This window comes from Staurois parvus, unplaced genomic scaffold (assembly GCF_062004578.1).
Source record: "Staurois parvus isolate SC_StPar_1 unplaced genomic scaffold, SC_StPar_1.0 ptg000020l, whole genome shotgun sequence".
In the NCBI taxonomy this organism is placed as follows: domain Eukaryota; kingdom Metazoa; phylum Chordata; class Amphibia; order Anura; family Ranidae; genus Staurois; species Staurois parvus.
This window is the reverse complement of record NW_028317816.1, coordinates 14,415,845-14,560,023: the sequence shown is the minus strand read 5'-3', so window position 1 is coordinate 14,560,023 and position 144,179 is coordinate 14,415,845. Positions and strand designations below refer to the sequence as shown.

Sequence of the window (144,179 nt, the reverse complement as noted above, 5' to 3'; positions counted from 1 at the left end):
TGGTTTATGTGAAAGTTAAGGCATTTACAAATGGCGGTATATATATACTGAAATTTGTTTTTGTATTTGTATTTTTACTAGTAATGGCGACAATCAGCGACTTATAACGGGACTGCAGCGGGCATTCTGACACTGGGGGGAACTGACTTGGTGTCACTGACATCCCCAGTGACACCAATATAGTGATCAGTGCTAATAAAAAGCACTCACACTGTACTGTGTGCCGTTTTACATCATGCTCTGTGTTTGTGCTTCACTGTAAGCACACTGCCTTGCAAAGCAGTGGGCAGGAGCTGACAGGGAGGAGAACTGTTTTGTTTACTAACAGTTCTCCCCCCATCAGAGATCCTCAGCAATCACCAGGCGTCGGCGAGTCATCACTGGTCAGAACCGGGTGATTGATAGCTGCGGCCAAGAATAGCGGTGCGGGTAGGGCGTGCGCACACCCCCGACTTGGAAATGCTAAATCACATGTATATATACATGATTTTGAGCACAGCTGCCACCCTGTAGCAGTATTTCTGCTATGGGGCGGAGCTAAAGTGGATAATTTGCACACACAAAAAAGTATTTTTCCTAACAAATTCTTTCAAGTCCATGTTGCAAAGATGAATACACCCCAAAAAAAGTCTTGGGAGCAAAGCTACATTTTAGACAACAAAATCCTAATTAACAAGAATTCAACTACAGGGAAGTTTAATTATTCATTAAACAGGTGTCCAGTAGACAGTTGAATATAAAAGGGCATTACTTAACAAAGAAAACCCCTTCCCATTTCATGCTGTCAGCAATGGCACCACATGGAAGAGAAATGTCACAAGGCCTGAGAAAGAAAATCATTTCTTTACACAAGAAAGATGAAGGCTACAAGATCAGCAAAGTTTTACTTATCAGTCAGAATAATGTAGCAAAAGTGATACAAAAATTTAACAAACATGGAACTGCAACCATCTCACAGAGATGTCCAGGCCGTTCATGGAAGTTAACACCTCAACAGGAGCATCTTCTGATGAGAAGGGTTTAAGAAAATGGCCATACAAGTTCACTGCAGTTAGCTTAAGAAGTAGAAAGCCAAACTGGGGTGATTGTTTCCCGTGACACAAAATGATGTACAATGAAGAGGAATGGCATGCATGGGTGTCATCCACGAAGGAAGCCTCTCCTAAAGCCCATGGTGCAAGGGGCTGCATTACATACGAGTGCAAGGGAGGGGGCGCAGCCTGCATTGAACAATGTAGCCTGCTGCCTCCACCTTTCTCACACTTGTATGCATTGCAGCCCACTGCCCACCCCCACACACATATCCATACAATGCAGCCCCCCTCCTACATCCATGTCATTCAGCTCCCCTCCTCACACATACATTCATTGTATGCAAGTATAGGTTTTGGAAGGGGTGGCAGGGTTTGCGCTGTGTGTGAGGGGTAAGAATAGGGGGCAGAAAAGGGCAGTAGTGTATGAGAGGTGCAGTAGAATGAAGTGAGTTTAAGTTTTAAAAAGTGAATCTGCTGAGGTTTATATATGTCTGTGAAAATGTCCTTTTTGGCCCATTAATTTAATGGGGCCTACTTATACCCTACACTAGGTAGAAACTGAGGGATAGTAATGGATTTAAAGAGATGCAGCAAACAAATTCAAGAAGGTATCCATAAATTCCATATCCTAACTGGCCAAAATCAAGATAACATTTTTACTATTTTAAAAACACCATTTTAGTTACCCTCCTGATCAGGGGCGGACTGACAACTCATGGGGACCCCAAGCAATAGGGGATCATGGGGCCCCTGTGTCCTTGCCCAAACTAAAAAAAGCCTATGAAAAAGGTACCAGGGGCATCTCATGGAGCCCCCTACTGACCCCGGGCCCTTGGGTAGTGCCCGAGTTTCCAAATGGTCAGTCCGCCCCTGCTCCTGATATAGTATTGGCAACTCATAAAGAATGAGATACTAATTCAGACTAATGGTTCTTTGTTACTTATTATATGTTTCTTCAGTTTGTTTGAAGGGCACGAAAACACTCAACAAATGCTTATTGTCAGTCTCTGAACCAAAGAACTACCACCAGGCCAGCGATGATTGCATTGCACAAGGTGGAATCCTGAGTACGCCAGAAACCAGAGATGAGAACGACTTTTTGAATGATTATGTGCGGAAGAGCTTAGGCATAAGCTCTGAAATCTGGATAGGTATCAACGACATGGCAAATGAGGGTTCATGGGTGGATTTGACTGGCAGTCGAATTTCCTTTAAACTTTGGGAGACCGGAACAACCTTGGAGCCTGATGGTGGAAAACAGGAGAACTGTGCAGCATTGTCTGCTACTGCAAATGGCAAGTGGTTTGACAAAAATTGCAAAGAGGAACTGCCTTTTGTATGCCAGTTTGCAATCGTTTAGTTGACATCTCTATGGTATATTATTCAATTTAAAGAGTAAGTCCAAATATAATGGACAGTTTTGGATTGATGTTGCTACAGTTATCCTCTGGCTTATATATGTCTAAGTGTATCTCTCCAGTGTAAGACCTCCACATATGGTGTCCAGTCCTTCCCAATTTATACAACAAAATGGCACATACCAGAGAATCTAACATTCATGAGAGTTATAACTTTCTAAAAGACTACAGTGGGAAACAGAGCTGGGGGATCCACTGGGGTAATTTCACAGTTGGCGTACCAATAAGAAGTCAGTGAGCAAACTAAACTATCAGCATCCACCCAAAACTGAAAAATTTTATATTTGTCCTTAATCTACAAGCATGCTTAAGAGCGATTATGTAGCAAAATCTAAACACAATAAGCTCAGTCACCTGAAACAAATGTAAAACTTCATGCTTAATGGAACTATACTTGTCATTGTCACTGCTATATTTTATTTAGACCCTATCTTTAACTTGCTGGCACATGTATTTATTTACATATTCTGTATTGTACATAGCCTTATGAGAGGAAATAATTAGCGTTCCATGCTATGTTAACTGTATTAAATAAAGTCTTTTTCATACATTTCTTCATATTACAAATGAGTTTTTTCACTTGTGGATTTCAAAATTAATTGCATTGAACAAAATCGGTCTTTAAAGATACACAGTTGCTAAACCATTTGATTCAACAAAAATACATTGGACTGTATGTGCATTTAACATTTTTATGCATGTTTTTTACATATAAAAGTCTTTCTGTAGATATTTAAGACTTCTGCAATGTGCTACCATCTTGGATGTGATGTCATTAGCTTCAGTAGGCTCAAAGCTGTCACTCAAGTGTGAGTGTGAAGTGTATTTAGGGAGGTGAAGAGGAAGGTGGAAGAACTGGGCTAGCGCATACAGCACTTGGAAGAGGAGTAAGCTAGCATGTGCAAGGAGCAGGGGCGGACTGACCATTTGGAAATTAGGGCACTGCCCGAGGGCCGGGGTCAGTAGGGGGCCCCATGAGACGCCCCTGGTACCTTTTTCATAGGCTTTTTTGAGTTTGGGCAAGGACACAGGGGCCCCATTATCCCCTATTGCCCGGGGGCCCATGAGTTGTCGGTCCGCCCCTGGCAAGGAGAGAGAGGGATGTTCTAGGTAGTTGACCCTTCTTGGTGTGGTCAAATTTTCTATCCAGTTCAATGGCACATTGAAAGTGAATAAAAAAATAAATATTATACTGGTCTTTCCATATGGCTAAATAATACTAAAGTAATCCCTGGGAAGCAAACACGGAATTAACGTGTTGCATGCAAACTCACTCCAGCTCACATACCTTTTGTTGTGCTTTGTGTGACTGTGTGAGCCCAATCAGACTAATGACCTAGACATTTTGCAAGACATGAAGTGAAAATTTGTATTGTTTCCTAAGTATGCCTCTGTTTTATTGCATAAAAGTTCATGTTACATTTATACTAACCCGCCATAACATTATGACCACCCACTTAATACTGAGTAGGTCCCCCTGACCCGACCCACTTTTGGTAGGACCTGGCCCACTGTAGGCTTGGAATATCCCACAAGTTTTGGAGTTTATGACCCAGTCGTCTAGCCATTACAATTTGACCCTTGCCAAACTCGCTCAAATCCTTACACTTGCCCATTTTTTTCTGCTTTCAGTACATCAAGTTCAGAGACAACATGTTCACTTGCTGCCTAACATATCTCACCCCCTTATGAATGCCATTGTAACGATATTATCAATGATATTCTCTTAACTTTTGTCATAATGTTATGGCTCATATGTGTATATGTATGTTTTCTATTGTGATATCACAGAAACCAGTTATGCATTAAAAATGGCTAAATTTAATAGCATCAGAGAAAATCAGATCCACAATAGAAGTTGGTGAATAAGGTTTTGATTCTGATTGGTAGCCATAGAGTAATTATAGTAATATTTATTTATTTCAGGTAGTTATATAGCGCCATCAATTTACGCAGCACTTTACATACATATATATTGTACATTCATATCAGTCCCTAACCCTCAAGGGGTGTACAATCTAAGGTCCCTAACTCACATTCATATATACACATACTGGGGCCAATTTAGACAGGATTCAATTAACCTATCAGCATGTCTTTGGAGTGTGGGAGGAAACCGGAGTACCTGGAGGAAACCCACGCAGGCCCAGGGAGAACATGCAAACTCCAAGCAGTTGGTGCCGTGGTTGGGACTCAAACCAACGACCCTATACTGCCAGGCGGAAGTGCTAACCATTTAGCCACCGTGCTGCCCGAAATAAAGTAATAAAAAAAATCTTCCTTTCACAAACATAATAATAAACATCTAAAACATAGTAAATATATCATAATCCAACCACACTGACCCAAAATACATACATTTTTTAAGTATATACAGTCATGGCCAAAATTCTTGGCACTCCTGTATTTCTGCCAGATATTGCACCACTTCGCCTAGAAAATTGTTGCAATTACAAATGTTTAGGTATTCTCATGTTTATTTCTTTTGTTTGTATTGGTATGACACAAAAAAGTGGAGAAACAAAAATCCAAATCTGATACATTCCACGCAAAACTCCAAAAATGGATTGGACAAAATTATTGACAGCTTCTCAAAATTGTAAGAAGTAATTGCATCCCAAGTTTGTGATGCTCTTGAACTTTGTAATTAAACTCACCTGTATCAATTAACAGGTGCTGACAATATAGAAATCACACCGGCAAGTAGTTAAAATGGTGAAAAATTGACTCAACCTTTCTGTTGTGTGTCTCTGTGTGCCACATGGAGCATGGAGAAGAGAAAGAGCCGCAAAGAATTGTCTGAGGATTTGAGAATAAAAATTGTGGAAAAGCATGGATAGTCTCAAGGTTACAAGTGCATTTCCAAAGATCTTAATGTTCCTGTGTCCACTATGCACAACATTGTCAAGAAGTTTACAGCCAATGGCAGTGTAACTAACCTCCGAGGACTTGGATGAAAGAGAAAAATTGATGAAAGATTGCAACGAAGGATTGTTTAAATAGTGGATAAAAAACCTTGATCAATTTCCAGACAAATTTAAGCTGACCTTCGGGCACAGGGCACAACCACGTCAGCTCACACTATACGTCACCATCTGAATGAAAAGGGACGAAATGGTAGGAGATCCAGGAGGACCCCATTGCTGACACAGAAACAGAAAAAGGCCAGATTGGAGTTTGCCAAAACAGGGTACGGCTCTATTAGCATAAATATCCTTGTATAACGGAAGGGCCTTGTTTATGAGAGCCATCTAGGCTGCAACAGTCAGAGCCTGAGTTTTTTTCCAAGATAATAAAATAGAAGTGTAAGAAGAGTACTTATAGCTCTAGTGGGAGCTAAATCATCCACTAAGCACAAAAGACAGTGTCTTATGGATGGCCTGAGGGGTATAGTAGTAACAACCTAAGCACACTGGAGCACTCCAGTCCAGTACAGCTGGATAGCCGGACAGTCCCAGAAGACATGCATAAAATCTGCCCCAGCCTAGCGGGGGTCAGATAAATACGATGAACAAATTTATAATGTATGAGTTGATCTCGAGCAGAAACAAGCCTGACAAATGGGGCATCCCAAATGTCACTAAATCTTCAGTAACGAGGCCAGGGACTACCGATTCCCAGCTAGACCTACACTGGATGAGTAATGTATGAGTTGGAGGGAACAGAATCTTATATAGCAGACAAAGGTTTGAGCAAGTCCTAATCCCACAGCATAGTTTCTAATTAAGAGGGCACAAAGGAAACTCGAGCACTCCCACACTGTGATTGATATACATGTATAAGTTGTATATATCTAAAAAACTGAGTATTTGGGAGGTAGTAAAGAGCCTTCAACTCATCAAAGGGCTGCAAGACCCCATTATGCACTATAACGCTAAGTTTTTATTCCTATAGCGCATCCACACAGTCGGATCCACATAGTTAAAGTGAGTGAAATAGGGATTCCTCCAAAGTTGAGCATGAGGGGAGAGGGGCAAAGGTCCCCCAAACCTTGATGAACCAAGTGCTCATAAAATCCCAATATGGCCGCCTTTAAGGCAACAGTTGTGTCATCATTTTACTATTTTAAGAAAAAAAGAAATGAGGCCTTTAAAGAAAAGAATACAGTCCCTACAGTTAAACAGGGTGGAGGTTCACTGATGATTTGGGGTTTCTTTGCTGCTTCAGGTACTAGATATCTTGACCGTGTGCATGGCATTATGAAATCTGAAGACTACCAAAGAATTCAGGGGTGCAATGTAGGGCTCAATGTCAAAGTTGGGTCTCTGTCTGAGGACATGGGTCTTACAGAAGGACAATGACCCAAAGCACACGTCAAAAAGCACCCAGAAATAATTTAAAACATAGCGCTGGAGAGTACTGAACTGGCCAGCAACGAGTCCAGATCTAAATTCCATAGAGCATCTGTGGAGAGGTCTCAAAACAGCAGTTGGGAAAAGAAGCCCTTCCAATCTGAGAGACCTGGAGCAGTCGGCGAAAGAAGATTGGTCCAAAATTCTAGTAGAGAAGTGTAAGAAACGTATTGATGGTTACAGGAAGCGGTTGATTTCAGTTATTTTTTCCAAGGGGTGTGCTACCAAATATTAAACTGAGGGTGCCAATAATTTTGTCCAGTCCATTTTTGGGATGTTGCATGGAATGTGTCAGATTTGGTTTTTTGTTTCTCCACTTTTTTTGTGTCATACCAATACAAACAAAAGAAAAAACATGAGAATGCCTGAACCAGGAGTCTTCAAACTTTTTAAACAGAGAGCCAGTTCACTGACCTTATTTGTAGTGCAAAAAAAACCAGGAAAAAACAATACAATATTTAAAATGCAGTGTACATTGTAACGCACTTCACACCAAAATGCACTGTACACTGTAATGCACTTGACACCGCAGTGCACCATACACTAACACACTGGACACCGCAATACACTGTACTCTGATACACTGGACACTCAATGCACTGTACACTAACACACTGGACACCCAATGCACTGTACACTAACACACAGGACACTGCAATGCACTGTACACTAACACACAGGACACTGCAATGCACTGTACACTAACACACAGGACACTGCAATGCACTGGACACTAACACACTGGACACCCAATGCACTGTACACTAACACACAGGACACCACAATGCACTGTACCGTAACACTCTGGACACCACAATGCATTGTACAGTAACACACTGGACACCAGAATGCACTGTACATTAACGCACTGGACACCGAAATGCACTGTACACTAACACACTGGACACCACAATGTACTGTACACTAACGCACTGGACACCACAATACACTGTACACTAACACACTGGACACCACAATGCACTGTACACTAACACACTGGACACCCAATGCACTGTACACTAACACACAGGACACCACAATACGCTGTACACTTTAACGCACTGTACACTAACACACAGGACACCACAATGCACTGGACACTAACACACAGGACACCGAAATGCCCTGTACACTAACACTCTGGACACCACAATGCACTGTACAGTAACACTCTGGATACCACAATGCATTGTACATTAACCCACTGGACACCACAATACACTGTACATTAACACACTGGACACCGAAATGCCCTGTACACTAACACACTGGACACCACAATGTACTGTACACTAACGCACTGGACATCACAATACACTGTACACTAACACACTGAACACCACAATGCACTGTACATTAACGCAATGGACACTGAAATGCCCTGTACACTAACACACTGGACACCACAATGTACTGTACACTAACGCACTGGACACCGAAATGTACTGTACACTAACGCACTGGACACCACAATGCACTGGACACCACAATACACTATACACTTTAACGCACTGGACACGAAAACACAGGACACCACAATACACTGGACAGTAACACTCTGGACACCACAATGCACTGGACACTAACACACAGGACACCACAATGCACTGTACAGTAACACTCTGGACACCACAATGCATTGTACAGTACCACACTGGACACCACAATACACTGTACGCTAATGCACTGTACACTTTAAGGCATTGGACACTAACACACTGGACACCGCAATGCACTGTACACTAACACACAGGACATCGCAATGCACTGGACACTAATACACTGGACACCACAATGCACTCTACAGTAACACACTGGACACCACAATGCACTGTACACTAATACACTAGACACCACAATGCACTGTACACGAACACACTGGACACCACAATGTACTGTACACTAACGCACTGGACACCGAAATGTACTGTACACTTTAACGCACTGTACACTAACACACTGGACACCACAATATACTGTACACTAACGTGCTGGACACCACAATGTACATTAACTAATTAACTACATTGCATTAATGTACATTAACTAATTAACAATGTATATTAATTAATGCACTGTACACTAACACACTGGACATCGAAATGCACTGTACACTAACAAACTGGACACCACAATGCATTGTACACTAACACACTGGACACCACAATGCATTGTACACTAACACACTGGACACCACAATGCACTGTACACTAATACACTGGACACAGCAATGCACTGGACACTAATACACTAGACACCACAATGCGCTGTATACTAACACAGTGGACACCACAATGCATTGTACACTAACACAGTGGACACCACAATGCATTGTACACTAACACACTGGACACCACAATGCACTGTACACTAATACACTGGGCACCACAATGCACTGTACACTAATACACTGGACACCACAATGCATTGTACACTAACACACTGGACACCACAATGCACTGTACACTAACACAGTGGATACCACAATGCATTGTACACTAACACACTGGACACCACAATGCACTGTACACTAACACAGTGAACACCACAATGCACTGTACACTAATACACTGGACACCGCAATGCACTGTACACTAATACACTAGACACCACAATGCACTGTACACTAACACAGTGGACACCACAATACACTGTACACTAATACACTAGACACCACAATGCACTGTAACTGGTGCCTAGTGTGCTCTCCTCCTCTCCTGTTGCTCCTCTGGCTGCAGCAGGTGAAATCAGGGGCTTCCAGGCTGCTGCTCGCTGGCCTGCAGGCTGGGTAAATGTCTTTGGCGGGCCGTGTCTGGCCCGCGGGCTGTAGTTTGAGGACCCCTGGCCTAAACATTTGTAATTGCAACAATTTTCTGGGGGCGAAGTGGTGCATTATGTGATAGAAATGCAAGGGTGTCAATGTTTTTGGCCATGACTGTACATCAGTTTCAGCCAGTCATAAACTGTAAACTACCATAATTAAGTAATTAAAATACAAAAGTATATACCGTATTTGCCGGCGTATAAGACGACTTTTTACCCCTTAGAAATCTTCTCAAAAGTCGGGGGTCGTCTTATACGCCGGTATACGGCATACTGACACTTTTTAGGGGGGAAGGGACCCCAATGGAAGGGACACTAAGTACAGGGGTGGGCAGCGGCTGTTTCTTACCTGGTTCCGGTCCCACGACGATCCGGTCCAGGAAGCGCGGCTGCGCCTTCAGTTCAGTCACTGGATGTTCAGTCACTGGATGTTCGTGCGGCTGCTCGGCCCCGCCTCCTTACCAGTGATTGGCCGCCAGAACTGTAGCTCAGGAAAGGCACACAGGCGGCCAATCACCGGCGAGGGGGTGGAGCCGAGCGGCCCCGCGAAAATCGAGTGCAGGACCAGCAGGTAAGTGGTCAGTGTAGAGGTGCTGCTGCAACCACATATGCTGGCTGCAGCAGCACCATACGAGAACAGGGTCAGCAAGTGTCAGTGGGAGGAATAGTGCCCCATCATTGGTGTCACTGATACCAATGATGGAGCACTATTCCTCCCACTGATACCAATGATGGGGCACTATTCCTCCCACTGACACCAACGATGGGGCACTATTCCTCCCACTGACACCAACGATGGGGCACTATTCCTCCCCCCCACTGACACCAATGATGGGGCACTATTCCTCCCCCCCACTGACACCAACGATGGGGCACTATTCCTCCCCCCCACTGACATCAACGATGGGGCACTATTCCCCCCCCCCCGACACCAACGATGGGGCACTATTCCACCCCCCACTGACACCAATGATGGGACACCATTCCTCCCACTGACACCAATGTTGGGACACCATTCCTCCCACTGACACCAATGATGGGGCACTATTCCCCCCACTGATACCAATGATGGGGCACTATTCCCCCCACTGATACTAATGATGGGGCACTATTCCTGCCACTGATACCAATGATGGGGCACTATTCCCCCCACTGATACTAATGATGGGGCACTATTCCTGCCACTGATACCAATGATGGGGCACTATTCCCGCCACTGATACCAATGATGGGGCACTATTCCTGCCACTGATACCAATGATGGGGCACTATTCCTGCCACTGATACCAATGATGGGGCACTATTCCTGCCACTGATACCAATGATGGGGCACTATTCCTCCCACTGATACCAATGATGGGGCACTATTCCTGCCACTGGTGTGCATTGGAAGAGGGGTAGTCTTATACGGCAAGTATAGCTCAAACACTAAATTTTAGCAGGAAAAGTAGGGGGGTCGTCTTATACGCCCAGTCGTCTTATACGCCGGCAAATACGGTACATAAAAAAGTTTTTCTGCCACTTCCCACTAATCTGCAAGGAAAAAATCAAGCTACATATGTAGGCACTTACAGAAATATTCTTATTAAACATCAAAAGTACCACCATTTAAAAACATATATGATATAAAGCACCCAGATGCCTTTTTCATAATTTTTATAGTGCCTATTATCACACAGAATATGGTTTTGTAAAGTGTTAATATTAATAACAAATATTTCTAGTGCCTACATATGTTTCTTCTTTTAGCTTTATTGATTAAAACACAAGACTGTGGAACAACTGAATTACATAAACAATGGTATATTCTGGTTTCACTTGCCGACTTTTGCATTCTACAGTCCCAGTTTGTGGTTGGTCAAGTCGCTCCTACTCTGCCCTGTTGTGAGGAGGTAGGCTCGCCAGGTTGTGGACGGGGTCACGCCCGACACCGGGGCGTACCTTTTCTGTGCATGCACTCATTAATGCTCAGGACCAGGCGAAGGCGGCGTTCAGGTGAAATCAACCTTAAGGTGGCACCCTGACTTAGAGATGAGCGTGTACTGTGTGTAGCGATATAACATGCAAAATTCCTCTGCATACCTTTTGTCCAATGTCACTGCACGCTTTCTTGTAACATGCTACATTTAGGAGGGACACCGCTGAGCCTGTGCCCTCTCCACCTGTCCAGGGTACCTCTGTCACCTCACTGCTAGTGACAGAAGAGGGTCTAGTCAAGCACTAGCACAGACCTCATGCGTGCTTTCACTTAACTACTTCAGCTCTCCCTTACCTCATGGCAAATTGAAGGTCCTCATAATGTGGATTGGGTCTAGGTTGCTTTGGAAAAACAACTGCTGGGGAGGAAGCCAGATCACCGACTTCCTCTCTACTGGAGGACCTTCTGCCCCACAAGATACCACACTTCACGAGAGGCTGCTGAGCAGTTGACAAAATTACTTGGTTACCCATAGCAACTGCATTTCCTCCACTTGTCTTTCTGAGTTAACCCTTAGTATTGGCCTTGAATCATACCATCCATACTGTATGTGCCTTTACTGACCCATGTTCTTCTATACGCCAAGAACCTTTATGTACCCCTTTAAAGTAAATTCTGACCAGGCTTTGGAAACAGTTCAAAGAACTTTACTGAGAACTTTAAGCAGTACGGGTACAAGTCATTGCATTACATCCCTAACTCACTACTCTTGTAGCTGCCCAGGCATACCTTAAGAATGTGTAAGTTCATTGACTGGAGTACATCAGGTGGTGGTTCCTTGGGTGGACTGCAGGCCCAGCAGCCCCCCTCATTAGCTCATGGTGTCACGATATTTTGACCAGGAAGAGCAGGAGATGACATTTTTATGGCTTGTCTCTGTCTTCCTCCCATGCAGATCACCTGTGAGCAGAGCCCTCTCTATTTTTATAACAGCACAGGGAGGGGACTGAACCCAGATAGACCAGGAAACTGCAGAGACTGGGAGTTTGGGATATAGTATGCATTACTGCATACTAGTGCATATTACTATGCATACTGCATATTAGTCTAAACAGGTTGAAATGCTGTAATACTGACACTCAGTGGCAAAATGTCTCCTTGCTATGGGAACTCTGCTAAGTTCTGAAGTCTTTATCTGTCAAAAGTATATCAGCTTTATTAGCCTAGAAGAAGCTGAATTACCTTTACTGGCTACTACAATCCTGTCGCTAGAGGAAGGCCATCAACCCCCAGGCTATATCCCGGACTACCCTTAGAAGGGACCAGTGTTTGATTGACAATACTTCATACAATGTGCTTTTTATTGGCACATCTGGTGAGTGCGCACTTTATACATTTATCGGCACATGCACCTGAGGATTATATGCACACTGGGACCTAACTGAGTCACCTGGAGATCTGTATTTTAACTTTAAAGGACATTTTAAGATTATTACGCATTTATGCTCATACGTTTATTATGCATATTACTATTTGACTCTATACATGATTTATGCATTTGTTAGTCCAGGACGCACCTATAATTATTGTGCGAGGATTCTTTAGGATTATAACGCACTCATCATTTATGTGCATTTATACTATTCGTTTACATGTTGCACTTTTATTTTATTTCTTTTATTTTTTAATTTGTTTCAATTTAGACTGTTCTTAGCGCTGCACTACCTTTTATCTGATTTATTGAAGGCATATGGTTTACCTTTTTAGTGTTCAGCTGCTTCAGGTTTTAGCGCTCGCTTTTACTCTTTATTTTTTAGTATCCTTACCTGTGCCCCCCTGCAGCCGGTGACACTACCCATTAATTGTCATGGTACCTGCTCCCCTTTGATGGTGCTCAAGCCTAGCAGTAGGCCCTAGCACTGCATAACCTTCTGACCGCATACATTTAAGCAGGCTGAGCCATGCTTAAGTGAGTTAGATGCCGGTCCAGGCTGGATGGGGTAAGGGCTAATTCTTGGTCACCGGTTCACAGACTTTTTGGGTTCCACCTGTGATATAAATTGGGGAAAGGCTGAGACTTGGGAGTCGCTGATGGAGCTGCTGTGAACTGGTTGGTTGGAGCCTAAGACCTGTGCTGCTGCTGATCACAACTACCAGAGAAGATTAACCATACTGAGACTCCTGGGATGCCACCAGACATGGACCATGCCTCCAATAATGGGCTCAACACCATACATGGACTCTAATTCAGGGGCGAACTGACAACTCATGAGGCCCCTGGGCAATAGGGGATCATGGGGCCCCTGTGTCCTTGCCCAAACTCAAAAAAGCCTATGAAAAAAGTAACCAGGGGCATCTCATGGGGCCCCCTACTGACCCCGGGCCCTCGGGTAGTGCCCGAGTTTCCAAATGGTCAGTCCGCCCCTGCTTTAATTCAATTGCAAGGTATGCCTGGGCTGAAGCATAGTTAGTTAGGGATGTAAGAAACTATAGAAGCAGAGTAAAGACTGTTAAACATTGTCTGAGAACCTGATCTGAAGTTATTCCTAAAGGGGTGCTTAATAGGGATAGCACATACAAAGAAACTGGGCCTGTAATAGCACTAAGGGGTATGAAGTTATTGTACTACAATATAAGTAAGCTGCACTTTGATGAAGAACAAGGTTGTTGCTAATCACAACCAAGCCAAGTTGTAGAGTTACAGGCAACCAATCGAGGTGTTGTACCTGGAGAAGGTGGGGTATCCTAAGGTAGTGAAGGGGTACCAGCTGGGTTCCCTCCCTAGTGGCCCATCTCCCATAGCAACCAGGAGCAGACCAGTGTTACGGAGATCTCTATCCTGACTAAGAAACATAACCGAAGGCGTTAACACAGAACATGTATGCGACCCCCAGCTTTTTGTCTGGCGGGGTTCCATTCCATTACTGGGAGTGAGGTAGCAGAAGTACGCTGGATAATGGAGTGGTGTGGTGTGGTTTGGACCGCTACCCCGAATGCAACTCATGTAACACACTGGAAGTAGAGCAATGGGACTGCTCTTTGTAAAGAGAGATGTGGCTTTATAATACTTCCAGTGTCAGCTCATCTCTAATTTGGGAGACTGCATTAATGTTAGACTGTACACATGACGGCAGTTCCCATCTAGTCCCGGGTATTGATTAGCGTGCCCTCGGGCAGAGGCACCCCTAGTGCATGGGTGCCGTAGGCCTCGCCCACAAAATTACATAGCGTAATACAGACACGCAACAAGAGCCAACATACTGTTCGGAATACAATATTATTTGAAATATTCATTTTCTAAGATGTCCATGGACATTAGATGATAGGCTCCTGAATAGCTGTTTTCAAACCACATTCAACAATGATCTAACATCTGTTGGGCACTCAGAGGCCAAAGAATGGCTTTCTAGGGGAAATAGCAAACTGACAAAAAAAACTTGTTACTACTTTTTCCAGCTAGTCCTGGAGGTGTCTGAAAACATCTATCCTGTCCCTCTGCATAGATGAACTACAAACTGTCCCTTAAGGCAATGCTGTAGAGGTGAGAGCTGTTTTCAGCACAAAATCTTGTATCTGCCTGTTTCAACAGACATTTGAATGGGTCATAATACTATATTCACTCTACAATGCAGTACATATACAAACTTGTGTGTTATATAACTATAATTATTATTATTATTATACAGGATTTATATAGCACCAACAGTTTTCTCAGCGCTTTACAAAATGAAGGGAGACAATACAGAATCAATACAGTTCAATACAAGAGGGTTAGGAGGGCCCTGCTCTTTGAAGCTTACAACCTAAGAGGAAGGGGCTGGTGGTACAAAAGATAATAACTGTGCGGGATGGACTGGTAGAAGGAATAGAAGATTCCGTTATTAGCTGAAGGCAGAATAGGCTTCCCTGAAGAGATAGGCTTTCAGAGATTGCCTAAAAGTGGGCAGAGTAGGCGATAGTCTAATAGATTGAGGTAGAGAGTTCCAGAAGATGGGGGAGGCTCTGTAGAAGTCCTATAGATGAGCATGGGAGGAGGAGACAAGGGAGCTAGAGAGCAGGAGGTCATGGAAGGAGCGGAGAGGAAGGTTTGGGTGATATTTGGAAACAAGATTGGTGATGTAATTTGGGGCAAAGTTATAAATTTTTTTTTATGTTATTGTTAATGTTTTTAATTTTATCCGTTGGGCAATGGGAAGCCAGTGGAGGGATTGGCAGAGAGGGATGTCAGATATGGAACGGTTAGTAAGGTGGAGGAGTCTGGCAGCAGCATTCATGATAGACTGAAGAGGGGATAGCCTGCGATTAGGTAGGCCAATGAGGAGGGAGTTACAGTAGTCAAGGCGAGATATAACAAGGGAGTGAATAAGTTGCTTAGTGGTTTCAGAGGTTAGGAATGGGTTTATCTTGGAGATGTTGCGGAGGTGAAGTCTACATGATTTGGTCAGTGATTGGATTTGGGGCTGAAAGGACAAATGGGAGTCTAGGATTACACCTAATACCCTGGAATGAGGGGAGGGACTGATGGTTGTGTTGTTGATCTTGATGGAGAAGGACACGGGCTCGAGGGAATAGTATGAGCTCAGTTTTAGAAAGATTGAGTTTGAGGAAGTGGAGTGAAATCCATGCTGATATGTCACTTAGTAGGTTAGTAATGTGAGAGGAGACTGAAGGGGAGTGGTGGGGAGTAGAAAGATAGATTTATGTGTCATCAGCATAGAGATGGTACTTAAAGCCGTGGGTGTTTATCAAGTGACCAAGAGATGAGGTGTAGATGGAGAAGAGAAGGGGTCCAAGGACAGAACCTTGAGGGACCCCTACAGAAAGAGGAAGTGGAGAGGAGGAGACAAAATTATAGGTAATGCTGAAGGAGTGCTGCGATAGGTAGGAGGAGAACCAGGAGAGAGCAGAGTCTTGGAGGCCAAGAGAGTGAAGTTTTTTTGAGGAGGAGGGGATGGTCAACAGTATCAAAAGCTGCAGAGAGGTCAAGTAGTAAGAGTACAGAGTAGTGACCCTTGGTTTTACCAGTTAGTGATAATAAATCTTATATCTCTCTATACACAGCTGGATGTAGAACTAGAGGTCAACTTTAATATTACCAGTGGCTGTGATCAATAAGAAATGGCTGGCTACATGTTTATTTATTACAAGTACTTATATAACTCTCACAATTTATGCAGTGCTTTAAATGTTGTAAATTCACTATCAAATTTTATATGAAGTAATATTCTATATATTGCTCATGGTACTATACATGATCAACATTTACTTGGATCAAGAGACAAGCTATGTGTGCAGGTCTGCAGCCATTGTGTGGTCTGATCAATGTCTAAAAAGGTACTGGGGCCCAAGTTCCACCTCTGACTTGACACACTTCTGCCCCACTGGAAGTACTGACCATTGAATTTCTTACGCTGGGCATGTCAAAAGGAGGATACCATCATGTTTTAGCCCTGATGGACCACTTTACCACGTTTGCAGTTGCAATTCTGACCTGCAACTAGACTGCCAAGACCGCTGTCCAGATGGTGTGGAAGCACTTCTGCCTTCCTTACAACTGCTTGCTGAAGTTCAATGACACCTTCATAAAACAGCTGAGAGCCTTAGGCCAGCCATAGATGGATCGAATCTCAGCCAGTTTAGCAGGGACTGGACAAAATTCTATCCAACTATGGGCAGGCCGATTTTACTGTAGTAGTCAGCTTGATTATTGTGTTCTTCCGGCTGGGAAGGCTCCCCAATGGCAGAATACAATAGCGCTGATGGGGGAATTAAGCAGTTTTCTTGATGGGGGAATCAAGTGGTGCTGCTCGGGTAGATAGCTCTAACATCAGCAATATACTGTACCTATACCTTTGGCTGCATGGAAGCCTCTCTCTCTCTCTCTTGTGCAAACCACACCCTATGTGTTTAGTTGTTCTGACATCATCAGAACACAAGGAAAAGCAATCTCGAGAATAAATAGACAAGGCTGCTAGTCGCTGTAGCATCTCCCCTTATAGAGAGAACCCGCCAATAGCACTGCCATGTTGAAACATATTCAACTCATGAATGAAAACAACACATGTAAAATAAAATAAATAATTTCTAAATTAATCCACATCACACAGTAAATATATAAGAATACATATAAAACTATACAATAAAATTGCATAATCAATTGAAATGTATGCAAAATTTACATGGAAAGTTGCCAGGTAAACCAGGATGTGACTCAAATGCAGTAAGGACCACTATATACAGTACATATAAAAACGACCACTAAATATATAAAACGAGAACCTCCCTATTGCTGCATTCCTTTCATAAATTACTAACAAAACAATTTAAATTGAAATCTACATTCACACGTTGGGAACAAGTGTATTTGCTTCATAAATCCAAAATGCTTCTCTTTTAGATAACACTCTTTGAAACTTCCCACCTAGCCAGTGTTTGGCTGTTTTTTCTATGCCCCAAAATTTCAGACCACCAGGATCTCTGTCGTGATGTGTACAGAAATGTTTTGACACAAAATGGCCACAGAAATCTCTGATTATAAATGTGCTAACTAAGGCAGGTGGACAGTTTTCTAGTAGTACTGCCAATATATTGTAGCCTGCATGGACACTCCAATATATACATCACCCTTCCGTGTCACAGGACATGAATTGTTTAATCTCAACTTTTTTGTTACTATTCCTTAGAATTAAGTAATTCCTCCTTCTCAAGTTGGAGGTGACCGTTTTACATGCCAACCAGCGGTCTAAAAATGTCAGCTTACATGTTCTGCCCTATAGTGGAGGGTCTATAATACTCTTTGCTAAAAAATATTGCTCTGCATAAAGACCTTCCGGCAGATTATACACAGTCTCTGGGGAAGCTGTAGACCTAAGTGCTTGTTTTTAAAATGCCTCAATGTTTTTTCAAAATCTTTTTGACATTCTTCTGTTTTCTGCAGGATCTGGTCCCTGTCCAGCCTATACACATTTTCAATTTCATCATCCAATTGTTTTTTCTATGTATCCTCTGCTTTAATATGTCCACTTGTTTCAAATAGTCTCCATCCTCTATACCAGCAATGGCGAACCTATCGGACGCGTGCCACAGCTAGCAAGCAGAGCCCTTTCTGTGGGCACGAGAGCTAAGTCGTCAGATCGCTATCTCCTGGCAGCTGAACGTCAGAAAGGAGCACACACTAACCAGTCATTGCCAATGCGCATGCTTGGAAACGAGTCGCAGCTCATCCCGTGATGTCATCGCGCCTGACACCACACTCAAACAGAGTTCCAGTTCTCTGGATCCTTCTGCACACACAGCCAGCTTCCAGACCCAGCAGAGCGTTTTCACCAGCAGCACAGCAGTATCCATGAGGATTTCTCTTCCCCAGGCACAGCACTTTACACTACACTTAAATGTACTGAACAAAAAACTACAAGGTTTAGGGAAAACAGCAGAAAGGATGTTTTGTGATATCAAAACATTTGAGTTTAATTGCATTGTTCACACTTTGAAATAAATACATTGGTTTTTTGTTGTAGTTTGGGCTTAAAAAGGTTTGCCATCACTCCTCTGTACAGTTCATCCACATTCTAAGGAACTGTCCCTTCAGGCCATTGGATAACCAGGGGGGATAATAGCAGCTTCAGAGGGAAATACAGCTGTTTCTATCTGTGTACTTAAAGTAGGACTTAGTCCCCAAACCTTTATTTTTCTTACAAATCTCCAAATCTAAAAAGTTAAGCAATGACTGATCTATATGAAAATGTAAAAATGTAATACTATATTCTTATTGTTCGAATTCAAATATGATAGAAACTGCAACAAATCACATCCCCCCTCCCCCCCACCACTACCATTATAATATCATCGATGTGCCGTTTATACAATTATTCAGGTTTTTTTTTCAAAATGTATTCCATATCTCATTTTGCTATGAATGAATTAGCTACGTTGGGCGCAAATTTTACTCAGGTTATCTGTCCGAAACCCCCCCAACCAAAAATAGTTATGTTCAAGGCCAAATTTTAATGCCTTTATTATGAAATCCTTTTATGTAACATTCAGGGTTTCTGAATCTTTCCAACAACCATTTAACTGCATAGAGTGCCTCTAAATGATCTATGATCGTATATAGGAAACTAACATTTGCTGTACCTAGAAAATGTTTAGAATCCACAGAGATGTCCTTTAAGATATTCAGCACATGTTTAGTATCCCTTATGTGTGTTTCAGTAGACTGGACTAGTGGCTGCAAACAAAAGTCTACTGTATATATTCACTCAACCTGGCCTTCAGAGAGTCAATGTTATTGAATTCTGTGGAGCTTAATTCTCAGTAGTGTCTTTGGAAGTGTCCCCATGATGTTCTAGAAGGAGATTTCTAAGTACAGTGTATACAATACATGTGTATGCATTTACTTGACTTAATACTATGAGGATTTCTCACTATGAGAAGCGCCTGTTCTTTTTGTCTTTTTAAAATGGTGCAAACACCGGATGATGTTCAATGGTAAAAGGTAATTACTGGATATATATTATTCAGATTCCCATCCTCTTGGCTGCTTGTTTTGAAAACTGGAGGTGATACCTACAAATGAGGGGCAGTGATGTGCTATATGACTTCTCTGTAATTAGAGGGTCATACTTTTTTGGTGGGCAATGCGGTGGCCGAAATTCACTTAGTATGGGACATACATGAGAATTTATTTTGGACTTTTCACATAATTATGTTTATTTTTTCATGTGTTTTGGTCTTTTATTTTATATTATATACTGTATTATGCAATTGATTATTTTATCTGCTTACATATTCATGGATTTCACATACCTTTTTGTATGTAATGTGTTTATGTATGCACTTGCCTTCTGGAAGACTTACCCCCCTTCCTGACCAGCCCATTTTTGGCTATTTGGCACTGTGCTATTTCAATTCATAGTTGCATGGTCATGCAATGCTGTACCCAAACAAAATTTATGTCCTTTTTTTACACAAATAGAGCTTTCTTTTGGTGGTATTTTATCGCCACTGGGTTTTTTATTTTGTGCGCTATAAACAAAAAAAACAAAAAAGCAAAAACATTTAGAAAAAACCCTGATATTTTCTCTTTGCTGTTATAAAAAAATATCCAATAAACTCAAATTTTGTCATAAATTTAGGCCAAAATTTATTTTGCTATATGTCTTTGGTATAAAAAAAACACACTAAGAGTATATTAATTGGGTTATGTGAAATTTATAGCGTCTACAAACTATGGTATAGATACTGGAATTTATGTTATTTTTTACTATTCGGTGGTGCGCTAGTTTAACTGACAACTGCGCAGTCATGCAATGCTGTGCTGTACATAAATGAAATTTGTATAATTTTTTTCCCCATAAATAGAACTTTCTTTTGGTTGCATTTGATCAACTCTATATTTTCTCATTTCGGTTATAAAAAATATCCAATAAACTCAAATTTTGTCATAAATTTAGGCCAAAATGTATTTTGCTACATGTCTTTGGTAAAAAAAATACCAGTAAATGTATATTAACTGGTTTGTATCTACAAACTATGGTAAACTGGAATTTACACAGCTTTTACTTCCTGACTGTCTATCACATTTCGTGAGGTGCTAAAATGCCAGGGCAGTACAAACACCCCCAAATGACCCCTTTTTTGAAAGTAGACACCCTAAGCTATCTGCTGAGAGGTATGCTGAGTCTTTGGAAGATTTATTTTTCCACAAGTTTTTTGGAAAATTACAAAAAAATTTTCTTTTATACAAAGTTGTCATTTAAATGGTATATTGTTCACACATGCAATTGGTATATTTGGAATTACACCCCAAAATATATTCTGCTACTTCTCCTTAGTATGGGGATACTACACGTGTGAGATTTTTTGGCAGCCTAGCCACATACAGAAGCCTGAAATTTAATGACCCCTTTGAAATCCTGATGGTGTGTAAATTCCTAATTTCACTTCTTCACTACCTATCACAGTTTCAGAAGCTCTGAAATTCCAGGATAGCACAATCCCCCCACAAAATGACCCCTTTTTGGGGTCTTTGGATTTTGGGGTCCTGTATGTGGCTAGACTGGCAAATAGTCTCTCACATGTGGTATCCCCATACTTGGGAGAAGTAGCAGAATGTATTTTGGGGAGTAATTCCATTTATACCCATGGCATGTGTGAGCAATAAATCATTTAAGTGACAACTTTGTGTAAAAAAAAAAAATTGTAATGCCCTGCATTAGAAGCTTATACAACACATCACTCACTCTTCTAACCACCTGAAGATCAAGCCTTTTCTGACACTTTTTGTTCACATGAAAAAAAATCTGTATTTTTTGCTAGAAAATTACTTTGAACCCCCAAATATTATATATTTTTTTAAAGCAGACACCCTAGAGAATAAAATGGTGGGTGTTGCTATTTTTTATGTCACATAGTACTTGCGCAGTGATTTTTCATACGCAAATTAAAAAAAAAAAATATCAGTAAATAGATACCAAACATGACATGCAACGGCGACAAACTACATACATTTTTAAAATCCATAGGCAATGGTTTAAAAGCCTTTACGGGCTACCATTTTAGATTTACACATGAGGTCTAGTGCTAGAATTACTGCCCTCGATCTGACGTTCGCGCCAATACCTCACATGCATGGTGCAACCGCTGTTTACATACTGACGCAGGGGAACGCCACTTGCGTACACCGCTGTGGGGGGACAAATTTTTTATTGAAATCTGTGCCAAAAAATATTGTAAAATATATATGCTGAAGCATAGGCGCAATCCACCCACTGGCCACCCCAGGCCCCCATACTCAGGCATATATGTTCTTTTTTTAACTGCGGATGAAAAATCTCATCTAACAGCACTGCACACACTGACGTATATTCTGAGACCAAGACCCTGTTGCTCTCAGAATAAACAGATTGGTACTGCAGCTGAATGGCATTCCTGCAAAGAAAACATCATTGGTTAACAATAAAACAGTAACAATAAAACAGTGACCTTTGGGTTGGGGTACCAGGAATTACATCAGGAAAATGCCTCTCATGGAGCTGGCTCACTGCACCTGGGTTGGAGGTTTGGGCCACAGCACCTTCTGGATACAAAGGGGCCATGATGATCTCTTCCTTGAGTTTTAGGAAGGATCCTTTTCATCCAGTTGCTTTGTAATGCACAAAAGAGTTGTACAGAGCCAATTGAAATAAATATACAGACACTTTTTTGTACCAGCGTCTGGATTTACGGGAAACCAAGTATGGCTTCATCATCTGGTTGTTGAAGTCCACCCCTCCCATGTTAAGGTTATAGTCGTAGACACTCAACACCAGCTGCAGTGGAAATTTGGATAGTCATGTCTGCGTAAATGGAATACAGGACAAAAACATCCCATTTGTCCTTCCACTTCACTGTGAACAATTCATAAATTTGTCAAGTGGCTTTATCTCCCTTTCTAAGACGGGTATTTACAAGCTTTTGGGGGAAGCTCCGGCAATTAGGTCACACAGTGCCACATGTGCCAATTCCAAGATTGTACAAATGTCTAAATAGTGGCACGATTCTATGAAAACTGTCCACGTATAAGGATGACACTAAGTCCCAAATAATCTCGACACTGCTCCACATGTAGTCTGGGCATCCAGGGGGCTCCACGTGACTATCTTTTCCCTTGTAAATCTGAAAATTAGATGTATAGCTTGTTGCCCTCTCACAAGTCTTATACATTTTGACCCCATTGTTTGAATGCAATGCAGCTAGAAAAATTAATGAGGGACTCATCCACGCAGGTGTTTTGCTTGGCAGTATACACATCTGCAAATTTCTGGTTAAGGTGATTTACCAGAGGACGAATTTTGTGGAGGCAGTCATATTCAGGGTCACCCCAAGGATGACAGGGTGTGTTATCACTGAAATGCATAAATTCCATTATATTCTCATATCTATGCTTGGCTGAGGGTTAGGCTCAAAAAACCTTTAAATTCAGAAACCATAATAGTTTTCCATGCAAATGGTCTGGCAAAGTTTGAATTTGGGTTGGCATGTAAATTGCTTTGATCCACAATCAACCCATACAGATCGTCTGTGAAATACAGCTCCAAAAAATCAAGGGGAGTAGTTAAATTTGCTGTTTCTACCTGAATTCCAGCTTGGGCAGTGAATGGGGGAAGTACGGGTGCTGCAGAATTTGTGGACTGCCAATCAGGATTTGCAAGCACATTCAGAAGGACACTATGGGTCTGTGTTCAAATTCTTGGTGACTGCAGGACACTACTTGTGCTAGCCACTGCACCAGCTTGTACTGCACTTATGGGACTCGCCACTTTACCAAGTGATACTGCAGTGCTGATATGTATAAGAACAGGATGTACTAGGCCGCTGGGTCTCGTCAGTTCACCAAGAGGTAGAGCGGCACTAGCACTGGCACTCTGGCAATTGTAACACCTTAGCAACCTGGGAACAGGGTCAGGTATGCCTAACCTTAGTATGGACATCTACTCCATTGTCTGACCTGTCAGGGTGCCGCTGCTCTCTACAGGTTTGTATTCTGAGCCTGATTTTGTCAGTGAGGCTTCCCCCTCGCTCTCATCTGACATCAGAATCCTGTAGAACTCTTCACTAGTGTACCTTTCATTGGACATTTTGGCCACTAAATTTCTAGGTACCTAGTGCGACCTACGGGAAAAAGAGCACCTGGCTTGTCAGGGACTGCTTGAACCGGTACAAAAAAAATACCTGCTAGTGCTAGTAGAGATCAGGCCTAATTGTGCGAACCCTGCAGTTTTGTATGCAATGTATCAAGTGACAGTGATCTACTGACAATACACTTACAGGTGGAGAAGGGGGGGTTGGTTAAGCGTAGGGGACACTATACTATTGTGAATGCTGGTAAAGTTCCGATCAAAGATATTGATCCATTTAGACACTATACTAGCAATGGAGGTTTATTGTTTATGTGAGCGTGTTCCTGGCAATTAAAGGCTTAAGTGTGATGACTGATGTAGTGGCAGGCAATATGACGCTATCTGGGAGGGCGATAACTGCTGCTGACGCTATCTGAAGTCACCTGTGACACTAATACAGTGATCAGTAAAAAAAATGTGTACACTGTACTTATGACACTGGTGATAGGGCAGTGAAGGGGTTAACTGGGGGGGCGATCAGAGGGCTAAATATGACCTAGCTGTGCTTTTACTGTGTGTGTGTGTGTAGTGCTTTGACTCACATGGATCTGCTTTCTTCTCTCTCTGGAACGGAATATGCTCCAAGGAGAGAAAATTGCATAATTTCCTGTGCCTGTGTAGTGTAAACACAGACACAGGCTGAGCTCTGATTGGGTACAGCCGATCAGCAGGTCCAAGCCAAACATTATTGGCATGAATCTGCTGAGTGATCGGTGCTGTACACAATCACAGCACCACTGGGCCAGGGTGCGCGCCCCCTGCCCGTGAACATGGCAGGAGTGCAGATTACATTTATATACATCATTTTGCGCAGGGAAGTAAAACTGCTATAGGGCAGGCGATAACTGGGTATTCATATGTGATATTAAAAGGGGTACTTAACAGGGATTCCCTCTGTCTCCACTCTTCTTTGCATTTTCTATCGCACCCGACTCACTACATTTTGGAAGCCTGAATTTCACAAACTATCACCTGCAGTCATTTGGTAGCAAACAATTCACTTGAGGTCAGTATAAAGTGTTATATTGTATGATGTCATCACACTCCTTTGACTGGCAGCGCCCACATGTTCGCCTGCATGAAAGATTTTCCGTGCCTTTTCTTCAAGGTTTTTGGCAGTGATGCATTATGGCACACATGTGACACATCTGCACAGATATCGATAGTGTTTGATCTCTCTAATTATATTAGGCTTTCCTACTCAATCTATGAGAGAAAAAGTACCACCTGCAATGTATTTACTGTTAGATGGATATAAAACAGGAAAATAGAAGAAAGCACATGTGGAGGGCTACCATAACCCAGATGTGTCCTAACAGAGTTTGAACCAATGTTCTTTAATCTTTAAGGTTTTTTTTTGCAGTTCTCTTTGTTGAGGATGTTTACTAGTGGAAAATTCAGTCATGAGGAATGTATTCTGTAAAACACTGTAAATTATTCCAACACGGGAAAAGACGAGTGGTGGACAAATGAGTGCTTATCAGTGATTGGATGCTACAGGATATTGCACATCACAACCATTAAACATATAAAACCTGGAATGGAGGCTACTATTACTGTGCTCCTCCTGCAAACTCTCAATCTGTTAGCGTGACAACTATTCAACTTGCATCTTCAAAAACAGAGGATACTATATCTACCCTTGCAGCCCTGATGTGAAGATCCAGCAACATTAAAGCAGATGTTGCAGATTAAAGCAGAAAACGAAGAGCCAATTAAAAGAAAAACCACTAAAAGAGCATTTGCTGCACTATTCACCCTCAGTCCAGATATTTCACGTACATGGGGATGAATTGGTGAAAGGTGATTGTTGTCTGTAAAAAAACAATAGGGGTGCAGTCCACTGGTGTATCCAACAGGTTCTGTGCCAGAACACTTCCCAGTTTCTACTAAAGGCAGGCCTTCAGAGGCAGAGAAGAAGCAGTCTCCAAGAACATGCAGAAAAGGATACAAAGAGGTGCCACTAAGTGCACTGTTTTAGATTTATTAAAAGACAAACTAAATTGCACTCACATGAAAGTAAAAGACAGGCACATCTAGGATCAAGTGAAGTCCAGGACCAACAGATGTCTCTACTGTGAGCAACACAGTCTTCTTCCTAGGTCCATAGCTGGTTGGGTGATGTGAGGGGACTGGAACGCAGATGGAGCACAGATGGAACTCAGCGCTTGACGTGTTGATGTCACTGGATGTGATGCAACGGTGTTTTGGGGCATACACGCAACGGAGCGCGCGCTCCTTTGTCAAGCAAACAGGACCAGCTAGATGTGCAAGCTAATATAGGGAGGGGCAGTACTCCTGCCCACCAACAACTCTAAGAGTTCACACATGTGCAATGTGGATTGAAGCTCAGCTAATTGATACAGTAGTTCTTCACAGGTTCACATCAGGTTTACATCAGGTTCAAGACAGGATTAGCTCAGAATCCTATCTTGTTCACACATATGTGGTTTAGAATCGGTTCCCATAGAAGTCAATAACCTGTGATCCGTACCTGAACCGCACCACACTGCTTAGAAATTGTACATGACTCTTTTTAACAGGCACCATAGGAAGAAATGATTTTCACGTCATGTGGATTGGATGCAGTTCAAACCACATCCTATCCGCATATATGTGAGTGGGCACTTAATTAGAAAGCCAGCAAAGAATGACTAACGCCTTTAGAGCCCCGGGTGCTAGGCATTCTTTGTCCCAACCATGGCTCTACCTGTGCAGAGTTTGCATATTCTCCCTGTGTTTGTACAGGCTTCCTCCCACATTCCAAAGTCATGCTGGTAGGTTAACTGGCTCCTGTCTAACTTGGTCTTACTATGTGCATACTGTACATGAATGTAAGTTAGGGACCTTAGATGATAAGCTCCTTGAAGGCAGGGACTGATGTGAATGTACAATATATATGTAAAGCACTGCGCAAATTGACAGCGCTATATAAGTACCTGTAGTAAATAAATACTAAGTCAAATTCAGATGCTTGTGTTTAAAAATACATGTAAGGCTCTACTGATGATTACCAAACTGCATTCATTTGTGCTTGCTATACCTGATCATTTGTATAGGTCAGGCTTGTCCCCACCTTCCATGCCTAATCATAGGCGATGAAGCCTGATTATCACAGTAAATGACTACCAAGGGAGAGGAAGTGGGATAAAGCAGGAAAATCCAAACTTGAAAAATAACTTTAGATATTTTCATCTTTGGCTCTGCTAATTGCTCTGACATATGTTTCTCACGAAGGGAGAACTCTAAACATTTTTTTAAATCACAAATTCTACTTGCATGGTCCAGGTACTAGCTCAATGAAAGTCCTTTGTTTAGCTACTACCATTGAAAAGAATGGGTTATGCCAGAATTAGGATGGTATCATTTATCTGCAAAAAAGTCTTTCTAAGCAGGCACATTTCATACTCCATCTTTAAATAATCCATGTTGATCAATTATTTTAACTTTTGTAGAAATATGGCATAATTAGTAGAGAAACTTCCCAATACTTCTTTATAAATGGGCAAAATCTTTTTTTTTTCAATCTTTTATAAGTATACTCCAAAGACTGTGTTCTTGTAGAGAGAATGAAGTGCCAAAGCTTTGCCCTTTGAGAATTTTGTCATTTTGATACCTTAATTTAAAATCATTCTAGTAGATTGACAGCATGGGCTAACTGCAGCCATCAAAAGATACCTATATGTAACATGACAATAGTTATTTTTAGAGCACCTCTGAAGTTTAAAATTGGGGTAACTGACTTACGTGGAGTCTGCTCACTCCTCCTAATCATTGGTCTAAAACTATGATGGACAGGCTCTGATAAATAGCAAGGTGTAGAATGCAGTCATCAAACACTCCCACTCACATCAACCCTTCTGGGAAATAGCAAAAATGTCAGCCCAGACCTTGCTGAGGGGGGTAAAGGACTGTGTGCTTTTTATGTACAATATATGGCCAAAAGAATGTGGAGATCCCTGTTCAAGGAAAGAGACACACCTGACTGGGACTCAACTAAACCACTACATAGAACAATAACTAAAATAATATATCAAAAAAGGAAAATGGTTTATTCCACTATCTCAATACAATTTATTGCACACACAGCATAACAGCCATATTGAAACTTTGCAAATAATGCTTACACGTATATTCCAACTTCGGCTGATATTTCGTATGCTCTTCCTTTAATGGTGGATGACTGATATGAAAAGCTTCTGGAAGTTCACAGTTGATAAGTACTAAGAGTATACCACTGACATATTGAATGTCCCATGTACTTAGACTGAACTCTGTTTTGATTATACATGGATAGTCAGCATTATGAGACATGGGTTATCTGGATTCTTCTACCCAAAGAAATGGAATAAGGATAATTAGACATAAAGCAGGAATAACAGCCTTTGTTTTTTTTCACAAGAACACGTATTACCATTGAGTGGTTGAGCACCATCAGCCATGTATAATTCCCTTGAGGTGTGGTTCTGTATTGTACTCATTCAGCAATAGGACAAACATCAATATGTGAGCAGGTTATGAGAAAGATCTTTCTGTTTTCCAAAAATATATTGGCCACGTTTTAATGTAAACTCTGGTATGTGCAATAAATTGTATTTTCATCAGGTGTGTCCATTTCTTTTATAATTTATGACTTAGTTTTGAGGATGTCTCTACGTTTCACAAATTATTAATATGACCTTGAGGTTCGGTTTTGATTGGCAATGTTCAATGTAGTTATCCATCCAAAAGAGTGTATTCAGGTCTTCAAATCCAGGTCTATAAAGACATGGTTTGATGAGCTTCTTCTGGAAGAACTGTGCAAGCCCTGACCTGAACCCTACTGAACACCTTTGAAATAAAATGTGGAAGAACTGTGTAGCAGTACCCCCAGATAGGACCCACCGCAAAGAAGTTGACCTGAGCTCTCCCTTACTTGTACTGAGGCCACCAGCACACCGATAAAAGAAAGAAGTTTAGGGGAATGTAATTTTGATTTATTGCTAGAACTTGAATGGGAGAGGGTGCAGAGTATAAGATACTCTGGACTATAAAGTTCAATAAGAGAACTCTCTCTCTCAGAACTTCTCAGCAATAGAATTTTGCTATACAATTCCCTGCCAAAGACCAAGGAAATTTCAGAGTTAAGGACGCATAAAAGATGAACTACTTGACTCATATCTCCATAGTGCAGACGCCAGGATCTTGCAGAACAGTCAGTACTCACAAGGGCAGGGAGTAGCTGTGTCCATTTAGCTTCTACCAGACACCTTCTAGTGAGACTTTGCAGACTGGATCTGTTCGGTGAAGTTTTGAAGCGTTAAAGATAACTTTAGGAGTAGGTCCCCCAAGCTCTGCCAGAGCTGATGCCTTGAAGAGCAGCAACTTGTCGCAATAGGATCTTCTGCAGGGAGGGGCGTTAAAGAGGAGGTAGCCTCTCCTCTCCTTGCAAAGTAAGACAGGGGTAAGTGCAACAGGTCAAACAAGGTCTATGGTTTTGAAAAAGGATGCCCAACAAGCTCACTCAAGTGTGATGGTCAGTTGTCCACAACTCTATGGCCATACAGCATGGCTTGTAGTATCTTCTAGAAGATCTGATGTTGAGATATGCGTACAAAAGGTCTGCCTTATCTGGTACAGTCTTACTGTCCCTTTTAGATTTTCCTCTATTTTATGCTATGGAGACTTTAGTATTACAGGAAGGAGCTCCAGGAAGACTGATTTAACAATATGAGAAGCAAGTCACAGCTCAGCAGCATGTTCTCTTAACTGATGCATCAGTCTCCACAAACTCTGTCATACCGTATATTTATACAGTTTTATTTTCTAGCTCGGGTGTCGGCAACCCACGGCTCCAGAGCTGCATGTGGCTCTTTTTCACCTTTGCTGTGGCTCCGGAGCACACTGCTCACCAGGTGACAGGCAATAGGGTTGCCGTAGCTCAGTGGTCGGCAAGCCGCGGCTCTTTACACATGCAGCTCTTCTGTGTGCCGGGCGCCCGCTGGCAAACATTGGCTGTCAGGATGTAGGCGGGGCAGCGTGACGAACTCCTCTCCTCTCACAGTCCGCCCTGAAGACCAGAACGGCGCGGGAACACGGCGAGAGGAACGCGCGGAGCAAAGGTAAGTGAATTGACACAATATGGGGAATGAATTACTATATGGGGGATGAATTACTATGTGGGGGATGAATTACTATATGGGGGATGTATTTTCAGTTTTAAAAATGTGGCTCTCAAAATAAATTTCAATCGTGGTTTTGGCGAGATTTGGCTCAGTTGAAAAAAAAGATTGCATACCACTGACCTAAGGCTATCATTGTGATTATGACGATACACTGTGGCCCTGATTAACCCTTTGCTTACTGGGCCCTTAAACCCCCTTCATGACCAGAGCGCTTTTTGCAATATATGCAGTGTCGGATTTGTTTTAAATGTTGCAATGGTTTTGCGGCTCCCAGTCTTTTTTTCCCTCTCGGAAACGGGTCCAAGTGGCTCTTTATGTCTTAAAGGTTGCAGACCCCTGTTCTAGCTCAATGAAAATTTAGGACAAGTGCTACAATTTGTATGGAATGATACTCAGAAAACTTATGGAATTTTTTACATTTACCTGAATGTGGATTAACAGAATCTCAAAAAGCTTTTCTTCAGAGTGACCTATTTTGCAACTGATCCAATCATATTAGTTATTAAAGACTTTACTGAGAGCACCTTTCATGTGCTTTTCAAGTATTAAGATTTTTATGTACACAGTCTTCTCTGACTTCCAGTATATCATGCTAAATGACAGCACAGATTATACAGATGCAAAAAGTGAGTTTAGCACAATGTTTCTTAGAAGATGGATTTAATTATTCCCTTGAGCTAGCTGCCAGGACTAAGCAATGGAAATAATTTTTAAAAGGAAGCGGAGAGAACATGAAGACTGTTGCTGCTGTCTACTTTTGAAAATACTGCTTTCTTAGTCCTCAGCATAACAAGGCAACTGACATTTTTAGAATATGAGGTAATTGACAGTTATGAAAGGATAATCTGTAAATCTGAATCCTATTAACACAGCTAGTCTAAAGCTAGCCCAGTTTTAGAAAAATGTCCATCTACAGTAAGCAACCTTTAGGAGAACTGAACAGTGCTGAGATGCTGTAACAAGCACTTCCAATTCTTATCATACAAGACCTCTGTCAGGGATGCAGGTGTGACCAGAGGTGTGTGAACGGACACAGGGAACCGCAGGCTTCAGATATGGTATAAATAAGACAATTTATTAAGACTAACAATACAAATATAAACGCAGTGCACCAAACCCCAAGCTAACACAAATACATACAACAAGGTGAAACAAACCCAAACCTAAACTGATATAGATACACAGGTACATACACATATAGAGCACAACGTAGTCAGGCAGGCCGGGTCGATAACTATCGGGCAGGTAGGTACAGGAGGAGCAGGCGGAGAGTAGTCAGGTCACGAGCCAGGTACAGCAACTAACGGACAGGTAGGTACATGGGGTCAGGCAGAGAATGGTCAGGGTCACAAGCCAGGGATCAAACAGGAGAAGTCAGCAGAGGTCAGGATCAGGCAGGGTCGGCAACAAGTCAGGCAGAAAAAGGAACAGGAATGCAGGTTACAAAATACAAGGGCCCATGGAAAAACACACACCAAGGCACAGACTGCAGGTCTGGCCATCCCTTAAATACACCACCTGCAATCAGCCCCAGGTGATGGCTAATTGCCGAAGTGAACCTCTGGTTGTTGAGAGCACCCGCTGGCCAGCCCTGGTACTGCAGCCCACAAGGCAGGTGAGTCCCACCACTATTGGCAAGTCCATTCCTGACAACCTCCATATTTCTTAGTATTGGTTTCAATAAATAAACTTGCATTAAATTGCTTCTCCAACCTGTTGGACAAAATGGATAGATAAATTGGGCCTTGCAGGGGCAGCTTTAGACTAAATGCGTTAATGGAATTCAAATTTACACCATAAGATTTTGGAGAGGAAGAAGCTGAGTAGTAGCTGTGGCATTACAGAGAATTTTAAAGAGCTGCAAATGAGGCATTTTTCAACAGAATGTTATAGTTTGGGTAAACTAACACAGATTTATTTTACTTTCTCCCTTTTAGTCTGTTAAATATAGCATTGAAATAATTTTGTTTTATACATTAAAAAGTTGAACCTGTTAGAAATCCAAGGAGATAACAGCACAGCCAAGACAAAAAGAGCAAGTTATCAGTTGGTAGCATTATCAGCCCTCTTTGTGGACTACAGAACACCTCCTCACCTGTTATGAACATGAGAAGGGAAGGTGCTCTGTAGTCCTGTTCTAACATTTCTCTTCCATAGATGCAGCCTTTGTACAGTATCTAAAGACTGGTGGACTTTTTGTTCTTGGATTTAGATGCAGTTTAATTCTCTGCTTGTTGGCAGGTGTTTGTTCCCCTTGTTACCTCCCGCTGTAGTGATGCAAGGGGTGGAGTTAGGGCACCTTTATATGCCAGCTGTAGGTGGCACAAAGGGCACTTGGGATTTAGGAGCTGAACCCTGATCTACAGCGATGTAGTGCTGAGACAGAGCTAAACTAAATAGCCCTCTGTATGGCTGAATTGCCAGGGTGATGAGAGAGGACACCTAGGAGCAGACAGTGAGACCTTGCCACCCCTGACCCTCAGCTGCGGATTTGTGGTTAGGATGGGCTCCTGGGCTTATGGAGGATCTCCTTATTGTGGGAGGAAGGACACCCTGAGTGAGTAATACCTTGCTAAATAGACTAGAACATCTGGGGAAGATGGCTTTACAGACATAGGAGACTATTTGCACTCGTGTGACCACTGACTAAGCCTGAACTGTCACTGTAAGCTGATTGGTTTCTATGTGCAAGTGCATGAGATTCTGAGTGAACCAGCTTTAGTAAATAAACCCCAATATGGAACATTTCTCTAAAACAACAGGTAGGAAACGGTCTTATGCAAGATGAAATGTTATGGGTCCAGGGACCACGTGGCGCCAGGGGCGGACTGACAACTCTTGGGGCCCCCGGGCAATAGGGGATCATGGGGCCCCTGTGACCTTGCCCAAACTAAAAAAAAGCCTATGAAAAAGGTACCAGGGGCACCTCATGGGGCCCCCTACTGACCCCGGGCCCTCGGGCATTGCCCAAATAGTCAGTCCGCCCTGTCACAATCCTGCTCACAGGGAGAAGTGCGGTTCTCTATTTTACCCCAAACTTCGGCATTTTGGTACTAGAGCAGACATTACCCCCTCATTCCCCCTTCCTCAGGAATGCAAGCAGCATATGATGCTGAGCCCTGCCTAACAATTCTTTTGCCAAATAAGGCTTGGCTTGTGTGTTGTGGGAAGATATCAGTTGATTTTGTGTAGAAAAAAAAAGCTGTTATGTTTTGTGTGTAGTCAGAGAAATGAGGACTTTCTGCGTGCAACATCTCGCAGAGAAAGAGAAAAGAAGATCTTCCTGCCTTAATATCGAAACTAACAGTGGGAGATCAAAGCATCCTTTTGGTCATGAGACTTGAAGCTGCTTAAAACCAAGGCTGACTGGCAAGTACTTTAACCCTTTAAATTCCTGTTATTTGTTTGCTGTGTTGTTATGCTCTGTGTGTGTATATATATATATATATATATATATATATATATATATATATATTGGTTACATCTTTCTGTAAATATATTTACTGCACCCTTTTGACCTTTTGGTAATAAATCTTACTTTCTAAAAGTGTTTAACTGTTTCTATAGCTCCTGAATGTAACTTACAAATCCCTGCCGCTGAAGAGCGCTACTATGAGTATTTAACCCTCTGTATAACCGGTCTGTAGAGATAGCGGGATACTGACGGTTAACCAATCATCCTAGTGTATTGCTGAGTTTCCTCTTTCTCTGTATAAAAAGGAGGTGGTGGCAGTGTGAAGGGTTAATTGCGTAATTAATCTGACCCAGTAACAAGCGCATTCAGGCTGCCGGTACGTCGATTGTGGTCCAATTAGCTGGAAAATCGGTGTGCAGGGTGCAGCTGAGTGTGGCATTGTTACGCACATGACATTGCGGTTTTAGATTGGCTAGTCCTTCGGTCATGAGTTTGGTGAGAAGGGCTGGGGTCTGACGCCGCGCCCGTCACACACCCCTGCGTGGTGCTAATAGTTAATCAATGCAGACCCACCTTACGTGCTATGAAGCTGTTAAACCTTTGACTGCCAAGAACATATTCTATAAATCGTGGCTGTTTCTCTCTTAGGTAGGTAATTATGTCTTTAGACTCTCACTAGATCTATAGAAAGAACTTGCCTCCTATATATACCCTCATATAAGGAGCATGACAGCCCCATAGTCACAGCAACAACAATAATACATAAAAAAATATCAATGACTAAAATACCAAAAACATGTCAGTTGTACACGTGCACAATAAGTACACCCAGACCTACAAAAGGTTTTCTCTATACTATACACATCTCCACAGTCCACATACAGTCAATCTGGAACAAGTTTAGAGTCATCATATTAGGGAAACACTGCACATATGGAGTACAGATTTGTATTCTAACTCACTTATTTACAGATTTTTGTGTACCTTTAATTTTCACTGTTTCAAAAGAATGCACAAGTGAAATGTGCTAATTTTTTTAACTGAACTCAAAATTAGCCTTTATATTTTAGAGAAATATTGCCTTTGTGTACACTATTGATAATTTTAGTGTGTTTTATTAACAATAACATTTTGATAAGCATTTGGGTATTTAAACACTAAAGTTTAGTGATTTTTTTATGTTTTTTTTTTTAAACCGTACCAGGAATGGTACTTAGCATGAATGAAGAGTGTCCCATGTGTCGGTGGCTGCTGTTTTTGGTTTAAATTCTCTGCCCCCTGCAGTGGTGATCACCTAGTTTTACAGGGGTTAATCTGAGTGGCTTCACATGTGATAGGCACTCGTCAAGTGGTGAAGCTGTGCTATTAGTTCGTACAATGAAAAGCATTCTGTGATTGGAGGAAGTGAGCTTTTCCTTTGCCCATCCTTCATTCATAGACAGCTTTTCATTTTATGAACTGATAGTACAACTTTAAGAGGAGACATGCTAAGGCAGAAGTGCCACCTTTTAATGATATACGTCCTGGAAAAGCCCCTTTTTTCTATTATTCTTTGCAGTACTCTTATGACAGAGACTCTTAAAAATCAGGCTGGCATTGTGGTAAAAATCACACTCCAATTTCCAAGCATGTTTTTCATATTATGGCTACCAGTAACTGGCAACTTTACCCAAGACAGCTGGAAACATTAATCATGAGGGAAGCCAAGTACAGAAGTAGATTGTAAAATCAGTCTGGTGTAAAAATTTTCTGCAAAATAAATTATGTATATGTATATATATATATATATATATATATATATATACACATATACACATATATATATATATATATATACATACACACATATATATATATATATATATATATACATACATATACACATATATATATATACATATACACATATATATATATATACATATACACAGTTCTGTTCAAAATAATAGCAGTGTGTTGAAAAAAGTGAATAAAGCACAAAATCCTTCTAATAGCTTTTATTTGCATACACACAAATGCATTGGGAACACTACACATTCTATTCCAAATCAAAACATGAAGAAAAATATATCAAATTTGTGTTGTTCCTCTAAAAATATTTAAGAAAAGTGAATATTAGACTGTTCAAAAAAATAGCAGTGTGTGTAGTCTTCTTTACAAACTCAAACATTCACTATATAAACTGAAAAATGTTTGAAGATTTTGCTTTCCTTTGAATCACTTAATGAATATTTAGTTGTATAAGCACTGTTTCTGAGAACTGCTGTACATCTGTGTTGCATGGAGCCAACCAACTTCTGGCACCTGTGAACAGGTATTCCAGCCCAGGATGATTGGACTACATTCCACAGTTCTTCTCTATTTCTTGGTTTTGCCTCAGAAACTGCATTTTTGATGTCACCCCACAAGTTTTCTATTGGATTAAGATCCGGGGATTGGGCTGGCCACTCCATAACGTCAATCTTGTTGGTCTGGAACCAAGATGTTGCACGGTTACTGGTGTGTTTGGGGTCGTTGTCTTGTTGGAACACCCATTTCAAGGCGCATTTCCTCTTCAGCATAAGGCAGCATGACCTCTTCAAGTATTCTGATGTATTCAAACTGATCCATGATCCCTGGTATGTGATAAATAGGCCCAACACCGTAGTATGAGAAACATCCCCATATCATGATGCTTGCGCAACCATGCTTCACTGTCTTCACAGTGTACTGTGGCTTGAATTCAGTGCTTGGGGGTCGTCTGACAAACTGTCTCTGGCCACTAGACCCAAAAAGAGCAATCTTACTTTCATCAGTCCACAAAATGTTGCGCCATTTCTCTTTAGGCCAGTCAATGTGCTCTTTGGCAAATTGTAACCTCTTCAGCACGTCTTTTTTTCAACAGTGGGATTTTGTGGGGGCTTCTTGCAGATAGCTTGGCTTCACATAGGCGTCTTCTAATTCGAACAGTACTCACAGGTAACTCTAGACCTTCTTTGATGTTCCTGGAGCTGATTGTTAGCTGAGTCCTTGCCATTTTGGCTATTCTTCTATCCATTCGAATGGTAGTTTTTCGGTTTCTTCCACGTCTTTCAGGTTTTGGTTGCCATTTTAAAACATTTGCGATCATTTTAGCTGAGCAGCCTATCATTTTCTGCACTTTTTATGTTTTCCCCTCTCCAATCAACGTTTTAATCAAGGTACGCTGTTCTTCTGAACAATGTCTGGAACGATCCATTTTCCTCAGAATTTCAGAGAGAAATGCACTGTAACCAGCATGTACAACATTTGCTGCCTTCCTTCCTTAACCTCCCTAGCGGTATTCCCGAGTGTAGCTCGGGGTAAAATGTCAGTGCCAAAAGCGGTAACCCCGAGTTACACTCGGGCTTACCATGCGGCGCTGCATAGGGAGTCCCTGCAGAGCTTACCTTGTCCTTCGCTCCCGCGATGTGTCCCCTGCAGCGTCCCCGGCCATCTCCTCCGGCCGATGCCGGCATCCAGCTTCTGTGTTCCGGTCCCTGTGACGTCGGGACGTACGGGCGCCGCCGCCGGCGGGAAATGGGAAAATTTAAAAAAATGTCATTTTTTTCAAAACACATTTTTCATAGTAAAACATTGCTGTTTCAATCCATTTCACATACATATTGTCCCTAGTGCTTTGTCCTGTGCCCTGCCTGCATTTTGTCTGTTCTTTCTGCCTGGAAACTGAGAAACGTCCATGGCATCCAAAAAGTGTCCCTTTAGGTCAAAAGCGGGTTTAGATCAGCTAGAGAACAGCGATAGAAAATCAGAACCACTTGCAGAATTGAGTGATAATGATTCGTGGGAAAATTCGTCGGCAGACACTGAAAACGATTTTGCGACTTTGCTCAGCAATTCCGAACTTGGCGCTCTATTTCAAATTTCAGTGTTTTCGGTTTGATTATATTATTGAATTAAATGTATTATTATTATATTATTTTTTATGATTATTTATTAAATTATAATTTATGATTTCGTGTTTCAAATTTTATCATACCTGGGATGTTTAATAGACTCTTGTTCGGACAGATTTCAGTGAGTTATTCCTAAAAATTACAGCCCACAATAAAAAACTACATATTTCCATGCAAAATAATGGTACCGCTTTCAGCACCAAAAATCTAAAATAATCATACCGCTAGGGAGGTTAAATAAGGGCAATAATTGCCACCTGTTTTTCAAAGAATGAATGACCTCACTAATAGAACTCCACACTGCTATTATTTTGAACATGCCCCTTTCAATTAGTGATTCAATTACACAGAATCAGCAGCATGCATGTCATGACTGTTGGGTCGGTTGGATTTCTATTACTCTACTACACCTGCTAGTAAATTATTTGCCATGTAGACATATCATTTCTACCAAAAACAGTGATTGATCAGGTTAGTGATGTCTGACTGCTATTATTTTGAACACAAATATATATATATATATATATATATATATATATATATATATATATTTTTTAAGACTATTGGAATGAACAATTACTAAGTTACTAAAATAACTAAACTGGTGTCTGTTCATACAAGACAAATCCTCCTTTAATTACATATGTTTGCTGCTTTGCAAATCTCATCTAAATGTTGCTCAACCAGCAAACTCACCTTATGTGACCTTGTACAGCTGGTTTTACATAAAAGATACCTAGGTGTACACTTGTACAGGCTGAAATACAAGCTGATTGCCATTGGAAATCACTATTGTGAAAGCTGTAAGCATGCGCCTTAGCAATGAAAATCATAACCCAAAGACGAAAATCTGGAAGAGCTTTAAAGTAACATTTTCTCAGAGAAATATGGGGCTGTCCTTGCAGACTTCCTTCTGAAAATGCTAGAATAGCTGCCTGGATGTTATGTTGACTCTGGATTCAATAATTTCTGTCACTGACCTAGAACAATCAGAAAAGTCAGAAGTCCTTATCTAAATACTCAGGGCTGTATTTCTGCATGGCTGACAAGCCGTCGCCCAATGCGGTACACTTTCAAACCCATTTCATGCCCCTTAAAGACCAAATTATCAATGGTCGAAACACTGTACTAAACTTTGCTAAATGCAAAACAGTTGAAGCCCAAATGGACTTTCAAGTGCCCTAATATATGGCATGTAGTTGATTGTCTAAAGTTTATTTCCATTTCATTGTGTTTTGATGAATCTTATCAACTGCTAGCAGGGTCTGCAGTCCTCAGGTTACAGAGGTATGAAGGAATTGAAGCTGGAGAGAGGGGGAAAGGGCACATCAGCGACTCTAACCACCTACTACTAGCACCTATACTTCTTTTAGGATTGCCATCATTGTTTTTTCTTTGGAAGGCCTATGCCAATTGTTCATTTCTATTGCGGTGAAAGAGGATGGTGCCTGCTCTGTTCACTGCATCAGGAAAGGGCAAGTAGCCTATGGCCATACTTTTAACCCCCCATTAACTGTTGTCTTTCCTTCCCTTATTGTTGGGAAGGAATGCCAGCTAAGAATCTGCCACAGTGGGGCTGCCCAGGTTGGAAACTGTACTGTGTATCTATGGTCAAAGTTTTAAAACATACCGTATATTTATTCCCACATTGTCTTTCATTTATTTTAAGCCTAATCCTATTATTCTAAACAATATTGAAGTTTGAAAACTTACTTCATGAAGATCCCCACACATTTACTTTCCTGAATTCTATGACAAATATTCACTATGCCCTGAGAGTAAGAACTGCTGTCTCACACATTTCACAGAGCCTGTCTTCATACTGCTGGACTTGGGAGTGGTTATTGAGGAGCTTTTTTTTTTTTTTTGTTTTGCAGCTCTCATCATCAGATGTCTGCTGTCCACTTTGCCATGCCCTTGTTCCTTCTTCCAGTTGCTTTTCCACCTCTGCTCTTCCTTAAGGGTTATTTCCCGTGGGAAGTTAGCACAACCTGCAATTTCAGCAGCCAGAATCTTCAGATTTTGAATCAAAAGGAGAGAGATTTCATCTAGGACACAGCAGCACAAGGGACATATCCTACTGACAGTAAGTAACATCCCCTTTCTACTGCTTTTTTCATTTGTTTTTAGCTATACTAAGGCTTTATTCACACGCCTGTTCAACTTTTTTTTTTAAAAAAAACCTTAATTTACAAGAATTTTTTTTATTTACAGATCTGAACGCAGTTGCATTGTGTTCAATTGAGACATTCACAAATGTTCCTAAATATGCATTGGGTTAAAAAAAGCTGTAGCTGAGGACATACGCACACACATATGCCAAATACAGGTATTGGGGAAAAAACAGGGCAATTTTACATAAGTATTTACTGATAATTACACATGAACATTTGTGCTAGAAAAGATATGTGTAACATGACTAATAAAATTATTTACACCCACACAAATGTAGCCTTGAGACTTTAAAGTGGTAGTAAACTAAAGAGTTAGATAATGTGCTGACAGGTATAGGATTTATAACAGAAGAGACCCTAGAGGTCACTTCTGCCAAAAAACGTTCCCCCTGCCTGTCATTGAGTAATGTGACATGAGCCGCAAATGTGCAGCTCAGATCACATTTAGGCTTCGTGCTCACTGGCTTATAAAAATACGACTCCTAGAGGAGTTTACTGTTTTGCGTGTAGAAGCAACTAATGTTATCCTATGTGTCCATGCACATTAGGTAGTCTAGCAGTGGCTTTATAAGCTTAGCATTTAGAGGCCGAAAAAAACGCTAAACGCTAGTACAAAAACGCTCAAAATTAGCATTTTTTTCTGCCAAGAGCACTTTTTATTAAGCCAGTGTGCATGCAGCTTTAAAGTCCCACTCCACGTGCCACAGCAATATGACTCATGTGCAAGAATGACATAACCTTGGCCCGGCCAATCAAGTGGGCAAAGATACAAAACATGGAAGGAAAACCGGGCGAAGATGGAAGCTGCTGGGGACCAGGGTGAGCCCTGACAGCACAGTGCTGTAGAGCTCCATTTGTAGGTAAGTCTGTCATAATGTACTAGTATGCAGTGCACACCTATACATTCTGACTTGAACCTGCAGGAGGGGCCCAATTTTGACACTGCAAAAACTTTAATGAAAATGATGTCAACACAATTGTCATAAAAATATGGCAGTTCAGAGTATGTGACTTGAACAGTGTGTAGATGAGGATCGTCAAAGATAATGTAATGTGTACCACACTGTACAAAATGTATCAGGAATCAGAATTTTGTAGCATACAGTACAGTGTACAGATGGAAGTGACCCAGAATATATAATGTACAGACGGAGGCAGTCCCGTGTATGTAACATACAATACAGTATACTGAGTGAGGCAATCAGGAGTATTTAAAACACTGCACATCCTACAAACTAAAACAATTTTGTCAGTCCACAGCATCGGGTGGTCCACAAATTTTTTTTTTTTAATCGTATGTTAGTTGAGGCTATACTGAGATACCTAGTTCTCCTCCAGCATATGCTATTGATGATGTTTGTACTATATACATGAAATCAAGAGTGCACACGAAATCATTAGATTAATTTCTACAGAAACAAAATGTCCCAACATAACCTGCGTTTAGATATATTGCCCAATGTCCTGTCCCAGCTCAAGGCAATCTACAAAAACCATCAGATACTGTATAAAAAGGTATACAGTTAGGTCCATATATATTTGGACACAGGCGCAATGTTCATACTTTTGGCTCTGTATGCCACCAGAATAAATTAAAACAAAACAATCCAAATGAATTTGAAGTGCACTGTTTCAGCTTTAATTCAAGGGGTTGAACATAAATATCAAGAACAAATTTTAGGAACTGCAACCATTTTTAGATACAGTCCCTCAATTTTCAGGGGCTTCAATGTAATTGGACAACTGAATATAATCATAAATAAAATGTTAATTTTGAATATTTTGTTGAGAATCCTTTACTGACAATGACTGCCTGAAGTCTGGAACCCATGGATATTACCAAAGACTGGGTTTCCTCCTTTCTAATACTTTGCCAGGCTCTAACTGCAGCTGTCTTCAGTTCTTTGTTAATGGGTCTTTTTGCCTTTAGTTTTGCCTTCAGCAAGTGAAATGCATGCTCAATTGGGTTGAGATCAGGTGATTGACTCAGCCATTGCAGAAAATTTCACTTCTTTTCCTTCAAAAGCTCCTGGGTTGCTTTTGCAGTGTTTTGGATCATTGTTCATCTGTACTGTGAAGCGCCGTCCAATCAACTTTGCTGCATTTGGCTGAATCTGGGCTGACAATATATCTCTAAACACTGCAGAATTCATCCGGCTGCTACTGTCTTCTGTCACATCATCAATAAACACCAATGACCCAGTGCCACTGGAACCCATGCATGCCCATGCCATCACACTGCCTCCACTATGTTTTACAGATGACGTTGTGAGCTTTGGATTCATGAGCTGTTCCAAGCCTTTGCCACACTTATTTCTTCCCATCATTATGGTACAGATTAATCCTAGTTTCATCCGTCCAAAGAATGCTTTTCCAAAACTGGTCTGGCTTTTTTAGATGTTTTTTGGCCAAGTCTAATCTTGCTTTTCTATTCTATTTTCTATTCTTCAGGCTTATGAATGGTTTGAACCTTGTGGTGAACCCTCTGTATTTGCTCTCGTGAAGTCTTCTCTTGATTGTAGACTTTGATAATGATACGCCTACCTCCTATGAATGGGGTTTTCTTTACAATAGAGAGGATCCTGCGATCATCCACCACTGTTGTCTTCCATGGACGTCCATGCCTTTTTAGGTTGCTGAGCTCACCAGTACCTTCTTCTTTCCTCAGAATGTACTAAACTGTTGATTTGGCCACTCCTAATGTTGCTGCTATCTCTCTGATGGATTTGTTTCATTTCTGAAGCCTTACAATGGCCTGTTTCAATTGCATGGACAGCTCCTTTGAGCGCATGATGTAGGTTCACAGCAATAGATTCCAAATGCAAATATCACACTTAGAATCAACTTCAAACCTTTTACCTGCTTAATTGATGAAGAAATAAAGGAGTAGCGCACACCTGGTCATGAAACAGCTGCGATTCAATTGTCCAGTTACTTTTGGTCCCTTGAAAAAGGGGGGGGGGAATGGCTACTCTTAAGAGCTGTAATTCCTAAACCCTTCCTCCAATTTGGATGTACATACCCTCAAATTAAACCTGAGAGTGTACACTTTCAGCACATATCTATTATAGAACTATAGCTTGAATATGTTTTGGTAAATACCTTAAAAAACTAAAATTGTGCCTGTGTCCAAATATATATGGATATAACTGATGTAATTGGCTGCCTCCTTTCAGCTACTAGTTGCAGCGATTGTGCTGGTGTCTGGTGAGAAACAAGTTATGGAATTTTACACTAGTATTTGAGGGCCCATTGGATGGTGGGCCTGGGGCATTTGTCCCTTTTGCTCTTGATATTAAAGCAGCCCTAATTTGAGTCGAAAGAATAAGTGTTCTTATTTGAGTTGAAAATTAGGACATATACATACCATCTGCTTTAGGCAGGAAATGCTGTACTTTTATGTTTTTAGAAATGCAACCATACAGTATAAAAGATATGAATATCCCAAGTATATAAATTCCAGACAGAACCGCTACGTAGCTGTGAAATAGCATTACATACATGTCTCAAACAGCGGCCGGCAAGTACAGGCCCAGCAGCAGGAAAGAGCCCAGCAAAGAATGCACTCTGAGAATTCAGTGTCTAAGGTAAGAAAAATGTTCTTGGCTGCATTGTCAATCGTTGAGTCCAACACAGGAGTGGCACAGCGACATGCAGATATTCATTTAGAAAATAGCCACTTTCAGCTTTATTTCACATACAAAAACAGATTGGAATTTTATTATATAACATGTATTTAATCCTTTGAAAACAAGGTCATTGCACTGAACAAATGACACAGCCAACCCTTCCTCACACACAAGTTTCAAAAGCACAATAAACAATAAATATACCAAAAAAGCATCAACAGAGAGTTATAAGAAAACAATGTCCTATAGGAGTGCAAATATTCCAAAATACGGAGAACTAAGGCAGCAACCTTTTCTAAGTTACAAAACAATTATACAATCTGGAATGTAGATATACAGTAAATTACAAAAATAGGAAAATGTGCGAAAACACAAGAAAGAATAGGATTTCAAATAATATATTACTTGAACTAACTAAATCTTAAAAAAAAAATAAAAATCTGCTAACAATTATGCTATACGAGGGATCTACCCATTCATTTTAAATTGTACTTAGTCAAGTAGACACTCACACTATACTTATTGGCAAATATTGCTGATTTAATGCCCTAGTTCCCAACTTTCAACCCAAAGGCCATGTGAATCCCTTTTTTATTAGTTGTGAGGCTCTTGAACCCCAGAAATCTGTAGTGAGAGCATTGAATTGCAAAGGCATAGGAGAAGAAATCTCTTCTAGCCTCATGTAATGTGTCCCTGGTATTTTATTGTCATTTGCACCAAGTGTCCAGTTTCCAACCAACCTTTCTCAGCCTCTTCAACACAGAGGAACCTTCAAAATAACTTTCCGGTGTCAGGGAACCCCTGCTAAAAATAACTATCTACAACTCATGGTACATTAGTGTGATGGTCAGTGAGAACAATGCTCCTTCTACTTATGGTCACTGGGAAGAATTACCCCCTTATATATATAGATAGATAAAAAGATTAATGGTGTCAGTAAGAACTTATCTGAGAGGCAAACATTGCTCATTGCCCCTGCAACCTCTGGAGGAACCCTGGTTGAGAAACCCTACTGTAGTATGTACACAGGCTCTGACCAGCATTACATATACTGAACATTAAGTGCAGCTCCTTGGTAATGTCAGGAGCCACGGTTGAGGTTCATTTGTCTCAAAAGCTGAAAAGCACTGCTTTCTAACATATCGATAAAATCTGACACCGTCCAGTGTAAATCACTTTGTGAGCCAAACACATCACTTTAAATCCTACTTCCTAGCTTCAATTAGGGCAAACGTTTGTTACTTTTTCTCATTTTAAAGCATTTTGCCCTGCAGATGAAAACCAACGGTGATCTATTTCAAGCTCTGTACTGATTCCAAAATTAAAATATATATATATATATATATATATATATATATATATATATATATATATATATATATATATAAACTACGATGCTTGTCAAAGTTACTTCAGACTTTTCCTGGCTGAAAAACAAACCTTAAAGTGCATGTCAAGCAAAAAAAAAAATGCAAGCACATTTCCATGTCTTTCATGCCTGTACAAGGACCCTGCAAGTACTGAAAAATACCAGTTGATCTGCCTGAAATGTACTCTGTTATTAAGCCCTGTTGTGGGCTGGCAGCACACAACTTTTTTTCATGGACCGAATGGTGTCAGTCCTGCCAAATGTGTAAATTTCAAAATTACTGGAACCACTCTTACTCTTGGATCTCTACAAGATATGACAAAAATAAACATTCTGTAGTGCAATATAAGAACTAGGAGGGCTAAGGCTGGCCACAGATGGATTGAAATTCAGGCAGTTCTGAAGTCGACCCATTGATCACCATAAAGCGGAACTTCACTCTCTCAATCAACATTGACTATTTGTAAACCTTATGCTGCTAGCATAATAAATAAATATAGAAATAGACAGAATTGAAAGTATATCATATTTACTGGTTTTTAACTTTTTTTTACATTTCTTCAGTTACTTCCAGGCTTTTATGGCTAGGCGAATTATGTCATACATCCTAGGAGTTTTCGGGGGGGTGTTTCTCAGTTAAGCACACCCTCTAGCATGTATGCCTGAGCTAAGGGCTGATGGATTCAAAGAAGTAAATTCTACATTAATTATCTGCCCTTATCCAAAATGGCTACAGCCAGAATTACTAGGAGGAGTTTTCTCAGAGAAATAAAGTACAGAGACATAGATGGATGGGTGAGTTTGCTTTAAGTATTAAAACTGAATTAAATAGAGTTTTGCTCAAATGCAGTGTAGTTGTGCTTTAATTAAGTACAACTAGCCTGTCTGGTTTTTTTGTGTGATCATTGCTGGCAGTGATCACTGTATTCTGACAACTCCAGCTTGCACAACAGCACAGCAGGAGGACTTTCCCCAAAAACACTGAATGTGGTGATGGGAGAATCAAACAATTTTCTTTCCTTCAACCTGTGGCTGAAGAATAGAAAATTCTATAATGCATGCCTTGCTTAAACAGCCTCTTGGCGATAACACATGAAGTGTGCAGAGGACACAGGACAGCCCTAAAATTTCTGACAAGATCATGTTTTTTTGCACTTATCACACAGATAATACAAAATGCTTTCAAGATATATTTTACACACCAAAGTAAAGCATATAAAAGAAGTTCATTGTTATGATTTAAAACTTGTATCCACAACTAAAACGGCACTTTAGAAAAAAAAAAAAAACATGCATAAATTCACACTTACTACATTACCACTCCTGTAGTTTTAAAGCAGATTATGCATTCAACAGAATGTGGAAGTATGAAACACACACTCACACACACACAGACGTTCAAGAAATTCCTGTCTCAACACATTCTGTCAAATACCTATGTATTTAATGTATCCTTGCCTACATGTTATATCTTGTGCATTTGTTTTAAAGCTGCAAATGGACTAAATAATGTATTCACAAATAAATGTGCTTCACTGTGTCTTATACTTTTTTTTTTTTTGTTTTAAACATACAAGGATCACATTGAATCAATAGTCTGATAACTTCTTGAATAGAGGTGCATTAGTGTACAGCCCAGTAAATCTGCTCTCTAGCAATTTTCAGTTGCCTTTATATACAGGTAGCTAAGAGTCCTAAGAGCACTAGAGTAAGTAATATCAAACATTGCATCTGGGGGCTCTAATTACACGTGCTCAAATAGGAGAATATAAGTACAGAAAGTACAGGGTTTGTTTAGAGGAACAAGGTTTTCTCCTGTAAAGGCTCATGCCCACAGGCATAATGAAATACTGATATCTAGGCAGTATTTTGCTGGTAGAAAGATTCTGTGTAAATAACACATGGAGTGGTAAAAGGTTCTTAACTATTCACATCCATATAATCATTTTTGCATTCCTCTAGCTCGGTTTTCAATCCCAGCTGTTTTGTGCATTTGTTTAAATTTACGCATGTTTGAAAGTACATGCATTTACATGCATAAATTACTAATTGCTGATGCAGAATTTTTTACTTTGATTTTGCACAGCTAAATGCAGTACAGTTACTAAGCTCAACCACAGCTGTGTGTATGGGCCCATAATATACAAAACTGCAGCATTCAGATATGTAGAAAACGGAACACTGTATGTACCCAGATGCAGCATTTTTACGCCTGTGTGCATAAGACTTAAATGAAACCTTTTGGTTTACTGAAAAAATTCCAAAGTTAATTACAATAGGGAGAAAATAGTAATGTAGTATTCAGAAATCAGTAAGAAATCCCTGGTTACCCTGATTTGTGCATTGCTGCAACAGCCTGGTGGGAACATGCCCTATAGGTACCTTTGTTAAAAGTAGTATGGAAGCTGCCATTAGCAATCTCAAAATGCTAGTTGCCTGGCAGACATGTGATCCTCCGACTTCAATCCATTCTATGTCTGTCATGCAGCAAGTGATGTCAGAATTGCTATTCTACATAATTATTCTAGATCAGCGACCTAAAGTGATACTAAAACTTGAATTTGTAAAAAAAATTTAAACAAACATATTATACTTACCTGCTCTGTGCAATGGTTTCGCACAGAGCAGCCTCAACCCTCCTCTTCTTGGACCCCCCACCTGCACTCTTAGCTCATCCCCCCACCCCTCTCCCAGTGCCCCCATGGAAAGATGCTAGACCTGCTTGTCATCTAGGCAACCAGCATTTTCAGAAAGAGTGATCACCAATGATAGCCTCGGTTATAGCACTGACTGCAAAGACAGACCATGTGACAGCCCCCTCAGGCTTACTAGCTACCCAATTCAGGACTATTGTCCAGTTTTAAGATGTATACCTGTTTGAAGAGAGAAAAAAAAAAAAAAAAATCAACGTAACATATAAACATTGCTGAAACATGTTGGTAACATCTTTGTGGACATGTAGACAGAGGATTCCAGAAAAAAAAATACAATAAAAAAAAACCCCATTGTAAATCCATTTCTTAAATAGTTATTGTTGGATTTGCACATAATTTCTTCTTCCAAAAAGGTTTCTTTTAAAAACAAAAAGTGTATAAATGTTTTTAATGGAATTTAAAAGTAATTTATTAGGAACTGATAAATGCAATGCAGACAGTCAAGTGTTACTGAGAAAACTGAAGTACATTTGCAGCATGTAGTTTTCACTGTATTGTATTTTCAGATGAGCTTGAATTGATTTTGAGTGTTTCATCCGTGCAAGAATCACATTTTTTCCAAACACTGTGCTTATTTGAAGGTAATATTCTAGCTGACAAGACATTAATACCTTACCGTTCACAGTCCGCTAAGCCCATGTGGCTTCAGTGACAACTAAATCCAGTGTATTTATTTGAGTCATATCAAAATAAATATTTTCTCCTGATGGATGATCATTCAGAAACAGTTCTATTTTGTTTCTCCTACGTAGTTATGGTTCCACTTTCCGATTCCTCGATGTAAGGTATGCTGGTATCTTCATTTTCTACTGGTTGCCTTACAATTGGTTCAGAGCCCGTATAGATCTCATTTTCTTTCATTGAACCTGCAAGTGGGTCCAACACTGTATCCTCTCTAGTGCTTCCATTAAGAAATTTCATAGGGGGAACAGGTGGAGGATCACCCATGGGACCCTCAAATGGCCTGTACACATCTACATCTGGGTTGGAGTCACTCTTTTCCTGTAGCAGGTGGCCATACACTATTGTATCATCAATTTCTGCGTACACATGCGATTCATTAGTCTTCCTACCCTTCTTAAAGAAGGCTTGCCGCCTCGGTACTTCTGTGTTCACCTCGGTATTGTATATACCCACTGGAGCTTTCTTCTTCTTTTTTCTACAATCAAACAAAAAAAAAAGGGTTGATAATGACCATAAATTATTAAAGCATTTTCACTTTCAAGTGAATTAAAAAAAAAAATGGATTTTTGCATGATTATTACTGGATAATTGAAGTCACCAGAGCTTCAGTTTACTTATTAAGCTAAGTGCAAATTCACTTTGCAAAGAGAAAATTTACTTAGCTTAGTGAAGCTGTGCTGCCTTCAATCATTCAATTGTGTACAAGCAAAAATCCAGATTTTTTTTTTTCATTTTACTTGCACGATTGGTATTATTTACTAAGGGAATTTTCAATTTGCTTAGCTCATTCACTAAGATAAAACAATATTCTTCATGCAAAGTACAAATTCACTTCAAACATTATCATTGCTCTACTACCTTAGCAAATTATCCCCCACTGTGAGCACCAAAATATTCCCTCTACTAAGATACAATAGAGGCCAAATCTGTGAAAACTTCCAGGAGTTTAACCAATTGTCTATCAGCATCATTTATAAACCGCTGGTAGCACAGATTTTTAAAAACACTCTCAGGTGCTATAGCAGCCAGAAGTGTGTTTACTACTGTCAAATACAATAAATAACACAAACTAGCAAAACAAACCAACAGCCTGTATTGCTACATCAATAGAAAGACCATAAAGGATATGATAAAATATTATGCTGTAGAAGAAATTTTATTCAGCTGTATCCAAGGGAGACCAACACAGCATGGAACACCGTGTCCGTGCCCAGAGGACACCAGGCAGTCAGCTAGTCAAACAGCTCCCAGGTAACACAGTAGCAGTCTGATTGTCTCCACAGCAATGCGTTTTGAGGCCCAACCTCTCTTTCGTACCTAGAATAATTAGAAATAGTTCTTCCAGCCAGCACCATAGGTGTTTCTGAGGTGTGGTAGCCACACTGTATATTGCCTAACCAGTTATTAAATAAGCGATTCTAAGTGATTCTAGGATTCATTCAACCTATGCCTGCAAAGGGCAGAACCTTCTGCTGAGGAACTAGGTGTGGGAATCCTAGGGATCCCCGATAGGGAATATGATAGAATAGAAATCTCAACAGAATTTGTCAGAAGATTGCAGCTCAGTCACAGAATGAGTCTATTTCCCAATAATCAAGTCCCATGAAGGTTTCAGACTTACACAATCCCCCTTAGGGGAAATCCACAACAGGGTAACAGAGTGACTTGTATTTTCATTCCACAGGGAAGAACAGGACCTTCTAGCGATGGATACTCCTTTGCAAAGAAGAAATGAGGTGCACTCAAATATAGAACCTCAGCTCTTTTAAGTAAGAATCACCAGATAATACCTTGATTCTAGGAAGAAAAACGGTATGGTTTGGAATGACACACTCAACAATGTCCAATGAAGAGAACAGGTCTTTCAGCCTCCATATGAGGCCCAGCAAGGGTCAGGTTAGACAACAACGGTGAGAACCTCCGATGACTTGAATAGAGGTGCATTAGTGTACAGCCCAGTAAATCTGCTCTCTAGCAATTTTCAGTTGCCTTTATATACAGGTAGCTAAGAGTCCTAAGAGCACTAGAGTAAGTAATATCAAACATTGCATCTGGGGGCTCTAATTACACGTGCTCAAATAGGAGAATATAAGTACAGAAAGTACAGGGTTTGTTTAGAGGAACAGGGTTTTCTCTTGTAAAGGCTCATGCCCACAGGCATAATGAAATACTGATATCTAGGCAGTATTTTGCTGGTAGAAAGATTCTGTGTAAATAATGCATGGAGTGGTAAAAGGTTCTTAACTTGAAAAGTGATGACTTGCAGAATCAGATTTAAGGACTAGGCAATAAGATACATTCAAAAGCGGAACCCTCCCAGGGTGGAAGAGGGAAGGGATAATTCTCACCCTGACCAAAATCTGGTAAATAGCTTCTGGGACTTTCTTTTTTTTTTGGAAACTACCAGCTTGGTGCCTTGCCAAAATTCCAGACTCTCTAAATGGTCTGAAAAATGGCACAAACAGGAAGGCAGGTGCATGTTAAATGGAAATTCCCTATGCCATGTTTGCTGTATGATATGCTGAACAAACATCAATGAACTTCATGCAGAGGGCTGAGCAAATGAGACACATCTTGAGGACTTCTGGCCTCAAGATCTGTGGCTTAAGCGCACGGTAGACTGATTGCCTATGAGGTAATACTGTAGTAGTACATGAAGGATGGGGTTATGAAGGATGAGGTTTCTCCATTCTATTCACAGATCTCCTGCACAGAGCCAGGTGCACACTACAACCACTAGTGGTACTGGGAATTACATTCTGACCCACAACAAAAACGACAGGTGCCGCTCATGGCTCCACCAGGTCCTCTTGAATGACAAACTACTAGGAACGCCGACAAGGACAAAGCTCAAAACATCCAGTAGGGAAAGGGAGTCCTAAAAGTCGCACATAACAGCAAAACCCTGCAAGGAAGTGTATGATAACCTCCAAACGCATTTCACTCCACCCCCGGAAAAAAGAAAGAAAAAGTGAATAGACTAGAGCTAGATCAGGGTTTCATCTAGGTTAATGTCTGTGTCAGGGTCAAGGCCAGAGGCAAACATCAGGGTCAGTGTACTCTGGACAGGATTTAAAAAGCATTTTTAACCACTTCAGTTTCCGCAATGTACTTGTACGCCACGAGGTTGAAATGGTTATATAAGCAGCTACAGGCATCACCCCAGCATCTTGTTTTTTTTTTTTATTTCTGCCGGTGGCAGGCTTTAAAGTAAAAGTGATAATAGCGACTAATTAGCCGCTGGATCATTTTTACAGGTGGCGGGAGGGGGACCAATGGTGTTCTCAATGCAGAGTATATGCCTGTATTTCTCAGCATTGAGGACAACATTTTTGCTGACCAAATCTACAACTCCATTTGAAAAAATGCAGACCCAAACTTGCAAGGAACCTGCACTGTGTTTCACGGTTGCCTGCAGACACCCATTATTGTACAGTTCTCCAGCCCTTTGGCAAACAAACTGCCTCCTGCTATAACCAAACACTACGGATTTTGACTCACCAGTCCAGAGAACTTGCTGCACTTTTTCTACACCTAAGTTCATATGTTTTCATGCATAGAATGTGGAAATAAGGATAAGCGACTAACCTGTGCTTGAAAACTTTTCAACTCCAGTGCAGAATAAAGGCCACAGGTGCTCTGGATGGATGGGTAAAATTTCTATGCTTTTCATGTTATATTTTATCTCCAACACCCCATCCTTGTGACAGCTGGGATATCTGGGGTCTTCCTTTTCACTTTCTGTCCCATTGACAACCAACATTTGGACCAAGGTTGAAACATTTTCACAATCCACAGCTAAACATTTTGGCTGGTATTCCATTTTTATGGAATACAAAAAACAAAGAAGGAATATACCAACTTGCTGATTGTTTGCTTGAATAAATGAATTAATGAGCAAATACAGTAGATATAAAAAGTCTACACACCCCTGTTAAAAATGGTCACATTAAAAAGGTGGAAAAAATTCTGAAATGATTTATCTTTGTCTCATTTTTTTACATCACAGAAATCTGACATTTTAATAGGGGTGTAGACTTTTTATATCCACTGTACATGAGTCAGACATTACTGGCAAATACCAATTTGAGAAATGTTTCCACTTACCTGGTATAACAGGAAACTTGTTTATTACAATTACGTAATGACATCTAAATAATATTCCAACATAAGTATGATAAAATTATAGCCAGCAAATAACCTATGAAACACATATATAATGAGGTAACACTTACTTATTTTTGACACAGCAGATAGTTATTATCACTGCAAGAACAACAGCAGTTGCTGCACCAGCTGCAATGAGTAAGTACGTAATACCTGTGAAAATAAAGAGAATATATTATAGGTGAATGCATTTTCATCATGTACAGCAAGAAAGAGGATTTCCAAATGGCTGTGTATTGTGTAAAATTGTTTTCTGTGATATGCGCTGAACAGGAAATAAAATTAAGCTTCAACATCTAAAAAGACCGAACCATATCCATGTATTAGACAAATTGGCCTAAATAGGTTATCATGGGAACTGATGAGTGAGTTGGATCTATCTGTAGCTGTAAAAAAATCTGTACAAATAAAATCCTGACACGTTAAAATAATACTGTGTAATATAAAAAAATAAATCAAGTGTCCCTGTATTATTAAAAAAACTTCATTAAAAGAGGAACTCCCCCCCTCGGGTTTATTTTGCTTTCGACCCCCTCATACCTTTTATGCTGGGTTATACTGGAGTAATCTACTTACACACACCCAGCAAATCCAGCATCGTTTCTCCTGTACTTTGAAACTCTGCTGCAGTGTGCCACCATCTTCTTTTCTTACCTCATCAGGAGCTGGCTATCTTTTCCTGTTTCTTGCAACTAGCCCCCTGATGACATGCTGCCCAGTCCTTCCCCCTCCATATGCTGGATGTAAGCAGATGCCTCCTGGTATATCTGACACAGATATCCCAAGGGACTGCTGAAGCAGGGCTGATGTCATTCTTGCCTAGACGAGCATAGAGGCAGGAGCAGGGAGAAAGCAAAAGTCCAGGACAAAAAGGTAAACAAACCAAAAAGTGTTTGCTTTTCAAAATTACTGAGGGGTGCTGTTTTGGTTATAAAGGTCTGCCTTACTGCTAGATGTGCGACTACCTAGACCTCACGTAAGCAGTAAGTAGCATTTTATCAATCTCCCCTCCATGAGTTATCACTCAGACTGCACATTGGTGCTTTATGGCAATTAAACAAGATGTGATGCAGCAGATAGAGGAACTGTGTAAAGCTGGCCATAGATGGCATGAAAATTGGTCAATTCAGCAAGGAAAGGCTGAATTTTGATCAATCTATGGTTGTTCCCACTCAAAGAGAAGTTGATCTAACAATCGGCTTCTCTCAAACAGAAATTTTGAAACATTTCCTTCAGTCAGCACATACAGCCAAATCAACTGCAGTGCTGATCAGTGTATTCTGACAGCGGAGTTCATACCATCCAAATACAATAGCATAGAGGGGAAGAATCTTCCATTCACCTCACTTGTGTGGATGGGGAATCCTTTTTCTTTTTTTTTTTTTTTTGATCAGCCTGCTGACTGATCAAAAAAAGTATCCATCTATGGCCAACCTAAGCAAATGATGTAAGCTGCTAAGGACATAAAAGAAAGATGTGGGTAGGTACCAGGATTTACATGAATGTATCATCCCAGGGGCTGATATTTCTGTCCAGGAAGGAGTCATTTAGCATGATGCATGCAGGCAACATAGAAACAAATGTAAGATTATGTCCAGTTTTAAGTGATATTATTTATGGGTTGAGTAGAAAGAAAATGTAAGATATTTGTCAGCTAGGTGCAGCATTGTGCGGTAAGCAGTAAGTCCAAGTTGGCAATAGCAATATATTGTAGGAACGTGCAGCAAGACAGAGAGGCCTGGTGGGCCAGCACAGCCATCCTGAGCCACTTACAACTTTCACCTCGATGGAACTGTGGCTTGAAGAATGGAAGATGCCAACAGCGTCTGCCATGAGGAGCGGAATGCGGCCTGGCCAGTCCACACCCAGAGGGTGAAGGCTTCCTGAAGAGGAAGACTTAGTTCCTGCACTGTCCCTACTCCTCCAGAACCTTTCCTTGTCTCCAAGAACTGTCCATGACAGATAGGGAATCTATCCCAACGCTAGCCACCTGAAAAAAGTGCACCAAGCCCGGAAGTTGGAGTTTAAAATAGACTATGCCTGACTCAGGATGGCTGGCAGAGTCATATGGGGTGCCAACATCCAATTGGGAAGCTTCGCCCATGTGACCAAGGAAATCATAGAAGAACTAAGTTCCTCTCAACTTCCTACCCCATCTGCATTGCCACTACAGTCAAACGCCACCTGCCTACATATTTGCTGACAAGAGATCTAACATTTTGCTTTAATTCATGACTAATCATAAGCTACTCTGCTTTTACAGTAATGTTTATGCAGCAGCCACCTTAGTAACATTCACTCACCGGCCACTTTATTAGGTATACCTTGCTAGTGCCAAGGAAATATCCCCCACACCATTACACCACCACCATCAGCCTGAACCATTGATACAAGGCAGGATGGATCCATGCTTTCATGCTGTTTACGCCAGACTCTGATCCTACCATCAGAATATTCCAGCAACCAGTCTGCCCATTCTCCTCTGACATCAGCAAGACATTGTCGTGCACGCAACTGCTGTTCACTGGATATTTTTCGGACCACTTTCTGTAAACACTAGAGATGGTTGTGTGTGAAAATCCCAGTAGATAAGAAGTTTTTGAAATACTAACTAATACCAACAACCATGCCACGTTCAAAGTCACTTAAATCCGCTTTCTTCCCCATCTTGCTGCTTGGTTTGAACTTCAGCACGTCATCTTCACCACGTCTACATGCCTAAATGCATTGAGTTGCTGCAATATGATTGGCTGATTAGCAATTTTTGTTACTAAGCAATTGAACAGATGTACCTAATAAAGTGGCCGATAAGTGTACAAGAGGTCATGTAAAAGGTTAGAAAAGCACACAATGCATTTTGCTTCATTTTATAAAGGATTACCATCTGGAACAACTTTTTTCTGGAGAATAAACTTTTTGTTCTGGGCATCCTATATAAAGCATCTGGTAGGTATGAACTGTCCTGGTCTCAGAAGAAAATGCAAACGAGTGTAAACTGGTTCTCTCAAGCCCTTATCACATCTTACCTGTGGACATTGGACTTAAGGTAACAGACAGCTGCAGTTTAAGTTTCTTTGTAGCTGTCCAGGGTTTGCAATTGGAGATGTTTACCCAAAATGAAGAATACATATCAAGGGGACCTGGCAGCTGCTGCTCATCTCCTTGTACTATTCCGGGTCCATTGTCTTTCTCCTCCTTTACACGGACATATACCCGGCCCATTTCACAAGATATATCCAATTTATCATTTCCAAACTTCAGTCGGCCAAACTGTTTGCTGGGTACTTTTATATTCCACGAAAGAGAAATATAATCTGGGAGCCCATAGTCCCAGTTTGGAGTCTGAATATAAATAGTTTCTCCAGGTTTCGGAGATGATGTAAATATACACTCCTCTGTAAAAGAAAAAAAACAGCCAAAAATTATTGGAAAAATAATAATAATCTAATTAATCCAGTACTTTTAAATATTAGGGTTTCCAAGTACTGGCACAGATCTTTCAGTGTCTTAAAATTTCTCAAGTGGGCAAATGATTATATTGTAATAAATGGTAGATATATACTACTGTTTGTTTATTACAATATCATTATAAAGAAAATCATATGCCAAGCAGGTAACAGAGTATAGTTTAAGTATAGTATGATGGCAAGATAAACTGTAAGCACTGCTATAATACTGTATACCAAGACTTTTGAATAGGCTCAGGAAGAGTTAGATAAAGAGAGAACAGAAGTTTTGCAGCTCCCGTTGTCTGATAGAAAACTCCTACTGGGTCATTTGAGAAAGGGCGAGTCACTGCTGTGATGTCACTGTGATGTCACTCAAGTTCTCTAATCAACAGGCTTCATTTCCAGAGATGAAACCTGAATAAAATAGCTGAATGAATAGGATTTCACAGCTTCATCTGTAGGCTGGATAGAAGATTTTAATAATATGCAGTTTCAAATTTATCTTAAATGAAAATAACTTTAAAAAAAGTAAAAGACAAAAAATGTGTATTTCTTTTGTATTCAATAAACTTTCAGCTATCAAACCCTTTCTTCTGGATACTCTTGCTGTTAGCCGGTTCTGACAGCTGCACATAAGACCTCATGCACACAGGACGTTTTAAAAACGCTCCTCTTGGCAGCAGCATTTTGGTAGAAAACACTTTTAAAAGCATTTTGGCGTGTTTACAGATGTCAAGCACTTGGGTGTTAATTCATTTCAGTGGCCAGGATAATTTATTCTAGCCATTGAAATGAACGCTCAAGTGCTAAAGCCCCTAGCTCCAGTTTTTCTGCCAAAATGCTGCTGCTCTTGGATGCACTGGCCCTGGGTTTTGTGCCTGCTTGTAAATGCCCCTGCCATGAAGAGCTTCTAAAAGTCTTTGTGTGCACGGACACATAGGATAACATGGAGGAGCATTTACAAGCAGTAAAAAAAAAAAAAAAACCCCAAAAAAAACAGAAAGCTCCTGATGCCGCTAAAAGTGGCTGCAAAAAAATGCCCTGTATGCATGAGGCCTAAAACATAAAATACTGTTAGTAAGGGGGCTTGTTAGTGTGATGATGCAATGCCATGAGATAAGTTTATAGGCAATTAAAACAGCTACTCGGTACCAAATGACAGGGCCTAAGATTAGATATCTTCTTGGCACCAGTAGTCGAATGCCCATAGTTGTCAACAAAGGTCTTCTGCTGCTAAGGGCAAATTAAAAGACTGCAGCTAAAAGTGTCCCCTATATGAAAGTGCTCATGACACTTAACTCCAGGAAAAAAAATAAGCATTTAGAATCTGCTGGCACACACACACACACTAACTGATCCACTGAGCGCTATTAGTATAGCTTTCACTATACTCTGGTCCTAAGAGGAAAGCAACAGCTCTCATACACGGTAGCTGCACTGTGCACCCCTCCTCTTCCACGGAACACTTTGGATTTTGTGAATCGGTTTTGTGATTGGCAACGGGAGAGAGGGATGGGCAGTGCAGCTGTAAACAATGCTATGCTTGCTGTATAGGAGACTCATAACTAGGGTGTCAGATCTTGGAAACTAAAGCAATATCTATTAAAAAAAACAAAAAAAGCTCCGGCAGGTAGCAAACACCACACTTGACCTCACTGTGTCCTAGCGCAGATGTTAAAAATGCATTTCCTCACTGAAGTTGTTAATCACTCCCTTCCCTGAACAACCAACATCTAACCTCCCAAGCCCTAAACCCTGCACACTTTGCCAATAATCTTGTAGGGACCCTGTCTCCAAATAAATTCCCCCAAAAATGTATACTTGGAAAAGGACTGAGAAAATACTCACCTATCCTATACTGTTGAAGGCCGTTTTATTGCTGAGGAAATGTCCCCAAAAGTCTGCTGGGGAACCAACACTCTTAGGAGTGTTTATTTCCAATGGTCCTTTCTGCTCTTACTGGTTCCTCCTGCTGACCCCCACGTCACTACATGAAGGTTAGCAGAAGGAACAGTGAGCTCTGCAGGGAATATGAGATCAGCACTTCTGAAGAGTCTGTTTAATAGTAGACTTTGGGGGATTATTCTGTAGAAATAAAGCAGTGCTCGGCAGCACTGACAGTGGGATAGGCAAATGTTGTGTTCTTTTGCAGGTATTTCTTTATTGGAGAATGTATTTTTGGGTTAGGGCTAGGTAATACCCAAAACCCATCTATAACTAAGACCTAACTCGGCTAGGTTTTTATTGCTGTGTGTGTCCTCTTTGGGTACAGCTTGTTTATTTTTTTTGGCAATCATTATCTCAGGGATATAATGCGATTACAATGGCTAGCACTAGTAGGCTCTGATGAAGTGCATGTGTACCAGCAGTTTTTCAGTTTTAGTTGTCATGGTAACATTTCAAATTTTTACATACCTCTAATGAAGGACACAAAGGACACATGTAGGTCATGTTTCAGCAGTTCTTGCATATCTGTCTGCTGTGGTATACGCATAATGATAGTGACATTGTCTCTCATTTGAACCTCTTCAAAGGATCCATTTGGACAAAAGGTGCCAATTCTAAACTGGTCTTTGTTGGTAGAGCTGAAGATTTCGTAAGCAAAACCTGAAGCAGTTAAGTTGCAGGGTTTATCCTGAGTATCTTGCTGAAGGAATAGAGATTTAGAGGTCACTTCAGTACTGATGTATTCTGGTGCTAGCAGTCTCCATGTAAAACTCTCCAGGCGGACAGGGAAACGAATGAATGATTGAGGAATGTTAAGGGCCATGTTGCTGATATTGCAGGTTCTGAGATCCCAACATGCTAAGAACACAAAATAAAATTGCAAAGAATATGTTAAAATAAAGAATAAGCTACTAAAATAATCAGTAGTTAGCACAAAAGATCCAAGGTCACATACCAACACTACTGAGCCTCCAGGCTGTAACAAGCCAAGCAAAAAGATTCAGGGTTTTTTATGCATACTCTGTGTCCTGCACTACTTACAATAAATCTAGAGTAGTCTATTCTAGACATGTGTGATTTGTTTCACCACGAATTGAAATTCGGACTAAATTTTCGTTATTCGGATGTACAGTGCTCAGCATAAAAAAGTACTCCTCAGCAGACTTGTCAGAAAATGGGATGTTCCTAACATATCTAGTCCATATCAGTATAGATATCCAGCATGATATTTTTCCCCATTGAGATCTGATGTGTTTTCAAAGTGTTCCTTTAATTTTTTTGAGCAGTGTATACACTGTATATATATGGGAAAGGAGGCGGGGGGGCTGCATTGCATATGAGCGCGAGGGAGGTGTTGCAACCTGCTGCATTATACTTTATGCACAGTGCTCAGCATAAAAGAGTACACCCCAACAGATTTGTCAGAAAACCTTAACTTTTCTTTTAGAATTTACATTTTCTATGGGACACTATGCTACAAAATACTCCTACAAATGCGGCAAACAAGATGTGTTAATTTGCACACACAAAGTATTTTTCCTCATAAATTCATTCAAGACCATGTTGCAAAAATGATTACACCCCAATGAAAGTCTTAGGAGCAAAGCTATATTTTAGGCAACAAAATCCGAATTAACCTAAACCTAATTAAGAATTCAACCCCAGGTGAGTCGAATTATTCATTAAAGAGGTGTCCAGCAGACAGTTGATTAAAAAAGGGCATTACTTAAAGAAAACCCCTTCCCATTTCATGCTGTCAGCAATGGTACCACATGGAAGAGAAAGAAAATAATTTCTTTACACAAGGTGAAAGCTACAAGATCAGCAAAGCTTTACTTATCAGTCAGAATGCTGTAGCTAAAGTGATTAAAAATGTAATGAAGACGAAACTACAACCATCTCACAGAGACATACAGGCTGTCCATGGCAGTAAACACCTGTCAGGGATCCCGAGCCAGATCGTTTCGCACGGGTCTGCACACGCGCGATGTGCCGAGGCGCTCTGGCGTGCGGGTTATAGGACTTGGACATCCGCGACAGTAGTGGCGCTCACGCATGCGCACTTGCGATCGCGGATGCACGCCTGGCACCAATAGGAGCGCAGGGCGCCCTATCTAAATGGAATCTGACAGTGCTTAGTTGCTATATGGTCTTTCCTGTGTTCTGTGAGTTACTTTGCTGCTGACCCTGCCTGATCCTGATCTGCTGACTTCTCCTGGTCTGACCCCTGGCTTACCTGACCATTCTCCTGCCTACTCCTGTACATTTGATCCCCTGTTGCCAAACCCGGACCGTGACCCATTTATTCTTCTGCCTGCCGTTTGCATTGACCTGCTCCGCTGTTACCGACCCGGCCTGTCTGACCTCGCTTACTCTGCCTCCTCACATCAGACTCTCACCAGCTGCGCAACACCAACAGCTGCCTCTACCACGGCTGGCTGCACCCAGGGGTCGCGACCTGGTCTTGGCTTGCTCCACGTCCATCCCCACCATCAGGGGCTCTGGTGAACAAGCAGGTCGGAACTTAGATTCCGCGCCCTGGGGAATCCTGGTCTGTGGAACACTAGAGGCTACCACCGGTTGATCCCCAACAACACCTCGACAGGAAACTCTTCTGATGAGAAGGGTTGAAAAAAAAAAATCACCATGCAAGTTCACTGCAGTTAGCTAAAGAAGTAGAAGTCAAACTGGGGTGACAGTTTCTCATGACACAATTCAGCGTACACTGCAGAGGGATAGCATGCATGCATGGGTTTTGTCCATGAAGGAAGCCTCTCCCCTAAAGTCCATGCACAAAAAAGCTCACCTACAAGTTGCAAGGGCCCATGCCATGCTGAAAAATAAGAAGACTACTGGGACTCTGTACTCTGGAGTGATGAGACCAAGATAAATGTTTTTGGAACCGATGGCTTCAAAACTATATAGCGTCGCAAAGGTGAGGAGTACAAATAGAAATGCATGGTGACTACAGTGAAACATGGTGGTGGCAGTATCCTTCTGTGGGGCTGCAGGAGTGCTGCTGGTGTTCGGAAGCTGCATTTCATTGATGGTATCATGAATTCACAGGTGTACTGCTCTATATTAAAAGAGAATAAGCCACTATCACTCCGTGCCCTAGATCGTCGTACACCTTTCCAATATGACAATGATCCAAAACACACATCTAAGGCCACTGTTGCATTTCTGAAGAAGAACAGTGATTCAATGGACAATTATGTCTCTTCATCTGAACACCTATGGGGAATTCTGAAGAGACAAGTTGAGCATCACTCTCCATCCAGCATCCAGGCTCTAAAAGAGGTTGTACTTGAAGAATGGAAAAAGACAGATGTTTCAATACGTCGCCAACTTGTTCATTTCATGCCTAGAAGACTTGGTGCTATCCTTACAAATCATGGAGGTTATACAAAATACTAGATGTAGTAGTTTTTGTTGTGGGGTTTATTCATTTTTGCATCGACTAATTTGAGTAAAACTGAAGATTTTGTAATCTAAGTTATAGTATTTAACTTACTTTCATGTAATGAGCTAAACAAATGTTGTATAAAACGCAGTTTGTCAAAATTTTGGAAATTGCTCTTGTATTCATTCAGATATTGATTCAAATCTTACTTTTCAAAATGGGGGAAAACTCATTTATGCTGAGCACTGTATATGAATCTCCAAACCACAATAGTAATGAATTTTAACAAATCTGAAATTTTGTTTTACAGAAACAAGGAATTAATTCCTATTCATTCGGATGACATGATGCGATCGTTTGGGTCGTTTGCTAATGTTTGAAGCATCCGAAATAACATAACAAATGAATCCAAAATTAATTGTGTTCTATTTGCTCTTTCGGATCCATTTTGTTCTTATTTTGCATTGACATTATTCATTATTATAAAAAGTGCACTACATATGAATTGGAAACATATTGCAAGAAATCCAGTGCATCTAGAAAGTATTCACAGCGCTTAACTTTTGCCACATTTTGTTAGGTTACAGCCTTATTCCAAAAGGATTAAATTCATTTTATTCCTCAACATTCTACAAGCAATATCCCATGACAATGGGAAAGAAGATCATTTTGAAATCTTTGCAATTTATTAAAAAAAAAAAACACATGTACATAAGTATTCACAGCCTTTGCTCAATACTTTGTTGAAGCACCTTTAGCACCAATGACAGCCTCAAGTTGTTTTGAGTATGATGCTACAAGCTTGGCATACCTATTTTTGGGCAACTTCTCCCATTCTTCTTTGCAGTACCTCTCAAGCTCCATCAGGTTGGATGGGGAGTGTTGGTGCACAACCATTTTCAGATCTCTCCAGAGATGTTCAATCGGGTTCAAGTCTGGGCTCTGGCTGGGGCACTCCAGGACATTCACAGAGTTGACTCGTAGCCACTTCTTTCTTATGTGGGCTGTGTGCTTCGGGTCGTTGTCCTGTTGAAAGATGAACCGTCTAAGGTCCAGAGTGCTCTGGAACAGGTTTTCATCAAGGATGTCTCTGTACATTGCTGCATTTATCTTTCCTTCGATCCTGACTAGTCTCCCAGTTCCTGCCGCTGAAAAACCATCTCCACAGCATGATGCTGACACCACCATGCTTCACTGTAGGGATGGTATTGGCAGGTGGTGAGCAGTGCCCAGTTTCCTACAGACAAAATGCTTGGCATTCAGGCCAAAGAGTGCAATCTTTGTTTCATCAGACCAGAGAGTTTGGTTTCTCATGGTCTGAGAGTCCCTCAGGTGCTTTTTGGCAAACTCCATGCAGGCTTCCGTCTGGCTACTCTACCATACAGGCCTGATTGGTGGAGTGCTGCAGAGATGGTTGTTCTTCTGAAAGGTTCTCCTCTCTCCACAGAGAAATGCTGGAGCTCTTTCAGCGTGATCAACGGGTGCTTGGTTACCTCCCTGGCTAAGACCCTTCTGCCTCGATCGCGCATTTTGGCGGAATGTGTTTGTTCCAGGCTAACAAAATGTTATGCTGAAGAGGCATTCAATGGAACTAAAAGGGAACAGCCTCCAAAAGGGAGGGCTAGGACTCATGGAGGAATGTCTTTTTGAACTTATGTTCTCAGTATGAGATCTTAGAGAGACCAATATGTTTGCCAGAAAAAAAAACAAAAAAAAAAAAAAACTTTTGCCTGGGCTGTGTCTTGAATGAGGCCCAAGTATTCTAGACAATAGGAAGGCTGAAGGGCAGAGATCAGAAAGTTGAACAATGCAAATAGTTAAGATGAATCCTGAAGAACGTTGTCTAGGTACCCAGAGTTAGAAAATGTATATTATATAGGGCACGCTTGTTAGAGCCCAACCTCTGTAGCTGTAGGATAAAGGTGCCAGATGGATATCAGGGATGGATGGATGGGAGCAGTAACACTGAGGCAGCTCTTCTTAGAGTGGAAGCAAGGCTCTAATGCAGTAAACATGAAAAAGAGAGGAAGGCGCCTCTAAGTGCAATATAGACAATTAGTGAACAATAGATAAATTGCACTTAAAAGATAAATAGTTAAAAAGACTCATTGCGTGGTGTATTAAGATCCATGTGAGACCAGCAGGAGCTCTGTCTATAGGATCAGGAAGTATGACCTAGAATGTGACTGTGTATCAAAATGAGGCTTGGAGGGCAAAGTCAGATGTAGAAGCTGAAGGGGGCGGTAAAGCATTTTGGAGCATGCTCAGTAGGCTCCTTCTTCAGACCTGAGGTGTATCTACACTGGCAAGCATAGTTAGTGAAGCCATAGCATCAGGTGTATAGGAGAATGGAGGTGAGAGATCTTCTGCGGCTTTCTCTAACTCCACCGCTGAGTCTTCTTCATTCTCCTCCGTGTCTACTGCTTCTAAAGCAGATAGTTCCATTTCAGTAGAGAAGGTGAGGGTGGAGAAGCCTGGCACTTTTGATCTCTGGAGAGTTATGGCTGTTTTAAAGCTGTTAGTTGTCTGAAAGTTGCAAAAAAATCTGCCTTGCTCAGGTAGACCGCTTGTGTGCAAGAGACAGAGCTAGAATCTGTTGCAGAGACTGATGTTAAAATAGAGTCTTGCTTTGGTGCAAGGGAAACATCATCACTTTGAGCAGTTGGAGTGTTTTTTTAATGCATCGGCATAGCGAGTATGCCATTGTTTTTGCTGCGCCCCTCTTGCACCTGGTTTCCACCATTGCAATCAGTGGGGATTTTCACCTATGGGGTGCTCAAGAGGTAGGATAAAGAAATGTGGTATGCGTGTCTCGAGGAGGATACACAGCAACCCAGGTGTCAATCATCCTGTAGCAAAGTGGCAAAAGGGTGCGAGGAAGTACTTTTGTAAGGGCTCTGGGCAGAAGTGGTGGTTATTGGGCAATCTGTGATGTTATGTAACACCTAGTCATCCTCCTAAGACTAAGCTCTACATGGTGGAATTTTTACAATCAAATCTGAAATTTTAAACACTCGACAAGTGAATAAATTCAAAACACATACCCAGTTTCCTGATAATTTTATGTAAAAATAAATACTACTCACAAGTCACCTAAATAAATGTACTGCAAGTAATATCTTATACTTGCTTTAAAGCTACTGTACTGGTCTGATAACAGGATGGACCTGTCTTACCTTTCCACATTGCTGGTCCCTGTATGGGTCCAGACTTCGCCCATCACAGTGGGTGTATCACTGGAAGGGTCTTCAGGATCTGGGAACCATAGGAATGGACTTTGACCCTGGACTTCTATAACCCCCTATGGCTAACTACACTCACTGCACTCCATGACAAGATGAGTGCCCAAGCAGGATCCAATGCCAAAAGTGACATTACACATCATTCCTACAGCGTGGGGTCTAGTTCCCAAGGTATTACATAGGTTACAGCAATCCAGATACACAGATTCAACTGTTATAGCAGATGGCAGTGAAGAATTGACTGAAAAACGTGAAGTGAAACAATAATCTAGTTATGCATAGAAAAACTTCTCCATGAGGGAGCAGGGGTGCATCATCTAAGGACACTAGCAAACAAACTGAGGACTCATGTAGTGGAGTTATAGCAGTTACACTTACTGTACTGTATGAATCAATTTATGTTGACCTTTATATCGACTCTTGCCCTGCAATTTACTCAGGGTTCAACAGGTCTTGCATGAAAGTGGAACTGATCAGAAATTTAAATAATGATCACAACAGTGAGATCATTGGCAAACTATGAACACCTACATATTTCTTTTACAGCTTCTGCACTCAGGCTGCGCAAATCTTGACAGAGAAAAGAGATTTTGTAGTATCTCCCTCCTTCAATTTCCAACTCAGGTGAACAATCTTCAGGTCCTTTACAGATCTCACAGACTGGGGTAAACTGACGTCCAACGACTTTCTTCTTTCTGATACGCACACGTAAATCTTTCTCCTTTGTCAAATCTAGTACATATAGATCATCTGTAACAGAAAAAAAATGTTACCATGCTGCAAAATCTCAACATCCTCTGTATACAGAACCATCATATCATGCAGCATTATAAAAAAATACATTGTCTATGCAGTATACAGTGGGACTCACATCTATGTGCTCGACTAAAATCAATAGAACCACAAGAAACTTCAAGTCAAAAAGCATTTAAAATGTCCATCAATACATGCAATGTTATGGCTAATCAAAGATAACAGCAGGTTACACTCAGTTGCTGCTATTGGGTGAAACCTATTTACAATAGAGAACATCCTCACTTTAAAGCAGAACTTAGTCTACAACATGTTTAGCTGTGGTTGGAACTGGGCAGGTTTAGTCTGTTCATAATAGACCCTACTCTGTACTCAGTGGCCAATATCCTAAAGTTAAAATTAACTCTCCATATACTTTTTTAAAAGAATCCACATTAGGGCAGGAGAAACTGAAATACCACTGCAAACAGGCATCAGTATGCTGAATATGTAGATCACTACTGCTGGTAGCCGGGTGTCAAGTGGTCATTATGATTGTTCATAGGGATCACATGATAACAATGTAAACAACCTTTCATGAAGGACTTTCCATTCATGAACAGCTTGCTTTCTATTGCGATCTGTATTTGGCCCACAGAAATCACACGGTACCTGGCTACCTGTACCATGTGAATACCTTAGCCATTTACAGATCACAATCAAAAGCAAGCTGTTCATGAATGGGTAATCCATTCATGACAGCTAAAACTATTGCTTATATGGTGATCTTCACTGTATAAGCAATAACAGTGTAAAAAAAACAATCTCTGATCACCCCTCACCTGAGTATTACAGGGCTGTATATAAATTTAATTAGAGAGAGACAGTCTGAAAACAAACAGTTTCAAATATAACCAAAAATATATTATAATATAACCAATAATCTATTTTAGGTACTTTATTTGTAAGAGTAAATCATATTAAAACCAGCAATTGATAACAGCACTAACTATGCATTTGTGCTACACTCTACAATACAATAACACAGCTCATGGGTTGGATCTGCTAAGCTATAACATGTTGAGAGAATGAGTGGCCACAGGAAAAATAATGTTGTACCTACACATGACAATTAAAAGCATGGAACACTGTAAAAAAAAAAAAAAAAAACATGTTCCATTTAAGGTAATGAAAAATATGTACAAATTATGAAATGTTTTACATAATCAATCCCCAGTTAGTGGCAAGTGATTCATATGCAGCTTGGCCACTTGTCCAAGGTACCACTTTAAAATGGTAAAGGGAGCCAGCAGCTCCGTGGGTTACAGCAGGCTTTAACACTGAAACCACCATCTATCCTTTACAGCTTTGGTGCAGCACTAAGCCCTAGAGCAAACAGATCAGCTGGTAGTCCTGTTACAAAATACTCCACAGGAGGAAGATACTGTATGTGTTGTCACATATAGAAGCAGCTCTGTAATGGTGCCCGACAAAGCAGGAGATCATAGTTATTAGTGAGACAGACCTATTGCAACAGAGCAGTATTCTGAAAGAAAGAAGGGGGAAGGTAATCAGGTCATTCACCAGTGTGATGGGGCTCCTTCACTGTCCAATGACAGGGTGGGGTAGGAAGACAGCTGTAAATAAAAGTAAAAACTGTAGTAAAAAAAAAAAAAAAAAAAAAAAAAAAAAAAATCAGCTCTCCTAATCTGCTACACAGGGTGTAAATAACAAAACGGGATGAATAGTAAAAATTATGCATATTATGTTAGGTAGCCTACGAAGCCTAATACTGTATATGCAAAGTATAAAGAGTAGAGTCAAGAAATTAAGACAATTTTGACCCAAAAAAAAAAAAAGACTGAATGTAGGCTTTAAAGCAGATGTAAACTCTAACTGAATTATAATTAGAAATCTAAACATTGTATAATAAATAACTGCCTTTTTAATAAAAATTGTTTGAACCTATTTTCATTGTTTGTAACATGTTTTCAATAATAAAACTAAAAATGATGGAATGGCCACTTACTTCCAGGTGTCTTCTGAACAATGACTGTAAAATTCAAGGTAAGTCCAGGCTGATTAGTGATCTTTCTGTCCACTACACAGTTTTGCAAAGAAAAGTTGAAGTTATTTTGTATATTTGCCGGTTGCTTTTCATGCAGCTTTAATGTTGACAGCTTTGGTAGATAGTATTGCACTTCTAGTTCATTCTTTTCACACATTGGCATGGTGTAGTTAACAAACTTGACTACAGCTGCATGACCAGAAGGCAAGTTGAACTTCCAAGTCATGCGTTCATTAGAAGGAAATGCAGATGGGAAGTTTGCAGATAACAGTGTTACAAGTGATTCCGTCTGGAAATTTGATTCAATGATACACAATCCTGTGAAAAGCAAAATATTAAAGAAAAGCACTTGAGAACTTGCCAGACGGGTAATATTTATTTGTATGCTAGATGCTGTCAAAGGTTACTGCCCACATAAATTGTGGCCAACAATTAATAAGCTACACATCAATTGCGTACAGAATTCATAATTAAAGTTGAACTTCACACAGTTATTTAAAAAAATGTATATAGCTCTAGATTTATTAAATAATTTAAAAAGTGTATTGAAGTTGAGTTGTAAGTTGAATTGGTAACAGATTCTTGCAGTCCCCTATACAGCAGCACTCAGGCAGGAGAGGGAGAAGCAGAACAGAGACAGTCAGGTATGCTACATGCATATGTGCTGATAGTGAACATGCTGATAGAGGGAGAGAGCAGAGTGAACAGAGAGATGACCTTATCTTCTTTTTCTCCTTTAAACCAAATGTCGGGTGGCAGCGGCGTGCTCCATAGAAACCAAGGGACTTTCTGAATGTGTGTACGGCAGCCGGTCTGTCAAAGGGTCATGACTGAAAAAGGTCTGCTGATTGGCTCCCAGTCAGTGCTCTCAGCCAACAGCTGAAAGCGTTGAGTGAAGTGTTCTGGCGGGGGGCGTCCACCGTCAGAACACAACAGCACAGTAGGGGAGATCGCTGTATAAACATCAGATAGTTAGCACATCCGCACCTCCTGAGCCGTCAGGTTTTTTTTCAGCCTGCTGGGGTGAATGAACATAAAAAAAAAAAAAATTATAAGTAGTGTATACTAGGCTTTGCTTTCCATTTAACAAGCTCTGGGTGGAGAGAAGACACCACCGAATCCCTATAAAGTCAATAGCTGTAACTGAGAAATAGGGGTCATCCTCCTAGTTGTGCTGTATGGCAGGGCTCTGGAGATCACAAAACTGATCGAAAAACACTTTGATAGGTTAAACAGTTCGCTTATATGTATTTTATCAATTTCTTTGGCAGTTCAGCTTTAAACAACATATTGCAACCACAAAATAAATCGTTTACTTTTGAACATTATAAATCTAATCACTGAAGTGTTATTAAAGACAACATTTTGTTATTAAAATAATAAACTTGTTATACTGCTCTGTGTAATGGTTTTGTACAGAGTTGCCCCGAACCTCCTCTTCTGGGGTTTTTCCCGTGAGCAATCTTGGCTCCTCCTCTTTTCTGTGTGCCACCATAGCAAGACACTTGCTATGGGGGGCAGAGGCACACAGGGCGTGCTTGCTTCTGAGCTGTGCAGCTTGGTCCTGCCCTACCCCAACTTCCTCCTCACAGCATTGATTGACAGAAGCAATGGCTCCTGTTGCAGCCTGAGTCTCTGCGTGAAGATGAAGAGAGAAGAGATACAGGCATGTAAAGCACTGGATCGATCGACAACTCAGGAAAGTACTTAGGAAGGTGGGGGAGGACAGAAAGCTTTAAAAGTTTTTTTTTTTTTTACCTTAATGCAGGGAATGCATTACGTTAAAAAAAAAAAAAAAAAAACCTTTTGACTTTAGAACCACTTTAACTTAAAAGAAATAGAATATTACTATACACAGTCAATGTTAACATAGAAATGACTTTCTAAAATAAGCCAGCAACAGCACAACAAAACTATATCCAAAAAGAACAGTACTTCAGAATACGTATATTAGTTCACATATGTAGATCATATAGTATAGTACTTACAGGTAGCAGAAAAGTAGGAATATCCTAATAATAGAATCTCCCACCTCTGCCTTTATCAAAAACTATCCACTTAGTTTACCTGTTTAGTGCAGTGACCATATTAAATCCTGTATTGACTGGCTTTTGTGAACAAGTCTATAGGAAAGCAAAACCCTCCTGAAGCAAGTCAAAAGTAGGTCAGTAGGCAACTCAACTGAAGCTCTCAATGAATTTTAAACCACTTTGAGTCCGGACATTTTCACCCCTTTCCAGTCCAGGCCAATTTTCAGCTTTCAGCACTATCACTCTTTGAATGACAATTGCGCAGTCATGCAACACTGTACCCAAATTACATATTTAGCATGTTTTTAGACCAATTAAACTTTGTTTTGGTGGTATTTTTTCACCACTGGGATTTTTATTTGTTTTGCTATATAAATGAAAAAAAAAAAAAATGTTTTTAAAAAATGTTTTTCTTATACAATTTTGCAAACTGACAATCTTTCTTCATAAATCTTGGACAAAATGTATTCAGCTATCTTTTTGGTAAAAAAAAACAAAAAACAAATCAGTTTATAAAAAATTATAATTGTTCAAAAAATTTTTTTACATTTCTAGTATTTTTAATATTGTTATTTTTTTATATTTTTTTTTTTACATGTCTTCACCCTAGCAGTACAGTGTCACCATAGTGCCACTGTACTACTTGTGGGGGGTGAAGAAGATTTTTGTTTTTTTACACTGATTGCTTTTACACCTATAAAGGCTGTAAAAGCAATCATTTCTCCTCTCTGGCTGCATTCCTGCAGCCATTGAGAAATACTGTGAGAGTTGTGATTGATCACAGCTTGTCACAAGGTACAAGGCTGTTGTAAATATACATGTGTCATGTAACCTCTGTGATAATTCACAGAATTCACAAGTAGTAAACAATGATGTCAGGAAGTGACATCTTGTTTACGACTGATCATGTGATCACCGATTGGCCAATCAGTGATCGCATGAATCCAGACCTCACACTGCAGTCCCGTACAGCGATCTGTGTTCCACTGTGTCTGTGTCCCAGGGAGAACACACAGGCAATAGATTCGGGGGGACATTTAGAAACGTCCCCCTCCACATTGACAATGCTCCCTTCTGGCTGTTTATCGGCATTAGCCGGACGGGAAGAGGTTAAATGGTATCAGAAGGGTCTCCATCTGTCATCTACACAAGCCCAAAGCCTGTTGACACTTTATAATAATTAAAGTGTATCTATGGTTGAAATGTAAAATCATATTGATTTCTACATTTTATTTCTCTGATTAATCTGAATGATCAGGAAGTTTGTAAACTTACTTTGTGAAGATCTTCCTACATTTACTTCCTTGAATTTGGTGACCTATATTCGCTACTATGCCCTGTGAGTAGGCACTGCTGTGTCACACAATTCACAGAGTCTGCCTTCTGAACTACAGAGGCACTGAGGAGTTTCAGGAGGCGGAGTCAGTATAGGAATCACTGCTTGCAGGCAGCAAGGTACCATGGGATATGAAGTCCTTTCAAATTGAAAGTAAACAGCAGATGTAAAGCTGCAAAGCATGCAGGGAATCCAGTAAGTTGTGGAATGAGATGGCCATCAGACAGGCAGAACTCACATGATGTAAGCTTATATTGCATTGTCAAACTAACTACTGTTGGTATTGCTATTACGATGCTGAGGTTATAAAAATTAAGTGTATCCTGGGACTATAGAACTCCTTTAATTTACAAATGTATAAAGGTTTTCCTGGGAAGTTTTAGGATGAGCTTAAAAAATACAAGGGTAGCAAATCAATTCACTAAGCTACATGAGTGTTTTATCAAGATCATTTTCTCATCAAGACATTGAATTCACATACATAAATACTGCGAAACCCTCAATGAAACGCTTTAAAAGCAGTCAGTCATTTTATCTTTCACCTATTCTAAGAAGAAATTTCTTTCCAATGTTAAACTGATCATAAACGTAATTTCCATTCAAACATTTTCCCTTTGTTTCAGATATTAGAGCACAATACAGTTCCCGAAGAAACGGATGCAAGCATTATTTGTAAAAAGGTTCCCACTTAATTAACATCTTATTTGTCTCTACTAAAAGCAGATACTGCAAATATTTACATAAAATATTGACTCAACCTCAGCCAAGCTTGCAACACACAAAGATAACGAGTGCTTCATATTTTTTTTAAATATTTCTTCAAAAGGCATGGATCTCTACAGAAGTGAGGAAGTCATATGGATGCCTTCACTGTGGTTCTAAAGTCAAAATGCTTACCTGGAAGGTAAGTGAGGGATAAAAACAACAAAAAAACATCCATAATAACCTATGTCGCTACAGCATCCCCTGCTGCCTCTAAGACTCAGAACCAAGCAATCACATGGCGCCTGATTGCTCAGCTCTTGGACTTCACTGAGCAGAGAGCGGTCACTGTCAGTCTCCACTATGCCCCTTCAGAGCTCACTTGAGCACCGAGCTGTGGAGGGAGTGGGAGCTGCTGGCTAAGGATCGCAGCAGCATGCTGAGAGGCTAAATCAGCTGCTAGTCAGGCATCTGGGTGGATCCAGGTATTACTGTCAGGATTCTTGCAGAGCCTTCATGCCATGTCTGATGAAGGGATCCTGTGCAGCTCCAAAACACTGCACTTGTACTTTTGTGGTATGATCTTTCTGCAATAAAAGTTTTGGACATTTGAAGATCCTTGTTGTGCAGGTCAATATATGCATTGGGCCATCTCTGTGACATTAGCGGACAGTGGACTTTAGTTCACTGTCAGCTGAATCTGAGTCACAGAAGTGCAGAATACAGTACTGTGCAAAGGTTTTAGGAAAGCATGACAAAATGCTGTAAATTAAGAATGCTTTCAGAAAAAGAAGTCTTAATATTTTTTTCCATTAACAAAATGGAAAGTAAATGAACAGAAAAGAAATCCAAATCAAATCGATATTTGGTGTGACCACCCTTTTGCCTTCAAACCAGCATCAATTCTTCTAGGTATACATGCACACAGTTTTTGAAGGAACTCAGCAGGTAGATTGTTCCAAACATCTTGGAGAACTAACCACAGATCTTCTGTAGATATAGGCTGCCTCAAATCCCTCTGTCTCTTCATATAATCCCGGACAGACTGATGTTGAGATCAGAGCTTTGTGGGGGCCAAACCATCACTTCCAGGACTCTCTGTTCTTCTTTACAATGAAAATATACTTTATTGCCAAAAGTATTGGGACACCCCTTCAAATCACTGAATTCAGGTTCCAGTCACCTCCATGGCCACAGGTTTATAAACTCAAGCACCTAGGCATGCAGACTGCTTCTAACATTTGTGAAAAAATGGGTCACTCTCAGGAGCTCAGTAAATTCAAGTGTGGTACCGTGACAGTTGCCACCTGTTCAATAAGTCCATCCATGAAATTTCCCTGCTACTTATTCCATGGTCCACTATAAGTGGTATTATAACAAAGTGGAAGCAACTCAGCCATGAAGTGGTAGGCCACGTAAAATGACTGAGTGGGGTCAGCGCATGCTGAAGTGCAGAGTGTGCAGAAGTCGCCAACTGTCTGCAGAGTTAATAGCTAAAGACCTCCAAGCTTCACGTGGCCTTCAGATTAGCACAACAGTGCACAGAGAGCTTCATGGATTTGGTTTCCATGGGTGAGCAGCTGCATTCAAGACTTACATCACCAAGCGTCGGATGCAGTGGTGTAAAGCAGGCCGCTACTGGACTCTACAGCAGTGGAGATGTGTTCTCTGGAGTGACAAATCACGATTCTCTGTCTGGCAATCTGATGGACATGTCTAGGTTTGGCGGTTGCCAGGAGAAGGTACTTGCCTAACTGCATTGTGCCAAGTGTAAAGTTTGGTGGAGGGGGGATTATGGTGTGGGGTTGGGCTTGGACCCTTAGTTCCAGTGAAGGGAACTCTTAAGGCATCAGCATACCAAAGACATTTGGAACAATATCATGCTCCTAACTTTGTGGAAACAGTTTGAGGATGGCTCCTTCCTGTTCCAACATGACAGCGCATCACTGCACAAAGCAAGGTCTATAAAGACATGGATAAGCAAGTTTGTGCAGGCCAGTCAAGTTCCTCCACCACAGAGTCCTGACCTCAACCAGATAGAACACCTTTGGGATGAATTATAGCGGAGACTGTGAGCCAGGCCTTCACGCCCAACATCAGTGCCTGACCTCACAAACATTCCCAGAGACACACTCCAAAACCTTGTGGGACAGCCTTCCCAGAAGAGATGAAGTTGTTATAGCTGCAAAGGGCGGGCCAACTCAATATTGAACCCTACGGACTAATACTGGGATGCCATTAAAGTTCATGTGCATGTAGAGGCAGATGTCCCAATACTTTTAGCAATATAGTGTAGTTCTTAATGGCATTGACTGCATGTGTGGAATCATTGTCCAGCTGCAGAATACATTTCAGGCCAATCACATGCCTCCCTTATTGTATGGCATGATGGATGTGGCTGTATTTCTTAGCATTGAAGACACCATTGACTATGACCAAATCTTCAACTCCATTTGCAGAAGGTCAGCCCCAAACTTGTAAAGAACCTCCATCATGCTTCACTGTTGCCTGCAGACACTCAGTGTACTGCTCTCTAGCCTATTGCAAACAAACTGCCTCCTGCTACAGCCAATATTTAAAATTTTGACTCATCAGTCCAGAGGACCTGCTGCCATTTTCAGCACCCCAGGTTCTATAGGATGTGGAAACAAGTGACTCAACTACAAATCTTTTAGAAAACTGCGGTCACCTGGTTAGAGAGTCTTCTGTCCTATTCTGTTTGGATCACTTAAATAGGTAGCCAGCTTAGACCTCAATCAAATAAATACTTGCTAACTGGTAATGGTGTCACCATATATTAGGAAAAATGGTTCAGTTTATTTATGGTGCCCCTTAGCAGTTACTGTATGCTGATATTTTTGTGCTGCATGGCTGAATCTACTATGGTTAGGTTCCTTGCACAGAAGGAATTTTCAGCATTGGTCATCACATTGTTCAGTTATCAGCATGTAAGCCACTGCTCTCCCCACTTTAGATTATGTAATAGCACTATGTAGTAAACATAACATATACAGTATGTTATGGTTTTAAAATATAAATATACTCATATGAAACATCAAACCCTCCTTACGTCAAACCTTTTCCTTCAAGTTTGGAGAGCTGCACCCCCCCCCCCCCCCCTCCTTTTTGCTGCAGTTTCTGTAATGTTTTTAGAACTTCAACAGTTAGGACATTCAGTTTCTCTGTTAGGTCATGTCCAGCTTCTCCTTAATGATGATATCTTCTTCCTGGGGGTGGGAACAAGTCCCTTTGTTTGGTTACTTTCGCTGAAGAGTGGACACAGTCTGCTTCACATCTGTGCCACCTGGGTCAGCAAATCAGGGTGCGGTTTATTCCATTGAGGCTCCATGTGTAGATGTGGTCAGCTGCTCAACTTCTAACTCCATTGATCATCATCATCAGGCAGGTAACCACTCCTTTGAGCCACCCGTACAGAGACGACTTCTTCCTTAAGTAGTGGCTTGCTCTGAGTAGTTTGCTCTTGATTTTTCTCATCTAACAAAGCCTCTTACTCCCTAATTTCCATCATTAGTTGTGAATAGGTGGGAGCAGATTTGGTTTCTTGAGAAGAAGATTCAGCACTACAGGATGGTTTGGATGAGATCCTTGTAAGACTCGATCAAGTCGGACCTAGTCAGCCTGTCGTGAATCTATACCTTTTGTTGAAGGATTTGGATGTAGGATCTTGTCCGCTAGAGTTATGAAGTCAGAAAACTTTTCACTGTTCACTGGTGAATGTGCTTGAACATTTATGATAAATCTAGGAGTTTCTCTACTCGTCCACACACAGCATACAACACCTCACTATAGTCCAAGGCTACACACTGCTGCTTTCCCAACTTTAAAAAAGTATTAAACCCAAAAGCAAATATTATATTGCAGCTTAACAATTCTTAGATGTGCTGGCTGTATTAGTTTCCTTTCCTTTATAGTTTTCCTCTTCTTTTTTCATCTAGTAAACTAGTCATCAAGTCTGTTGTTTTTCAAAAGCACAAGCTCTCCAGTAGAATGTATCAGTTTACATGGATGAGACAAACCACTTAACACTGGCAGGGGTGATTAACAGGATCAGCTTTTATTTATTTATGCAGAACCTTTAACCCAAATGAAAAAAATGTTTGCTGTAACAGATTCTAAAAAGTGTGAGCTGGAGTTTGGCTTCCATTTTTTAGTGCATCTAAATCTGCGAATACATTTAACACATAACCTTTTCCCACCAGACTGACAATAGTTCTGTCTGCTGTGCCTCCTATCTCATTCCTCCAGTGTTGTGTCTCACTAATACAGGGTGCAGCCACTGCATCTAATCATTGGTAAGCTGCCATATAATACATTTTTGGCTTTGGGTTTAATACCACTTTAAGCTACGTATCACATCACCAGCAGGGCCCCTGAAACTCTCATTAATTATTTCAGTTTCTTTAAAGCCTCAGGGATCTCACTTTTCTAGTGCTGATGAAGCTTGGTCCATCTATGATTCAAAGTCCTCATCCCCAGATGGAACTGGAGTTTTGTCTAAGAACCACCATAGCTTGTGATATCCATGATTGCTGGGGACATAACCATTCTTGACAAAGTTCTCCACCAACTTCTCTACATCAGTGAAAAAGGAAGCAGGGGGTAGTGCTGAAGTAGCCATAGTCTAGCTTGACACAACCAAATAAAGCGAGCTGCTATGTGAAAAGTGAATAAAATTACAACTCGAATTTATCCTGTGAATTAAATAAACATCGAAATAAAGCCACTGTGCATACATGCGAATGTCATATAATTCAACACAAGCTCAAAATTACAAAATACTGTGTACGCTATAATTAACCTTCAACATAATACAATACACAACATGAGTGTTATACAGTGTAAACATAGTCCTTTTTTATAACACTATGTTGTGCTTTTCACAAATCACCATCCGCGCTGCATCCAATTATAAGGTGATCACACCACCACCAGATGTCTCCTGTAAATGAGACTTGAGCTCTCAGGATTAGTTTTTGTGTATCGGACACTTGTAGCCTGATTAAATGGGCTTCGACTTTCTCTGATGAACATGATCACCCAGGAAGTGGGTGGGAATGTCTCTTCTCTACTCATAGCACACAGGTAGAAGTAGCAGCTAGATCCACCTTCACGTCTAGCAAGAACACTCTCTGCTCTGGGGATAGCGTCTTTACCACTTCTTGATTCTGCGCCACTTGTCCATTCATCTCCTAGCACAGGGCTGTCAAACTCAATTTCATCACGGGCCATATCAGCATTATGGTTGCCCTTAAAGGGCAGGTTGACAAGATGTCTAAAGCATACTACCTCACCCCCTTAGATCAGATTTCAAAAGCCCCCCATCATCAGAAGCCAAGGGTCCCCCACCCTCCATTACATCACAGTGCACCCCTCCCCTTACTTGGTGTTGCTGCCAGTAAGAACCTTGGGGTGGAGCTGGGAAGCAGAAAGTGCAGTGTCTGGAGGAGGAACAGAGGAGGGTTGGAGTCAGTTGCCAGAGTCTGCTGAATGCTGAGACCAGGGTGGAGATGAGGTGGGTGCTGCGGCTGTACGGAGAGGTGCAGGATTTGTCGGAGGAGTTGTGTCCTCCTCTCTGCTGCTGACTGCTGAGACAAGGTGAGGGTGGAGATAAGGGAGGATGCTGGTTTAAGAAGAGATGAGAGAGCCACATGAAATGGTCTGGTGAACTGGATTCGGCCCGTGGGCCTTGTGTTTGACATGTGGCCCAGCACATCAAGTACAGTACACAGTTCTGGTCGACCATTTCGCTATTGACACTATTTCACAGCTGCATTGGGGTCCATGTCAACTTCTTCCAGCTCATTATCTAGGTTACTGGCACCAAAAACAGAGTAATCCTCAGACAAGAGCCCACACGTAGCGCTACCCCATAGGGGTCACTGATTAGGATGGATCCTCTGTTCTTTGCCTCAACTTTTTCCAAAAAAACATCTGCCCCTCTAATACACCAGGTCGAGTGTAAAAACGTACAATATCACTGGAAATCACTGAAGGCAATACTTAGTACCCAGTAGTAGCTCTATATCAAAGAAAACAGGCACCGAACCTGGTATTAAAGGCAAGCCCTTTAAGAGCGTTAGTGCACTTATGGATAGTCCCAGTTGCTTGCAGTATAGGTACGGTATAGTCTACTCACAGGAGCAAGGCACTTGTGGTTTAAATGAGGTGCAGGTTCTGTGATGTAGGAAGTACTGCACTGCACCCTTCTCACTCCCAGTCTCAGGCTTGGATCTCTGCTGGTATGGTCTCCAGCTGGCAGGCGAATATTCAGAGAGGGGTGCTCTCTGTCTCTCTAACTCCCTCAGTGACAAGAAGAAGAACTTTCCCAGGGAGTTTAGCAAAAAATCATCTCTCCACTCTCACTACACAGTACCTACTGGGATCTGTAGTATGACCATTATAGTGCAACCATTATATGTCTGCCACCTCCCAGGATTCTGAGTGCTCTACATCAGTATCTCAGTAGAGAGAAAAAAGAATAAAAGGGCAATGTCTCCATCTCGCTGTAACCCAGCACATGGCATTATATATATATATATATAGATATATATATATATATATATATATAGATATAGAGAGAGCGAGAGAGAGCGAGAGAGAGCGAGAGAGAGCGAGAGAGAGCGAGAGAGAGCGAGAGAGAGCGAGAGAGAGCGAGAGAGAGCGAGAGAGAGCGAGAGAGAGCGAGAGAGAGCGAGAGAGAGCGAGAGATTTTTTTTTTGCGAGAGAGATTTTTTTTTTTTCCTGGCTGCTTGACCACCTAATCTATGCTTTGACTATTGTTCTGACAGGACTTTGCAGATTTCTACTTTTTAAAATGCTAAATCAGTCTCCATTATAGCATGACAGCTTCACTAGAACTGCAACATTTTTTAATATCATGTTGATGTGTTTCATAAAATCTAATTAGTTACTATATATTAAATTAACCTATAAACAGAATTTTGTTTCATTATCAGGAACAGCGGAAAAAGAAGGGCATGTGTTTGTCATAGAGACTGTGCAATTAAACAATCCTAGAACATTACAAACAACCACTCCCTGACAAAATATACTATTTTAAGCAGGACACTTCCTTGCAATGCAGGTCAAAAGGAGTAGCATGAATGACAGCTCCATACCAAGAAATAAATAAATCAATGTATGATTAATCATATAGGGATTACAACTGACACCAAAATATATAAACTTCAAAAACCTTACATTGCTGTAAGGCTCATTGTAATGTGCCCGTACGTTCTACAATGACCCATGACAACTAACCTTATTGCTTTACACGGTCACATACAGTGCATCCAGAAAGTACTCTAAGCGCTTAACTTTTGCCACATTTTGTTATATTACAGCCTTATTCCAAAATGGATTAAATTTATTTTTTCCCTTAACATTCTACAAACAATACCCCATAATGACAACGTGAAAGAAGTTTGTTTTGAAATCTTTGCACTTTATTAAAAATAAAAAACAAAAAAATAAAAAAACACATGTACATAATGTATTCATAGCCTTTACTCAATACTTTGTTGAAGCACATTTAGCACCAATTGCAGCCTCAAGTCATTTGGAGTATGATGCAACAAGCTTGGCACACCTATTTTTGAGCAATTTCTTTCATTCGTCTTTGCAGTACCTCTCAAGCTCCATCAAGTTGGATGGGAGTGTTGGTGCACAGCCATTTTCAGATCTATCCAGAGATGTTCAATTGGGTTCAAGTCTGGGCTCTGGCTAGGCCACTCCAGGACATTCCCAGAGTTGGCCCGTAGCCACTCCTTTGTTATGTGGGCTGTGTGCTTAGGGTCGCCCCAGTATAAGGTCCAGAGCATTCTGGAACAGGTTTTAATCGAGGATGTCTCTGTACATTGCTCCACTGTAGGGATGGTATTGGCCAGGTGGTGAGCAGTACCTGGTTTCCTCCAGACATGATGCTTGGCATTCAGGCCAAAGAGCAAAGAGTTCAATCTTTCTTTCATCAGACCAGAGAGTTTTGTTTCTCATAGTCTGAGAGTCCCTCAGGTGCCTTTTGGCAAACTCCAGGTGGGCTGCCATTTGCCTTTTACTGAGGAGTGGTTCCGTCTGGCTACTCTACCATACAGGTTTGATTGGTGGAGTGCTGCAGAGATGGTTGTTCTTCTGGAAGGTTCTCCTCTCTCCACAGAGAAACGCTGGAGCTCTTTCAGAGTGACCATCTGGTGCTTGGTTACCTCCCTGACTAAGGCCCTTCTCCCTCGATCATTTTGGCTGGGCAGCCCACTGTAGGAAGATTCTTTGTGGTTCCAAACTTTTACGGATAATGGAGGCCACTGTGCTCATTGGGACCTTCAGCGCTGCAGGAATTTTTCTGTACCCTTTCCCAGATCTGTGCCTTGATACAATCCTATCTTGGAGGTCTACAGACAATTCCTTGAACTTTATGGCTTGGTTTGTGCTCCGACATGCACTGCTAACTGTGTGACCTTATATAGATAGGTTTATGCCTTTCCTAATTATGTCCAATCAACTGAATTTCCCACAGGTCGACTCCAATCAGGATGATCAGTGGAAACAGGATGCACCAGATCTCAATTTTGAGTGTCATGGCAAAGGCTGTAAATGCTTATGTACGTGGTTTTTTTTTCATTTTTTTAATTTTTAATACATTGCAAAGATTTCAAAAGCGAACTTTATTATGGGGTATTGTTTTCAAAATGTTGAGGAAAAAAAATTAATTGAGTCCATTTTGGAATAAGGCTGTAGCAACAAAATGTGGCAAAAGTTAAGCGCTGTGAATACTTTCTGGATGCACTGTAAACTTGCAGTTTCCAACAAATTCAAGACCCTAAACTGCACGCTATAAATAATTGAGTTAAAGGTGGAGAGCAAGAGGTTGAATCCTCTGTTTCCGAGTAGTTAGCAGATGAAAAGGCACCATGTAGTCGGGTTTTGAATCCCCTCAAACCCGGGTAGTAAAGAACAGATGGCTAGGAGTTGTAAAGCATGCCCTCTTTGTGGGTTTGAGGTGAGGAAGAAGACCTATTTGTCCTCGATGCAGAGTAAGTTGCCTTTGAAGAAATATTTTATGTGAAAACTTAGGTGATGCGAGACCTACTCGTGAACTTTGAAGTGAAAAATTGTTGTTTAATTTGTCTAAAAAATTATTCAGTAAAAACATTTCAAAATATATATCTAGTTGTGTGGAGACTCATCATTCCTTATGTAGTGAGCACTTGGTCTAAAGTTAGGAGGTGAAGGTTGACACAGGATACAGAAAGGCCAAGAGTGGCAGAACTGGTCTGGACCACTGGAGAAGCAGCATTTGTCCATATGGAGAGAAAACAAAATATTTGTTCATAGAGAAATAATATCTGTCTTGTGATTATTATCCAAGGTAGATATTGGATGGTCATTATTCTATATGGGTATTTCTTTAATCAGTTGTTCAAGCATAAAAAGGAGAAAAACACTATCCAACCCTGCTTTGGCCTCCAAACTAAGAGTTATATTCTCCAAAAAAAGAAAATGTATAAGTAGCTTGGAGAAAAGGCTGCATACAAAGGCTGCAACAGCAGGAGTTTGCACATTTTACCAGTCACAAATCTAAAAAAGATCAGTGTTATGCATGTCAGGAATGCATGCTATGACACTACAACAGTTATGTAATATTCTAGTGTGAATCCATCCTCTACATTTAAAAAGGAGCATCTAAAGCTGTGAGATTACATGCTGCCACCAGGAGTTTCACTGGCCATTGCAGTGTAAACTACTGCTAACAGGGCTCTTGACAGGAGACAAAGGAGGCGGCGTAAAGACTTATCAACCTGTTAGTATGGCGCTGCTGTTGTCAATCTCCTATCTGTAGTTCCACCTGTGATGTTTTTCCCACTCAATCAACAATGAAACTGAACAGTATCAGTACTGGAGATGCACATCTAGAGTAGCAGAGCCACAGGGAAGGGAGTCAATTCCACTGCAGTAAGCGGCCATATTGGGGGCTTTAGGAGCTTCTTTAAAGGGAGACTAAATTTTGAGCCAGACATTTATCACAGTTGGATTTAGGGAACTCAACATAAATTGTAAACAGTCACTCACAGCCGCTTTTATCCATAAGCAGACTATGCTGCCTATTCAAAAAATGGTTGTACCCGTCACCAAGGAGCTTTTTACATTGATGACCTGAATTTGTCCAGTCATGCACCAGCTACAAAAATACCCTAAAATGTGTTAAGTTAGAAGAGTGAAAACGAATTTAAACAGCAGATGTTAGGAATGCTGTATTAAAATAGAACTAAAGTCAAAATTTTGTTTATTTTTGGGTAGTGTGGAGAGGGATTGGAATCCCTGTAATTTTGATTGCGGTCTGTGCCCCGTTAGGGATATTCACTTTCTATATTTGTCCTGTTTACCATTATCACTGAAAGTAAATAAATAAATACAATTATGGGTTGTCTCCAGAAAAGTAATATAGGGGAAATCGTCCAATGGGGGACAGTAGTTCTGGTTATCTGGGAGTCCCCAAGGTATACCCTTAACCACTTCAATACTGGGCACTTTTACCCCCTAAATGCCCAGGCCAATTTTTAGCTTTCAGCGCTATCACACTTTGAATGACAATTGCTCGTTCATGCAACACTGCACCCATAGGAAATGTTTATAATTTTTTCACACAAATAGAGCTTTCCTTTGATCGTATTTAATTCCCACTGTTTAAATTTTTTTTGCTAAACAAAAAAAGACTGAAGATTTTGAAAAAAAAAAAAAAAAAAAAAACTTTTTCATTTCGGTTAGAACATTATGCAAATAAATATTATTTCTTCAGAAATTTAGGCCATAATGTACACTGTTACATTTCTTTGGTGAAACTAACCCAAATCAGTGTATATTATTTAGTCTGTAGGAAAGTTATAGAGTCCACAAACCATGGTGTAAAGCTATCTGAAAATCGATCAAGTCTGACATACTGACTGCATTTCTTGAAGCCTTAAAATGCCAGACCAGTACAAACATCTCCAATGACTCCTTTTTAGAAAATAGACAGTCCTAGGTACACTATATTAGCAAACGTATTGCGACAGCCCTTCAAATCATTGGTTTCAAGTGTTCCAATCACCTCCATGGCCACAGGTGTATAAAATCAAGCACCTAGGCATGCAGACTGCTAAAACATTTGTGAAAGAATGGGTCGCTCTCAGGAGCCCAGTGAATTCAAGCATGGTATCGTTATAGGTTGCCACCTGTGTAATAGGTTCATCCATGAAATTTCCTTGCTAGTAAATATTCCACGGTCAACTGTTAGTGGTATTACAACAAAGTGGAAGCAATTGGGAACAGCAGCAACCCAGCCACGAAGTGATAGGCCACTTAAAATGACAGAGCTGGGTCAGGGCATGCTGAAGCACACAGTGCGCAGAAATCACCAACTGTCTACAGAGTCAATAGCTAAAGATCTTCAAACTTCACATGGCCTTCAGATTAGCACAACAGTGTGTAGGCAGCTTTGTGGAATGGGATTCCATGGCCAAGAAGCTGCATCCAAGCATTACATCACCATGTGTAATGCAAAGCGTCGGATGCAGTGGTGTAAAGCACACTGCCACTGGACTCTAGAGCAGTGGAGACGTGTTCTCTGGAGTGACAAATCACGCTTCTCTGTCTGGCAATCCGATAGACGTGTCTGGGTTTGGCGGTTGCCAGGAGAAGGCTCCTTGCCTGACTGCACTGTGCCAAGTGTAAAGTTTGATGGAGGGGGGATTATGGTGTGGGGTTGTTTTTCAGGGGTTGCGTTTGGCCCCTTAGTTCCAGTGAAGGGAACTCTTAAGTTGTTAGCATACCAAGACATTTTGGACAATTTCATGCTCCCAACTTTGTGAGAATAGTTTGGGGATGCCTCCTTCCTGTTCCAACATGACTGTGCACCAGTGCACAAAGCAAGGTCCATAAATACATGGATGAGCGAGTTTGGGGTAGAGGAACTTGACTGGCCTGCACAGAGTCCTGACCTCAACCTGATAGAACACCTTTGGGTTGAATTAGACTGCGACCCAGGACTTGTCATCTGACATCAGTGCATGACCTCACAAAATGCGCTTCTAGAAGAATGGTCAAACATTCCCATAGATACACTCCTAAACCTTGTGAAAAGACTTCCCAGAAGAGTTGAAGCTGTTATAGCTGCAAAGGGTGGGCCAACTCCATATTGAACCCTACGGACTACGACTGGGATGCTAATAAAGTTCATATGTGTGTAAAGGCAAGATTCCCAATACTTTTGGCAATATAGTGTATTTAGTGAGGCATGGTGAGTTTTTTGAAGTAATTTGTCACAATTTTTTGGAAAATTAAGAAATTAAAAAAAGTTTTTTTCCCACAATTTTTAAAAATGTTTTACATATGGCCATCAGTGCAGTACAGCACCATCATATAACTAGTGTGGCAGTGATCAGGGACACTGACTGGTGACAGTATGTAAAAAAGTATGTACATATTTTTTCTTTTTTATTCCTTTTTTTTTTTCACATACAGCGACCAGGGGAACTACAGTGTTACCATAGCAACATTGTACTACTCTGGGGAAGTGATCAGGTTTTTTTTTTTTTTTAAATACTATGATTGCTTATAATTGAATTTTAGAGTTAGTGAATCATTTTTCATTCTGAAAAAATGGTTGCTTATGTTTACTATTGTGATTAGCCACAGCTAATCACATGGTACAGATGGGCTGCGATTGGTCCTGTCTATACCATGTGATCACAGAGCTCATCACAATAGAACACAATGAATGGCATGAAACACAGCCATTCATTGTGTACAATTGTCATGTGATCCACTGTGATTGGTTACAGCAATCACATGATACCGACACCGGGTCAGTACAGTGATCTGTCATTGGTCATGTCTGAAGGACACAGTCAGTGCCAGGTCAGACTGGAGCACGGCCCATTGAGCACACACAAGGTGATGTCTTCTCAGCATAAAAGGGCTCCTACCTGGACATCATATTACAGTAGGCCGGGCGGGAAGGTTTTAATTTTCCTCTCACTTCCTGTTTTGGCTATAGGAAATGAAAGGAAATATGGTCAATGGGACACAGATGGCATAAATAACCTGACAGGAGATATGACCCCTCCCTTACTGTATCCAAAATGATTCATGTTTTCAACACTTTTTCCCTGTGTCATTTCATTTTACTACACATAACTTGTTTTAGTTTCTTTGTATGTATGGATTGCATGGGTTGTTATCGACATGTTGTGAAAATTTAATGTCAATAGCACCTTTAGAAATACACTATATTGCCCAAAGTATTGGGACACCTGCCTTTACACGCGTAAGACCTCTAATGGCATACCAGTCTTAGTCCGTAGGGTTAAATATTGAGTTGGCCCACGCTTTGCAGCGATAGTAGCTTCAACTCTTCTGGGAAGGCTGTCCACAAGGTTTAGGAATGTGTCTATGGGAATGTTTGACCAATATTCCAGAAGCAAATTTGTGAGGTCAGGAACGGATGTTGGGCCAGAAGGCCTGGCTCACAGTCTCCGCTCTAACGCATCCCAAAGGTGTTCTATCGAGTTGAGGTCAGGACTCTGTGAAGGCCAGTCAAGTTCCTCCACCCCAAACTCACTCATCCATGTCTTTATGCACCTTGCTTTGTGCACTGGTGCACAGTCATGTTGGAACAGGAAGGAACCATCCCCAAACTGTTCTCGCAAAGCTGAGAGGATGAAGTTGTCCAAAATGTCTTGGTGTGCGGACGCCTTAAGGAGTTCCCTTCATTGGAACTATGGGGTTCAGCCCATCCCCTGAAAAACAACCCCACACCATAATCAGCCCTCCACCAAACTTTACACAATGCAGTCAGGCAAGTACTGTTCTCCTGGCAACCGCCAAACCCAGACACGTGCATTGGATTGCCAGACAGAGAAGCATGATTCATAACTCCAGAGAATACGTCTCCGCTGCTTTTTTATTTACACAAGCCATCTGTCAGAATAAAAAACTATTGAAGGCTCATTCAGGCAGACACTCTGCATTTGGATTTGTGCACCTGCTCCTGCCCACATGGCAAACTTTGACGTGCAATTGTGCCCATGTAGCCACTGTGTGTGCATCCACTTCCATGGGCTTCCCACACATAGCTCAGAGGTAGATGCACTCTGCCAGCAGCTATGCATGGAGGCTTAATCGCCCATCTGAAAAAGCCCTTAAAATAATGTATCTGCCTGATCCAAGCAACCCTGTTAAGTTGGATCATAAAAGCTTCACAGAAAATTATCACAAAAGATACCCTGAACTATTAAGACATAATATTAAGACATACTTTTGATGGAGGTTCGGTTAGCCACACTGAACACGGGGTCTTTAATGCTCTGATTCCAAGGGAGACTTAGAGCAACAACACCTCTTTCGTGGACTTTAATTCGAGAGACAGTCCCATTCCTGCAGAAGGCTCCAATGTTGATGGGTAAGTCACCTGAGAAAGTACTGATCTTGAAATGTAATAGGTCTGGGCAATTATCTGATGGATGGATCTGTTGTAGCCATGGATTAGAAAAGCCAAGTACAAGACCATTACTCCGGACGGCTGATATGTGCCAAAAAAATGTACGATTTAAGCCATTTAAACTTGAAGGTAGCAGGCTTACATTTAAAGGACAAGCACCATAATCACAATCTAGAAAAAAGAACAAAAAGCAATACATTTAGACTATAAACGGAGAGACCAGCATAAAACATTAAAGTGAGCTTGTGCCCACACTCTGCATACTACATTAATTACATATTCTGAGCAGGTATGAGCTCAGGAGTGTCTGGACAAGGCATTCCCTGGCCTTAAGTAACTGCTTTCTGGCAAGATAGCTCAGGTGGGTTCAGAGTGATGCAAATACAAACACACCTGAGCTCATAAGTGATTCTGCACAAGCATTAAAAGACTTTAAAACAAGCCCAACATTCACCTATGTAGCTATAGGTATTGTGGAGAAATTTGTGCTGAAGAGCAAATCTTTGCAGTCTGACAGCTCCCTAATGTAAACACACAGCATGTGCTTCTAAGCTGTTAGAAACCAACTGAAACCTAACTTTAGAGGCCTTATTGTGACCTCTTAGGATCTTTGAGGATACAATACTTTACAGTACACGCAGCCAGAGGTCAGAGATTTTTTTTTCAGGCTAGGTTCACACGGATGTGATCAGATTTTGATTCAACTTTCAGTTAAATCATGTAATGCAACTTGGAGGCAACTTTGATAAGGTTTGCGGCCATAATTGCACTAGAATTGCACCAAAGTGGTATGGGAATCTTTTCCTAGTTGCATTGATGTGAACGGGCACCACTGAAACGTGATTTCCATTGTCATGCAATTCCGTACGATTTAAAAATTGCACTAGTGTGAACGGAGCCTCAAAGCTCTTTTACTGCTTACAAAAATACAGTTAGACTCATAAAGATAGCATAGTCATTATAGTTTGCTTGATCACAACCAATTAGTAGCTCTAAACAGCAGTACAGTTCACCAATGAAAATAAAAGTTCCACAGTGAGTATAACAAGCATGCTTTCCTGCATATACAGACTGATATTGTAAAGCGCTGCTCAAACTGTTGGCGCTATATAAATCCTGTATAATAATAATAATAAAATAATTTTACTGTTGTGGGTTTAGCAACTCTTTAAGTTACTTAAAAGATATTTAAAGGCACAGCATATACTTTAATGGATTTTAATGCACACAAACACAATACCCAACTGTTTGGTAGAATATAAAAAGATGGTACGCCAAATACATAGATACCAAATATGTCACGTTTTAAAATTGCGTCCACCTGTGGAACTGCACCAAATTACGGTACCTACAAATCTCCATAGGCAACGCTTTAAAAGCATTTACAAGTTACCAGTTCAGAGTTACCTAGGAGGTCTGCCGCTAAAATTATCACATAGTTACATAGGCTGAAAAAAGACAAACGTCCATCCAGGGCAAAAAAAAAAGTTATAATCCTATACCCACAATTGATCCAGAGGAAGGCCAAAAAAACCCCCAGCCAAGCATGATCCAATTTGCTCCTGCAGGGGAACAAATTCCTTCCTGATCCCCGAGAGGCAATCAGATATTTCCTGGATCAACTTTACCTATAAATGTTAGTATCCAGTTATATTATGTGTATCCAAGAAAGAATCCAGGCCTTTTCTAAAGCAATCCACTGAGCTGGCCAGAACCAACTCTTGAGGGAGTCTATTCAACATTTTCACAGCTCTTACTGTGAAGAAACCTTTCCGTCTTTGGCGATTAAATCTCTTTTCCTCCAGATGCAAAGAGTGCCCCCTTGTCCTCTGTGATGACCTCAGGGTGAATAACTCTACACCGAATTCACTATATGAACCACGGATGTATTTATATATGTTGTTCATATCCCCCCTTAATCTCCTCTTCTCAAGAGAGAATAAATTCAGTTCCTCTAATCTTTCCTCCACTATGTGTGAATTGGTGCCCACAACTGAACTGCATATTCCACATGAGGTCTTACTAATGATTTGTACAGGGGTACAATTATATCTCTCTGAGGAGTCTATACCTCTCTTAATACAAGAGAGGATTTTGCTCACTTTAGAAACCGCAGCTTGGCATTGCATGCCATTATTAAGCTTGTGATCTACCAGAACTCCCAGATCCTTCTCCACCATTGATTCCCCCAGTTGTACCCCCCCTAGTATGTATGATGCATGCATATTCTTAGCCCCCAAATGCATAACTTTACATTTATCAACATTAAACCTCTTTTGCCACATAGTTGCCCAATTAAATAGTGAATTGAGGTTGGCTTGCAAATTGACCTGTAAATTGACTACATAGCTTGATGTCATCTGCAAACACCGAAATAGTACTTGTAATCCCAGACCCTATATCGTTTATAAATTATATTAAAAAGTAAGGGTCCCAAACTGAACCTTGGGGTACACCACTAACAACCCTAGATCATTCAGAGTATGACTCATTAACCACTACTTTGTGAATACGATCTTTTAACCAGTTTTCTATCCATTTACATAGATTTTTCCAAGCCTATAGACCAGCAATGGGCAAACTACGGCCCGGCGGACCTTTTAATCCGGCCCGCGGAGCTAGGCTCCTCTCACAGTCCGCCCTGAAGACCGGTGTAGCATGAAAATCTGTCTCCAATGAGGATCTGTCCCCCTCGACGTATCTGGGCATGTGCCGGAGATCGCCGATCGGCTGCTAATGCCTGAAACTGGCACATGCGCAGATACGTCGAGGGGGACAGATCCTCATAGGAGACAGATTTTCATGCTACACCGGAACGGCGCGGGAATACTGCGAGAGGAACGCGCGGAGTAAAGGTAAGTGAATTGACACAGGAGGGACTTGGGGACTTAATATGGGGGATGAATTACTATGGGGGATGAATTACTATGTGGGGGATGAATTACTATGTGGGGGATGAATTTATATGGGGAATGAATTACTATGGGGGATGAATTACTATGGGGGATGAATTACTATATGGGGGATGAATTACTATATGGGGGATGAATTACTATATGGGGGATGAATTACTATATGGGTGATGAATTACTATATGGGGGATGTATGGGGGATGAATTACTATATGGGGGATGAATTACTATAGGGGGGATGAATTACTATAAGGGATGAATTACTATGAGGGATGAATTACTATAGGGGGGATGAATTACTATGTGGGGGATGAATTACTATGTGGGGGATGAATTACTATGTGGGGGATGGATTACTACGGGGGATGGATTACTACTGGGGATGGATTACTACTGGGGATGGATTACTACTGGGGATGGATTACTACGGGGGATGGATTACTACGGGGGATGGATTACTATATGGGGGATGGATTACTATATGGGGGATGGATTACTATATGGGGGATGGATTACTATATGGGGGATGGATTACTATATGGGGGATGAATTACTATATGGGGGATGAATTACTATATGGGGGATTAATTACTATGCTTACTATGGGGGAATATTACTATACTTACTATGGATGACACATACACATCATTCATCTACTCTTGGTCCGGCCCCCGGGTCCAATATATGAACCCATTGCAGCCCTCAAGTCAAAAAGTTTGCCCACCCCTGCTATAGACTTTAGCTTACATATTAGCCGTGTATGGGGAACTGTGTCAAACGCTTTTACAAAATCCAAGTATAACAGGTCCACCCCTCTGTCCAAGGTTTTGCTCACCTCTTCATAAAAAGAAATCAGATTTGTTTGAATCCATGCGATCTGTTGCTTAAAATATTTTTTTTTCCAGCAAGAACTCATCTATGTGGTCTTTTATTAAACTCTCCAGTATCTTCCCAACTATAGAAGTTAAACTAACAGGTCTATAATTATTTGGTAAAGATTTTGATCCCTTTTTAAATATTGGCACCACACTGGCCTTACGCCAATCCATTAGTACCATGCCAGCCATTAAAGAGTCCCTAAAATGAGAAACAATGGCTTTGAAATGACAGAGCTCAATTCTTTAAGGACCCATGGGTGTATACCATCCAGTCCAGATGTTTTATTCACCTTTATTCTGTCTAAATATTTCTGGATCCTATTAGTTGTGAACCAATGTGGATCATCTGGGGCCCAATATAGACAAGAGCTCCCCCATGCTCCTTTGTATACACAGAGCTGAAGAAGGTATTTCATAAATTTACCTTCTCTTTGTCCCATCACGCACTCTAGATTATTTTGTAAAGGGCCTACATGCTCAGACTGGACTTTTTTACTATTAATATATTTGAAAAATTTTGGGGGGGTGGTCCTGCTATCTTTTGCAATCTGTCCTACATTTTCAATTTTTGCAGCCTTGATTTCCTTTATACATATTCTGTTATATTCTTTGTAATGTTTAAATGATGATAGCATTCCTTCATTTTTATATTTAATAAAAGCTCTTTTCTTATTATTTATAGCTTTTTTAACTTTGGCCGTAAGCCACATAGGTTTGATCTTGCAGTGTGTTCACACACAGTCTTTTAGAACTCCCATTTCTGTGTTGTGTTCATCGATGCCAATATTCCCTCCCAGTTTATGTTCTGGAGAGCAGCTCTCAGCCTTGGAAAACTAGCTATCTTAAAGTTGAGTTTTTACTTTTTCTGTGTGTGCTTGTTGTTTACAGTGAATAAATGAATTCATGTTATGGTCACTGCTAACCAGATGTTCTTTTAGATTTTATATTATTGCTCTCACTCTGATGTTTGCAGCAATACCTCACATGTGTGGTGCGATCGCCATTTACATCTGCGTGCGGGTCCTACATACGTGTTCGCATTTGCGTGTGAGCACAGGGGAATGAGAGACCTTTAGTTTTTTTTTTTTTATTAATTTATTTTTTTAAACTAACTTTTTTTTCTGATAAAGTTTATTGCTATTACAAGGAATGAACAACATTCCTTGTAATAGCATGGACCATGACAGGTCCTCGTTATGGAGAGATCGGGGGTCTCTCAGACCCCACATTTCTCCTCTTGCCACCAATGCAGCTGGTCAGACACAGATCACGGTGACTGGCTGCTTCCTTAACTGATAATGGCCAGGTAAACAAAGGGCCAAAACAGTAAGTGATGAAATCCTCATAGCTTCCTGTTTCTGATGTCACACAGTAGGAGGAACAACACCCGTTCTTCTCACTGTGTGCCCAGAACTGAATGCTGCCAGAAGTATCCTTGCTGGGCTCTCCAATCACAGAGGAGAGTCTGGTAAAGGCAGTTGCAGGAGGGGGGTGTGCAGCTGTTTGTAAAAGTAATCCAGCGACTCATTAGTCGTTTGGATTACAAGTGTACCTCAGTTTACGATATTAATGCTTTCTCTGGGATGTTTTGTATTGCGAAAAATTTGTATACCGAAAAGCGGTTTCCCATAGGAATGCAATGAAGACCCATTAAGTAGCTGTCACTATAGGTCAGTGCCGTTTTTTTTTTTAAATGTAATTACCGGCTTTTTTTCTTCTTCACTATAGCTCAGAGAATTAGCTGTCACATTCCCCCCAGCTAAAGAAAGTTTCCTTTTAGTTTATTTTCCTGAGCTAAAAGAAACAAATGTTTCCTTTTAGTTTGTTTCCTGAGATAAAAGAAACAAAGTATCCTTTAGCTCCAGGGAAAGTGACAGCTAATTCTGTGAGCCAGCAATTTAAAAACTGACACCAACATACACTTCATATTGCGAAAAAAATTTGTAAACCAAGGCATTATTTTCAATGGATTTTCATTCGTAAACCGAAAATTACATTAACCAAGCTTTCATAAACTGAGGTACACCTGTATTTTTTTTTTGTGCAGAATCACCGGCCCTAAAGAACGATAGCTCGATCATTGCTGCAGCGAAGATCAAGATATCCCCCTTCCTGTCTGCGACCGTTTATAAACGTATGTTGGACAGGTGGGGGTTAAAGCGTGACAGTGCCAAAAGCGTAAAAATGGCCTGGGCAGGAAGGAGGTGCCAGTGTCTGGTATTGAGGTGGTTAAATTACAAAGCTGTCTGATTTGTTTAGGTAAAGAGAGCAGTATGGGACCTTTACCACTGAAAGGTCTCTCTAGGGCCACTCCATCAGGGTAACAGGCTTTAGTGCCTTTATTGGGCATATAAACTTCTTCTGAAGAGCATCAGATTCAACAAGCACTTACAAGGTATTTAACAAGGTTATAATGGCTTTCTTGAAGCCCTTTAAAAGCCCTTTAAAAATATAATTCAGCTTCAGTCTGGAAGTACGGATCTTAAATGCTGCTAAAAGCCTGTTCAAAGTGAACATGTGAAGGCAGAAGGCTAAAAGATCCAGGGCTGCCATCCTGATCCTGGCATCACTACCAAATATGTCAACTGAAAATGACTTTCTGGTAAACACTGCTGTAGAATAATTCTGCACTGAGAGAATATGAAGCCTGTCGCTGCAGACAACATCTAAAACAGCTAGTTGTCTAGCTGTTGGGCTAAACCAATACATAACTTCAATATATTCCATGTCAGGGACCTGAAAAAGCAGAAAAACAGTAAGAATAGTTTAGAATTCACTCCAATTTATTTGATGTGTGTTCCAGGTCAGTCAAAATAATGAAGACAGAGGAAACCAGCAGTAGAAGAATCAGCATTTCCATATTTCTCTTAAAACAGGCCTCCTTTATGACCTACTGCCAATACTCCCAAACTGGAATTGAGAAGTGCTTTAGCATTCTCTGATTAGACGAGGTGAAAAGAGCGACATGACTGCCCTGCCTCTCCACCTCATCCAACCAGTGAACAATTTGCATTCATTTATAAAATGCTAAACATTCTATGGCTTCTTTTACAAGGGGCAGACTGATTAGATAAGCAGGGGGATCTGTCCGCTCATCTCCTGCTGATCAGAGCAGAGCAGGCGGATGACAGGTATGTGTCTGCTTAGTTTTTGCCCGCTCTGCACTGTGGGTGGGTAGAAACAGATGCTCCCTGTCCGTCTACACCTGACTGCCCTCCGATCAGATTAGACAAAGAGAGATGGATCCCCTTTTATTTTTTCTTAGTGGACTGGATCGGATGTAGGTGGGTGTAAACTGAATTCTGTCCGCCCTTAAGGGTGAATGGAGGGTTCGATCAGGTCCACCTGAAAAATTGACAGGTGGACATGACCGGACCCTTCGTGTGAAGGGGCCTGTGCATGGCATTTCTGCTGAGTGGCTGACCTACGGTGTTCACAATGCATCAGGCCAGTCACTCAGCACATGTTCTGGAAGCAAATGGAGATCACTGGAGTGGCGGTGTCTACTTCAGTGATTTTCAGCTTCCAGGGGCATCAGCCAGGTATGAAATATACATAGTTATATTGGTTCAAATTGTATGTAAAACAGAACAAGCCTGGAATTAAACTTTATAGCCCAATTTTCAGTGTGCAAAGTAAGGGCTCATTCACAGCATGCACAGTCGGCAGCATTGCTCAACACAGGCCAAATGCAAAACACAAGCAAAATGTCATTGTTTGGGCCTAGCCCACACCAACATGCTGCATTGTTGTGCACTATATGAAAAAAGGAAATGCTGTACTTCGCACAGCTTGTTATAACATGTTGCAATGTGCTGCACAGCAATACAGAATGAATCTTACAAAGTAAAAAATAATTTGGCTGTTGCTGTGTAAAATGGATGCACCCACAGCCAAAGCAAAAAGGCTGGAATCATTCCTTTGCTAATTGCTATGTGAAGGCACATTACAGTAAATAGGCAGGGTTAATTTTTTTACTGCCAAGTTCTGGCCAGTCACTATAATTTGCAACAAATTTTCTATACACTGCAACCAAAAGGAAAACACAAAGGCCCCTAGCGGACTGATTGGTTCTGCCTGCCCATTTTCCAGGTGGACCCAATACAACCCTCCAGTCTCCTATGTGTCCTTTTACATCTGCCTACATCCAATCCAATTCACTAATAACAGACGATTGGGGGTCCAGTCCCCATCTGTCTAGTGGAGTGGATCAGTTGGCAGTCGGGTGCATTTATATCTGACTGCCCATAGAGGAGAACAGGTTGTGTCTGTGTCCCCTCTACATAAGCGTAGTGGACCAGCCATCCGCTTGCTCAGTGGGAATCAGCAGACAGATCCTTTTTTTCCACACTAATGCAATTTCAGATTAAACTGGAGTGGAAAATAATCGCATGACAAGGTAAATCACATTGTTTTCAGTGGTGTCCTTTCATATCAATGCGACTCAGCATGGAACGATTTTGGAAAAGGTTTCTGTACCACTTTGGTGCAATTCCAGAGCGTTTTTGGCCCCATAGAACATACAAACCTTATCAAAGTTGCATTCAATTTGCATCCAAGTAGCACTATATAACCGCACCGAAAAAGTCAGCTCAAAAAATCGTACTACAGCAGTAAGAACCTAGCCCACAGGTACAATTCAACAAGTTATACCAACCATTATGCATATTACTGTTCGTATTATATCATTTAAACATTCTCTGAGTTAGTTACTGTGATTTGCTAAGGTAATAATATTGTAAATGTGTACTTCTAGAATTTAAAAAATGGCACTGGCCTAACCCACTAACCAACCTATGTTAAACCTGATCACAAAGTCCATTTGTTCATGCATAATAAACCATTTGAACAAAATTAACTATGCTTTAGTAGTTGTACTCCTATATAATGTTCTTGCCATCTGCTCCAGATACATCTGCCTCACTTACATTAATGATTTACTGTGTACCTATAAAATGCAGCCTTGTGTCTATATAAAAACCCCTGGAGGATTGTACCTATTTCCTCTATTTAAAACATGTGAACACAGTCAGACATTTACGGAGGCAATGGTAAGAAAGCTAAAGTACACGTTGCTATATTTTCAAATATGTTACCTAATATCTGTTGAAGCCTCCCTAATAGCACAACAAAAGTGGTCCCCGTGATGAGGTCTGGAAAAACCCATAACCAAGTCAAGAACACCAAGATACCCCAATTCTGGTAATATTTGCCAGGTTCTGACAAAGGTTCAATTTAAGTTGATTTCTGTCTGTAGGGACAGCATGAAAAGGATTCCATACTTCCCCCAAGGAGAATATACCAGGATAAACAGCCTTTTAGCCACATTACAAGCAATCATTATCAGTATACTAATTAAACCTGGAAGAACTTCATAACCATCTTAATAAGTATTTTTATCCTCCACCCTCCCTCATTTTTTTTAAGCCCCTACTTACCTGATGGTGCATTCTGCACATTTCAGATACTCACCCACCCAGCCAATCCAGCTAAGACCCCCTTCTCTACTGGCAGCGCTCTGTTCAATGTCACCATGTTTGGTGTGACATCATCAAAAGGCTGCTGGTTGTTCAGGATTCATCCGGCGTGTCTCCTGATGACTCCCCGCTATGCCCACCTCTTCCATCCTTACTGAAGGAAAGGCTTTGCCTCCCTGGATTTGTGATGTGCATATCCCAGGAGCCAAAAGAGAGGACAGTGCAGAGGCAGCAAATGATTTGCCGGGGGGGGGGGGGGGCGGGGAGAATTTATTAAAAAAATTTTAACAAAAGGAAACAAAGGGGAAAAAAAAAAAGCACTATCCATCCGGAGGACCAGAGGAGGGGTAGAGAGGAGGGATCAGGTTTCAAAAGATAACCTTTTAATTTAGACAATTATAAAATAAATCAGAAACCCCATTAACAGGACCTAAGTAATTAAAGAAATAACCATCTGAAGTCTGGTGTTTTCCTATTATAGAACACAAATTTTTTCCACCAAAACCTGGAAAATATATAACCAACGTGGGAATTTTTCCCATTTAATAGCATGCAGCAACAGCCCTGAAGAAGGGAGAGTCTTTTCTCCCGAAATGTGTTGGCTTGATGTACTTGATGTTACTCTCAAATGCCTCCAAATCTACCATCAAAAGTGCATTCTTTTGGACATCGGGCACTCCTTCTTTGCTACTATTCCAAGTATATGTGTGGTTTTGCACAGAGAAGCCCCGATCCTCCTCTTCTCAGGTACCCCACCAGCGCTCCTGGACCCTCCCTCCTGCCAGCTGGCCCCACAACAAGCAGCTTACTATAGGGGCACCAGAGGAGGCTTGGCCCAAAGCCGCTGCTCTGTGTGTTCATTCACACACAGACGTGGCTCTGCGCAGCCCCTGTTCTTTCCGCATTGGTTCATTGGCTATGACTGATCGCAGCAGGAGCCAACAGCTAAGGGGTCTAAGGGAGTGGCAGCTGCATGATCATAAACATTGGGGGAGATTTGCTAAGACTGGTGCACTCAGAATCTGGTGCAGCTGTACATAGTAGCCAATCGGCTTCTAATTTCAGCTTGTTCAATTAACCTTTGACAATAAAACTTGGAAGCTGATTGGTTTGTCAGCAGAGTTGCACCAGATTTTTCACTCTCCAGTTTTATTAAATAAGCCCTATTGTGACCTTCCACCAGCTATTCCTCAGACCCATTGATTTTTCAGGCTATTTCTGTCCACAAACCCCTAAAGGGACCAGAGAACAAGACCACATCAGCAGTCTGGAGCTTTACTTTATCATCAACGAAGAACATCAGCCAAGAGTGTTTTGAATGAACTTTGCCAGAACCAAGAAACCCAGGACTTTTTGTTAAAGTACTTTCAATCGTGATCACTTTTTATTTGTATGTTGTAATATTGTCTTTTTTCTTTTGCAATACTGTTTTCTTCTGTAAATATTTTGTTTTCACTGTTTTACCCATTTATTTACCCATCCTATTAACCTCTTAAGCTCCGGAAGGTTTTACCCTCTTCAAGACCAGGTCATCTTTTGCTATTCAGCACATTGCTACTTTAACTTTGTACGGTCATGCTACACTGTACCCAAATTAAATGTATATCATTTTCACACAAAGAGCTTTTTTGGTGGTATTTGGTTACCACTGGGTTTTTTAAATTTTTTTGTGATATAAAAAAAGGGCTAAACATTTTGGGAAAAAGAAAAACGATACTTTCTGCTATAAAACATATCCAATGAAATCAAATTTCTTTATAAATGTATGCCAAAGTGTATTCTGCTACAGTGCTATTTTAACTGGCAATTTCTCAGTCATGCAACACTTTAACCAAATGAAATTTAGATCTTTTTCATGCAAATAGAGCTTTCTTTTGGTATTTGATCACTGCTGTGTTTTTTTATTTTTTATTATAGAAACGAAAAAAGCCCAAACATTTTGAGAAAAAAATATAAAATTTTATACTTTGCTATAAAACATGCAAATCCAGGCCTCCTCCCCTCCTCTACCTCTCTTCCAGAAGGTTCCAGAAGGATTGGAGGGCTCCAGAAGCCCTGACCTGAGGTAACCTCACTCCCTCACTCTCAGGCTGCCTCATCCCAGGCTTCTAACAAGCCACACCACAAAAAAAAATCCTATCTACCTAGACGGCGCTACAAATGTATAGATACACAAATATTGCACTTTATTGATATACAATACAGGACCCTGTTGGCTTACATGATATTTTTATGATTTTAAAAACTTTAATTTTATAGATGTTGTTGGACAGTTTTGCTTGTCATAGCAGTTACATGGCTATGTATACCCTAATTACGGTGCCTTGAAAACATATTCATACCCCTTGAAATGTTCCACATTGTCATGTTACAACCAAAAACGTAAATTTATTTTATTGGGGTTTTATGTGATAGACCAACACAAAGTGGCACATAATTGTGAATTGGAAGGAAACTGATAAATGGTTTTCAAATTCTTTTTACAAATAAATATCTGAAAAAGTGTGGCATGCATTTGTATTCAGCCCCCTTTACTCTGATACCCCTAAATAAAATCTAGTGGAACCAATTACCTTCAGAGGTCACCTAATTGGTAAATAAGTCCATCTGTGTGTAATTTATTCTCAGTATAAATACAGCTGTTCTGTGAAGCCATCAGAGGTTTGTTAGAGAACATTAGTGAACAAACAGCATCATGAAGCTCAAATAAAAGACCAGACAGGTCAGGGATGAAGTTCTGGAGAAGTTTAAGGCAGGGTTAGGTTATTAAAAAAAATCCCAAGCTTTGAACATCTCACAGAGCACTGTTCAATCCATCATCCGAAAATAAGAAAGAGTATGGCACAACTGCAAACATACCAAGACATGGCCATCCACCTAAACCGACAGGCCGAGCACGGAGAGCATTTATCAGAGAAGCAGCCAAAAGGCCCATGGTAACTCTAGAGGAGCTGCAGAGATCTACAGCTCAGGTAGGAGAATCTGTCCACAGGGCAACTATTAGTTGTGCACTCCACAAATCTGGCCTTTACTGTATGGAAGAGTGGCAAGAAGAAAGTCATTGCTGAAAGAAAGCCATAAGAAGTCCCATTTGTAGTTTGCGAGAAGCCATGTGGGGGACACAGCAAACATGTGGAAGAAGGTGCTCTGGTCAGATGGGACCAAAATTTAACTTTCTGGCCTAAAAGCAAAACGCTATGTGTGGTGGAAAACTAACACTGCACATCACCCTGAACACACCATCCACACTGTGAAACATGGTGGTGGCAGCATCTTGTTGTGAGGATGCTTTTCTTCAGGAGGGACAGGGAAGCTGGTCAGAGTTGATGGGAAACTGGATGTAGCCAAATACATGGTAATCTTAGAAGGAAACCAGTTAGAGTCTGCAAAAGACTTGAGACTGGGGCGGAGGTTCACCTTCCAGCAGCAAAACGACCCTAAACATACAGCCACAGTTACAATAGAATGGTTTAGATCAAAGCATATTCATGTGTTAGAATGGCCCAGTCAAAGTCCAGACCTAAACCCAACTGAGAATCTGAGGAAAAACTTGAAAATAGCTGTTCACAGACGCTCTCCATTCAATCTGACAGAGCTTGAGCTATTTTGCAAAGAAGAATGGGCAAAAATGTCACTCTCTAGATGTGCAAAGCTGGTAGAGACATCCCCAAAAATACTTGCAGCTATAATTGCAGTGATAGTGGTTCTATAAAGTATTGACTTAGGGGGGTTAAATGGAAATGCACCCCACACTTTTCAGATATTTGTTACAAAATTTGAAAACCATTTATTATTTTCCTTCCAGTTCACAATTATGTGCCACTTTGTGTTGGTCTGTCCCATAAAATACATTTAAGTTTTTGGCTGTAACATGAAAAAATGTGGAACATTTCAAGGGGTATGAATACTTTTTCAAGGCACTGTAAGAATCTAAAATAAATTAGGATGCCAAACATTCACACATTCTTCATTTAGAAGAAAAGTGCAGGGGAAGGGCTTTGACGTCACAACACTTGTACCTAGACAGTTACCAGCCGGCTGTACCTAGGACAGAACTGCTAGCGGTATTGGAGTCATACAATTTGTACAAAGTGCTTTTATTTACTGCACATGTGAGTGTAAAATTTTAATACAATAAATGCTTAATATAAGGATAAAGCACTATGTTCTGGTATTTGTTTTGACATTTGAACCGATGGAGGAAAACTACTAGAGGAGTGAAGGGGATCCAGACCTGTCGGATACCTATCCCATCCAAATTTTGAGTCAAATAAAGGGACGCAAGCTATATATGACCTCACTTAAAGGTTTGGTCATATATTTAAGGTGAGAGCACAACTGGTGGGGGTGCACAATTGTTGATCTGTCTATAGACACCAGAGGTGGATTAAGAAACATCTGATATATTGCACAACAGTGATTTCAGAGAATAAAGAAGTCTACACAGACATTTTGTTACATTTGTGTTGGATTTATCTTCTCAACTGCACTTATGATTTATCTGTTTTGAGTGAGGAGCGGCACATTAATGTTTTTTTATTTTTATTGGCACATTTCTATAAGTATGTGTATGGTGCAAGAAATCTGCTAATGTATATGTATCACAATTTTAGCACAGAGAATTTGGTATAGCAGCTCACAAGCTTTCGTTGTATATACTTTCAACATTTTAGGTTTCCTTAATCAGAGCACAGAATCTGAACAGTTAACTTACCAACTGTCCTGTTGATTTCCATAATATAGTACTTCTCAGGCGTTTTACAACTGAAGTCATAATTCACCGTGCTTCCAGAACGAATGATCACACTTGTCTTGTCACACTTATTTTCAATGCAGAGGGAGCAGGGAGATGGTGTTGTAATAATGACACTTCTGATACTGATGGTTATGTTGTCTCTTGGTTGTAATGAGATGGTGACACACTCTGTAAAGAGAACAGTACAACTTTTCATTAAAAAGAAAAAAAAATAGTTATAGTATCTCTAGGCAAAACTTTTTTTTTTCTTAATTCTGGATAGAGTGGTGAAGGGTTTGCCCCTCTATCAAGTCTTATCTGTCCAGGTCTCCATTAGGGAGATTCAAACTTCGATTTTAACTGGCAACCATTGTCACCTAGTAGAAAAAAAAAAAAAGGGGGGAAATCCAAAATTTTAGAGTTGTCAGCAGAACAAGTGGTAAGAGGAAATCTTTCAATGGGCACATTTCTTCCTGGGACAACAGTCCTAAGAGCAGATTTTCACTCACTTTGGGAGATTTCCTCTAACTTCCTGTTATGTTCCCGTGGCAGGAACTAAATAGGGAATTTTCCCCAGTGGCGCATAGGAAAACAAAAAAAGGGGGGGGGGGGTTAACTCTTCCCTACTTTGTCCAAAACAGAAACAAATGTGGCTTCAGTCCTAGCTCATACCATTTTTTTTGTGCTTTCTGCAGAAAAGCACTGCAGTCAATTTAATTTGGTTTCCTATTGGACATGTTCACATCTATGCATTTTTGAGCCACTGCATTTTTGGAAAAGGTCAGGGACTTTTTAAAATGCAAAACATTGCATTTTTGGTTCAATAGACTTTAACGGAGATGTGGCAGAAAGCACATGTAGTGCATTTTGAAGCGTTTGTGATGCAAATTGGGTTTTTATTCTGCCCAGCAACAAGTTGGCCAAAAGGAAAAAAAAAAAAAAAAAAAAAAGCAAAAAAAAAATGCAAAAACGTGTCAAAAACGCGTGCAAAAAACGCAAAACGTACTACAAAAAGCACTGCAGAAAAGAACAAAATGCATACTGCATTGGTGTGAACCAGGCCTTACATACAATTATCATTTACAAAACAAAATTTTCTATTTTCATTGTTTTCATATATTTTAAAATGATTTACTGTATTTGTGTAATATAAGTGTGTAAAGAAAAGTTTAAATGTGAGGTGTTTGCTGCAGTTTCAACTGTCAGTGCCAAGGCTTTATTCTTTTCATTGCAGACGTATTCAAATTATTCTGAGAGCTGGCTAAAGGAACACACCTTAAAATTCCAATGGAACAAACCCAAGCTAGAGAACAAAAGAAAAAAGGTAATAACAATATGCAGTGTTAAAACGGGGCTCACATAATAAAAAGAAAATGAAAAAAAAGAGCCAGAATAATTTCTCAGCAGTTTTACATAAACCACAGATAACGAATGTCCATATACTAATCACACCTTGTGATCATAGTGCATTTACTTCTACAGCCAACAAAGATTATGACAATCAGTAGCATATTTAACATCACAGCTGTAACAACCTTGGTTTGGCCTAGGGGAGCAAAGGCTAGAGACTGCACTGTTCTTATAGTCCCATCTACTGCTCATATCAGCATTTAAGAGAAGCTGTATTTCACGTTGAATATCTCAAATGACAGAGTTGCTCCCAAAGCTTTAAAAGTGTGCATAGTTGCTCATGGAATTATGATCTTTACTAGGTAATGTGTCCTTGAAAGTGTAAAGAGATGATCATACTGTGTTTATGATTACAATTTAAAGCCGAACCCCTGCCAAAATTATTTTTTTAGCTTCGGTTTACAATATGAACCACATGTAACTATCATTTTCTGTCAAACGGGACTATTGGAAAACTGTTCATCAGCTGGCTGCAGCTGAAGGGGAGTGTCCCCACTGTCAGACTGCAATGGCAAAGTGGGGAGGAATTCACTTACTGTGTGGATGAGGGAATCATATGTATACAGTTTTCCCGAAAATAAGGACAGTCTTATATTTTTTTTGGCTCAATAACACACACTAGGTCTTATTTTCAGCATGTGTCTTATTTTTTAAATATCCAGGTGTGGACACGGGGTGCAGAGGTGAGCTGCAGGCAGTTGTGGATGAGGGTTACTATGGAGAGGGCCGGCTGATGACAGTTGTGAGCTGCAGTCAGGTGTTGCAGGGGTGACTTGACAGGTGAGTTTCAGACAGGGTGCAGATATGAGCCACAGACAGGGTGCAGGGGTGACTTTCAGACGTGGGGTGCAGAGCTGAGCTGTGGCCAGGGGGTGCAGAGCTGAGCTATGGCTGGGGGGTGTAAAAGGTGGGTTGCAACTCAGCTCACCTCTGCACCCCCCCAGCAGCAGCTCACCTATGCACCGTGTCTGCATCTCACCTGACTCAATTTACCTCTGCAACACTTGACTGCAGCTCACCTTTGCACATCCCCCCTCCCCATCCACTGCCCTCATATGGTTGGCTAGCTTTGCAAAAAGCTGTCAGCAGCTGGCCCCTCTCTATAGTAACTCCCATTTCGGGTCCTATCTTTTCACACAGGGCACCAAGCGCACTTACTCACCACTCCGCCTCTTCCCCACTGGCCTGTGATCATCCCTGGGGCATCTGCCTCCATGCATTAGGCTGCAGGAGGAGATGCCCCACCCTTAAACACACTGCACCCAGAGATCTGTTCCTTCCCTGTCCCACAGTGAGTACAGAGGAAGGGAGGTACTGGGGTCACATTAGCTGATGGAGAAAAACTGACGGAGAAGAGAAACATTGGAATACTAATCAGTACCAGTGTGCAAAACTATATTTGCTCTGGAAGAATAAATCACTTCCAACCTTGTGAATGCTGCGTGTGTGGATGTTGCTGCATTATTTAAAACTCTTAGAATAGTTTTTTTACATTTTAGAATGGAGTGCCTCAAGACTGTCCAGAATTTTAAAGCAGAATTCCATGTAAATTTTTTATTTTCCCATGCAGTGGGACTGTGCATGGGAAATAGTATGTTTAAATTATTATTATTATTATTAAGAAGAAAGGAAAACAGTTCGGCACTATAATAAGGTGGTCATTGTGACAATAAAATGAACATCTACAGAAAATCACTGTAAAGAACAAGTGCACTTTTTGCCTACGTAATCTTTTCTACTTCCTCTCAAATACACTCTTAAAGTGAACCTTCACAGCTAACTTCAACTTTACCTCATTGTAATCCTTCCCCCATCCTTAATCTAAAAAGCCAGGCTGCAGAAAGGAACTGAGGAATTTGTTTCCTTGGTCCCTCTCTGACTCCAAAAGGAAGACTGCAGGGGTCCATTTAGACCCCTGATATTTCACCAAAGACCCCCCCCCACCACCACACACACACACACACTCTTACTAAAAGTATTGTGAAAAAAAACACAATACTAGAAAATGTAAACTATAACTTAAAATATAGGGGCTCATTTACACGGGTTCTCTGGCCCATACAGTGTGAATGAGCAGTTTGTGCAGCTGAAGCTGTCTGCTACTTTATGGCAGTGTTTCTCAACTCCAGTCCTCATGGACCGCCAACAGGTCATGTTTTCAGGATTTCCCTCAGATGAAACAGCTGTGGTAATTACTAAGGCAGTGAAACTGATCAAATCACCTGTGCAAAATAATGGAAATCCTGAAAACATGACCTGTTGGGGGTCCATGAGGACTGGAATTGAGAAACACTGCTTTATGGGGACACAGTGGCTGTACCAACATAGCCACATGCCCTAATTTGACAGGAGTGCAGGTGTGTGTTAATGGCCCCGAATGCATACTGTCTGCGTTTGGGGACGAACACCTGCATTTACATAAAGATAGGTGCAGCGCTAAAATTCAGCCTAAACCCATATAATTACACCACATTCATATGTGTACGGTGCTAATTGTACCAAATAAAATTATATATAAAGTTTAATATGCGTGAGAAATCGTGAAGGCTTGACTCGAAATGGTCAGCAAAGCAGACAGTGAAATCCAACTTCGTCACTAATAAACCCTTGTGATGTGACTCCTTGCTCCAATCATATAAAATGCGCACTCACCAGATGCACATGGAATTTGTGCATTACATATAAACTTTCTGCAGGGTCCCCTTTAAGGTAGATCAGTCAGCCTGCCAGGAGTATGGATCCTCTATCAGGACACCAGCCTCTAGTTCTGCTCCTCTCCCTCTGGGGGTCTCCACGAGCAGTTGGCTCAAAGCCAAGCCATATATAAAAAAGGCTTATAGTGTAGTATTTTCCAAAGGTATCAAATTTATTATGGATGCTTATTAAAAGCAGTTAAAAAGTTCTCCAAATATCCTCAGACAATAAGGAAATAAAGTGCACAAAGTAAAATAACCAGATGTAAATCTCTCCAGGTAGCTGTGTAAGCCACTTTCCAAAATGGCCGCCAGACCTCCGGTCGGCTCCAGCGGCATGACGTCACGACGTTAAGGATTCTCAACGCATTTCGTGCAATAGCTTGTTATCAAAAGGGGTGTGCCATTCACATGCCTGTCAAATTAGGACCTGCGGCTGTGTTCATATAGTTGCTGTGTCCCCATAATGTAACACAAACTGTCTGCACACAGCTACAGCCAAAAAAGTCTGGTTTGCACCATATAGGCCACAGCACCCATGTGAATGAGCCCCAAGACTTAATTCACATACAGAGCTTTATTTTTCATACAGTTTTTTTCCATTGGTTTTTCTAAATGTATAGTGTGAACGAGGCCTTAGGGTCAGCCTTGCTTATCTGGCCAGCAAGGGAGTAATGTGTGGAAGTAGGCCAGTACTGGCTTTGCATAGTGATCCTGGGGCCAATGAGTAACATCTGGTTTCTGTAGCGAACCCCTAGGCACCTAAAAAGCTTTGAATTGAAATGTATGTATTATTAATGAAATATAAATATCTTTGTTTGGAGGAAGGGTATGAGAACAGTATAGTAAGAAGCAGAAGAGCACAGTAAGCCTCAAACATTAAAGTTTAAAGAAAGACAACCAAAGTGCCAACACATGCTGCCAGAACTTGTTAGTACATGTCTGCCCTAACATGAAAGCTGAGATGGCATTTAGTTCAAAACAAAAATACAGCAAGAAGTAGCATGGCAAATTTAAAGTGGTTTTAAAAAGGTTGAAGGTTTTTTTTTTTTACCTTCATGCATTCTATGAAGTACCTACTCAAAGTGAATGCGTGTCACAGAATTCAAGGAAGTAAATGTGTGGGATTTGTTTTAATTAAGTTTTCAAACTTCATGATCATTCAGATTAATAGGGGTAGGCTAGAATGAATTGAAATAGAAAAGCGGAAATGGATATATCTTTTCAATTCTGACCATAGATACTCTTTAAAGTGATAGTTGCTTGGCCATCAGTGACTACAATATGTCATAAATTACTCACCTGAAACAAGCAAGTGATATCAGAACTCCCAATCCAAGTGTTGGTTTCAGACAATGTGGTAGATTTACTAAAACGGGAGCACTCAGAAATTGGTGTAGCTGTGTATTGTAGACAAGCAGCTTCCAACTTCAGGTTGTCCAATTAAAGTGATAGTAAACTCGTTTCTTTAAATTTTATCTATGTAAGCTTATAATAAAGCTTGCCTGTAGGCAAAATGAATATCTCCTAAACGTGCACCATTAAGGAGATATGCTCTCATTCCTAAAGCTGGCACATGCGCTCTGAAGGAACGGCATACCCGGGCTGCTCCTTCAGAGCGGTGTTCCATGGCCCGGGACTCTTGCGCGCATGCGCTGGAGTGACATTATTGTGGCCCGGCCTGTCAGAAAGCTGAAGATCGCAAACCCAGAAGAACTGGGCGAAGATGGAAGCCTCTGCAGTGGTGACAGCGTGCCGCTAGAGGGCTTTATTTTAAGGTACATTTTACATGTGGTGCATACTAGCACATTATAGCATTACCTTGCAGGGGATTATTTCTCACGGTTTACAATCGCTTTAAGTTTTGACAAAACCTGGACGCTGATTGGTTTCTATACACAACTACACTAAATTCTGCACTCCGTTTTAGTAAATAACCCCCACTGACTTAGAATGTTTCAAAGCCATTGGATCAGCATACAAGTCAGGCATCTAGCATTTTACAAGGATGTTTGCAGTGGCACAATTTATATTGTCTGGCCTGGAATGTGTTCAAACACAGAATAAACCATGGTCAGCCTAATTACCAGAAAGCCAATAATGTCTCAATATAGGTTATAATTATAACCCTGTCTCAGTACTATGCTTATACTATGCTTATTGTGACTCTGACGTACAATATAATGAATGTTTTGACATACTGTAGCATCATTTTAGTCTTCTTTTAAAGTGTTACTAAACACACAACAATAAAATCAGTCTGCATATGCAGTAAAGCATGCTTGATATACTCACTGTGGAATCTAAGGGGTTAATCCTCTGCATTGTGTAAAAAGGCTGCTTGATCCCGTCTTCTCTGATCCTCCCCTTCTTCTACTGTCCCCTATCCATCTGCTGATAGAACGGAGTCTTGGGGCAAACTGCACAGGCTCAGTTTGATGTATATTACTAGAGGTTTTTTTTTCTTGTGATAGTGCATGTGATCAGCAGAGGGCCAGTTAGCGCTGTCCAGACAGAGGGTCAGGGGTTATGCAGCCTCATAGGACAATCGGGGGAGAATGCAAATTCCTCCTACAAGCTTTAACCAGTGCTCGGCTGGACACTGATAGAAGTCACGGGACTGCTCTATATTGTTGATAAGAAAAAGGTATTTAGCAGTTTATACAGTTCGGTCCATCTAGATTTGGACACAGGCACAATTGTCACACTTTTGGCTCTTTATGCCACCAGAATAAATTAAAATGAAAGAATCCAAATGAATTTGAAGTGCAGACTTTCAGATTTAATTCAAGGGGCTGAACATAGATATTTTAGGAACGTACAATTTTTAGAAACTGCAACCATTTTTATACACAGTCCCTCCCATTTTCAGGGGATCAAATGTAACTGGACAAAATTAATATAGTTATATATAAAATGTTCAATTTTAATATTTTGTTGAGAATCCTTTACTGGCAATGACTGCCTGAAGTCTGGAACCCATGGACATTACCAAAGACTGGGTTTCCTCCTTTCTGATGCTTTGCCAGGCTCTAACTGCATCTGTCTTCAATTCTTTGTTTGTGGGTCTTTTTCTCTTTAGTTTTGCATTCAGCAGGTGAAATGCATGCTCATTTGGTTTGAAATCAGATGATTGACTCGGCCATTGCAGAATATTCCACCACTTTTCCTTCAAAAGCTCCGGGGTTGCCTTTGCAGTGTGTTTTGGATCATTGTCCATCTGTACTGTGAAGTGCCGTCCAATCAACTTTCCTGCATTTGGCTGGATCTGGGCTGACAGTATATCTGTAAACACTGCAGATTTCATACGGCTGCTTCTGTCTTATGTCACATCATCAATAAACACCAATGACCCACTGCCACTGGAAGCCATGCATGCTCATGCCCTCACACTGCCTCCACCATGTTTTACAGATGATGTTGTATGCTTTGGATCATGAGCTGTTCCAAGCCTTCGCCACACTTTTTTCTTCCCGTCATTCTGGTACAGATTAATCTTCGTTTCATCTGTCCAAAGAATGCTTTTCCAGAACTGGTCTGGCTTTTTTTTTTTTTTAGATGTTTTTTGGCAAAGTCTAATCTGGATTTTCTATTCTTCAGGTTTATGAATGGTTTTCACCTTGTGATGAACCCTCTGTATTTGCTCTCGTGAAGTCTTCTCTGGATTGTAGACTTTGACAATGGTACACCCACCTCCTGCAGAGTGTCCTTCACTTGTCTGGATGTTGTGAATGGGTTTCTCCTTACCATAGAGAGGATCCTGCGATCATCCACCACTGTTGTCTTCAGTGGACGTCCATGCCTTTATATGTTGCTGAGCTCACCAGTGCGTTCTTCTTTCCTCAGAATGTACCAAACTGTTGATTTGGCCACTCCTAATGTTGCTGCTATCTCTCTGATGAATTTGTTTCATTTTTGAAGCCTTACAATGGCCTATTTCACTTGAATGGACAGCTCCTTTGAACGCATGATGTAGGTTTACAGCAATAGGTTCCAAATGCAAATACCACACTTAGAATTAACTCCAGACCTTTTACTTGCTTAATTGATGAAGAAATAACAAAGGAGTAGCCCACACCAGGCCATGAAACAGCTTTTGATTCAATTGTCCAATTACTTTTGGTCCCTTGAAAAAGGGGGCATGGCTACTCTTAAGAGCTGTAAACCAAACCCTTCCTCCAATTTGGATGTACATACCCTCAAATTAAACCTGAGAGCGTGCACTTTCAGCCCATATCCACTATATAACTATAGCTTGAATGTTTTGGTAAACAGCTGAAAAAAAACTAAAATTGTGCCGGTGTCCAAATATATATGGATCCAACTGTATTTACTAAAACAATTGCATTTCCATGTTCCATGTGTACTGTGGGAGAACATATATAGTGAATTCAGGGTCCTGGCTTTAGTAACACTTTAACCTTATGGATCCCTTTATCACTCAAAACATGTCTCTATACATTCTTAAAGTGGTTGTAAAGGCTCAAGGTTTTTTGTACCTTCATGCAATCTATGCATGAAGGTAAAAAAAAACTTTCCGCATGCATCAGCCACCTCCCCCCAGCCCCTCCTAATACTTACCAGAGCCTGTCACGATCCAGCATTGCGCATGAGAGCCTTGGCTCTCCAGGGACTCTCCCTCCTTATTGGCTGAGACAGCAGCGGAAGCCATTGGCTGCCGTCAATCACAGCCAATGAAAAGAGACAGGGGGCAGGGTCGAGCCATTGCTCGGTGTGTGAATGGACATGCATAGCAGCAGCTGGGGAGCAAGACTGTTTGGCTGCCTGCTCTGGGGGCACTTAGCAGGAGGGAGGAGCCAGATGCACCAGTGGGGGATCCGAGAAGAGGAGGATTGGGGCTGCTCTCTGCAAAACTACTGCACAGAGCAGGCAAGTATGAGATGTTTATTGTGAAAAAAAATTGCCTTTAATATCACTTTAAATAAGGAATAAGCAAGACCCTAAAAACTGAAACAAGCTTTACTAAATAAAAAAAGTTCACATATTTGTTCCATCAATGAAAAGATTTGTTCAATAAAGATACCTGTATATATTTACAAATCTAATTTAATGTATCCTTATGGCTGTTGAAAATTAATCACATTTTAGGAGAACGTTAGTCCATAATGCATTTCTTTTAGCTGATTTTTGCTTTCATACTTTGATAATCTAAAAAAGCAAGGGTGTGCATTGCAAACTTTGAGAAAAAACCATCTGAAAACATTTCATTGCCATAGAATAAGTGGTCTAAGATGCTGCTTGTCCATGCTTTAAAAAGTGTTCTCTTTGGTTATCGAGTGCTGAAAGACAGATCTGTCATTATAATTCCATGTTTAAAACATTTGCATATTTATAACCAGTTCAGACAGTTCCCTGTTACTGAGGAATTTTTAGCTGATCACTGATGAGCAAATTGAAAAACAAAATAGCCAAGGGAATCATCAACTCTAATCACCGAACAGGAAACACTGTAGGAAAGCAGGAATGATAAGTGTGCAGGAAAGTGTACAGTATGTACTGTATATAGACAAAGCTTTGTTTTAGAAGTTTCGAGTAGAGAGGGGGAGGGCTACAACTCCTAGCAAGTTTTTATTACAGTATGTTCCACTGGTGAGATTCACCCTTTATCTCTCCTGGTGGCAAATGTCACAAAGAAAATGATGGGAAATTAAAGATTTTTACAGCTGTCCCCAGAAAACTGGCCAATGGCCACACTTGTTTTGGGAAAAACTGTTGACAAAAGGAATTGGCCTCATTTTTTAGAAGTCTTCCTTCCTGTTCTGTTTCTGTGACAGGAAGTGAAGACAAATCTCCCCAATGGGACACAAACAACAAAAATGAAACCGACAGGTTTTTGAACCCTTTTCTATGGCATCTAAAACTAAAAAATAATTTGCAGGTTTACATACTTTAACCAGGATATATGCATGTTTGTGAGGTGTTATGACTGACATACAGACCAGAGCATAAAGTATACCTAAAGGCAAAAAACTTTTTTTAGTTTTAGATACAGTGGAGATGGATTAGAACACCTGTCAGAGAGATTCACCCTCTCTATTTGTCCTCATCATTATCATGGACAGTGAAAGTAAAAGAAAACCTCAAATGTTGGCTTGTCCCCACAACAGTAATAGGAGGGGAAATTTTCCAAATGGGGACACTAGTTCTGGTGACTCACTTTGGAGGGATTTCCTCTTACTTCCCGTTTTGGCTATGGGGCAGGAAGCGAAGGGAAATCTCAATGGGAAACAAATGAGAAAATAAATGACAGGGATTATAGGCCTAACTTAAAGTGTTACTAAACCCACAACGGTAAAATCAGTCTGTATAAGCAGTAAAGCATGCTTGCTATACTCACTGTGGAACCTAAGGGGTTAATCCTCTGCATTGTGTAAACACGCTGTTTGATTCTGACTTCTCTGACCCTTCCCTGATTCCAGTGTCCCCCTCTTATCTCCCGATAAGACATATTGTGTGGAGACACTCTGCACATGCTCAATTTGGTGTGTATTTCTGGGGGTTTTTTTCCTTGGGAGAACGTATGTGATCCGCACAGGGCCAATCAGCACTGTCCAGACAGAGGTCAGTGGTCCTGCATCCTCCTAGAGCAAAATGAAAACTCCTCCTACATGCATTAACCAGTGCTCGGCTGGACACTTATAGAAGTCAGAAGACTGCTCTAACTGTTGACGAGAAAAGGCATTTAGCTGTTTCTATTTACTAACATAATTGAATTTCCATGTTGTATGTACTGTGGGAGACCAGATATAGTGAATGCAGGGTCCTGGGTTTAGTAACACTTTAAGCTTCAGCAAGAACTATCTGACTTTCGGCCGGTGTGTACAGCTCTCTGTCTGACAGAAGTTGGTCTCACAACCAGCTTCAGTTGAACTGGGATGCTGGAAAACCAGCATCCAATCAGTACTGATCAGTATGATCTGACAGGGGAACAGTCCCCTTGTCAGTCAGAACAAAACAACACAGCAGGGGAGATCGCTGCACTAACCCTGCTGGGTTCGCCAACCCCCCCCCCCCCCCAAAAAAAAAAAAAAACACACCTTATAGTATGTGCACCACATAACTCCATCCAAAATGAAAAAAAAAAAAAGTTTTGCTTATAGTTACACTTTACAGTGCTAACATGCTTAGATGTGAGCTGCCTTAACCAGCAAAGGATCTGTAATTCTGTCCAGCAAGGGGCGTTTGGAAAGCGTTGGTAAAACAGCCAAGTGTGAACGAGCCCTAACACAGGAAGCTGCAAATCTGATCTAGGAAACAGCCAACTCATCTTCCTGTGCTTTTTGCAAAGGGGTAGGAATCACAGGGCTTATTGGAATTTTGGAAGATGAAACAGTTCACAAACATGAATCTCAGGATGTATATTTAATCGTTTAGTTGAAGTACCACTTTAACTTTCAAATCTGTTAACATAATGGGTAAATTATAAACTTTTCATAATGGCAAGTTGTTGGTGGGTCCTCTGCATCCTCACATACAAGGCCGGACTTTTTATGCAAGCATTGGCCAAAGGCCCTTAAAGAAGTGGCTTCAGAGGACAGGTCAAACAGTCTACCCCTAAAACTAAAGTGGAACTTCACGCTCTTTACCGCTTCCGTGCCGTCCTATAGCAGAAATACTGCTACAGGGCAGCATGGGTGCGCAAAATCACATATATACACATACAATATGTGTGTGTGTAACGTACAAAAAATGCTGGTTTGTGGCAATTTACCGCGTTTTGACGCGATTTTCAGTGTTAGAGCGCTATTACAGGTAAAAAAAACTCCTCTAGAAACCCACTAGTCCTGGGGTTTTTTTCCAGCCAAAAAATGCCCCTGCCAAAAAATGTTGATTACAGTCTACGTGTGCATGGACACATAGGATAACATGCTGGGGGGTTTACTGGCTGTAGAGAAAACCTTCAAAAGCCAAAAACAGCTGCTGTAAAAACATCCCGTGTGCATGAGGACTTAATTTACATGTATTGGGATTTATTTTAGCAAAGAGATGTAGCAGAATAAATTTTTGTACTGGGCATGTTTAATAGCAAAAAGTAAAAAATATTTCTTTTTCAAAATTGTCGGTCTTTTGTTTATAGCGCAACAAAATGTAAAAACACACAGGCGATCAAATACCACCAAAGAAAGCTCTATTTTTGGGAAAAAATGGATGTAAATTTTAGTTGGGTGCGGCATTGCATGACCGCGCCATTGTCAGTTAAAGTAACGCAGCGCCGTATCACAAACAAATGGCCTGGTCAGGAAGGGGGGTAAATCCTCTGGAGGGCAAGTGGTTAATCAAAATAGACTATTTTTATTCCTTATGCTGCTAGCATTAGTAAATAAATAGATAGGAAAGTATATTGCATCATATATTTACTTGTTTTAAACTTTTTTTTACTTTTCTTTAGTTACTTACTGGTTTCTTGCCTAAGTAAATGACATCATACAACACAGGAATCTTTTGGAGGGGAGTTTCTCAGCCAAGCACGTTCTGCTGCGTGTATGCCTAAACGAAGGGCAGATGGATTCCAGAAAGTCAATGCTACATGAATCATCAGCTTATAGCCCTGGTTCACACTGATGCGGAATTTGCAGCGTGAATTCCGCACCGCATCACAAGCGTATCCCGTTCACGTGGATCGATCCGGGTGTGTATGTTAAGTTAACGACACCCCCACATTAGTGAGCAAAATGCGGTGCAATGTGCAGAATCAGATCGCATAGGGGTGAATAGCCATACGATCCGATTCTAGTGCGGACCAAAAAAGGGTCCTGCACGTTTTTGGTGCCGATGTGGTGCGAATAGAGCCTTACAGAAAGTATGACTCCAATCGCACCGCATACAAATCGCATGTGATTTGTCCAGGAATGCGGTGCGGTTTCTGTGCGAGTCACATAGGATTTACCGCACCGGACTGATGTGAACCCAGACTTAGTCAAGATTTACGCATCCAGAAATGCTTTATCATGGAGACATGGATGGGTGGGGGAGTTTGCACTGAATAATAACATTGAATCAAATAGCATTTTGTGCTGCTCAGGTGCAATATAGTTTTGCTTTAACAAGCATTTAAGTTGGAAAGGGGGAGGAGGCAAAGCAGTTTGTTCAGACTGGGGCTTTAATAATTTATGACATTTCTGAAATATTGCTTTGTCGGGTTATTGTTATCAAAGAACAGTACAAGCTAGTAGGTCATGTGTTTTGGCATGGCTCCCATCACCTTCCCTGTGACCATGGCTGTTAGTAACAACCTAACCACAGCCAGTGTATACAATACAGACAATTGACACTTGTCAGAACTTGCAGTTAACCCGGCCAACTCTATAAACGGGGGTTGGCCTTGAACTGCCGGTTCAATGCAACAACAAACATGATTCGCTCAAAAGGACCACTTAACAGTTCACCCAGCCTTTGCAAAGTGAGCCCAAATCACATCGCCCATGTTCCCTGCCTCTGGGTTATCCTCCCAGTTAACCATTAGATGCAATAGGGAGCTAGTAGTATTAGCCAGCAAAAGATCAGTTATTAAAACTATCCAAATCATTTCTAGTTGTTCCTATAATAAGCAGAGTATCCAAACAGCGTAATGGCTTTTACAGGAATCCTGTACTGTCTTCAATACTATGAGTCATGTTCTGGCACCTAGCATTGAGCCTACGAAGGCACGGCTGAGAGAAGTGGACTCTGCCTGCATGCATAGTTCTGGCACCAATGCAATCAGTAGTGAGACAGAGTGCCACTTGAGATATGTAACACACTGAAAACCAATAAAAGGAGAATTCTACATACCATTAACACAAATGAGCCTCCCACTGACACTAGTAAAGGAGCACTGTTCCTTCAAATGCCAATGCCAGGCTATTCTTCCTTCCACGGACCACAACCTTGACCATTGATGCTGCATGTCACATATTCTTGAACTATGCTTTTGTACACTAGATTGTGCATTACAGTCCTGGCAGCTGCACATTACATTCCTGATTACAGTCCTGACCAGTGTTTTTATCCAAAGGTTACTGGTTGCTAACGAATCCCCTATTTAAAGTAGTTGTAAACTTCAGACATGAAAATGAACAATACCTATCCCTCTAGAGCAGCCTCTCAACTGTCGTGCCCAGGCACCCCGGGGTGCCTTGGCAAAATGTCTAAAAATTGCCAAAAACGTGTATACAAGCCAGCGGGTTGAACAAGCCCGCCTTTTAGTTAAGCAAAGCCACAGGTTTTCATTGTGCACCATTACGACCTTCTAGCCACCGGCGTTCTGACAACCAATTACATCATCAGTTGATAGGGAGGATGACAGGCGCCTGCACAGCATCCTAGTTTGATCCTCCCCTGCCCCTCTCCATCAGTGATGGGGTCACATTAGCTCAGTGATGGAGAAAAACTGAGAGAGAACAGAAACGCTGCAATCTGTACCAGTGTGCAAAAGTATATTTGCTTTGAAAGAATAAATCTCCTCTAATGTTGGGTGTCCTACATGTTGCTGCATTATATAAAACTATTAGAATCATTTTTAACATTTTAGAATGGGGTGCCTCAGGACTGTCCATACTTTTAAAGGGTGCCTTGACTGAAAAAAGGTTGAGAAACATTGCTCTAGAGTGTATGCTTGTCTGAATTCCAGATCACTAATGCCAGATACACACAGGCCAAATAATAGTCAGTTCGGCAAAAACCAGCCTACTTTTGGCCTTGGTGTACAACTCCCGGTCCACCAATGGCTGCCAGCGCTGATCAGTGTGCCTTGGTGAGGGGGGGGGGGCAGTCCCCCTGTCAGAATGCATTAGCACAGCGGTGAGAGATTGCTATACGGACATCACTTAGTAAAGCGATCTGTTAGTATTTTTTTGTTCAGCCCACTGGGTTTAACAAAAAATAAATAAATAAAAATTAAAAAAACGTATATAGTGTATACCAGGCTTAAATGTCTTTTTTGTCTGCTTCCTCATTTCTGTTATTTGCATGTTTTCCTGACACCGAGAAAAAAAAAAAAAAAAAAGACAGGGAGGGACCTCCAGCACAAAGCCTGTGATTGACAACCTCAGCTCTGTTCCTGTATGCTACAGTGCCTTCAAAAAGTATTCATACCCCTTGACATTTTCCACATTGTCATATTACAACCAAAAATGTAAATGTATTTTATTGGGATTTTATGTGATAGACCAACACAAAGTGGCACATAATTGTGAAGTGGAAGGAAAAAGACACAAAGTATTGACTTAGGGGGGCTGAATACAAATGCACATCACACTTTTCACATATTTATTTGTAAAAAAAATTTTGAAAACCATTTATCATTTTCCTTCCACTTCACAATTATGTGCCACTTTGTGTTGGTCTATCACAGGGGTGGGCAAACTTTTTGACTTGAGGGCCGCAATGGGTTCATATATTGGACCCGGGGGCCAGACCAAGAGTAGATGAATGATGTGTATGTGTCATCCATAGTAAGTATAGTAATATTACCCCATAGTAAGCATAGTAATTAATCCCCCATATAGTAATTCATCCCCCATAGTAATTCATCCCCCATAGTAATTTCATCCCCCCTATAGTAATTCATCCCCCATATTAAGTCCCCAAGTCCCCCCTGTCAATTCACTTACCTTTGCTCCGCGCGTTCCTCTCGTCGTGTTCCCGCGTCGTTCCGGTGTAGCATGAAAATCTGTCTCCTATGAGGATCTGTCCCCCTCTACGTATCTGTGCATGTGCCAGTTTCAGGCATTAGCAGCCGATCGGCGATCTCCAGCACATGCACAGATACGTCGAGGGGGACAGATCCTCATAGGAGACAGATTTTCATGCTACACCGGTCTTCAGGGCGGACTGTGAGAGGAGCCTAGCGAGAGCCTAGCTCCGCGGGCCAGATTAAAAGGTCCGCCGGGCCGTAGTTTGCCCATTGCTGGTCTATCACATAAAATCCCAATAAAATAAATTTACTGTATGTTTTTGGCTGTAACATGACAAAACGTGGAAAATTTCGAAGAGTATGAATACTTTTTCAAGGCACTGTATGTGTCTTCTCACTGATCTCTGCAGTGTGTAATTTCAGCCCCTCACCCTGGTTTCTATAAACTCACACAAGCTTTATAAATTCTGGACTTTGAATGGATGTACAGGTGAGAATCTGCAGATAAACAGGTACAACTTATGTAGGAGGATTTGTTTAATCTCTGTGTATCACCTGAGGCCAGTCACTTCACTGGATAAGTGTTTACAACCACTTTAATGAAGTTCTTCTTTAAGATAGGCTGGAACGAAGTGTTAGCTCTATGTCTATATTTTGTTTTAAAAAAAATATGAAATTGAGTTTTATTATGTAAAAAATAATGCTTTGCCCTGATATTCATGTGTGGCCGTGAGACACTCATCTGTGGCATAGCATTATCCTTTACAATAAAGTACATTTTCTTGGCTCAAAAGACTGTATATGTATGCAATAAATACTTTATTTAGGCTCAAGACTCCCAGCTAGCTATGTTCTGCACAATGCAGCTTCCTATATTTTTTTGCCACAGCCCACTGTCCCTGTGCCAGAAGCAATAAAAGAGAAGTATGGCAAAAACTTCTCACAGGACTGTTTGTAATTGTTGATGAGTATCTACACATACAGTACGATGCTCAAACACATACACATCAATAGTAAAGCACACTTGCTGGGGCAAGTTACTGTAAACTACATTGTGCACATCCATCCCGAACAATGTGTCCAAACTGACAGGGAAGACTGTAAACAAAACTTTCTTCCTCCCCGTTGGTGATTGTCGGTACTCACCGTGCACCTGCAGGTAATTACCGGGTGGGACTTGGTGATTGACAGCCGCGAATGGCGGCGTGGGTAGGGCTCACGCACGCCCCCTACCCGGAAATGAAAAATCACGTATATAAACACGTGATTTTGCACACCCGTGCTGCCCTGTAGTAGTATTTCTGCTATAGGGTGGTCAGGAAGCGGTTAATGTCATGAATTTAAATTAATATGAATTTATTTTCAGCACCTTTTGCAGTGTTAACCACTTGCCTTCTAGAGAATTTACCCCCCTTAATGACCAGGCCTCTTTTTGCTACTCGGCGCTGCACTAATTCAACTGATAATTGCGTGGTCATGCAATGCTGTACCCAAACGAAATTTACGTACTTTTTTTCACACAAATAGAGCTTTCTTTTGGTGGTATTTGATCACCCGTGCGCTTTTTATTTTTCGCACTATAAACAAAAAACTTGAGAAAATTTTTCTTTTTTGGAAAAAAAAAACTATTTTTAATTTCTGTCATAAAAAAATAACCAAAAAAAATTAAAATTTCGTCATAAATTTAGGCCAAAATGTATTCTGCTACATGTTTTGGTTAAAAAAAATCCCAATAAGTGTATATTTATTGCTTTGTGTGAAAGTTATAGCATCTACAAACTATGGCATAGATAATGGAATTTACACAGCTTTTCCTTTCTGACTGCTCATTACATTTGTTAAGGTGCTAAAATACCAGGACAGTACAAACACTCCCAAATGACCCCTTTTTCGGAAAGCAGACACCCTAAGCTATCTGCTGAGAGGCATATTGAGTCCATGGAAGATTTATTTTTTTCCACAAGTTTTTTTTTTTTTTTTTTTTTTTTTTTTTTTTACACACAAAGTTGTAATTTAAATATATATTATATATTTCTCGCTCAAGCCATGGGTATATGTGGAATTACACCCTAAAATACATTCTGCTACTTCTACCGAATATGGGGATACCACATGTGAGACTTTTTAGGAGCCTAACCACATACAGGAGCCTGAAATCCAATGACCACTTTGAAAGCCTGAAGGTGCGTAACTTCCTCATTTCACTTCCTCACTACCCATCACAGTTTCGAAGGCCCTGAAATGCCAGGATAGCACCAAACCCCCCCCCCCCCCCCAAAATGACCCCTTTTTGAAAAGTAGACACCCCAAGGAATTTAAAGAGAGGCATGGCGAGTATTTTGCAGATCTCATTTTTTTCACAAGAAATAAAAAAAAAAAAAGAAGAAAAAATATGTTTTTGGTTTTGATCTTCATTTTCCAAAAACTTGTGGCAACAAACAAGATCTGAAAAATACTCATCATGCATCTTATCAAATTCCTTGGGGTGTCTACTTTCCAAAAAGTGGTAATTTGGGGGGGGGGGTTGGTGCTATCCTGGCATTTCAGGGCCTCCAAAACTGTGATAGGTAGTCAGGAAGTGTAATGAGGAAATAAAGTCCTTTAAAAGCCTGAAGGTGCTTATTGGATTTTGGGGTCCTGTACTTGGCTAGACTGCCAAAACGTCTCTCACATGTGGTACCCCCATACTCGGGAGAAGTAGCAGCATGTATTTTGGGGAGTAATTCCACATATTCCATGGCATGTGTGAGCAATAAATCATTTAAAGTGACAATTTTGTGTAAAAAAAAAAAAATAATAATTTTCCAAAAACTTGTGGTAAAAAAATAAACTCTTCTATTGATTCAACATGCCTCACAGCAAATAGTTTGGGGTGTCTACTTTCCAAAAAGAGGTCGTTTTGGGGGTGAGGGCGTTTTATGCCCAGCAGTAGAAGTTTATGCCACACATCACTCACTCTTCTAACCACCTGAAGATCAAGCCTTTTCTGACACTTTTTGTTCACATGAAAAAAAAAATCTATTTTTTGCTAGGAAATTAATTTAAACCGCCAAACATTATATATTTTTTAAAAGCAGACACCCTAGTGAATATAATGGCGAGTACTACAATTTTTATGTCACATAGTATTCACGCAGCGATTTTTCAAATGCAATTTAAAAAAAAATACTTTTTTTACTTTTAATGTACAAAAACACAATATATTTGCCAATTATTTGGTAAAGTACAAAAGATGATGGTATGCCAAGTAAATAGATACCAAACATGACATGCTTTAAAACTGCATGCCCCGTGCAAAGGCGACAAACTGCATACATTTTTAATATCCATAGGCAACGTTTTAAAAGCCTTTACAAGCTACCAATTTAGATATACAGAGGAGGTCTAGTGTTAGAATTACTGTCCTTGATCTGATGTTTGTGGCGATACCTCACATGCATGGTGCAACTGCTGTTTCCATAATGGCACAGGGTCAAGGATCACGAATGCAGGTGCGCGGGAGGGTGGGGGGGGGGGTTGAGGGTACTTTTTTTTTTTTAAAGTTATTTTGATTTTTTTCTTTATTTTTACATTGTCCCTTTAATTATATATTTTTTTTATCACTTTTAATGCTATCACAGGGAATGCAAATATCCCCAATAACGTCAATGGACATTGTCATATATTCTTTTTTTCAGAAATCTGGGGTCTATCAGACTCTAGATCTCTACACTGCCCTTACATTATCTAATCAAACTAAGATCGGTGTGATCAGATGCTTTCCCAATTTACAAATGGCGCTGTTTATATCCTGCAAAACTGAAGTGATGAAATGCTTGTAGCTTTCGAATTCTTAGACTATAGAGATGATTGGCACCATTCTGGTCTCCAATCAGCTCTATGGTCAGCTGGCAAAAATACCAGCCGCATTATCAGGTTCTTCTCGGGACTGCCCGAGAAGGTCGTGGAAGGCAGCGGGGGAGCATTGTCTCCCGATGCCTGTAAAAGCAATCCTGCAGCTAATTAGCCACTAGGATTGCTTTTACATGAAAGCCGATCGCTAGCTGAAAAAAATGATACCAGGATGATGCCTGCAACTGTAGGCATCATCCTGGTATAACCATTGAAAGTCCAGTGATGTACCAGTACGTCGCTGGTCCTTGTTGGGTATATATGCTATGTTCTTTTTTTTGTATGCAGCCTGTGGACTGAATGAAAAAAAGAGAAGAAACCTCTGCCATAAAAAAAAAAAAAAAAAAAAAAAAAAAGTGTGGTATGCACACATTAGGTCACACTTTGCCGCATGCGCCAGTTCCAAGATTGTACAAATGTCTAAATAGTGGCACGCTTGAATAAAAATTGTCCACGTATTAGTGGTACCCCATATGGAAAAAGGATGACACCAAGTCCCAAACTATCTTGCCACTACTCCCCATGTAGTCTGGGCATTCGGGGGGGGCTCCACGTGACCCTTTCCCTCATGAATCTGAAACTTATATGTATAGCCTGTTGTCCTCTTATCTTCTTCTGTTTTCTTCTACATTTTGACCCCATATCTGGCACGCTTGCTGGGGAGAAATTGTTTGAATGTAAGGCAGCCAGAAAAATTGAGGGACTCATCAACGCATAGACACCTGCAAATTTTTGGTTAAGGTGATTTACGAGGGGCTGAATTTTGTGTAACCGGTCAAATTCAGGGTCACCTCAAGAACGACAGAGTGTATTGTCGGTGAAATGCATAAAACACATTATACTCGGATATCTATGCCTGGCCATGGCAGCAGAGAACACGGGCATATGATGAATCGGGTCTGTGGACCAATACAACCGCAATTATTTTTTTTTAGTAATGCCCATGTTGAGGGTTAGGCCCCAAAAAAATATAAAATTCGGAAACCGTATGAGTTTCCATGCGAATGGTCTGGCAAAGTTTGAATTTTGGCTGGTAGCGATACATTGTTGTGCATATAGAATGCTTTGATCCACAATCAATGCATACAGATCTTCCGGGTTGGGCAGTGAATGGGGAAAGTACGAGTGCTGCAGAATTTCTGGGCTGCCAATCAAGATTTACAAGCACATCTGGAAGGATATTAGGGGCTCTACAGGCCTGTGTGCAAATTGTTGGTGGTTGTGGGACAATACTTGTGCTCGTCACCGCACCAGCTTGTACTGCACTTATGGGACTTGCCACGTCACCAACTCATACTACAGTGCTGGTATTATATAGTGCCAACAGTTTGCTCAGTGCTTTACAATATAACGGGAGACAATACAGCAACAATACAGTTCAATACAAGAGGGTTAGGAGGGCCCTGCCCCTTGGAGCTTACAATCGAACAGGTATGTGAAAGACCAGGAAGTACTAGACAGCTGGTGCTAGCCAGTTCACCAAAAGGTAGCGCGGCACTAGTACTGGCACTCTGCTACATATGAGAGTCATCAAAATTTACTGACAAGTGCTAACAAAGATCAGGCCTGATTCTGCGAACACTATGGTTTGTTTGCAATGTATCAAGTGACAGTGACCTACTGGCACTGCACTTGCTGGGGGAGAAGGGGGGGGGGGGTAAGCTTAGGGGCTAAACGCAGGTGCCGGGGCTGATCTTGCTAGCGCTGCGTTTTTGGGGACACTATACTAATGTGAACGCTGGTACAGTGCTGATCTTATCAAAGATATTGATCTGTTCAGACACTATACTAGCAATGGAGGTTTATTGTGTATAAGCATCTTCCTGGCAATCAAGGGGTTAAATGTGATTACTGGTGTTCTGATGGGCAATCTGATGCCATCTGGGAGGGGCATGAAAACCATGGGAGTGTAAATCATGTGTGTATATATATATATATATATATATATATATATATATATATATATATATGTGTGTGTGTGTGTGTGTGTGTGTGTGATTTTACGCACCTGTGTCGCCCTGTAGCAGTATTTCTCCTACAAGGCAGTCAGGATGCGGTCACATAAGCGGTTTTATGTTATGGTGCTATGTTACTTTGACAATTGCGAGGTCATGCAACGCTGTACCAAAATTAAATTTACATCCCTTTTTCCCCACAAATTGGTCCTTCTTTTGGTGGTATTTGATCGCCTGTGCGGTTTTTATTTTTTGCACTATAAAAAAAAAAAAAAGGACGACAATTTTGAGAAAAAAAAAAACAATATTTTGGACTTTTTGCTATAAAACATGTCCAGTAAAAAAATTTTAAAATCAAATTTCGTCATAAATTTTGGCCAAAATTTATTCTACGACATGTCTCTGCTAAAAAAAAAAAAAATCTCAATACGTGTAAATTAATTGGTTTCCGTGAAAGTTATAGCATTTACAAATAGCGGTATTTTTTTTATACTAATAATAGTGGCGATAAGCGACTTATGGCAGCAATCGGTGATTTATGGCAGCAATCGGCGACTTATGGTGGGAATGTGGCAGACATTCTGACACGGGGGGGGGGGGGGGACACACGGACTGACTTGGGGTCACTGACATCCCCAGTGACACCATTACAGTGATCAGTGGTGCAAAAAAAAAAAAAAAAAAAAAAAAAAAAAAAAAAAACAACAAACACTGTACTTATGGAACTGGGGAGGAAGTGGTTAACGTTTGGAGACAAAGGGTTAACTGTGTGAGGGGAGTGTTTTACTAGGGGGCAGGGGTGTGTACCTCTCCGATACACACTGTTCCAGAAGGCTGTGATCAGCAATTCCGCAACAGTGTGCTGAAAGCTGACAGGGAGGAGAGCTCCATTGAAAACAATGCAGCCTTTCTCCCAATCTGTGTTTGCCGGCAATCCCCCTACCCCGGAATGCAGGATCACGTTTATATACGTGATCCTGCGCAGAGGGGCCACCTTGTAGCAGTATATCTACTGCGGGCGGTCCCCTAGTCGTTAAAGATCCTGCTTTCCGCATTTTTGGTGCATATTTGGTGAGTTAAAAAGTTTTTAATCTGCCCAGCAACAAGTTGGCCAAAAAAAAAAAAATTTACAAAAAAAAAAAAAAACGCATCAAAAAAGGCATCAAAAACGTGCATGCAAAAATGCAAAACGCACTGAAAAAAACAAAACACAAACTACATTGATGTGAACCAGGTCTGAAATGCATTGAAAACCCATAAAAAGAGCACGTGTTGTGTTTTGATACATTTTTTGAGTCACATGGCCTATGAAAAATGCACCCTAAGCATGGTAAAATTGTGGCAAAATCTCAGGTAAAGTCACGGCCATTATCTGCACATTTTTTCCTATTGGAAAAATGCTGATAACACTGTTTTCGCCCAATACACTCCAGCCGCCGATATATACTAGTGCATCCCTAACAGCTAGAGAGAACTGACCACGGTGTGTTCTGCTTAGTGTGGTCAGATTTTAAGAGGACAGCAGCGGGACACCGGGGATTTCACACAAAGGAATCGATAGAAAGGAGAACAGGATACTTTTTTATACAAGTACAGCAGGCACATCAGAAGTGTAATAAAAGCGCCACACCCTTAATACTTTAAAGCAGCAATTCCACCTCAAAGAAACCAAATAAATTTCTTAGTGCTATAACTTAAATAAAGGAATGCGCTAAAACCACAAACTATTCCTAATTTAGTGTAGAAACATTAGTGCAAAAGATATATCTATTCTCAATTAATATAAAAAAATATCAAAATTCTGTGCAAAACTATTTTTTAGTGCATAAGTAATTTAAATAATTACATTTGTAAATATAAAAATTGTCCAATTTTGAATTTCTTCAAATGTCCAAACAAATCCTTTTCAAATTCAAGTGCTCTCAAAGAAATTGTGCCAAAATCCACCACCAAAGTAAAGTTGGGTAACTCACCAGAGCTCCATGCTGATCAATCTCTAGATCAGCAAAAACGCTTTTTGCTCTGGGAGCAGATGCAATAAATCAACTTCTCAGGTTACACAATCATCCATAAGGTAGGTATCCACCACTCAATAGAACGGTTCCAGGAGCATTATATCACTCTCTCTTTTTATATCTCTCCACCAAGGTCATGTTTGGGAATGAAAGAGAAAATCATGGTGCAGCCAGTTTTTTTATAAAAAGTATCCAACAATTTAATAAAGATTTACACTCACAAAAAGGGTGTCTTCACCGACACCAGTATAACAGCATAAAACAGCAAATGGTATAACAGCCTCCTGTTCCCCGCACACTCACTACAGCGCTCGTGACTCAATCCTCTCCACAGACGTCAGCATCCAGCAAGCCAAGCCCTACTAGTTTCGTCATGAATAACGTCTTCAAGGGGCGATTTCACACAAAGGAATTGATAGAAAGGAGGACAGGATACTTTTTTATACAAGTACAGCAGGCACATATCAGAAATATAAATTGTTGGGTTTACATATTCTTTAACAGGTTCCTGTCCGTCCTATAGCAGTAATACGGTTACAGGGCAGCACAGGCGCGCAAAATCACGTGATTTACGCTCCCACGGTGATTGCAGGTCGCCCCCGCCGACCCGTGGATGCCGTGATTCGGTGCCCAAGGAATCGGTCATCGGATTTAGGCCAGTGAAGTTCAGCCTAAATTGGATGAGCGATCCCTGTCCTATCAGGGATCTTCCTGTACCTGTGTTTACACTTACACAGGTACAAGAAATAATGACATCTTCTCTCTCTGGGCCCATTCCGTCCCAGAGAGAGAAGAAAGATACAGTGAGTAAATCAGCACACTTACTGTAGACACAGTTAGAACACATTTAGGTCACATTTAACCCCTTGATCGCCACATTTAACCCCTTCACTGCCCTGTCACCAGTGTCATTAGTACAGTGTACAGATTTTTTGCTGATCACTGTATTAGTGTCACCGGTGACTTCAGATAGTGTTAGTGTCAGATAGCATCCCTCCCAGATAACGTCAGATTGCCCATCATTACACCACTAACAGTTAACCCCTTGATTGCCAGGAACACACTCACATACACAATAAACCTCCATTGCTAGTATACTGTCTGATCGGATCAATATCTTTGATCAGATCAGCACTATACCAGCGTTCACATTAGTAGAGTGTCCCCAAAAATGCAGTGTTAGCAGGATTAGCCCCGGCACCTGCGTTTAGCCCCTACGCTTACCCCCCCCCCCCCCACCTCCTCCCTTCCTCTCCCCCCAGCAAATGCAGTGTCAGTAGATCACTGTCCCTTGATATACTGCACACAAAAAAGCAGTGTTTGCAGAATCAGGCCTGATCTGTGTTAGCACTTGAGGGTACATTTTTTTGTAGGGATTCAAGGAGTCCCTGACAGACAGGTGTTCTTTTTCCCGTGAATCGCACTAGGTACCTATACATTTTGTGGCCAAAATGTCCAACGAAAGGTACTCTAGTGAAGAGGCCTACAGGATTCTGAGCATGTCCAGTGAAAGCGAAGGGGAAGCCTCACTGACAGAATCTGCCTCAGAATACGAACCTGTAGACAACAGATAGCTCAGACGAAGGAGAATAGGTCCCTGCTAAGGTCAGGCATACCCGACCCCATTGCTGAGATGTTATAATCGCATGATGATTCTCATATGCAGCAGAGTGCCAGTACTAGTGCCGCTCTACCTTTTGGTGAGCTGGCGAGCACCAGCGGCCTAGTACATCCTGGTCTTATACATACCAGCACTGCAGTATCACTTGGTGACGTGGCGAGTCCCATAAGTGCAATACAAGCTGGTGCGGTGGCAAGCACAAGTAGCGTCCCTCAGAATTCGCACACAGGCCCATAGAGCCCCTAGTGTCCTTCAGAATGTACTTACAAATCCCGATAATCAGCCCACAAGTTCTGCAGCACCCGTACTTCCCCCCATTCACTGCCCAATCCGAAATTCAGGTGGAAACAGCAAATTTAACTACTCCCATTGATTTTTTGGAGCCATTTTCACAGAAGATATGTATGCATTGATTGTAGATCAAAGCAATTTATATGCACAACAGTTTATCGCCGCCAACCCAAAATTCAAACCCTGCCAGATCATTCTCATGGAAACCCATTAGGGTTTCCGAATTTAAACTTTTTTTGGACCTAACCCTCAACATGGGCATTACTAAAAAAAATTGCGGTTGTATTTGTCAACAGACCCAATTCATCAAATGCCCATGTTCTCTGCTGCCATGGCCAGGCATAGATATGAGAATATAATGCGTTTTATGCATTTCAACGTCAATACACTCTGCCATCCTCAGGGTGACCCTGAATTTGAACTGCTCCACAAAATTTGGCCCCTCGTAAATCACTTTAACCAAAAATGTGCAGATACCTATACTCCCCAGCAAAACATCTGTGTTGATGAGTCACTCAGTAGTTTTCCTGGCTGCCTTACATTCAAACAATTTCTCCCCAGCAAGCGTGCCAGATATGGGGTCAAGATGTATAAGACCTGTGAGAGGGCAACAGGCTTTATATATAAGTTTCGGATTTACAAGGGAAAAAGATAGTTATGTGGAGCCCCTCATATGCCCAAACTACATGGGGAGCAGTGGCAAGATAGTTTGGGACTTGGTGTCATCCTTTTTCCATATGGGGTACCACTTATATGTGGACAATTTTTATTCAAGCGTGCCACTATTTAGACATTTGCCAGGAAGCGGGAGGAAGAGGAGAAGGAGAAGAAAAAGAGCATATATGTCGAAGCATGGGGGCTTGGGGTGGCCAGTGGGTGGATGGCCCCTATGCTTTGACATATTTTATAATGTTTTTGGCACAAATTTCAATAAAAAAGTTGTTTTATTGAGTCACTGTTTTATGGTTACAGTTTTATTGTTAACCACTGCTGTTTTCTTTGCAGGAATGCCATGCAGCACCAACTTATTTATTCTGACAGCAACAGGGTCTTGCTATCAGAACATACATACAAGTATGTGTGTGCAGCGCTGTTGGATGATATTTTTCATCCGCAGTTAAAAAAGAGCATATATGCTGAAGCATAGGGGCTGGGGTGGCCAGTAGGTGAATGGCCCCTATGCTTTGGTATATATTTGAAGAAAGAAAACAAAAAACATATTTTTTCTTTATATATATATATATATATATATATATATATATATATATATATATATATATATATATATATATATATATATATTTCAAAACCTTGTGAGAGAAAATTAGATCTGAAAAATACCAAGCCTCTTTTTAAATTCCTTGGGGTATCTACTTTCCAAAAAGGGGAGGGGTTTGGAGCTATTCTGACATTTCCTCTGAAATTGTGATAGGTAGTGAAGAAGTGAAATGAGGAAGTTGCACACCTTCAGGCTTTCAAAGTGGTAATTGGATTTCAGGCTCCTGTATGTGGCTAGGCTCCCAAAAAGTCTCACACATGTGGTATCCCCATACTCGGTAGAATTAGCAGTATTTTGGGGTGTAACTCCAAATATACCCATGGCATGTGTGAGCAATATATCATTTAAGTGACAACTTTGTGTAAATAAAAAAAAGTTCTCATTTTCCAAAAACTTGTGAAAAAAAAATAAATCTTCCATGGACTCAACATGCCTCTCAGCAGATAGCTTAGGGTGTCTATTTTCTGAAGAGGGATCATTTGGGGGTGTTTGTCCTGGTATTTTAAAACCTCAAGAAATGTGATAGGCAGTCAGAAAGTAAAAGCTGTGTAAATTCCATTATCTAAACCAATTAATATGCAGTTATTGGGATTTTTTCCCAAAAACATGTAGCAAAATACATTTTGGCCTATATTTTACAACATTTGAATTGTTTGGATATTTTTTATGACAGAAGTAAAATAATAGTGTTTTTTTTTTCTAAATTTTTGGGGGGTTTTTTTGGTTATAGCGCAAAAAAACAAACAAAACCCCAGAGGTGATCAAATACCACCAAAATAAAGCTCTATTTGTGTGAAAGGACATAAATTTCACTTATGTACAGTATTGCATGACCCAGCAATTGTCAGTTAAATTAGTGCAGGATTTTTTTTTTACCAAAGACATGTAGCAGAATAAATTTTGGCCTAAATTTATGACCAGCTTTGAGTTTACTACATATTTTTTATAGCTGAAAGTAACATTGTTTTATTTCAAAATTTTCGATCTTTTTTTGTTTATAGCAGCAAGAAAAAAAAACAAAAAACTAAAAAACACAATATTCTAATTTTCTGAGATTGTGGATTTGGGGTTTTCATGAGCTGTAAGCCATAATCATCACAATTATGACAAATCACAGCTTGAACTATCTTGCTTTGCATGTAATGAGTCTATTTCATATATTAGTTTCACCTTTAAGTTGCATTACTGAAATAAATGAACTTTTGCATGATATTCTAATTTTTCGAGTTTCAGCTGTATATGGCAGGAAACTGCTCTGATTTGACTGGGCCCTGAAGATGGTTAAGGAAATAAATTGTTGAATAAGGTGATAATACATGCCTATAGGGGAAACGTTGCTGCAAAAAAAGCACCTTTCCAGACATAACTGTGTGAAAGCAATGAAGCTGAAGAGAATGTCACCTGACCTAATACAGAACAATAGCCAGACACCAGTATCAAATGCATTAACTGCTATTTACAATGTACTAGGTAAATTTACCCAGTAGTTTATTTTATATGTACAACATAAAGGAGGTTTACACTTCTGCCAAACTGTGAGTCATGCCAGGTGAGGTAGAGAAACTGGGTGTTCCTTTATAAACACCAACCTATTACTTAGACAGCCAAGTACCTGACAGTCAGGTAAGGTAATATTTAACAATATTTCGGAGCATAAAACTGTATTAGCAATCAATCCAACTACTGTTCTAAACTGATGAAATGTGAACTGTGGATGGTTAAAGTCAAATGTACTTGCAAAATATCAAGGCTGTCATTGCCAAATCCTGCTTTAGAAAATGTCATTTACCTGGCTTTCATGTCAATTCAAAGACTTCAATAATGCACTGCTCCAAAAAAATTAAAAGGAACACTTTTTAATCGCACCTGTTCCCGCAACCACATTGCGTGTCTCTTGCATTCATTCTGAAAGGCACCCCAACGCATCTCATGTGGCGTGATCACGGGTGCAGTAACCACACAAACTGCATGGTCAAAACAGTTGCCGTGTGGAGGCATTTTGGAGAGGGTGCATGCACCTTTTCCTTGCGTGAGGTGTGGGCACAGCAGCCCATGCAAATGAATGGACTGCCGTACCCGTGCAAATGCGGGCTGCTTGGCTCTCTGTGAACCAGGCCTTATTTGGACAGTTGACTGTTACTTGTCCTCACAGGTGCACTCTTCTCATACTTTCCACTGCATTTCCCCTGCTGGGGACACGGGTATAAAATCTTTCTGCTGGCTATCTTGGTTTATCTTTTCAGGTCCTGTGACTCCTTCCCCCCACCTCACATCCTGGTTACTGACAAGGAGGTACAAAAAACATCTTATCGCTAGAAGATCCTCACTGCTTTCATCGTAGGCAGTGAATGTCTCTGACCAAACAATCAGAAACAGACTTCATGAGGGTGGCCTGAGGGTCCGACATCCTCTAATGGGCCCTGTGCTCACTGGCTGGCACCATAGAGCTTGATTGGCATTTGCCATTGAACACCAGAATTGGCAGGTCCACCACTGACTCCCTGTGCTTTTCACAGATGAGAGCAGGTTCACCCTGAGCACATGTGACAGACGTGAAAGGGTCTGAAGAAGCCATGGAAACCGTTATGCTACCTGTAACATCATTCTGCATGACCCTTTTGATGATGGGTCAGTGATGGTCTGGGGAGGCATATCCATGGAGGGACGCATAGACCTCTACAGGCTAGACAATGGCACCCTGACTGCCATTAGGCATCCGGATGAAATGCAGTGGGTCCTGGGTTCCTCATGGTGCACAACAATGCCCGGCTTCATGTGACAAGAGTATGCAAGCAGTTCCTGGAGGATTTGATACCACTGAATGGCCCCTACAGTCTCCTGACGTAAATCCAATAGAACACCTATGAGATATCATGTTTTGGACCATTCATCGCCACCAGATTGTACTTGAGACTGTCCAGGAGCTCAGTGATGTCCTGGTCCAAATCTGGAAGGAAATACCCCAGGACACCATCCATCGTCTCATTAGGAGCATGCCCTGACATTGTCAGGCGTGCATACAAGCACATGGAGGCCATACAAACTAGTGGTGCACTGAAATGAAAATTCTGGTACCGAAGCCAAAAATTCAGGATGTACTTGGCCAAAAACTGAAAATGAGCAGTTTTTATAAATTAATATATAATTTTTTTGGAAAAAAATACACTTTGATAAAAAGAAAAAAAAACCCACACAATACATACCCCATTTGTTTGTAAAATATGAAAGAGGATGTTATGGCGAGTAAATAGATACCCAACATGTCAAGCTTTAAAATTACGCACGCTCGTGGAATGGCGCCAAACTACAGTACTTAAAAATGTCCATGGGTGATGCTTTAAAAATTTCTACAGGTTAGCAGTGTAAAGTTACAGATGAGGTTTAACGCTAGAATTATTGCTCTTGCTCCAACGTTCGTGGCGATACCTCATGTGTGTGGTTTGAACACAGTTTAAATGTGGGCGTGGCCTACGTATGCGTTCACCATTACGTGCAAGCACAGGGGGACGTTAAACTTTTTTTTTTTTTTTTAAATTTTACCCTTTAAAAAAAATTTCAATCCCTTTTATTCCTATCACAAGAAATGCATGCATCCCTTTTGATAGAAATAATTAGTGACAGGTCCTCTTTATGGAGAGATATGGGGTCATCTTTCATAACATGTAACATATTACTTCCATATTCAGGGTGTAACATTTTACGAACGGACAAGCCCCTGCTTCCTGTTGTAACAGCTAGCCTGGCCGCATCATTCATTCACGCTATTCTGTGAATTAATGAACTAGAAGTCCCGACAGCCTTAGTGGCTGTTGGCTTGAAATTCTCAATGAACTACCATGGCGCTGTAGAGCGCCGTGGTAGTTCATTGAATCTTCCACTCAGTATATCTGCTTGCCCATACATTCTGTACAGGCAAGCAGATATACTGACAGGTCTGCAGGAGACCTGCATGGCACCAGCGAACTGCTGATCACTGGTGCAATGCTTTAGTTTAGAGGCTCCTGCAACAAAAAATAGATTCACATTTCTTTAACCTGCAAAAGAAATGTGCATTATTTTTTGTAAAAAGGTCAACTTATCGTTTAATGTAGAAGTAAGGGCTCGTTCACACTTGACTGTTTTACAAACGCTTGCCAAATGCCCCTATAGCGTTTGCCAAGTGTTGGTCCGGCATTTGCGGAGCGGTATTTTAACGCTCCGCAAACTCCGTATACGCGGTTTAGCGCCAGTTGCTAGGCATTTGTCGAGCGTTAAAAACGCCCCACAAATGCCTATAATGAAGTTTGAATGGTGTTACCGCTCCGCAAACACCCCACAAATGCCCCGCAAACGCCAGCCGGGCGTTTGCGGAGCGGCACCATAGACTAGAATAGGAGGCTTTAACGCCTCCTGACTTGACCAGAGGCGTCCGTTTTGCCGCGACACGATGCTAATGCTCCTGTTAGAACAGCACCATGTGCTGCAATGTGCAGAATTGTCAGAGGCGTTTGGGAAGCGGTAAAAATGCTTCCCAAACACCTCTCTGCCGCCTGCACACAATGCTAGTGTGAACGTAGCCTAAAGTCTGCTGTCTGTCACAAAAAAACAAAAACAAACTCATAATCCTTAGTTTAGCAAATGACTCATCAATGCTCAGGGGAACTGTATTTTAGCCATTACTTTGTATTGTGGTGGAGGCCATTCTTCTCTAATGTTGATGCTTAGGCCATCTTGTTCGTATCTCAACATTAACTTCCTCTATCCAATGATGTATTCAGGGTATGCCATGGACACCACTTGAGAAGAGATGCTAAATCCTGGATTTCCCAGAGTCCTCTAGTGTTATACCTGCTCCATGGAAACAAATTACGCTAATCCAGAGCAGGTGGTATCAAGTGCCTCCCCTAGCGTTCAGAAAAGAATGGAAGGCTGCCTGTCACAAAACCTGCTTTGCCCTCTGCCATGATGCACTATTCGTAAGATAGGGATCTCATTTGAAGTGGGCTCTAAGGAATCTCATGTGAAGGGGGGGTCACTGATGTGAGGAGGCTCTGATGTCGAGGGGGCTAGAGAAAGATAAAGTTCAAAGACTGCAAAGACAGGGAGGTGTGGGACTCATAGTAGCACAGCATGAGTATTGCTAAGGCAATCAGCGGAAGTGTGGAGTGACTACACTGTCACACAGTGCAGCTGTGGATAAAGCCAGCCCTAGAATTATCAAAATTAATCTCGTTCAGCAGGAACCGGCCAAATATCAATCCATCTATGGGCAGGCTGGTTGTACTGAAGTCGATTGATTGACTTCAGTACAACCAGCCTGTTGGGTTTTTTGTTTGTTTTTTTATTTTTTGTTTACTTCAACCTGTGGTTAAAGAAAGGAAAATTGCATAATAGATCGCCTGCCCAAGACTGCACTTACAGCACATTGGGTTAATGACTCAACTAATCTGTTAGAAATATATTAATTAAAAGATTAGTTTGATTTGCTGTTCTGAGTTGATATTATGATGAAGTTACTGTATATAAAATATAGGTTTGCAATGTTTGGATGGAGAGAATGTTACCAGCAGCCCATGGATCTCCAGAATGGGTTCAAAGCTTTATTCAGCAATCATATGGTAAAGAAAAAAAAAAAAAAAGTAAATGTTTTGAAATGACACAGGCAGGGGCAGACTGACAACTCATGGGGCCCCCGGGCAATAGGGGATCATGGGGATCATGGGGCCCCTGTGTCCTTGCCCAAACTCAAAAAAGCCTATGAAAAAGGTACCGGGGCATCTCATGGGGCCCCCTACTGACCCCGGGCCCTCGGGCAGTGCCCGAGTTTCCAAATGGTCAGTCCGCCCCTGGACGCAGGTTTCTTGCATGGTCACATGCCTGATGAAGGAGTCCAGTGTGGCTCTGAAACATTGCTTTTGTTACAATGATGTGATCGCTATATAAAGCTTTGGACCCATTTCGGAGATCCATGGTGTTCTGGTGACATTCTTTCGCTCTGATTACCTTTGCTTCCAGCTGCCGGTCGCTGCAGCGCCCATTTACACTTACAGCCCTTATTCAGGAATAGTACATAGAGATGTTTGGATGGGGCACAATTTCAGTGCTTGTAATTAAAGATGTGCTCAGGGTTTGGTCTGAACTTGGATTTGGACTGAACCTAGAAGGAAGCTGGGACTCCTACCCATACAACTAACTGTGGCCAGGACATTCTCCACCCAACAACTACATGTACACAAAGGGGTGGGGATGCTCGTAACATCATTGACCTAATTATTATTATACAGGATTTATATAGCGCCAAAAGTTTGCGCAGCGCTTTACAGTGTGAGAGCAAACAGTACAGTTACAATACAATTGAATACAGGAGGAATCAGAGGGTTCTGCTTGTTAGAGCTTACAATCTAAAAATGGGAGGGTCAAGTGATACAAAATGGGGGGATGAGCTGATGGAGCTGATTACATGAACAGTTGTTAGGTGGGAGGCAGGATAAGCTTTTCTGAAGAGAAACGTTTTCAGGGATCGCCTAAGAAGTTGACAAGAGTAGGAGACTGTTGGACAGATTGGGGTAGGGAATTCCATATGATGGGAGAGGCTCAGGAGAAGTCCTGCAGGCGAGCATGGGAGGAGGTGACAAGGAAACTAGAGAACAGGAGGTCTTAGGAGGAACAAAGTGTGATTCGGTTGGTATTTGAGACCAGGGGCGGACTGACTATTTGGAAACTAGGGCACTGCCCGAGGGCCCGGGGTCAGTAGGGGGCCCCATGAGATGCCCCTGGTACCTTTTTCATAGGCTTTTTTGAGTTTGGGCAAGGACACAGGGGCCCCATGATCCCCTATTGCCCGGGGACCCCAGGAGTTGTCAGTCCCCCCCTGTTTGAGACTAGGTTAGTGATGTAGCTGGGGGGCCGAGCCGTGGATGGCTTTGTAAGTTGTTGATATTTTGAATTTAATTAATTGGGTAAGTGGCAGCTAGAGCAGGGATTGGCAGAGAGGGGTGGCAGACACTGAACAGCTGGTAAGGTGGATGATTCTGGCAGCAGCATTCATAATATGGACACATGGCCATATTATGCCAATGTCATTGACTCATAGCGATGTGGTCTGAAAAGGTCAATCGTGTCAAAAGCATCCCTGTCCCTTTGTATACATGCTGATTGGGCAGCAGTTGGCAGAAGTGACATCTTAATTTTGGGTTTGGTCCAAATTCAAGTTCCAACAAAACTTTGGCTCATCCTTACTTGCTACAGGAGCTATATTTTTTGTAGATGTACCCCTGCTTCTTCCACTGATGCCTCTTCAAATCCAGGGCATGCATGGGCCAAAACAAACCAATTAATAATTGCATGAGTGATTATCTATGCCAGAAACAAGGGATGAACTCTTACTTCTTCAGATCCTTGTCCAAACCCATGTGAGCGAGAAGCTATCACTACACTGGGACAGTCATCTGCAGCTGGGACATTTCCCACTCCTCAGCAGCACATACAGGGGGCCAGTAATGTCTCAGTGCAGACCATTGGCCCAATACAGTGACAGCATCCTAATGGGCTCGCTCATGTGGTATTGAACTAGGATCCGAATACGCTCATTCCTGTCAGAGATCTATGATGATGTCATCCTGGCATAGGCGCTCTTCACATCTCGGCATGGACTGAACGTATAATGAGCTGCGCATGCACTGGTGACATCATCAATGATAACCACAATATCCCAGAACATTAAGGCTTTGCTGGCAGCAGATAATAGCAAAAGCAGTACGTTATATATACTTTAGTTAAGAAAAAAAGTTCCAACATCAATTTTACATCTACAGTACTTTAACCCATGTCATAGAATACCTGTACACCAAAGGGCAGCCTCACATGACATGTATATATAACCTCAGGTAAAAGCCATATTATATGGGCTAAGGTAAGTGACACCTACCTGTCACATGTGATAGCAGGAAGGACAGGAGGATGCTCTGCAGCAGCATTGCTGTGTCTATAGCCCGGGCCAGTGGCTGTATAAATCAGTCCAGGTGTAGGGGGCACTCCTCAGTCCAGGTATAGCAAGCTCTCCCTAGTCCATGTATAGAAGGCTGTCTCCAGACCAAGTGTATGAAGCTCTCCCCAGACCAGGTATAGAAGGCTCTCTCTAGACCAGGCATACGGGGCGCTCCTCAGTCCAGGTATAGAAAGCTCTCTACAGACCAGGTGTACGGGGCACTCCTCAGTCCAGGTATGGAAGGCTCTCTACAGACCAGGTGTACGGGGCGCTCCTCATTCCAGGTATGGAAAGCTCTCTCCAGACCAGGTGTACGGGGCGCTCCTCAGTCCAGGTATGGAAAGCTCTCTACAGACCAGGTGTACGGGGCGCTCCTCAGTCCAGGTATGGAAGGCTCTCTACAGACCAGGTGTACGGGGCGCTCCTCAGTCCAGGTATAGAAAGCTCTCTCCAGACCAGGTGTACGGGGCGCTCCTCAGTCCAGGTATAGAAAGCTCTCTACAGACCAGGTGTACGGGGCGCTCCTCAGTCCAGGTATAGAAAGCTCTCTACAGACCAGGTGTACGGGGCGCTCCTCAGTCCAGGTATGGAATGCTCTCTACAGACCAGGTGTACGGGGCGCTCCTCAGTCCAGGTATGGAAGGCTCTCTACAGACCAGGTGTACGGGGCGCTCCTCAGTCCAGGTATAGAAAGCTCTCTACAGACCAGGTGTACGGGGCGCTCCTCAGTCCAGGTATGGAAGGCTCTCTACAGACCAGGTGTACGGGGCGCTCCTCAGTCCAGGTATAGAAAGCGCTCTACAGACCAGGTGTACGGGGCGCTCCTCAGTCCAGGTATGGAAGGCTCTCTACAGACCAGGTGTACGGGGCGCTCCTCAGTCCAGGTATGGAAGGCTCTCTACAGACCAGGTGTACGGGGCGCTCCTCAGTCCAGGTATGGAAGGCTCTCTACAGACCAGGTGTACGGGGCGCTCCTCAGTCCAGGTATGGAAGGCTCTCTACAGACCAGGTGTAGAGGGTGCTCCTCAGTCCAGGTATAGCAAGCTCTTCCTAGTCCAAGTATAGAAGGTTCTCCCCAGACCGGGTGTATGAAGCTCTCCCCAGACCGGGTGTATGAAGCTCTCCCCAGACCAAGTATAGGGGGCGCTCCTCAATCCAGGTATAGAAGCTTCTCCCCAGCCCAGGTATAGGAGGTTCTCCCCAGCCCAGGTATAGGAGGTACAGGTCACCTCACGCCTGCCCTCGGCTTCTTGTAAACATCGTTATCAGCACGCTGTCGCCTCGTCCTCGGGTCATGTACACAGACAGGGCGATAATAGACGCTTTGTTCCTCCGTCCTCACCTTCCCAGAAGGACCCAGCCCACAGGAAACGGATGGAAGCAGACCTGTACACTCCCAGCTACTCATCACCGTATGAGGCGGGTCACAAGGCGCTGTGCCTCCCTCCAGGTGTACTCGGGATGAGGAGCCCTGCCCGCCCTTCTCTGCTCAGTGAGGGACGCCGTCTGAGCTCCCTGGTAATGAGATATAGAGTATATATATCCATATTCTTATCATTATGTACAAGTGACACAAAGTCCAGGCCGTGGAGAGAAGACCCTGGCTTTAACCCTTTTACTGCCAGAGCCGTGTTTGTGGTTTTTACATACATACTGACAACTCATGGGGCCCCCGGGCAATAGGGGATCATGGGGCCCCTGTGTTCTCGCCCACACCCGAAAAAGACTGTGAAAGGTACCAGGGGCATCTCATGGGGCCCCCTACTGACCCGGGCCCTCGGGCAGTGCCTGAGTGCTCAAATGGTCAGTCTGCCCCTGCATGGAAATCATGTTAGGTCTGGAGATTAGTTTAACCTTCCCCTCCCCCAAACATATACAGTGCCTTGAAAAAGTATTCATACCCCTTGAAATTGTCCACATTTTGTCATGTTACAACCAAAAACGTAAATGTGTTTTATTGGGGTTTTATGTGATAGACCAACACAAAGTGTTACATAATTGTGAAGTGGAAGGAAAATGATAAATGGTTTTCAACAGTTTTTACAAATAAATACCTGAAAAGTGTGGCGTACATTTGTGTTCAGCCCCCCGAAGTCAATACTTTGTTGAACCACTTTTTGCTGTAATTACAGCTGCAAGGCTTTTTGGGGATGTCTTCACCAGCTTTGCACATCTAGAGAGGGACACTTTTGCCCATTCCTCTTTGCAAAATAGCTCAAGCTCTGTCAGACTGGATGGAGAGCGTCTGTGAACAGCAATTGCCAAGTCTTGCCACAGATTCTCAATTGGATTTAGGTCTGGACTTTGACTGGGTCATTCTAACACATTAATATGCTTTGATCTAAACCATTGCATTGCAGCTCTGGCTGTATGTTTAGGGTCATTGTCCTGCTGGAAGGAGAACCTCCGCCCCAGTCTCAAGTCTTATGCAGACTCTTAACAGGTTTTCTTCTAAGATTGCCCTGTATTTGGCTCCATCTATCTGCCCATCAACTCTGACCAGCTTCCCTGTTCCTGCTGAAGAAAAGCATCCCCATACCACATGATGCTGCCACCACCATGTTTCACAGTGTGGATGGTGTGTTCAGAATGATGTGCAGTGTTAGTTTTGGTCCACACATAGCGTTTTGCTTTTAGGCTAAAAGTTCAATTTTGGTCTCATCTGACCAGAGCACCTTCTTCCACATGTTTGCTGTGTCCCCCCACATGTCTTCTCACAAACTGCAAGTGGGACTTCTTACGGCTTTCGTTCAACAATGGCTTTCTTCTTACCACTTTTCCATAAAGGCCAGATTTGTGGAGTGCATGATTAATAGTTGTCCTGTGGACAGATTCTCCTACCTGAGCTGTCGATCTCTGCAGCTCCTCCAGAGTTACCATGGGGCTCTTGGCTGCTTCTCTGATTAATGCTCTCCTTGCCCTGCCTTGTCAGTTTAGATGAATGGCCATGTCTTGGTATGTTTGCAGTTGTTCCATACTCTTTCCATTTTCAGATGATGGATCCAGTGCTCCATGAGATGTTCAAAGATTGGGATATTTTTTTATAACCTAACTCTGCTGGTGTGTTCCTTGGCCTTCATGATGCTATTTGTTCACTAATGTTCTCTAACATACTTCTGAGGCCTTATGAGAACAGCTGTATTTATACTGAAATTAACCACTTGCTGTCCAGAGGATTTACCCCCCCCCCGACCAGGCCATTTTTTGCGATACATAGCTGCGTTTTTTTAACTGACAATTGTGCGGTCATGCAATGCCACGCCCAAATTAAATTTATGTCCTTTTTTTCCCCACAACTAGAGCTTTCTTTTGGTGGTGTTTGATTGCCTGTGCATTTTTAACTGCGCTATAAAAAAAATGGACAATTTTTTAGAAAAATACAATAGTTTTGACTTTTTGCTATTTTGCTAAGAATGTAAAAAATAAACTTTCGTCATAAATTAGGCCAAAATGTATTCTACATGTCTTTGCTAAACAAAAAATCCCAATGTGTGTAAATTAATTGGTTTACGTGAGAGTTATAGCATTTACAAATTGTGGTATAGATACTGGAATTTATTTTTATTTTTTACTAGTAATGATGGCGATCAGCGACTTATAGAGGGACTGCAGTAGGCATTCTGACACTGGGGGGAACGGTCACTGAGATCCCCAGTGACATCAATGCAATGATCAGTGCTAATAAAAAGCACTGATACTGTACTAATGGCACTAGGCAGGAAGGGGTTAATATGTTGGGCAATCAAAGGGTTAACTGTGTGCTGTTTCACAGTAAGCTGTGTGTGTGCTTTCAACTGTAAACACACTGCTTTGTATGGCTCTGCGATGCAAATTAGCGACCTCACAGAACTGGTCTTTTTCCATGGGGCCGCTAATTTGCGTACCTGTCTTTCTGCTGGGAGCGCCAGCATGGCGAGCTCCCAGCACAAAGACCGGGGTGTCACTGAGAGCCACAGGCCCCATTCTAATGATTGGGACTTGGAACTCCTGATTCTGGGTCACCTGATCACTGTGATAACCCCCCCTTGTTTTCTCTTTCTGAATGGAGGAGAGAAACATTGTATCTCTCTCTGTCCTTTCAGACAGAAAAAAAAAAGTATGTGTAATAAATAAACCAAAATACAATATATGCACAGTAAACATAATACACATTAACATTGCACACTCTAACTGAAAGTGAAAAGTGCTCAGTATGAGTATGAATATTGGTAAAAGTAAAATCCACAATAAAGTGCAAAACAGGTCATGCGTTTGCTGACTAGATGGTGCCAAAATACAACATATGCACAGTGAAATAATACACAATAACATTGCACACTCTAACTGAAAGTGACAGGTGCTCAGTATGAGTATGAATATTGGTTAAAAGTAAAATCCACAATAAAGTGCAATAACAAAGTGCTTGACATTTAATGTGCAAACACCGCGATGTCAGTGCTTCAATTCTTCACTCCAAACATGATGCTTGTTAGCATGCCACACGTGTATATCGTAATCCAAAAGTGGCTAAAGTGCCTCCTCACCTTAACCATGTGACCCCTAAGGGCCACAATGCTTTAGGTAATATAGCTCCACCAGACTGGGGATCTCTGTAATAATACTCCTGTAGTATCACTCGATCTCCTCTGCCAGGTCACTTATGCCCTCAGATGGTAATACCCCCGGGATAATCACAAGGCCATAGAGAGGTAGACAAAGAGAGCCTCCATAGTGAAATGCCGTTTATTCCATATAGCAGATGAAAACAAGCCAAAAGAAAACACTCACAGTATAGCAGATCTCATACAGCAGGTCTCCCATGTACTGTGGGTGTACTGGAAGGTGCTGGGTGTTCAAAGATGGCGTCTGCCGAAAGTACGTCAGCGCGCTCTACGCGTTACTCCACGATATCATGTGGCTTCATCAGGACCCTGAAACTGAGCTGCAGTACGGTGGCCAAGACCATACAGCGGTTTAACAGGACAGGTTCCACTCAGAACAGGCCTCTCCATGGTCGACCAATGCAGTTGAGTGCACGTGCTCGGCGTCATATCCAGAGGTTGTCTTTGGGAAATAAATGTATGAGTGCTGCCAGCATTGCTGCAGAGGTTGAAGGGGGGGGGGGGAATCAGCCTGTCAGTGCTCAGACCATACGCTGCACACTGCATCAAATCGGTCTGCATGGCTGTCATCCCAGAAGGAAGCCTCTTCTAAAGATGATGCACAAGAAAGCCCGCAAACAGTTTGCTGAGGACAAGCTGACTAAGGACATGGATTACTGGAACCATGTCCTGTGGTCTGATTAGACCAAGATAAACTGATTTGGTTCAGATGGTGTCAAGCATGTGTGGCGGCAACCAGGTGAAGAGTACAAAGACAAGTGTGTCTTGCCTACAGTCAAGCATGGTGGTGGGAGTGTCATAGTCTGAGGCTGCATGAGTGCTGCCGGCACTGGGGAGCTACAGTTCACTGAGGGAACCATGAATGCCAACATGTACTGTGACATACTGAAGCAGAGCATGATCCCCTCCCTTCAGAGACTGGGCCGCAGGGCAGTATTCCAACATAACGACCCCAAACACACCTCCAAGACGACCACTGCCTTGCTAATGAAGCTGAGGGTAAAGGTGATGGACTGGCCAAGCATGTCTCCAGACCTAAACCCTATTGAGCATCTGTGGGGCATCCACAAATGGAAAGTGGAGGAGCGCAAGGTCTCTACCATCCACCAGCTCCGTTATGTTGTCATGGAGGAGTGGAAGAGGACTCCAGTGGCAATCTGTGAAGCTCTGGTGAACTCCATGCCCAAGAGGGTTTAGGCAGTGCTGGAAAATAATGGTGGCCATACAAAATATTGACACTTTGGACATTTTCACTTAGGGGTGTACTCACTTTTGTTGCCAGCGGTTTAGACATTAATGGGTGTGTGTTGAGTTATTTTGAGGGGACAGCAAATTTACACTGTTATACAAGCTGTATACTCACTACTTTACATTGTAGCAAAGTGTCATTTCTTCAGTGTTGTCACATGAAAAGATAGAATAAAATATTTACAAAAATGTGAGGGGTGTACTCACTTCTGTGAAATATTGTATATCATAAGAGGCATGGCGAGTTTTAATTTTTTTTACATTTTTGAAAATTAAGAAATTCAAAAAATTATTTTCACTATTTTTTTTTTTTACATACTGTCACCAGTGCAGTACAACGTCATCATAGAAAAAGTGTGGCGGTGATCAGGGACACTGATTGGTGACAGTACGAAAAAAAAAATTGATAATTTTTTTTTCAATTTTTTTTATTTTATTATTTTTTGTATTACATTTTTTTTCTCTTTTTTTAAGATTTTTTTTTTCATATTACACTATGAACAAAGTATAATGTTATAGTTTTTTTACACAATTTGATTGCTTATAGCAAATAATTTCTTTGCTATAAGAAAACATTTAACTGAATGAAATCGATTCATTCAGGTTTTTTTGTTGTGATTAGCTGTGATTGGCCATGACACAAATGGGCTGTAGTTGACCCAGCCTGTGCATGTGGTCACTGTGACCATTTACAGCTAGATACACTTGTATACAATGGATGGCATGAAAGGAAGCCATCCATTGTTCACAATTGTCATGTGACCTGCTGTGATTGGTCACAGCAGGTCACATGGTACTGTCAATGGGCCGGTACACAGATCAGTCACCGGTTGTGTTCGAGGTACACAGCCGGTGACAGATCTCACCACAGCGTGGCCCTGCGGGCACCCGCAAGACGCAATTCGGGAAGGACGTCATTTGACGTCCACCCGGATTGTCGAGAGTCCCTCCCCCGGCCATCATTTTTCCTTTTGCCTGGGCGGGAAGTAGCTAAAAACTCTATTTTATTAAAACATAGTGGCCACTCATATAATAAAGGTGTCAACTGCACCAGATATATTGTGCAGAAAGATCCAATGATGTATAAATGCAAGTCAGCAAAGATAAGTCCCACTCATCTGCAATGACACTGTAGTGGTGTATCGAGTGTGTCGTGATGTCATCAAGCCCCTCCTCTACACGTTGCACCACAGGGTCACGTGGCATCCTCAGGGGGATATGATTGGATGCCATCACGCTCTGAGCTTGTATATAGCAGCCAGTGGCCATTTTCTTGTAGCCTCCATGTGACTTGCCCTGACCAATCAACTGCTCCTGCGGCCATTTTATTGTATTCCAATACATATTAACATGCAGACTACAGCAACCAGTTTCTTAAAGTCCCCATGTGTCTTACCTCAACCACTCTACAGCTCCCATTTTATTGTAGTTTGACAAAAACAACACCGCAGAATAACTCACCAATGAAGATATCACCCCTCTCTTCTACACTCAAGCGTCCCGCGGTTATATTAATTTAGTCCCACAAATACTACCACCATGGATTGGATGCAATATCTAACTTATTACAACCACCTCCCTTTATACTTTACACAAGGCCATAGAAATGCAGACATTACTAACACCCCAGGGATTAAATTTATGCATTCACAACTAGATATTGCTCTCCAATGTTGGTATCAAAACATACATGCGTAACATAATACCATATTGCACTCCCATTACTTCCAAATATGAAGCAAGGCTACACTGGTGCAACAGTATACAATCACACATGGATATCTCAATCCAATCATTACAGATGTACTGTATATTAATGATAACATATAGTCGTGAATCACCGTAGCTGATAAATGTAATCTCCCATAGCCAATATGACAGCAAAGCAACAAGAATATATTAATCACTTATAAAACACATTGGGGTTTATTTACTAAAGCTGGAGAGTCCAAAATCAGACTCCCTTCTGCATAGAAACCAATCAGCTTCCAGGTTTCATTGCCAAAGCTTCATTGAACAAGCTGAGGTTAGAAGCTGATTGGTTTCTATGCAGAAGGGAGTCTGATTTTGGACTCTCCAGCTTTAGTAAATAAACCCCATTGGGTCAAACTCTGCATTTAAACCATTTAGGACCAAAGATCCCAATTCATAGATCCATCGAGATTCTTTCTTACTTAACTCCCTAATCTTATGATTCCCCCCTCCAATGTTTTTTATGTTTCCACCCCCCAGAATTGTAATAAACTGTAATACCTTTGATGAACCAATCTAAAATGGTTGGACAAATAGTGATCTTTGTAACCTCTACCTATATTGTAAACATGCTCCTTTATTCTCTCTTTTAATGCTCTTAGTCATACCTACATAAAAAAAATCTGCAGGGACACATCAACATATACACTACTCCTTTAGTGTGACAAGATATAAAATCCCTGATCACATACTGTCGTGCTGAAATCGTGTTACTGAATGTCTTTCTTCTATTATTATTCTTAACCGTAATACAGCTATGACAATGGCCACAGGCATAGAAGCCTTTTCCATCAAAAAAATTAAATTTATTGTTGTCATTCTGAGGATCTATTATATTTGCACTAACCTATCCTTCAGAGTGGGTGCTCTTTTATATACAAATATCAATATACGATTTTAAAAGTTTACCCTGATTTAGAATGGGCCAGTATTTGCGTATAATTTGTTCTACTTTTTTGTGTTGCATATTTTAGTCCATTACTAGTTCTCTGTCTTCATTTTTTCTTTATTTGTCTCTTAACATATCTGCTCTGTTTATATTACTAACTAATTTCCTTTCCTTTTTAAGAAGCACTGTATCATATCCTTTATTGGCAAACATATTAATAAGCTTATTGGTCTGCTCTTTAAAATCCTCATCCTGAGTGCAATTCCTTCTAATTCTTATAAATTGCCCTTTCGGGATGTTGATCAGCCAGGGCTTATAATGACAACTGTTATTCGGTATATAAGAATTCCTATCTGTATTTTTAAAATACATTTTAGTGATTATTTTATTCTCACTGACCATCACTTCCAGATCAAGAAAATGTACATTAATATCTACTGATAACTGGATATTCCTGTTGTTATTATTAAATTCATCAATAAATATATTGATGTCATCTTGCACCCCATTCCACAAGAATATCAAGTCATCAATGAACCTTCTGTATAATTTTATCTCTGGTCTAAGGGAATGGAAGATGCATTCCTCCTTCCATTTGGCCATATATATATATTGGCCACACTGGGCGCAAATTTTGCTCCCATAGCGACTCTGTTATGATCCGCCAGGCGGAGCCTTCCAGCTACCAACTGACAGACCAACCCAGAGCGTGGGGTCTAAGCCCGGGCTGTGCCTTCACCAGGGCCCCTGATGGTGGGGATGGACTTGAAACAGTCCCGGGCCAGGTCACGACCTCTGAGCGGGCCCACCAGCGGCTGAGGAGGCCTCCGGGGATGTGTGTAGGTACCGGGAGAGCCAGATATGAAGAGGATGGCGGCCCCAGCAGGGTGGTACGGATAGTGGTCCCGTGGGGGTAAGCGGGGTACCGAATCGGCGGGCAAGGAGTAGTCGGGTCACATGCAGGGTCGGCCAGGTAAATCAGTCCGTAGAATAGTCAGGATAATCCGAGTCAAAACACAGGAGCGGGCAGAATAGTCAGGAGAAGCCGGGTCAATCACAGGAGCGGGTAGAATAGTCAGGGCAAGCCGGGTCAATCA

The 144,179-nt window shown here is 41.2% G+C and overlaps 2 protein-coding genes across 3 annotated transcripts in view; one reads left to right on the top strand and one right to left on the bottom strand.

Annotated features, from left to right (window-relative positions):
- The window catches only part of CLEC3B (C-type lectin domain family 3 member B), a 25,384-nt gene extending 22,379 nt beyond the window's left edge, over window positions 1–3,005 (top strand). For both annotated transcript variants that reach the window (XM_089687450.1, XM_089687443.1), the window contains exon 3: window positions 1,994–3,005. In XM_089687450.1, coding sequence (XP_089543576.1) covers window positions 1,994–2,394 — 401 coding nt within the window. In that variant the 3' untranslated portion in view covers window positions 2,395–3,005. The remainder of the gene's footprint in view (window positions 1–1,993) is intronic.
- Window positions 3,006–47,954: 44,949 nt separating this feature from the next.
- On the bottom strand, window positions 47,955–136,101 carry CDCP1 (CUB domain containing protein 1). The gene is made up of 9 exons (XM_089687432.1): window positions 134,533–136,101; window positions 99,816–100,025; window positions 85,652–86,005; window positions 67,237–67,593; window positions 65,007–65,225; window positions 58,299–58,688; window positions 55,461–55,829; window positions 52,503–52,587; window positions 47,955–48,742 (listed from the first exon to the last, which is right to left on the bottom strand). The coding sequence occupies exons 1-9, from the start codon at window positions 134,579–134,581 to the stop codon at window positions 48,328–48,330; spliced, it is 2,448 nt and encodes an 815-aa protein (XP_089543558.1). The 5' UTR covers window positions 134,582–136,101; the 3' UTR covers window positions 47,955–48,327.
- Between the last annotated feature and the right edge of the window lie 8,078 nt (window positions 136,102–144,179).

Coding starts and splice junctions, on each gene's coding strand:
- CDCP1 (XM_089687432.1), bottom strand. CDS start 134,581: ATGCTGCTGCAGAGCATCCTCCTGTCCTTCCTGCTATCACATGTGACA. Junction 55,830..58,298: donor CTTTGTGTCCTTCATTAGAG/GTATGTAAAAAT, acceptor TTTCTTTTACAG/AGGAGTGTATATTTACATCA. Junction 52,588..55,460: donor CTTAAGTCCAATGTCCACAG/GTAAGATGTGAT, acceptor TTATTTTCACAG/GTATTACGTACTTACTCATT.